The 144,179-nt window shown below is 36.8% G+C and overlaps 1 protein-coding gene across 1 annotated transcript; it reads right to left on the minus strand.

The window, feature by feature from the left end:
* Nucleotides 1-33,619: 33,619 nt before the first annotated feature.
* Nucleotides 33,620-93,617, minus strand: LOC131490752 (multifunctional methyltransferase subunit TRM112-like protein). Its single transcript, XM_058693228.1, is given in 5 exon segments — nucleotides 33,620-33,783; nucleotides 33,786-33,809; nucleotides 33,812-33,937; nucleotides 91,861-92,016; nucleotides 93,533-93,617. Coding segments are annotated over 5 exon segments (555 nt in total).
* Between the last annotated feature and the right edge of the window lie 50,562 nt (nucleotides 93,618-144,179).

Genomic DNA, 144,179 nt, shown 5'->3' on the forward strand with positions numbered 1-144,179 from the left:
ATCTGAAAGAAGTTCGTCAGTCCAACAGCTCCTACAAATGTGATGCTTTCTGTTTTTGTATACAAAATATGTATCCTGGGCCTTTGTTTTTTCTATCCCCACAGTGGAACATTTGCACCGTTCCTAGGAATACTATCTCACTTGGCAGCTTTTCATTAAACGAGGGAGTGAATTTGTCAGTGGTCTCGTAAAGAGCCGTATTTACATTTATCAGGGTTGCTTTTACATATCACGAGCTCTCTACAGTCCTGGGAAGGCCGTGGAGAGCCATCAGCCCTCTGTGCTTCTTGCCTATTGAATTCAGACAGTTCAGAATGGCGTAGGCCCAGCCTATAAACCAAGTGTGCAGGGCAAGTCATCTCTTCTGCAAGGGTCAAACCATGCTCATACACACACAACACACACACACACACACACATACACACACATACACACACACACATATGTATATATATACGTATGTGTGTATATATATATATATATATATATATGTATTTTCAAGTTGTGTTTTATTACTAGCTGAAAACCAATGGAATATAAAATGAAAAAAATTATCATCATTAGTTGAATTTTAATATCAACACAATTGTCATTATATTCTCCCATTTAATCTCTATGCATTTATTTATCTTGGGCTAATTAAGTCCTTAGTGCTTTTTGGCTTAAGGGGAAGATATTTCATAATATTGCGATTCACCCTGTGATTGCAGCCGAGTTTAAGTTATCACAAGTATTTGGGACAATCATGCAATTCAACTTTGTTATCTCCATGTTATAATATCAAATTCAGCTTGTGATAAACTTTCTTCTTTGAAAGTTCCACAAATACACTGAACAACAGGCTATGTGTTGCCTAGGCCTTATAAAATATCCAGTAGAGTGCTTTAAAATACTTAAAAATGATGGGCTCTCCGTCATCAAGGAGTAAATTCCTCATAATCTCAGCTCCTCTTTCCTGTTTATTGGTTCACTAGTCTCATTCCATTGATATGTTTTAATTTTTCAGACTCATATGCCAGGTGTGGCAATATAAACCTGGAAAAGTCATGTTCACCACTGCTAGGAGTTGATTGTGTTATATAATCTAAAATCTTCATGAATTTAACCTCAGTCTTCACAAACTCCCTGAATTAAGTGCTGCACCCAGGGAGAAGACATCTGGAAATACATGGGTAGATGTCTAAGAAAGCAGACAGGATATTGTGAGAAAAGTAAGGATTGGAATCTGAGGACAGGGTTTCTGTCTCTGGTTCTGCCTGTGTGACCAATGACCTTATTAGAGTCACTAGAATCTAGATTACAGTGTCCTCAATGTGCACAATGAGAAGAGCTTACTTAGTTAGTGGAAGGATTAAAAGTGATATAGAGTCACAACAAGGTTTGATACATACTTTGCCTTTAATGAGACTAATGAAAATCATAATTGGATACTGTTGTTGCCACATACTTCTAATTTTTTTTTAAGTTTTTAAAATTTATTTTGAGGTGGATGAGAGACAGGAAAACATCAAAACCCTAGAGGAGAAAGCAGGCAACAACCTCTTTGACTTTAGCCACAGCAATTTCTTACATCCTCAAAGGCAAGGGAATTAAAAGCAAAAATGAACTACTGGGACATCGTCAAGGTAAAAACCTTCTGCACTGCAAAGGAAACAATAAGCAAAACTAAAAGGCAACCAATGGAATGGGAAAAGATATTTGCAAATGACATATTGGATAAAGGGCTAGTATCCAAAATCTACAAAGAACTTACCAAAGTCAACACCTGAAAAACAAATAATCCAGTAAAGAAATGGGCAGAAGACATAAATATACCCTTTTCCAAAGAAGACATCTAGATGGCCAACAGACACATGAAAAGAAGCTCAATGTCACTCATCATCAGGTAAATATGAATCAAAGCCACACTGAGATATCACCTAACTCTGACCAGAGTGGCTAAAATGAATAACTCAGGAGACTACAGATGCTGACAAAGATGTGGATAAATGGGAACTCTCTTGCACTGTTGGTGGGAATGTGAACTGGTGCAGCCGCTCTAGAAAACATTATGGAAAGTCCTCAAAAAATTAAAAATAGAGCTACTCTACAGCCCACCAATTGCACTACTAGGAATTTACTCAAGGGATACAGGAGTGCTGATGCATAGGGGCACGTGTACCCCAGTGTTTATAGCAGCACTTTCAACAAGAGCCAAATTATGGAAAAAGCCCAAATATCCATCAACTGCTGAATGGATAAGAAGATGTGGTTTATATATTCAATGGGATACTACCTGGCAATGAGAAAGAATGAAATCTTGCCATTTGCTGCAACATGGATAGAACTGGAAGGTATTATGCTGAGTGAAATAAGTCAGAGAGGTACAGATATCATAGGTTTTCACTCATATGTGGATTTTGAGAAACTGAACAGTAGACCATGCGGGAAGGGAAGGGGAAAAAGATAGTTACAGAGAGAGAGGGAGGCAAACCATAAGAGACTCTTAAATACAGAGAAAAAACAGAAGGTTGATGGGAGGGGTGAGGGAGAGGGGAAAATGGGTGATGGGCATTGAGGAGGGCACTTGTTGGGATGAGCACTGGGTGTTGTGTGTAAGCCAGTTTGACAATAAATTATATTCATAAAAAATAAAATTTATTTTGATAGAGAGAGCGTGAGCTGTGGAGGGGCAAAGAAAAAGGGAGAGAGAATCTCAAGCAGTCTCTGTGCTGTCAGTGCAGAGCCTGATGCGGGGCTTTGTCTCATGAACCACGAGATCATGACCTGAGTCGAAATCAGGAGTCAGATACTCAATAGACGGAGACACCCAGGCATCCTGCCACATATTTCTAAAGACAGACCAAGAACTTATCACTTAGACAAGGCAACTTTTAAGCTTTCCCCTCCCCACTCTTCTGTTGTTCTAGTGGCTACTGAATCAACACCTGACAGGGTTGATATGTGAGTTCTTTTTACCTTTTGTTAATTTTCAGATAGACTAAAAGAGAGAAACAGAAGAATGAAATTACCAGGAAAGGAGGAAAAAATTGTTGTTTTGTAAAGTTTACAGACTCTCTATCATTTATTTCTGGGATTCAAAGCCAAAGCATGTCTGGAACATAGTCAGTTCACTATACAATTTCATTAAACTGAAAAGAGACAAAAATTCCTGATGATTCTACTTTCATAGCTATAGTGGCCAGGAAAAAAAAATTGCTTTCATCATTTTGTGGACAATGGAAAAGCATTAGGAGTCACAGTTAGTAATCAAATGTCAAGCTGCTCTAAAAAACTGCCATTTCTTCTGCTATTTTTGAATAGCATTGGAAGGAAAACAGGATTCAGAGAAGTGCTATTTACATGGAAGAAAAAGACACTGGACTCATCTGAAGGTTGACATATTTCCATAACATCCACTATAGGGTCAGGCAGTTAGTTTGAGCCAGCCTTAGGGTTACTAAAAAATACAATGTTAAATTGATAAAATACATAAAATACAATAACAATGATGATAATTAAAATAACACCTATTATTTCTGGTGTCAATCCATAGCTCCGTGTCAGGTACTGTTCAATATGTTTACATGTGTAACGTTTATCCTCGTGAATACTATCATAAAGTACATACATAATTTTCAATTAAGATGAGGAAACCATGGCACTCGGAGGTTGATATTTTGCCCGGTTTTGCAGCTATTACCTAGAGAACTAGAATTTAAAGTCATGCAGTCTGACCCTAGGGTCTGTAAATTTAATTATGATGTTGTAAAATTAGTATATGTTGGTTTCATTATGTGAAAGCAGTAGAATATTCTTGTGTTTGTCTTAGAAGTATCTAATTCTAAAAAAGACAATAAGAAATTTGACAAGTATCCTTATTAGTGGTTGATTGAAATTAATTTCAGCTACTCACTAGAAAATAAACCTCACAACTATTGTGTCTACCTCATCTCACTCTCCAACATACTTACACTTAAACAGTATGATCCACAAAACCTCAGCATTCTGAACCACTTTTTAACATATTTTTTCATGCTTGAAAAATAAGATCCCTGCCCCACCATTCGTGATGTCAACTCAGATAAACATAAGCCTGTTGGTAATAAGATCACTGCCTGGTAACCTTTGTATTAATCATACATCGGCTATACTCTGAGCTTTTCTAAGACAAATTTTATGGTAATCATAAAGTTCTACCCCTACAAGCTCTCAAATGCTTGAGAGGGAGGTTTCAATAAAATGCCTGGGGGATGTCTGGTGAAGTGAATATGTGTTTATATTCTCCCGTAAGCATTTAAGATGTCTTCTGTCAAAATGTACACTACGGGAACTATATTCCTACGTGAAGTCTACCATTTATTAGATGTGGTTACTTTAGGTTAGTTTCTAAATAGTTTATATCTAACTTTCATCATTAACAAAATAACTTAATTACTATCTTCACAGTGTTATTTGTAGAACAGGTAACTTTAATATACACAATGTTTAGGTGTGAATGTGCTATACTAGAATTACTCAACAATAATTGAGGATGATGATAATAAGATCGTATCTTTGTGAAAAGATATGTTTTTCAAGGAGGGTATTATTTTAAAGTGAACAAGGTATTTTTGCTGGGTTCTATCCAGCAGTATGGTTTGTCAAGGAAGGCATCTTATAGACAATAAGAGTAATGTATTTGGTGGGAGAAAATCTAGTCTAGTCCTGGCTCTCAGGTGACCTTGGGATGGGTCTTTTACTGATTATGAATTTGCACAGAATACTCCAGAAGGATTCTGGTCCTGGCTAGTTCCCTGACCCCTTCTCTTTCCATACTCCCTGTCCTCACTACCCTTCAATTGACAAAAACAAGAACAAAAACAAAAACAAAACAAAAACAAAAACAAAATACAACCAGCAAAAAACCAAAAAACAAAACACACACACACACACACACACACACACACACACACAGGTTTATTAAGGTATAATTGATATTAAAAAAAAAAAGACATGTATTTAATGTTGGGTGATTTTTCTCTGTTTTGAAAACTACCTAATATTTGAGTGTTTAGGGCATTTATCTAGGAAAATCCTCTTATCCCTATTCACCCAGATATTCTCTCTGACTTCTTTTCTCCATTCAACTTCTCATCTTAAGTAGCACCTTTCCATGGGAGGTCTTCACTGATTACTCCATATAAACCCAACTCAGCCCCAACCTTACTGGCTTCTTAACAATTATTATTATCTGAAATTACCTTGTATACCACTGTTTACATGCTATGTTGTGGTTATATCTATTAGCATGATGTCTCTATGAAAGCACAGACCTTGTCTACCTTTTTCAATTTATTATATCCTGACACAAAGTAAATTCTCAGTAAATATATGTTGGATGGAAGAAATTATAACTTTATTATTCTGAGACAGTTGCTATGAGGACAAATGAGATAACAGATGTGACAATATCGCTTGAACTGTAAAGTACATTACAAATTACTATTATTAGGTAGATCTTACTGCTTTCATGTGACTTGCCCAAAGTTGTAGAGCTATTTATAGGAGACTTAGAATCTCAACCCAGCAGTATGACTCATGGGCCTGTAATTGTAGTCATTTTTCTGTAGTTTATGTGCACCTACCAAAACTAGGCAATGTAATAATGGCCAGCTTCTTCACACAAATGAGTTCTTTTTTTTTTTTTTAATTAGTTCAAATTGGTGCATCAAAGGCATTTTAGTCTATCAAAACTTCAAGTAAGTAGAGCCCATTACAATCTGGAAAATTTATTTTAAGAATTTTGTATAGACTAACTTTTTGTTAATATCTAATCTCTCTTTTATACCTAAAGGCTGGTTGGAATCATCACAGTAAAGTTTCTTCACTCTTTACCTTCCTATGCCATGACTAAGGACATGTCAAGTAAGAAGTTATTGGCAAAAAAGTAGAAGGGAGCTAACTACATGAAGCCTATAACTTCTCAACTGACTTTTCCATGACCACCAAAGAGAAATGTGACTACATTGAGTTCAATTTCAGTATTAAAGCATATTTGCCTGGAGTGAATGCTCTTGGGATTTCATTCACAGCTGTTAGAAAGAAATGGCTTAAGAGAAACCATATGTGCTTATTTTATAATTGTTTCAGGCACTGCTTGACAAAATTCAGGGCTTTTTTTAACCTTAATTTTTTATATATATAACTAGCTTATGTGAGTGCCAGTACCGAGAGTCTTTTTCATGATATAATCAAGACATTGAATATGGTTTTTTTCCTCACTCTCTGTCAATGTCATTTTATATTCATTCAGTTGTCCATATAGTTATTATATAACATCGAATAAGTATTTCCTTTAGACACAGAGCAAACTTATACTTTGATTTCTTCATCGGCTGCTTTATAAAATTTGTCAGAGCTCTGACAAATAAATGAATAAATAAATGGTTCTGAATTACTTATATTCCATCTAAAAAATAATGACAACCTATTTGGGGAGTCAAATACTAAGGAATTCAAAGGTTAACTTTTGGTCTCAAATATAAGAAGGAAAATCATAATGAAGAGCCATGGGAACACAAAGTTTTTTTTTTTTTTTTTTTTTTAAATTTTTTTTTTCAACGTTTTTTATTTATTTTTTGGGACAGAGAGAGACAGAGCATGAACAGGGTAGGGGCAGAGAGAGAGGGAGACACAGAATCAGAAACAGGCTCCAGGCTCCGAGCCATCAGCTCAGAGCCTGACGCGGGGCTCGAACTCACGGACCGCGAGATCGTGACCTGGCTGAAGTCGGACGCTTAACCAACTGCGCCACCCAGGCGCCCCAAGGGAACACAAAGTTTTAATAGCACCTTCTTTGATCTGCCCTTTGGAGAATAAATGTCGTATTAGCAGGTGGTAAGTTTCCTATAACTGGAACTATTTAAGTGTGAGACAGGAGCCTGCTTACTGGAGATGTTATAGGTAGGAATAAATTTTTGGACTGACAAAAATGCCCAGTAGATTTATTTCAAGTTTTGGAATTTTGTGGGATAGTCATTAGCAGGATGAGAGCCTTGGATATTGGAAGATCTGAGATGTAGAAGCAGTTCTCTCACAGACTTTTGATGAGTTTCATTGTTTTTAGTATCTCCTCTAGATCCAGACAAGCACTCAAATGGGAATGCACTTTGGAGACTGTCTAGAAAATTTTTGAAGTTTTCCTTCAATTATTTGGGACCAGTCATGGCCAGCAGTATCTAGTAGGGTGCCCAAACCAGTGCCAAGACCCGTGTGGGCCCCACTCTCCAGTCCTCTTCTGGATGCTCTTTGAATTCTAGCTCCATGCAAGAGGTTGACCATATACCCCAAGGAAATCCATAACTGAGATACATGTAGTTGTTCAAGGGTCCTATGTTTGAGTCTAGGACTACAATTTGATTGCTCCCACTGACCAGCCTGGTATTTCTTTCAATAGATTGTATAACATAGAGCTTTCTGATTGGTGCTAACATGCTGATTTTGAGTGATTCTCATTCATTTTAAAGAATGAGTTCAAGTTCTGGATTACCAATGCATCATTGCCAAACATTGGAGTTAAAGCCATGTGTGTGTCTTTATGTGTGAGTTCTCATTTATGTGTGTTCCAACCTTGATACAGCCTCTAATGTACAGCAACTGAGAGCAGCAGGCATCCTTTATCCTGTGTGCCCCGTGCCACTGGCACTCTTGGTGGTCACCCCATATAGTCTCTGTGCCACATTTTCTAGTAGTCGTAGAGCATATTTATTCCAAGGACTTTCGTGACTTTTGCTCCTCAAAGACAATGAGATTTTCAGTTGGTGTCTTCTCTTGCATCCAACCATAATGAAATTGTGCCATCCCAGATCATTCTTAAGCCATGCTGGGTAAAGCCTTGTGTGAATGAAGCCACTTATTCCTCTTTCCATGAGCCCTTTGTCCTTCCACTGTTGGTTGTGTGTGGAAAGCAGGGGTATGGTCAATATGGGTAGGGTCAGTGAAATAAATTGCCTTCTAAGAAAGCAGTGGTCAAAGCTTCTAAGAAAGCAGTGAAAGATGTCTTATTCCATATCTATAATACATAAGTTTCTGAATGATAAGTTTAGCATGACCATAAAATGAATTAGTATTTACATTTTTCTGTTTAATCCGGTTAACACTTGCATCCGTGGTCATTGTCAACAATGCAGAATAATAACTTTTAAGAGAGTCAGCACAGGTTAGTATTCATGGGTAGAACAATGGATAGCATAGCATTATGAGAAATGATGTAACTAGCATTAGGTAAATGGTATTATAGAACTCCAGGGACAAGAAGTTCCATATTATTTCAGGAGAAACTGGTTCTATAAAGCTGTGGCATTGTGAGTAGTAATTGTTGCTACATTTTTTTTTTAAAAAATTTTTTTTTCAACGTTTTTTTAAATTTATTTTTGGGACAGAGAGAGACATAGCATGAACGGGGGAGGGGCAGAGAGAGAGGGAGACACAGAATCGGAAACAGGCTCCAGGCTCTGAGCCATCAGCCCAGAGCCTGACGCGGGGCTCGAACTCACGGACCGCGAGATCGTGACCTGGCTGAAGTCGGACGCTTAACCGACTGCGCCACCCAGGCGCCCCGTTGCTACATTTTTCTCAAGTTAGGAGATGTAGCGTATTTCACAATACAGAACATAAGAGAATTTATGGACTTGAAGAGAAAGAGATAGTACTTGAGAACCAGGTGGAATCTTCATGTCCACTGACTAGACAATAATAAATACACTAGTAACTCTGCTCTACTCATTGTTCTACATTTTTATCAATAAATTACTACTCTTATGGTTCCATGAGTTTCCTAATAAATCTTTAATCAAGTTATTTATATAAATGAGTGACCCACAAAAAATATTTGCTCAAGGCCCCACACTCCCTAAGGTGGCACTGCTCTAGAATTTAGCCTGGATACTGTAGAAAGTTACTTCTAGCTCAAAAAGGTTATGACTCTATATGGACATCTTATTATGTTTCATAAATATACTTGTTTATTATTTTTGGAAAACTTAATAAGACTAGGCAAACTCAAATAAATTAAGCTTGATGTACAAATGAGGTAAAATATTATATAACAGGCAGGATGGAAAAACTGGATCAGATTTGAGTGCTAATAAAAACAACATCAGACCTGTGTTGAGTCTATTAATTAATTTTACAATTCACTAGCAAACAAGTTATGCAAAGAATTTCTGTATAAGTGTAAGATCAAAGACAAGTGATGGTACAAGTGGATATAACTTCTAAGTTTTTGATTAGTTCTCCAAGGCTAAAATTTGAGAATTGACCAAGAGTATTGACTTTTCCGTGTTAGGGAAGCCCATGATCCTGGGAGAGCTTATTTTTATATACTGTAACCTAGTCTGGAGAGGGAAGAATGTCTTTGCTGAAGGACTTTGTTCATTACCATAACCATGGCCATACAGTGAGGCAATTGATTTATTGCTGCACAATTCAACATACTCTATAGTTCCTCAGGCGGGTCTGGCATTAGCCTAACACTGTAGATGGTAACTGTTCATTTACATAGGTCTCCTTCATTTGCATATGGGTTTATTGTGAGAGTCGCCTTAAATTGAAACAAACAAACAAACAAACAAAAAACAAATGCCCTCTTGCACTGTTGGTGGGAATGCAAATTGGTGCAGCCGCTCTGGAAAGCAGTGTGGAGGTTCCTCAGAAAATTAAAAATAGACCTACCCTATGACCCAGCAATAGCACTGCTAGGAATTTATCCAAGGGATACAGGAGTACTGATGCATAGGGGCACTTGTACCCCAATGTTTATAGCAGCACTCTCAACAATCGCCAAATTATGGAAAGAGCCTAAATGTCCATCAACTGATGAATGGATAAAGAAATTGTGGTTTATATACACAATGGAATACTACGTGGCAATGAGAAAGAATGAAATATGGCCTTTTGTAGCAACGTGGATGGAACTGGAGAGTGTGATGCTAAGTGAAATAAGCCATACAGAGAAAGACAGATACCATATGGTTTCACTCTTATGTGGATCCTGAGAAACGTAACAGAAACCCATGGGGGAGGGGAAGGGAAAAAAAAAAAAAAAGAGGTTAGAGTGGGAGAGAGCCAAAGCATAAGAGACTGTTAAAAACTGAGAACAAACTGAGGGTTGATGGGGGGTGGGAGGGAGGGCAGGGTGGGTGATGGGTATTGAGGAGGGCACCTTTTGGGATGAGCACTGGGTGTTGTATGGAAACCAATTTGACAGTAAATTTCATATATTAAAAAATAAATAAGTAAATAAATAAATTTAAAAAAAACAAAACAAAAAAAAAAAAACAAAAAACAAATGCCCTGAGAACAATGGAAATATCAAGGTATGTGTCCAGAATTAAAATTGCTCAGCTTGTTAGGTGTTTCTTAACACATGAAACAAGTTAACCCCATGCCTTTCAATCAGGGAGTGATGGGCTTGATTAGTATTTAATGTAAGAACCCCTGATACTAAGATATTTTTCCTCCTGAAGCATTGAGCGTAATATGACTCAGAGGCAGAAGCAAGGAGATGAAACAGCCATGGGTGTTGTCATTAAGTCTGGAGCAGGAGCTGGAGACTTGTGGGAGAATTGTAGGAGGAATGTTGATGTAGTAGCTCCAAAGATACCGCAAAATTATATATCAGATTTCGTAGCGAAATGGGAGGAATCAGAGATTGCATAGCATAGTGGCTGTATATGTGTTTGGGTGCCAGACAACTTGACTTTAAACCCAGATATTTAGTAGCTGTGTCATATTGCGCAGAGCTGCTCTGTCTGGTTGTGCAGGTTGTGCCCTGCCCAAATTCTCAGCCAGGGAGGGATCAGCCAATGATCTACTTGCCAGGAGATGCTCAGAGCAACTTCCACCTAGAAGTAAGGAATGCTTCTTCTCATTCCCACAAAAGTATTTTGTGCCCTGAGGGTGCTCGCTAACATCTCTGAGACTCAGTTTCTTCATCTTTATGATGTACAGAATATTTATTGTGCAGGATTGTTGTGATGATTGCCAAGAACATGTGTGAAGGGCCTCTCACAATAGAGGTACATAATTAGAGGCTATTAGAATAATAGGACTATTGCTTTGTGCTCAACTGTGTGTGTGAATGGGGGATTAGTTCCATCATATGTGCCTTCTGGGAGATTATGTGTTATTTGTGGAAAACCAAATGTGCACATTAACCATATTGAGTAGGAGAGGTGAGGATGGCCAAGAGAATAGAAGAATGTTTCATGGTAGAAGTTGGGGCCTTTTCCTGTATGTAAAATTATACTTCCTTAGAGAAATGTTTTTAAAAAGTTCTTTGTTTTGGAAAGCTACATATTTATTATAATTAATAATATGCAGAATAGTCCTTGAAAGAAGCCTGGGATGAAATATAGCAACATGTTAAAAGCACAGAGGGAGCACAGTGGAGTAGACTCTAGAGTTAGTGAAATCTTGGCTTAGACCCTTCGTCTGCTGTTTACTGGCTTCATTCTCTCTACAAATTATTCTCTGAGCTCCAGGTTCCTCAGTAAAAGTAGATTATATAATAGAACTATCTTACACTTCTGTAGTGAGAATTAAATGATATCATGAAATAAATAACTTATACACTATGAATAGTATTATTATCATTATTAAGCAGGAGCACAAAGTGACTTCATACATTTCTGAATTTTCTTTTCGTTTTTTGAATTTATTTTTTTTGAGAGAGTGTGTGTGGGAGGAACAAAGTGAGGAGAGAGAGAGAGAGAGAGAGAGAGAGAGAGAGAATGAATCCCAAGAAGTCTCCATGCCCAGCATAGAGCTCCATGCAGGGCTTGATCCCACAACTGTGAGATTGTGAGCTGAGCTGAAATCAGAGTCAGTCTAGTTGCTTGCCTGACTGAGCCACCCAGGCACCCCACATTTCTGACTTCTCAATTTTTGATAATGAGCATGAATTACATTTTTGATAACAGAAAAATATAAACTTAATTATAAAAATATGCCAGTCAGATGAAAGCTACAATTGTATATGAGAAAGCAGATATGTGTTTTAAAATATTTATTCATTTATTTTGAGAGAGAGAGAGCATGCACATTGGCAGGGGAGGGGCAGAGAGAGAGAGAGAGAGAGAGAGAAAGAGAGAGAACCCCAAGAAGGTTCCATGCTGTCAGTGCAGAGAGCCTAACACAGGGCTCAACTGTGAGAGCTGAAATCAAGAGTCGGACGCTTAACTGATTGAGCCACTCGGGCACCCCTGTAAGAAAGCAGATATGTTTTGGAATCAAAAGCAATGGAACCTTCTCAGGGTTACATTAGGTGGGGTTACATTAGTTCTTTCTTATGCATACCTTTTCTCAAGTGGATGCTTCCATGGAGCTATATTCCATGAACCTGCTGAGCTACTAAGGTACCGAAGAGAAAAAAATGTGACCAAGGTAGCCAGATTTAGGGGGAAAAAAATAAGAGGACATGCAGTTAAATTTTGAATTTCAGATAAACAATGAATATAGTTTTTTAGTCTAGGTATGCCCCAAACAATATTTGGAATATACACTAAGATAGTATTCCTTGTATACATGAAATAAACATGTAACTGGGCATTGTGTGTTTTATCTGGCAAGCTTACCCACAGGCTTAGTCATCAAAAAACTCACATCCTTTACCTTTCCTAAGGCAACAAAGCTATATCAGATCTGCTGAGCTCATTTCTCCCTAGGCTACCACACAGGGAACAGATGTACCACCAAGGCCAAGTAGATCCTTCACTTTACTCAAGGAATAATAAGGCTAACAAAAGCAAAACAAACAAAACACAAAAAACGGAGCAAGGTGTTGGGAAGAATGACAAGATGACATCACAAAGGCTCTGCTTTTGCAGCAGCAGCTTAAAATACAGAGGAAGTGATGCAACCAGGAGGTACATTAAATGTAGTATAGTAACTAAACTTAAAGGATTTGCTGCTGGAGGTACAATGAATTGAACACACCCAAGGAAGTGTTGAAAGCAAAGAACATTTATTTCTTGTTACAAGTAAGGAGACAGGGGTGATGAGGAGAACAAAGGCAGGGGAAATGTAGCTAAAATTAAATTTCCTTACGACTTGCAGCCCACTGACAAATACCTGAGGCATGCAGAGAGTGACATTCCTCAAGGAATTCATGGCTGCCTTACTGCTCATGTTTTGCTAGAGACCGAAAGCAACCTTATTTTGAAAATAAGACCTCCAAACCTCCAGGGTCCTATAATTCTTCTTTAACGTGCAGAAATCCCTATAGAGACACTTTATCTCTACCCCTCCCCCACAACTTAAATTTAGATAATCAGTCTCTCCTCACAATAACAAGTGCAGCTCTTTCTGCCCAGGAGTCCTGTCCCTGTGCTATAATAAAAGCACCCTTTTGCATCATAAAACATCTCAAGAATCCTTTCTGGACCTTTGTGCTTAGAGACCCTGCATCCAGGAGATACCTCTCAAGGTACTGTCTCCCTGTGGTGTCAGTACAGAAAGCTTTTATTCAGTGTATTAGGGGCGAGGGGCAAGGAGCTTGCACGTACATTAAGGAACTTATACATATTCTATCACTTAGATACTTTGGTTCAATTGCACATGCCTAGCATGTCAACATGCTAGGGCATACACTGTATGTTCAAAAATGGTAGAAAACTCCACCCATAGGACAAAATCTTAGTATTATAATGACCTAACAGTGACTTCAGGACAACTGGGGGAGGGGGGTTTCTGTGCAGGTGTCAACTCCAAACTGGCTTACATAAAGGCCTATTGGGAATTGTTGGTTCTGCAAAACAAAACACATTCCTTCCCTACATTTGTCCCTTCCTCTCCTCCCTTCTGCTGATAGCTTTCAGCTCTCTGATTGGAGTAACACGTCACTGCATCCTAGTTTACAGTGTCAACAAGGCTAGCAACTTCTTGAAAGTCTTTCTGATCAACTTGTTCAAGGCAAGGGTAAGTTCATTTTGCCTAAAGATCTCAGCGTATGAAAGGGTTGATTTTTCAAATTTACAATCCTGCACAACTAGGCAGACATCAGGAGATGGGGTGGAAAGCTGTCAACAATTGAGATTTCAAGCTATACCTAGGAGGCAGTGGGACAGTTACTCCAATCTGAGGACTGGAAGCTATCAGCAGAAGGGAGGAGAGGAAGTCACAAAAGCAAGAAAGGAATGTGTTTTGTTTTGAAGAGCCAACACTTTCAGACAAGGAGACACCAACTAGGTGTTTCGCCTGATAGCCTCGTACATGAGCCAGTTTAAGCCAGACTGGAGCTGAGGACCTCCTCAGAAGCCCTCCTGAGTTGTCCCATTTACCTTTAGTTCTTTAGAATACTAAGATCTCCTCCTATGGGTGGAGTTTTCTGCCATGTTTAGCAGACAATGTGTGCTTTAGCATGTTGACATGCTAGACATGCACAATTGAGCCAAAAGTGCCCCTTTGAGCTCCCTGCCCCCACCTCCCCAATACCCTGAATGAAAGCTTCCCATGTTGACCCCCTGCAGAGACAGTACTTTGAGAGCCATCTCCCTGTCTCCTTACTTATAACAAGTAATAAAAAGTTGTTTGCTTTCAGCACTCTCTTGGGTTGTGCTAGTTTTGATGCACCCAAGCAGAAAGCCCTAGAGTTCTGATTCAAAGTGATGGGTATGTGAATCTGGAGTGTACCTGGGAGCAGGAGCACTAAGTGCTATCAGGAAGGTACATCTCAACTTGCCTTCCAGAGTGTTCCATAATGTTTTTAAAAGGGTCATGCCTAATACCGAGGCTAGGCTAGATTTTGTATCGTTGAAGACTTGGACTGTAAGAGGACTGTTCATTTTAGAAATTAGTTGTGAGAGGAACTGATAGCATATCATTAGAGAGTCCATTCGTTGACTGGACTGAAAAAAAATGCATGATCAAAAGATGGAAGGAAATTCCCTCCTTCAACTTTCCATCATCAACATTTTTCATTTAGATAAAGGAAAATTTTTATTTATTTATTTATTTATTTATTTTTTAATATATGAAATTTACTGTCAAATTGGTTTCCATACAACACCCAGTGCTCATCCCAAAAGGTGCCCTCCTCAATACCCATCACCCACCCTGCCCTCCCTCCCACCCCCCATCAACCCTCAGTTTGTTCTCAGTTTTTAACAGTCTCTTATGCTTTGGCTCTCTCCCACTCTAACCTCTTTTTTTTTTTTTTTCCCTTCCCCTCCCCCATGGGTTTCTGTTACGTTTCTCAGGATCCACATAAGAGTGAAACCATATGGTATCTGTCTTTCTCTGTATGGCTTATTTCACTTAGCATCACACTCTCCAGTTCCATCCACGTTGCTACAAAAGGCCATATTTCATTTTTTCTCATTGCCACGTAGTATTCCATTGTGTATATAAACCACAATTTCTTTATCCATTCATCAGTTGATGGACATTTAGGCTCTTTCCATAATTTGGCTATTGTTGAGAGTGCTGCTATAAACATTGGGGTACAAGTGCCCCTATGCATCAGTACTCCTGTATCCCTTGGATAAATTCCTAGCAGTGCTATTGCTGGGTCATAGGGTAGGTCTATTTTTAATTTTCTGAGGAACCTCCACACTGCTTTCCAGAGCGGCTGCACCAATTTGCATTCCCACCAACAGTGCAAGAGGGTTCCCGTCTCTCCACATCCTCTCCAGCATCTATAGTCTCCTGATTTCTTCATTTTGGCCACTCTGACTGGCGTGAGGTGGTATCTGAGTGTGGTTTTGATTTGTATTTCCCTGATGAGGAGCGACGTTGAACATCTTTTCATGTGCCTGTTGGCCATCCGGATGTCTTCTTTAGAGAAGTGTCTATTCATGTTTTCTGCCCATTTCTTCACTGGGTTATTTGTTTTTCGGGTGTGGAGTTTGATGAGCTCTTTATAGATTTTGGATACTAGCCCTTTGTCCGATGCGTCATTTGCAAATATCTTTTCCCATTCCGTTGGTTGCCTTTTAGTTTTGTTGGTTGTTTCCTTTGCTGTGCAGAAGCTTTTTATCTTCATAAGGTCCCAGTAATTCACTTTTGCTTTTAATTCCCTTGCCTTTGGGGATGTGCCGAGTAAGAGATTGCTACGGCTGAGGTCAGAGAGGTCTTTTCCTGCTTTCTCCTCTAGGGTTTTGATGGTTTCCTGTCTCACATTCAGGTCCTTTTAGATAAAGGAAAATTTAGGTTGAGAATACTATTGTTTTGTTTGTTATTTTAATTACATAAGCACCACTTTAGACACCTTAGAAAGAATGGTTGTTGTGCAAAAATTTTATAAATTATTATGTAGATGGGTTATGAAAGTCTAATATTTAAGATTTCTAATTTGCTTTGGAAAAAAGGCATCCTCTGGATGGGATAAGAAAAGCGCTTTAGCATATATTTGTGTGCAAAAGATTTTGCCTTTTAGTATATTTTGGTGAGAAGTAGTTTTTAGAGCAATTAATAATGCATTAGCTGACAGCTTATCATAGCTTTTTTTTAATTAAATGTCTCACCACACCACTTTGTGATTTCACTCTGAGCCATCTGCCAAGCTAGGTACTTTCACCGCGTTTTGTTTTACATATGTGGCCTACTTTGAAAGTCTCAACATTTTTCTGGCTTTGTTTTCAACAGACACCAAATTCAAATAACTGAATGTGTGAATGTTCCACATTTTTATACAAATATAAGCTTCACAGAAAATATGTGTACTATTATTACTTGTGAAATATTGGTCTTTAAGCTGTCTTTAGTTGAGTGCTTACTTCTTGACAAAGTAATCTGAAAACTTCTCTTTTGTTTAAGAGAATACTTCTTTTTTGTAATGTTTATTTTTTGAGAGAGAGAGAGAGACAGAGAGAGAGCATGGGGGAGGAACACAGAGCGAGGGGGGCACAGAGTGAGGGAGACACAGAATCTAAAGCAGGCTCCAGGCTCTGAGCTGTCAGCACAGAACTCCAAGCGGGGCTCGAACTCACCAACCAGGACATCATGACCTGAGCCGAAGTTGGACGCTCAACCGACTGAGTCATCCAGGCACCCCTAGTCTATTTACATTCTTATGAGGAAAAAAAAAACGTGAGCCACCCAGGCACCCCAAGAGAATACTTGTGATGGCTGGAAAAAAAAAATGTCTTTAAGGCTTTCCTTGACTTTGGGTTATTCTCAGCCTTAGTGAAGAAATATGTATTTTTGTACCCACTGCTGAGAGACCAGTCCCACAAGTATGGCTTCAGGCAGTGAAGAAGATAAAATTCGTGTTTCTCTTGCTCACATATATATGCCAGAGAAAGCTTCTTCACTTTTATTGAGCACTGCAGTAGACTGAAAAATGCCCAATCCACCAAAGATATATCCGTGTCCTTATCCTTAGCGTTTGTAAATGTTACCTTATTTGGAAAAAAGGGTCTTTTCAGATATGATCAGGAATATTGAGATGAGTAGATCATCCTGGGTTATCTGGGTGAGGCTTAAATGTTGTCAAAAGCATATAAGAGAGAGAGGGAAAGGAGATACACAGAGAAGAAAGGCCTTTGTGAAGACAAGGCAGAGAATTGAGTGATGGGAACACCAGCAAAACAATGTTGGAAGTCAGCAGAAGCTGGAAGATGAGGAGTGGATTCCCCTCTGGAGCCCCAGAGTGAGTACGGCCTTGCCAACACCTTGATTTTGGCCTACTGAAAATAATGTTGAACTCTTGGCTTCCAGAACTGTGGGAAAATAAACTACTATTGTTTTAAGCCACCAAGTTTGTGATATTATGGTGGGGTTCAGGAAGCCACATGTTCTAGGCCTAAACACGTTGTAGGTATTTTTGTTATGTTACCCTATTTATCCTTCAGGGTTATCTATACTGTGAAGATTATTATTTTTATCTGAATTTTATAGATGAGGAAAATTAAGTTGATGTAACTTGCCCAAGTTCCCACAGCCACATAACAGCAGGACCGAGTTACAAGAGTTTTGTCTACCTGGCTGACAAGTTTATAATGCATTTACCTACTCATGTTTTGCTTATTGTTATATGAATCCTTTAAATAGCACCCCAAACACTTATGGCCTCCCCTTTAAAGGATTTACTGAAAACGTTCCTTGGATTGTAAAGGAAAAACAGACAACTGTACAACTGTTGTCTTAGATAAAGCTTTCACTGGTACCTGCTATGGAAAGAATATCCATATCTCTTGTCCAAATCAAGAGATCCAAATATCTCTTGTATTTATCTACTCTTTTTTCACCATACTGGTTATTTTCACACAAATCTGGCCAGCTTAAGATTGATCAACCAATTAGGTTGACTTTTAAAATGGTTGTGATCACCAAAGTATTGAAAATCTCAAATCTGTTCACTAGACTGAGTCTTAGAAAGCCTGTTACCCAAGAAAAGGATACATTTTCATTTTATGTTTCCTAAGAAAAGAATAAAATTGAGGTGAAAGTGTTAAGCGACATGTAGCCATCCAATGTATTCCTTACAAGATGGCCACATTTATGCACTTATCATTCAAATGGCTTCCTCTTTTACTATAAAGTGATAAAAAAAAATACTGTTTCTTTCTCTATTTAATTTTCTTTCAATTGTAACATGGTAACAAAACATGGGTCTGATTTTGTTATTAATATCTTATAAAACTAGGTAGAGCTGAGCAAGGCTTTGGTAAGTTATAAATCAGCTCCACACTTCCTTCACTTTGCTCCGTGTTTGACCTTTGGGCCTTTGGATCAGTTCTGCTCTAGTGTTCAGGCCTGTATGGATTTCAGGGAGAAAGTGCTATGCTTTGTGCTTTAAAGGAAAATCTTTAGCACAATCAGGTAGAATTAATAGGCAGGATGCACTCAATCCAGGTAACTCTGCAACAATGGTTGGATAGGTTCTTTACTGTAGATATTATTCAATATGGTCATTGAAATTGATGGAACCCATTCAAAAGAATGTAAAGAAAATTATGATCTTATGCACAATTTATGTTTTGTATAATTTTATTCATATGGACATAAATTTATTCATGAGTTTCCAGCTCTTTGCTATTAAGGAAATAGTGATTCTCTTTAATGTGTTGGATTAAGTCATAATCCTTGCTGTGAATGAGGCTGGACCTCTGTTTTTCTTTTGTTGCATCCATTGAATTCACCCTTTTGTTCTGAGTCCTGTGGGGTCCGATCACCTACCATTTTCTGTTTGGAAACGTTTTGTTTCCTCATTTCATGATCTGAAATGTGATTTCACATAGGCCTTTTATGTAGACGCTAAATGTTCAAAGTTCACTTTGTGTATAGCCTGTTTGCTGATCTCCTTCTGCTGTGCACAAAACAGGTGCCTTTTTAAGTCAGGAATGTCTTTTGTCAGTCTGCCTGGCTTGGCAGCTTTCTATCTGGAGCACCCCGGCCTGCTCCGTCAGCATCTTCTGCTATGTTGCAGCAATGGCAATTATAGAGTATTTTCCTCTTGGCAGAAAAAGTTACTTTTTAACTAAAAATGGATTCCACCATGAAAATTGCCATGACATTTGCTGACAACATCACTTTGGTGGCAATATCTTTTTATCTATGAGCTTCAATTTATATACAGTAAAATGCACAAATCTTAAGTTCACAGCTTGACAAATGTTGACATCAAGACATAGAATATTTTCATCCCCTAATATAAGTTCCTCATGGCCCTTTTCTATCAACCCACTCCCTGCCCCAGGCAATCACTATTCTGATTTTTATCACATCTATTAGTGTTGCCTGGGTTTGAACTTCGTATAAATGGAATCATACAACGTATATTATGAACTCCTCATATATATATCATATATCATGGATCTTTTGTACCTAGCTTCTTTTGCTCAAAATGATGTTTTTGACACATGTTTACACTTGTCAATAGTTGATTTCTGTTAATGGATGGATGAGTAGTATTCTGCTAGTGATAGATATTTGGGCTGTTTCCAGTTTGAGACTATCACAATCAAAATGGGTTTGGACGTTCTGACGCACAATACAATTCTCCTGGGAATATATCTAAACCTGGAATTGCTGTGTGTTACAATCTAGGTGTCTGTTTAACTCAATTAGAAATGTAAACATCAATATCTCTAGGGCAGTTGTTAAAATATTTTATGACCACTACTGGATAGGCAATAAGACCTCAAACCACTGTAATGACAGAATCAACAATTTGGCTTTTATTGCTAAGTTTTTAAGACTGTTTTACTTATATATTTATTGGATGAACAATAGAGAAAGAAAAGGATTATCATATGTGTCACACTACAAGCTCAGGTTGTCCCAACCCAGGTGGACCATGAGCAAGGACACATTTCCTTCATGGGAGGAATGGCACCCAAACTTACCTCCAGATAGGTGAGATCCCCTTCCTCTCCCTGGTGCATGCATTCTCAGTGGTGGTCATAACACCCCCAAGGAGGTGAGAATTGGTTCTTGAGAGGGGAGTAGTGAGGAAAATCTTTTTAAGCATAAAGCACAGACATACATATAGTGCACAAATAGAAATATAATATATTGGGTATTAAAATTTCATTAGGGATGATAGTAGGAGCAAAGTGTCTATAAAAGGCTATTTGGGGAAGGCAATAATAAAAACATGATTGAAGAATCCTGATTTAGTGGCTTAAATACAGCTTCTCAGACAATTCGGCCAAATCCACTGGCATTTATATTTAGGCTTTCTAGTGCCTAGGTGCTTTCCTTTTATACCTCACTTCCAAGACTATGCACCAATTTGCACATAAGTAGATATGGAAGAGAGAATACGTGCTCCCTTCTGTGGAGCACCACTGCCTGGCTGTCACTTCCAGCCCTACCTAGTCCTCATGTGGCTTTTCTGTGGCATGGTGAGAGAATGGTGGAGTATGTGTCTACGCTTGGTAACCTGGGGTTTATAGATTTCCCCTAAAAAGGGTATTCTTAACCCATTCCACTCCATTCCATGTAGTGTTTTGCCTTTACCCACCTTGTCAAGAATGTCTAAACTTGAACAATATTCTATTTTGCATTCCATGTAAAACAATCTATATGTATTTGCTTGTTTTATTTTTTGAACTCTTCTTTGCCAAGAGCTTATTTAGAAATCCATAGTCTTGTTACTATCAATTTCTTTCCCTAAGACTAGCAGTCTTGCCCCCATTGTGAAGCCCAATGCTTCTGATCATGGTTCTTTTTGAGCACCTACAGAGACCATCTATTTGGCTGTCTGGGCATTTGAGCTTTCCCACTTTGCTCTACTGACTCAGAATATTAAGACTTGTTGATATTTCATTTCATTCCCCATTTTGAAATATTTACCTTAAGGAAGAGAAGAGATTTCTATATCTATTACAGCAGGCTTTGTAACCCAAATTGAGTTTCATTGGCACCAAATATGTAAGTTTAGTGCTATGTCTTAATGTTCCTCCAGCTTACTCTGTCTTGCTGCAAATACACTGTGATGTCTAGTAGTCAAATCTTGATTTCTGACAAGTGTAATTCCATAAAAACTGGAGGAAGCTGATCTAATTCCTCTTTATTCTTGTATCTGTGGCAGATAACCTCCTTGAAAAATGTGCTGTGGTAACTTCCTGTGGGCTTATCAGGAAAGAATACCAGGAATTCTTTGCCTCTTTTTCCCTTACTCTCTTGGAATAAGACATTTAGGGAGGTAAAAGCTGAACTGTCTGAGCCTGGTTGGATTCTAGGTTTTTTAAAAAGGAGACAGGTGACTCTGAAGACATACAGATTCCCCAAGTTTTGTAAATTGAATGCTTTGAGGTCAAAGACAGACATGTACTTCCCTCTTCTACAGTGACCCAGAGGTGTTAGGCACATTTTAAGGGGGCATTTTAAGGGGGCATACTAGGGACTGAAGTATAAGTGACAGAGTCTTGAAAATCACAGTAATGAGAAAGCTGGGAGATGGTCCAGAGCATCGTCACTGAATGCCTTTGAATGGCCTATGTGGCCTTGGACATTGAACATCTGTGTGGGGGCCATGACCCATAGATCTGTGGTCTTTCTTCAAGCTTCCCAAAGTTATTAAGTTTGGAGTCCTACATGACCTTAAGAAAGGGAAAGAGTCTCCTGCAAAATGACTGATTGAATTTCTTATTAAACATTCAAGGAGAGGGTAAAGATAAGGAAGTCCTCAAAGACAAATTGAACTCAATTTGGAACATGGGGAAAGAGAGTTTATGCATTCAAGTGTTGAGAATCAAATCTATACCTATTTTACATTTAATAGTAACTGACTTTGTTAGACTTTGACCATATTCTTTTAAATAAACTGAGACAGGGAAACTAAAGGGACTCCAAGAAAAACTGCTATTTTGCTCCTTTCCCTGCTTCTATTCTTGAATAGGCCCTACACCCCCACTTTACACATGTCTTATAGAACAGATCATGTATGTCCTCATGGTAAAGGTCAAGGAGTTAGTTATTTCTTTGGAGTCTTCTAGCACAATAGGTAACATCTAAGGAGTGACCAGGTGAGATCATCATGAACATTTTCCAAGACCACTGACTCACCAAGACCCCTGTCTCACCAAGATCTGTGGCTCTTGGGGCATAAATGACTAATGGAGAACACCTAAACACTCATCTTTGTTCCTGGTTGCCTGAGGAGACCACAATCCTCAATAAAAACTCCAGGTCCCAAGCAAAGACAAGACTCTCGCTCCTTTCCTTCCTGAATCTCCCAGACACTCTGTATCTGCTCTGTCTTCAATAAACTCTGCTCACACTTCCTCTCAGCTTGCATTTGATTTCCATCCTGCTCAAAGCCAAAGACACTCTTGGTTGGTCCTGTGGGACCCTTTCTGGGTCCGAGAACCCAGCCAGCCTGCATCAAGACCCATCCATCTTGACTATGTAACACCTTGCCTTTTTAATTTTTCTTAATAGCACTTAATACTCATATGATGTAATGTGCTTATTTGTTAACTTTATCTGTATTAGGTTTTTTAAAAAAAAAAATTTAATGTTTATTTTTGAGAGAGAGAGCACAAGAGGGGGAGGGACAGAGTGAGAGGGAGACGCAGAATCCAGAGCAGGCTCCAGGTTCTGAGCTGTCAGCACAAAACCCATTGCGGGGCTCAAACCCATTAACCGTGAGATAATGACCTGAGCTGAAGACGGACACCTAACCGACTGAGCCACTCAGACGCCCCTTATCTGTACTAGTTTTAAGCTCCATGAAGGAAGGGACTGTCTTTCTTATTCACTATTCTATTTCTAGTTTTTAGAATAGTGCTGCATGTAGTAGGGGCTCAATAAATATTTGTTGATTGAATGAATAGTATTCAGAAACTCTTATGGTAAAATGGGAGAAGATGATGATGTTAAGATATTTAATCTTGAAATATAAACAAGATGAAGCTCTCTATGAAATAAAAAAATATTTCTTGGATTTCTTAAAAATAGTGCTATATCATGATTTTGTGTTTTGCTTTAATATAATTTAATTTATCTGATACCTTTGCTTTCCTTTTATGGCTTATCTTTGTTCAGCAGATGATACCCCAATTGTACTGGCAATTGGGAAGGTGTGGATTTTATCAGCTCACTCCCTTTATTTGACAAACTTAGGCTTTCAGTCAGTCAAAGTGACCTTATCTATGTCTCTCTTTGCATATTGTTAACATAATTTGCTATTTTTAATATATATCTGTATTTCTTTTTAATTTTTTTTAATGTTTATTTATTTTTGAGACAGTGACAGAGCATGAGCAGGGGAGGGGCAGAGATAGAGAGGGAGACGCAGAATCTGAAGCAGGCTCCAGGCTCTGAGCTGTCAGCACAGAGCCCGGCGCAGGGCTCAAATCCATAAACTGTGAGATCATGACCTGAGCTGAAGTCGGACGCTTAACCGACTGAGCCACCCAGGTGCCCCAAAATATATCTGTATTTTCTGTTCTCCCTATTTCTGATGTTCTGAAGTAATGACAGATCATTTTTATGTGGAGGATATTTAGTGTTCTTTACCTTTTTTTTAATGTTTATTTTTTGAGAGAGAGATAACTAGAGCAAGTGGGGGAGGGGCAGAGAGAAGAGGACAGAGGATCTGAAGTGGGCTCTGTGCTGACAGCAGCGACTCCAACATGGGGCCCAAACTCACAATGGCGAGATCATGACCTCAGCCGGAAGTTGGATGCTCGACTGACTGAGCCACCCAAGGGTCCCTAGTGTTCTTTACTGTTATAGTCCACTTGGTATATTTACTGTGGCATCAGCATGGCGTTTTTAATGTATTTTGAAATGTAGAATTAATGCAAAAGGGATTAAGACAATGCTCTCTTTCATCTAGAGTAAACTAAAAAATAAATGTGATGTGTGGGGGAAATATTGTGAGAATTTAAGAGAAAGGGAGACCAACCCATTTGGAGGCAAATTCCAACAGACTCTTACCAGCAATGTATGGAGTCTGAAGAAAAGAGAAAATCAGTGAGCTATAGGAGTTTTCCTTACCATAAAGTCTCGCCAAGTTAATATCTCTCCAAGGATAAATTCTCCTTTATTAGTTAACTAGCGTTTAGTAAGAGCGCTAATTAGTGTCTTAACCCAACTATAATAATTTGGTATCTCTCACAGTTTCTCTGGGTCAGGAGTTCAAAAGGGACTTGGCTGGGAAGCTTGGCTCAGGGCCTCTCCTGTGGTTGCAAGCAGATATCGACTGGGCCTGCAGCCACATGAAGGTTTGATTAGAGCTGAAGGATCCACTTTTAGGAGATGCTGTTGCAATGTTAGTGTATTGGTGCTCAGTATCATTTGGAGACTTCAGTGCCTTTTCATGGGCCTCTCTGTGCGGCCGCTTAAATGTCCTCACATCAGGATGGGTTACCCCAGAGTAAGCAATCCAAAAAGCCAAAGCAGAAAGTGCAATGCCTTTTATGGTCTACCCGCGGAAATCATACTTCCACTGTAGCTGCTGCTCACACAGACCTGTCCTGATTCAAAGTAAGAAGAAACTACACAAAAATATGAATACAAGGAGGCAGTAATGATTGAAGTCCATCTTGTGGGCTGACTTCCACAACTAGTAAGCTTAAAACTATGTCTAGACAGAATTAGAGAGACAGAGAGCAGAAATGTATCTCCCCAGTCGTGACTGCCCACATTATTAGATCTCTTGATAGTTTTTTTCTGCTATCTGAACTAATAATCAAGATCTACAATATTCAGCCCCACTGTTCCTTAGGGAGCATTCAAATGATGTTCAGACAGACATGAAGGAGAACTAAGTAGAATATACTGAAAGTAATTTTTCTTCTTCCATTTTTTAAAAAAAGTTTCCTTTTCAAATATCAAGCTTGGTAAAATTGACCTGTCCTCATTTAAATATTAGAAAAGAGGAAAACAAATTAAATAACAGAATAAAGCAATAATCATAAGACATTTCCTTTGTCCATTTTCTCTTCTACTCTCTGAAACTATCCTTTTCTGCCTTCACTGTCCTCAAATCTCTAAGCTCCTTCTGTATAGTCAGATTATGACCTTGCTTCTTAGTTTTTCAGCAATTAGACACACTTCTAGAAGATGACCTTCATCAGTACCATATACTCACCTTACTTCTGTTATTAGGGGAAAGTTATCTGTGCTTTCAGCTGCTATCAGTTCCTCTCCTCATGTGCTAGAATGCCTCATCTCTCACTCATGGAAACTTTGCCAACAACTGTTTCCTTCCTGTCCTCAATTTTCGAGCTTTTCTTTTTCCTATCAGCCTAAGAACGTGCATTCATTTTCCGAATTTATTTTATTTTTTTTTCTTGACCTCACACGCATCTCCAAATTTTGCTCATTTCTCTTTTCCCCTTTAAGAAAGCTCCTCAAAAGAACTCAGTATACCTGCAGACTCCAATTCCTCCCCTCCTAGTTTCTCTTGTGCCCACTTCATTTGAGCTTTTCCATGGTTCCACTGAAATAGCTCTTGTCAGGCCATTATATAACCATCACACTGCTATGTCCAAAGGTCAGTTCTGAGCCCTCTTCTTACCTGACTTATCGGTAGCACTTGGCACAACCAATCAGGTTTCCTCCTGAAAATATTTTCTCCATTTGGCTTTCTGTCACACAATATACTCTTCCATTTTCTGCCTGTCACAATGGCTGCATGTCTTCAGTTCATGTTGTTCCTTCTTCCTCATCTACCTGATCTCTTCATATCAATGTATAATTAGAAATAGAGTTACACGAGTTTGTAGCATTGAAGACTATACAGAAAAAAAAATATTGAATATTAGTATTAATGGATAGAATTATTTTAATTGGAGAATTTAATACACTCTCATTTCATGACACTTAAAGAAAAAAAAAGGAATATAAAGCATTTGGGGGACACCTGGGTGGCTCAGTCAGTTAAGCATCCGACTTCAGCTCAAGTCATGATATCGCGGTTGGTGGGTTCAAGCCCTGCATCAGGCACTTAGAGCCTGGAGCCTGCTTTGGATTCCATGTCGCTCTCTCTCTCTGCCCTTCCCTCACTCACGCTTTGTCTCTCTCTCTCTCTCTCTCTCTCTCTCTGTCTGTCTCTCTCAAAAAGAATAAACTTAAAAACAAAATTTGGATAACACAGTTGTAATGCTCATAGGATATAGATGTGTTAAAAGCAAGCTCTGACTGATTGTTACTCAGGAGGAGCTCCCCCCCTCCCATATTGGGAAGTGGGACTGAGTGAGTTGCTACACCCATGCTTCAAGCATCCTTCCATTTAACTTGTATGTGATTGTTCATATTGCTTAAATGCAGTCTTACTCTTAGAGTCAGGACCTTGTTGATTTATTTATATTATTTTGTTCTGTTTCTCTCTGTTAAAAGAAAATAAGTGGAGAAAAGAGAAGTTTCATTAGCTCTAAGGAGCAGAGCAGCCATTTCAACAATCACTAGTTTGGGTGGGTGCAGAAAACCACCGGACAAAGACATTAACCATAGCATACCATAATGAAGTAGGATCTAGCATTTTCGGTGGAATTACTATACATCTCTGGGTCAGAGCAGAAAAAGGAACTCACTACTCAAGTTTCGTGTGACGATGGTTTTTGTTGTAGGTAAGATGTGTGGAATTTAATTTGAGGGTTCCCAGAAATTCTGATTGTCAACAGATAATGTATACATTTTAATGTTTGGAATACATTTACTTATTAAATATCAATTCTTTTAATATAGCTTAGGCAATACCAGTAGTGGAGAATGGGAAAGATTAGAAGGAAAGATAAGAATATTCCATGATTTTTCTATGTACAGAATGTGAGTATAAAAGTAGAACACGTGATCAAATCAAACGCAGTTGACCCTTGAACAACATGGGTTTGAACCATGCAGGTGCACTTACATGTGGATTTTTTTTTTTTGATAAATGCAATACAGTATTGTAAATGTATTTTCTCGTATGATTTTCTGAGCATTTTCATTTCTCTAGCCTACTTTATTTGAAGATTACAACATATAATACATATAACATACAAAACATGTTAATTACCTGTTTATGTTACCAATAAAGCTTTTGGTTGACAGTAGGCTATTAGTAGTTACATTTTGGGGAGTCCAAAGTTATATGTGAACTTTCAGCTGTGGGGAGTGAGGTAGGTCGGGGCACATAACCCTCCATGCTGTTTAATCATCAACTGTACAAGAGTGTTACGGTGGGCAAACTGATAAAGACCTGCCTTAGCAAGCGTGATGTGACTGTCAGCTAGTGATTTACTTCACAGCTCTCAGTTATTTCAAAGCTGACTAAGTAACAGTGTTATGTTATTTAGATGAGAAAGCATAACAACAGGTCTTATGAAAAATACTTTAACATCTTGCAGAGACTGTCCATTATCTTTAGCAATGCAAATCCTCTCTGATATTCACATTAAGTATTTGCATTATAATGCACTCTCTTGTTCCTCACTTTTGTCCCTAATTCGTAATTATGACCATTTTGTTTAGAAGATGGTTAGGATCATTATTATTAGGAAAATGTTCTTTTCTACTTAGAGTCGATGGATTCACTGGAGATACTTGCCTGCATGATGATTACCTCATTAGGTATACCTGGAAAATCATAAAAGGAAAGAGCCCAAACAAGAGGTACTCTTTATTTTTGCTGTTTAGACATGTGTAAGCATGGAGGACACTGGGGACACTCAGGCTATAGACAGAAAGCTGTTAACTTAAAACGCGGATCCAGGATACTTACTGATACTTGTGTTTCCACAGCAGGGACCAGAATCCTATTGTATTTGAACTGAGTGGAAGCTGGGGCTAAAAGAATAAGAGAGTAGTGTTTTGTTTTGTTTTTTCTTTTTAATGTTTATTCATTTTTGAGAGACAGAGAGAGACAAAGTGTGAGTGGGGGAGGGGCAGAGAGAGAGGGAGACACAGAATCCAAAGCAGGCTCCAGGCTCTGAGCTGTCAGCACAGAGCCCAATGCGGGGCTCCAACTCACGAACCTCAAGATCATGACCTGAGCTGAAGTCGGGTGCTTAACCTACTGAGCCACCCAGGGACCCCAAGAATAGTTTTATTTAATAATTTAAATTGCTGATTTTGGTGATAACCGTCTGTTCAGATTTTCTTATGTACAGAATGAAGAATGGTATGGAAGAACAATCTTGTCCATAGTAATGTTTATTGAGAATTCTCTTTGTAATTAGGTACAGGGAGCATAATCAAGTGGAATATTGTTGAGATGAGGAGTGGCTAGAATATAGATTTACTAATTTTAGTGATTAATTATAGAAAGATAGGAATTCAAAACACATGTTTCCCAAAAGCAAATAGATAAAATAAACTACTTAGCATATTTTAATTAATATTTAAAGAATGTCGTAGGTATCCATTAGTAGAAGACCTTTTCTAAGACATATTAAGGCATAGTAAGTGTTATCAAAATTGATATGGGCACTGCCTTTATAATCTCATTCCATAATTGGTGCAATTTATGCTTTGATGTGCATTTTTGGTCGTTAAAGATATAGTCTCTGTAGGGGTATTTTTTTCAATATATGAAATTTATTGTCGAATTGGTTTCCGAACAACACCCAGTGCTCATCCCAAAAGGTGCCCTCCTCAATACCCACCACTCACCCTCCCCTCCTTCCCACCCCCCAGGGGTATTTTTTAATATAAGTGTCATTATGCATGCTAGTCATAGTAATTTATGAGATCACCTATTGGGGATTATTTGAAAGTACAGGATTATATTATAAGTAAAGGTAGTGAGTCTATGGTGTTGAACATAACTCAGTGCTACCGAAGGTGGAAAGGATCCTATTAATTTATATAATGAAAAGTAGAATCCTGTATTCATTTTTTGGGTCTTATTTCTCCATCAAATGACAATAATAAATATTGGAACTAACATTGCTTCAAATAATATATAGAACAGGATAAATTTTGTGTTAGTGAATGTTGGATTAAAATTATTTGAACTGAAACATTGAAATATAGCATTATTTGAGGTGATTTCAGGCACTTTATTTATTTATTAAAGTTTTTTTACTTATTTTGAGAGAGAGTGAGCAGGGGAGGGGCAGAGAGAGAGAGAGAGAGAGAGAATCCCAAGCAGGCTTCACACTGTCAGTACAAAGCCTGATGATGGGCTCGAACTCACAAACTGCGAGATCATGACCAGAGCCAAAATCAAGAGTCAGTTGCTTAACTGACTGAGCCATCCAGGCACCCAACAGGCACTTAAGATAGGTGAACTTGGCAACAACTAGTATTAATGGGGATAATCAGCTTGTATCTACTGCCAAGGGTATAGATATTGAGGGTTTAGGAGATAGTTACTTCAGATTTTATTTGTTTTGAAGCACCATACTTAAGGTAGGAAAGTAAGTTTTAAAGTTGATATGGATTGAGAATTTTGACATTAAAATAAAATGCATTTGTCTACAATTCTTAAAAGGAGTGCTAAGCATTTAGTTCTAATAAAGCATTATAATAAATAAAAAAATGATATTATGCCCACTAAAATTGTAGTGAAGTTATCATATAGCATAAGTTAAAAAGCTTAGAAGGGCTATTATGAATGTGACTGAGAGGTTTCTATTGATAGAGGTGTTAGGTAATTATGGTAAAATCCATAATCTAAGGTGTCAGAGTTACTTGTTTTGTGGTTAGACTAATTTTACTTTTATAAGACTTTTAAAAATTCATTTGTAGACTAAATCTGTGACTCATAGCTTTTATTTTATTTTTATTTATTTTTATTTTATTTATTTTATTTATTTACTTCATTTCTCTGTTGATAGACTGGGAAGTCCAAGGCAGTGTTAGTAACAATAAAATTTTAGGGTCAAATAGTAACAATTTGATTGATTGGGAAAGCATTTCATTGTATACTACAAGTGGACAGTTGTAGATTTTCACAACCAAATTCACATGTTCTTGATTTTTCTGTATATAGGTAGTAATTGTAGTAATCAGAATGTGAAATTACTAATTACAGAGGTGAATGATGTTAAATAGACATGACACTAGGGGTGCCTGGGTGGCTCAGTCGGTTAAGCATCCGACTTCCGCTCAGGTCATGATCTCTTGGTTTTTGAGTTTGAGCTCTGCATTGGGCTGGGTACTGACAGCTCAGAGCCTGGAGACTACTTCAGACTCTGTGTCTCCTCCTCTCTCTGCCCCTTCCATGCTCATGCTCTGTCTCTCTCTGTCTCTCAATAATAATAAATAAACGTTAAAAAAAATAGACGTGGGGCGCCTGGGTGGCGCAGTCGGTTAAGCGTCCGACTTCAGCCAGGTCACGATCTCGCGGTCCGTGAGTTCGAGCCCCGCATCAGGCTCTGGGCTGATGGCTCGGAGCCTGGAGCCTGTTTCCGATTCTGTGTCTCCCTCTCTCTCTGCCCCTCCCCCGTTCATGCTCTGTCTCTCTCTGTCCCAAAAAAAAAAAAAATAAAAAAAAAAAAATAGACGTGACACTAATGGATCAATTGTTCTTTGCTGTGTTTAATGCAAAGCTAAGGTTCAGAGTTAGTTGTACTAAATTAGTACAAGAAGAATAGGATCAGTATCAATACGTTACTATATAAAGACAGAGACCAATCAGAAGGGTCAGAATTAGGGTCACTTTCAAAAGTGAAGTGATCAGATGCAAAATAAAGCTTTACCTAGCATAGAAAATGCGATTGTGAACACTTGACCAGTAATAACACCTTCCTTGAAATCCATGTTTATAACTAGTAGTGAGTCATAGATGCTGTCACAATTTGTGTATGATGTTTTCTAATAATTCTAATATCAAAATCTAGGATGATGTTGATAAATAGTGTTTATATTTTTTTAAATTTTCTTTCTTTTAGACTGTGGAGGCTCAGGTGATAGACACCCCAGCAGCTAAAGAGATAAAAATATATTAAGACATGATACTACTAATGGGCTTAGCATTATTATGAAGAAAATTATTACTAAGGCAGGGGCAATAAGAATCAATTATAGTCAGTTATAAATCTAAGCGTCTCCTAATCAAAACCCTCACTGATTAAGGTCAGCCTGAATTAGCTGTCTCTTTCATTAGTTGTCTATACTATTCTATTCTAGTTTAAAAACCAAGTAGTCAGTATAGTGACCCCTTTGCGATGTGTTGAGTACAGTCAAAAGTAGATAGAAGTCTATGTAAGATGGCTAAGAATAAGCTTTATACCACAAATATAAGGGCAGAAGAGAATTATTCATTTCACCAAGCTGGGAGGTAGAACTTCCATACTGAGTTTCAAGAAGCAGCTAAATAAAATTTGGGTGGGCTGCTTCTGCCACTCTTCCCAAAAGTAAGAAGTAGATCAAAGCCTGTTATTTAGGGAAGGTAGTTGTTAATGTAAGGGGCACAGGTGCATATATGTGTAGTTATTATTAAATATAACAGAATAATTGCCAGTGTGACCTCATGTGGAATTTGGGTTATGTTCACACAGCTCCAGTTAGAGGGCATGCTCTGAGCTTAACTGTCTACACAGCTAAGCTTCATGCATACAAATGGTAGTTTGAGGTTTAATCCTATTAGTGGATATGATCTTAGTGTGGATGCTCACACTTGTTTAAGCGAGGTCAGGACAATAATAGGTGCAATAATCCATATTAGTATTGGTAAAGTTAGAAGCCGAAATTGTTCTTTGAGATATCATTGTATGGCATCTGCAAGTGGCTGAAGTCCATATAGATTAGTATATTTATTTATTTTTGAAATTCAGCATGACCTAAATCTTTTGGTTAAGCATTAAGAAGGTCAAGGCTAATGGGGTAATTAATAATTGCAAAGGAATTAGCAGCATGCTTGTTGAAATAAAAAAGTTGAGCCCCTGCAAATTAAGTTTTCAATTTATGTTATTACTGGATATATATATGTGTGTGTATACACACACACACACACACACACACACACACATATATATATCTTATATATAAATCTATTTAGTATCAGACCCTTTTGCAGAATAGACCTTATTTGTCAAGTCCTTTCATACTATGAGGTATCTTTATATGAAGAGACACCAAAAGGAACTTCTCTGGTTTGAACTCAGGCCACACAGAATTCTAATGATGGAACAAAAGAACCTTTTTAATGGAAGTTACATCCTAAGCATATCTGCATGCAACAATAAAGCCATAATTTTAACATCAATTTGACCTCTAAAACAGGATTTCATTGTTTCCACTTTAGAAATCTATTCTATTGATACAAATTTTGGTTCAACGCATGATGGTTATGCATTTTGAGTGATTAGTCTAGATTTGATCATTTGCTGGCTTTTCTATGCTCTGAGGTCACTCAACCCAAATAATTAATTCAGAGAATGATTCCTTAATTTCTTAGATTACTAGTTTTCATATTCAATTAATACTTTTAAGTTTTATGGGTTCCTTTAGCAAATAGAAGGAAGATTGAATGTTCATTTACTTTAACTTTTAATCTTTTCTTACCACATTTATGTTTCAGATTTACAGTATGTTAAATTAATACATTAAAAATGTTTTCTATCTATTCTCTATCAATGGCTCATCCATTTTGATAAGGGATTATCCAAAGCAGCATTTATTACTTACATTTTTCTCTGCATATATAGGTTAATCCATTATGGTAATAAGAGATGGTTTTGCTTATAGGTACTTAGTTATGGTTGAGCTGGAATGCATTTGTAATTGGGGTTGCCCTTAAGCCAATTATAATTTTACAAGTAATTACACTCGAGGAAGATTTTATCCTATTTCAGATGATCTCTATATCTTCAGCTTAACATTTAATTTACATTAGGATTGATTATTCTTAAGGTAAATCCAAAGTTGAACTTAAATTCTGCTTTGGATAACGAACGGTCACCTGGCCAAGTTTTTTTTTTTTTTTACCTCTATCTGAAAATCCTTCTTATTATTTATTTAGTCATGGGGAAGAATTTTTCCTTATTAACTGTTTACAGGTAGCTCGTACACTGTCTATGTTTTCAGTTAACGTTTATGATTCATTGTTTAAAGTTTGTCTCTTTATTTATTATGTTCTAGCTAGTTCATTATACAAAGTATAAGGTTTAATCCTTCCTCCTTTTCGGGGGATGGCGGTGTTTGAAACTTTAGCGGGAAAAAATAGAATATCAAGCTCAGGAACATTGTGTGTTCAGTGTGTCACTGAATCAAGGACTGGGGTACATGGCAGCACCAGCAAACAAAATATACATAGAGATCCGCAGGGTCACAGCATGAAAACCGCTACCTGGCACAGGTAAGTCTGGGCACCTTCCGCATTCAGCAGCATGTTGGGGATCCCACCGGTGTTGCGGGACAGACGTCCGCTCTCGGGACTTTGCAAAGTGCCCTCTGACACATCCCCTTCCAGCAGCGAGTGGTGCATCTTCTTAGAAATTCTTCATCATGCTCCTCCTTTGAATCGGCCTTTCGGGCACTTCAACCAGAAGCAAGGTAGTGGCCACCTCCAGGAGCGCTGCCCACTCCACCTCGGGTATCATACGGGACACGAAGTCAAGGTCGAACTGCGCAGGGTTCGACCCGCCTCAGGTCGAACTGTTGAACTGCCTCCGACCTCGGTGGTCTGGAGGCTCGGGGGAGGGGGGCGGTGGGGGGGGGTCCCTGAGTGGGAGGGGTCCCTGAGCCCCACTCCCAACACCGGCACGCTCGGCAGGTGGTGAAAGAGCATCTTTCTGCCCCGGGGAACAAGGGGGTTAGCGCTCTGCCCGTCTTACTCCCAGGCAGCGCTACACACTGTCATTGTGTTAACCATGCATTAAACCAACCATTGTATTACCCAGTTATTGTATGAAATTTTTAGACTACTATTACTTATTTAATTCATATTATGTTTGGAGTTCTGTTTGAAGAAGGTGAGCTATGTGCATACGTCAAAGCCTGATTCAGTTGGGTTTTTTATTGTTAATTTACTTTTAACTGCTTGGTTCCCCAAAGGTTCTATTAATGGACTAAGAGGATGTAGCTCATTTTATATATACTGAGCTAACATTGTTACAGTAATTCTTGTTTTTATTTCATCACTCCTGAGAGTTTGCTGAAATGGTACTATACTAGCTAAATTAACAAGTGGATATGAAGATTTATTGATTATGGAAAAGGATTCTTTAGAGGATTTTAAAGTATTACAGTATTTTGGATTTTAAGCTACTGCTGGTAGTACTTTGGTGAACTTAAAAACATATATATATATATATATATATATATATATATATATATGAATATATCAATATATTTATGAATATATGCATATATATGAATATATGTATATGTATATTTAACATTGTATATACTAATACATTTCTCCTATTTGTTAGTATTCATGGGGATGCTTTCTTTGTATAGTTCCAGAATACTTTGTTTTGACTTATCTTTAGAGAATTTGATTTCAAAGTCAAGATTAGTTTTTTTAATCTTATCTATAGAATAGTTGAATTGGGAAAATCATTTCCTTTTTAAATACATCTTTGACAAAGACACATGAATAAACATATATTATTAAATATATTATTAAACCCTTGGAAATCCAAATAAATAACTTTTATTTTTATTTTTTTAATAATAATAAATAACTTTTAGATTCATTGGTTGCATATCTATCCCTAGGAAAATGAGAATCTCTATGTTGTTGGTGTATTATCATTTTTTCAAGGTGGTAGCCTTGAATACAATAATCTTATTCTCATTTTGAAACTGGGAAGAACAAGATGGCTTGTGAATGGATTAGTGAATGGACAATTTATTTCACTTAATTTTATATTGTTTCGTTTGTTTTAAAAAAGATGGTGCTATTACATTTATGTATTTCTTCCATTTGTTAACTCATACACACATGCACATGAGAGGAGGAAAATAATCCTAAGGGGTAAGTAGGAGGAAGTCCTGGAAAAAGTACAATTGGAGTTTTTCAAGCTCTGAGAAATGCTTCCGTCAGGACTCATAAACTATGAATAGCACATGTCTTTCAGGGGGCTGCACAGTGTTGGGTAAATGAGGAGGCAGAACTTGGCATGGGTGGTGAGAAAGTGGAAAATGACCTTAGCAGCTCCCTGGAAGCTGACAGCTTGGCGGTAACATTCCACAGAAAACATAAAAAAAACTTTCAGAATAGAATCAGTACTTGGAGAAGCCCACTCTGTGGCTGCAAATGAGTAAGACAGAGGAAAGGATACTTTGCAACCACAAAAGTTAATGAAACACCCTGTTCTTCAGGAAAGCATGCATGAGTGTGGTTTCTTTACCGGTGACAAGTCTATCTCCACTTTGAACTCCCTGCCTCCTAGATATATAAAAAAATGTATAGATTGATAGATGATAGATAGATAGAGAGAGAGACAGAGAGAGAGATTAGATAGATACCCAGTCATTGATTTCTTTGTGTTGTCTGACGGCATCCCACTCTGAATTATCCACGTCTCTAAATCCTACCTGGAATCTCTGGCACATGTGCAAATACGATAATAAGCTCCTTCTAACTCCCTTTTACAGAAACACTCCAGTGTTCCTCTGATGTGTGTTCTCCCTTGTAGCAAGAAGCTAAATAACCCCTATGTGTTTGGTGAGAGATGTGTGGTGATCATTGGTTGGGAAGCTTTGACAGTCATGGCAGGAGATGATCCTATGCTGGACTGAGATCATAAAGGCATACTAGAATGCTGATAAAATGGCCCTTCATCTTGTCTGCCATTGATGGTAGCTGGAAGATGTAACATACAAGAGAGAGCATTTCAGAATTGTTTAAAACATCATTTTGGTGGTGGTTCAAAGGGTACATTGGAATAGGAGTAGGACGGAAAGGAGATAATTTGGGTTGCGGTATTAGCAACCCGGACAAGAGGTGTCTAGTGTGTCTAGTGTGAATATAAAGATATAAAGAATTAGAGAGGAAAATTCCAGGGCATGGTAACTGATTCCATTGATGACATTTACTGAAAAGCAGTGTAGAAGAAACAGTTTTGGGGAGACTCGAATGATTTGTGGTTTAGGGGTTGCTTGTGAGATTACAGTTTTATAGCCCAGGAGGCAACTCAATCTTTTGATTTGAAACTCAGGAGAGATATTTGGGTTGGAATACAGATTTGGTTGCTACCAGCAGGTAGATGACAATAACAGCCATTTAATTTTTACAGGACATTTCGTTATGTCCTATACTGAATGAACCCTAAAGGCTCTACTATTCTAGTTTTTCTCTCTCCTTCTAGTGACAAATTGAAGCACTCAACTGTAAAACACCAAGTAAAATTGAGTGGGATAATTTGTACCTGCTTTAAGAAGGCAAGTAAACTAGATTCAGGCAACTCATAAATACAGTTTGGCTAGGAGGTAGGGTAATAAATATTCTCTCCAGTTCATGAATCTAGATTGTCAAGCAGGAAAGACTTTAGGGAAAGCATTGCTCAGCTAATTGCTCAGGTCCAACCATACCCATGACAATGGAGGGGATCACACGAATAGATGTGTAAGTGGAGGATTTCTCTTACAAGTGGTCTTGTCCTTTTTCCTTCTCCATGGGGAGATTATATATATGAACGAAGGATAGCAGTATCAGTAGGGAAGAGAAGCATGGTAATCCCTAGCCAGAGGATTTTCAGTAATTATTCATCTCCCATTCATTCTAGTCTAAAGGATTTTTTTCAGACAGTCAAAATCTTGAAGAGTATTTGGATCCTTATAGAACATTCTTAGTCCATGATTAGGTAAAGCCTTTGTATAGCAGGGTTTTGTTTTGTCCCCAGTAGCTGTAGTCTGTGCAGATTTACTGTTTGATCTCACCCTTATCACCCTTATTTTATTTGGAAGACAGCTTCGGAAGACATGAGAGTATATTGTAGGTCTAACAATATCAGACATTCATGCAGTAGACACCGTGTTACAAACTTACATGTATTATCATGTTGTATTGATTTGTCAGCACAAACTCATGAGTTAGTGAACAATTTCATCCTAATTTTAGGGTTGAAACAACTGAGATTTGGAAAAAAAAGTCTATTATAATATAATTAGTAGGTATTGGAATTGTCTCTAGAGTTAGAACTCTTAAGTTTTACATTTACATAATAGAAAATTAGTGCGTTGTCTTCTGATGAGGAAAAATATGTCACCGACCTAATCATTATATTGCCCTTGTTTGATAGCAACATTTTTCATAATTTGCTTCTATTTTTTGATTGGTTCAAAATAAAATCGCTGCCAAATTGTATGTTGGGTATAAATTAGTCTCTTAACATTTTACATAATGTGGCTTCAGTTTCTCACTGAGCGCACAATAATCCTCTTCTCCCTTTAATCTTCTCTAAAAACTGGAAAGTTCTTTTATTATATTTTATAATCACTCTGTCTTTTAAGTATGTTCTCTTGAAAAACAGAAGGCTCTAACATGGATGTATTGATGTTTTCCTTTTCTACTGTTTGTTTGCTTTTAACCCCTATTGTGTGAAGGGAGTTCTCTTTGATCTGTCAGCCCCCCTGCCAATTTTTCCTTTTGGTATCCTGTCTGTGAACGTTCGTGTGCTGACTGAAAACACAGTTTCTTGGATTCTACATTATATGAACTGAATCAGAGTCTCTAGGGATGAGGCGTATAAAGCTCAAGGGTTTTTATCAAGGATCCTATTTAAGTCTTATCAAGGATCCTAAGTAAGTCTTATACATACTATAGTTTGACAAGCACAGTTCTAGGGAGAGGTGATTGGACATAATTTTCTAGATTTTTATTTTTACCCTGCTAATCTTTAACTATATGATGAAAATACAAAATGTATTTTTATTTCCTCTGAAACTGCAGATAATACATTATCATTCCATACTCCTTATAAGTTTTGCAATATATTGTTAGTATCACATAATTAGTATATTAATATAATCATACATATAAAACTGAAGTGTGTAAAGATTCATTTATTTAACATGTGGTTCAGTGTTGGAATTTGCAAACATGAATTAACACCAAATTCTACCCCTGAAATCAATATTACACACTATGTTAACTAACTTGAATTTAAATAAAATCTTGGAAAAACAAAACCAGACATTTTTAAAGAAGAGCAAAGACTCACAGCTGTGGACACAGAGGATAAAAATTTTATTCTGAAAGGAAGAACAAGAGACAAGGAAGATCTTACCATATTATTGGAAAAGGTTAGAAATTTTCCTTATTTCACAGCTAGCATGGCTGAAAGAGGGAAGGTAACACTATTGTATAAGCTAAAGACATCATGATTCAGTTTATCAGTTATCTTAGAAGAAAAAAACCTAAATGGTTAGTCTTGCCACTTTCAAAACTACTGTAAACATAAAATTACTTAGGGTGAATAAACTGAATATAAAAAGATGGACTGGTTTTGAATTATGGTTAGGTAAGGGAATAGAAGGGACATGGGGGTAATAAGGCAGGAAATGGAAGCCATAGGGGCAGAAAATAAGAGGGCAGATCTAGGGAGGTTTATGAATTGACAATCATAGCAAATTAGTAAGGTTTATGTATCAGTGGGGAAACGCTGCAGGGGAAAGAATACAAGCATCTTAGACCGCTAATTGCTGCACACTATCTATTTCTTCCTCCTTCTTTAGGAGCAGATCATGAATATTACTTGGGTACTCAGTATTTTCACTGAGTTACAACACTCCCCATCCTTCATACCTAGATACGCTATGGAGACAATATTTGAGCCAATATGACATAAAGAAATTATAGAAGGTGGTTAATATTGTTAACCCAGTTGCGAGAAGCACTCTGTGTCCTTCCACTCCTCCTCTGTCCTGCTGTCTGGATTTGGATGTGGTGCACAGAGCTCCAGCAGCTCTCTTGTACCATGCAGTGCATAAGCATGGATGCCAAGCTTGGGTGTGGCAGCAGAATGATACAATAAACTCGTTCTCCTTGGTGATGCACACACCAACCTTGGACTACCCACGTCCAGAATTTTTATGTAAGAGAGAAATTCTACCTTGATTAGGATCCTAGCTTTGTTTGCTTATTTGTTAGTTATCTAAAGCTGAAACTAATTTGAACTTAAAAGGTAGTCAGCAAAGAGAGTAAATATGTTTCACTTTTTTTTCTCCATCTTTTCTTCAATTGACTTTAATGGAACCAAAATTTTAGCCCTAACTTTGGCTTTATTCTTCTTATTTTTTGGTCTTTATTTAAATTCCAGTTAATTAACATACAGTGTAATATTAATTTCAGGTGTACAACGCAGTGATTCACCACTTCTATACAACAGCTGGTGCTCATCACAAGTGCACTCCTTAACCCCATCACCTACTTAACTGATACCCCCACCCACCTATCCTCTGGTAACTATCAGTTTGTTCTCTATAGTTAAGACTCTATTTCTTGGCTTTCCTGCCTCTTTTTTGTCACCTATGATAATTTGTTTCTTCAATTCCACATATGAATGAAATCATATAGTATGTGTCTTTCCCTGATCGACTTATTTCACTTAACGTAATACTGTAGCTTCATCCACATCGTTGCAAATGGCAAAAATTCATTCTTTTTATGGCTGAGTAATATTCCATTATATATAAATATATATACCACATCTTCTTTATCCCTTCATCAGTCGATGGACATTTGGTCTCTTTCCATAATTTGGCTATTGTTGATAATGCTGCGATAAACATTGGGGTGCATGTATTCTTTTGAATCAGCATTTTTGTATCATTTGGGTAAATACCTAGTACTGCAATTGCTGGATCATAGGCTGTTCTTTTTTTTTAACTTTTTGAGGAACCTCCATACTATTTTCCAGAGCGACTGCCCCAGTTTGCATTTTCACCGACGGTGCAAATGGGTTCCCCTTTTTATGCATCCTTACCAACACATATTATTTCTTGTGTTGTTAATTTTAGCCATTCTGAATGGTATGAGGTGATATACCATTGTAGTTTTGATTTGTATTTCCCTGATGGTGATTAATGTAGAGCATCTTTTCATGTATCTGTTGGCCATCTATGTGTCAAACTTTCACTATTTGCAGATGATGTGGCACTCTATATAGAAAACCCGAGATTCCACCAAAAAATTGCTAGAAGTAATACAAAAATTCAGTAAAGTCTCAAGGTACAAAATCAATGTACAGAAATCTGTTGTATTCCTATACACCAATAATGAAACAGCGGAAAGAGAAATCAAGAAACCGATCCCAATTACAATTGCACCAAAACCATGAGATACCTAGGAATTAACCTAACCAAAGGGGTAAAAGGTCTGTACTCTGAAAACTATAAAACAATTATGAAAGAAATGGAAGAGAACACAAAGAAATGGAAAAAATTTCCATGCTCATAGATTGAAAGAACAAATATCATTAAAATGTCTATGCTACCCAATGCAATCTACACATTTAATTCAATCCCTATCAAAATACCAATAGCATTTTTCACAGAGCTAGAACAAACAATCCTAACATTTGTACGGAAACAAAAAAGACTCTGAATAGCCAAAGAAACCTTGAAAAAGAAGAGCAAAGCTGGAGGCATCATGATTCCGGGCTTCTAGTTATATTACAAAGCTGTAGTCATCAGGACAGTATGGTACTGACACAAAAACAGACACATTGATCAATGGAACAGAATAGAAAACCCAGAAATGAACCCACAATTATATGGTCAACTAGTCTTTGTCAAAGCGGGAAAGAATATCCAATGGAAAAAAGATAGTCTCTTCAATAAATGGTGTTGAGAAAACTGGACAGCAGCATAAACAACAATGAAGCTGGGCCACTTTCTTCTACCACACATAAAAATAAATTCAAATGGGTAAAAGACCTAAGTGTGAGGGAAGAAACCATCAAAATCCTAGAGGAGAACATAGGCAATAACTTCTTTAACAGCAGCTGTAGCAACTTTTTACTAGACATGTCATCAGAGGGAAGGGAAACAATGCAAAAAATGAACTATTAGGACTTAACCAATATAAAAAGCATCTGCGCAGCAAAATTAAAAGGCAACCTTCAGAATGGGAGAAGATAATTGCCAATGACTATCTGATAAGGGTTAGTATCCAAAATCTATAAAGAACTTATCAAACTCAATACCCAAAAAACAAATAATCCAGTTAAGAATGGGCAGAAGACATGAATAGACACTTTTCCTAATTTAGGCTTTAAACTCAAATGTCTGGGAATTCCTTTAGCAATAGAGGAAAAGACATCATACGTACTCATATCCAAAGAAAGCTATTCTGCATCAAGGAGTCTAGACAGAGACTTGAAGAAGGATGGCACTTTAGAGTTTGTGCTTGCTGATATGCCTGGGTGGCTCAATGAATTAAGAGTCTGACTCTTGATTTTGGCTCTAGTCATGATCTCAGGGGCATGAGTTCAAGCCCCACGTCGGGCTACATGCTAAGCTTGGAGTCTGCTTAAGATTCTCTCTCTCTCCCTCACTCTCTGCCTCTCTCTCTTTCTCTCCCCAAAAAAAGAAATTTAGGGTTTCTGCTTGCTAATAAATAATGATGTTATTGGTTAATACAGTTAATGATGTCACTAGTCAAAATCTTTAATTCCTTAAACAAATCATTGCCAACTCATATATCTAGTACATGTTGGTCTGAGAATCATAGGCAATATTACCTTAGTGCCTGGTCCTGCACTTTTCAAGCAACTGCTTTATAATCTACTCCTATCAGTCTGACCTTTATTTCTTACATTCTGAAAGTGGTATTTCAGGAAAAAAAAGCAATGAGCAAAGATCCTGAAGCAATGAAACAGAGCCCTCAGCTTTAATAATTTTGATAATATGTACATTTGTGAATGAGCTGTGTGAATTTTTTTATTGACAGTGATGGTAGATTTAGCTGATCCATCTTTGGTAAAAGAGGAATTGACTAAGGGTCAAATTCTTAGATGTCCCTCAGATTAGAGGGAAGGGCCACAGAATCAACTGTTCATTCTTTCTTTTTGTTTGTTTATTTTTTTCCTATAATTTCAGTTTGTCTTGTTTTGTATACTTTTGTGTAGACTGAAACTTAAATAATTCATAGTTATGTAATGGTATTTTGCTTTTGATATATCTACTAATTTTCCCAAGTCTGCTAATGTGATCACTAGAAAATGTAATTAAAGGAAGTGATGGACAAGTATTTTGTTTCTGTAGCCCTAACACTTAAAACATTTACTAGACAATCTAATTGAAAACACATTTTTCAACAAATTAGGAAAACATTAAAATAACAGGAGATAGCCATATACAAAGTCCTATAAATTCATAAAAAGGCTACACTATGAATATAAATATCATTTAAATTGAATTTAAGTGCATATAGTGGCCTGATTCACAATTAACACAGGAAAGTAAGGGTCTACACATTTGCTGTGATTTCAGGAAGTACAAAATACAAAATTAGCTGTTTTTTTTCTTTACCAGCTAAATTATGTCTGAAATCCAAAAGTGGAATTAAATAGCAGAGCTTCCCTTGAGCACAAAGGACTGGATTCATACTTTTACTTTTGCTTTCTCCCAATACTCACTATAATTGCTCTAGTAAAGACTAGATGCACAGGGACCAAGGGAAGGAGAGATCACAATATATTTGTGGAAGAGGGAAAACAGGTAGATGAATGTTCAGTGATTTAAAAGAGCAGGGAAATTAGAAATCCAAACAAGTGGTCAGGAAAATGCAAAAGACAGACAATTCATATTCAACCATGGAAAGGCTCAGATACAAGAGGCAACAGGGGTCTCCAAAAATGGAGATTCAGGTGGAGAAGTTTTGTTTTAATTGTATAAGATGCTGTTTGTTACCTGATCCCTTTTCACATCTGGCACAGCTGGCAACTACAGTTGCTCAGTGCCAACAGGAGAAATTCACTCTATCAAGAGTCATACTAGATACTATACTAGAAGGAATCCAGACTCTGGGATGTTAGTCACAGATAGCAGGGGTATTAAGTGAAATGCAATACACTGAGCTGTGAGATTCATCAGCCCATTTGCACAGTTACCTATCACTGTCAGGCTTAAAATCCGTCATTAGGAGTGTGAAAGTTTCATTTCTAGATAAAAGCCTGTACAAGGTAATATTCTTAAAAATACTGACTGTAGGGGTTCCCCTGTCAAAACATGTCAACTGGAGGTAGATCACCCACCAGTTTGCAAGCCCTGGTCAAGCATTCAGACCCTCAATATACTTTCCAGTGCTTCTTACTAACAGGAGTTCATAGCAAATAATGGCAGGAAATTTAGGTAAGCAATTCAATATGAAAGGCAAAGACCAAAATGAAAAGATGTAAAGGAAATGACATATATATATGTGTGTGTGTGTGTGTGTGTGTGTGTGTGTAATGAGAGAGAATATGAGTGCAAGTGAGCATGCAAACAGGAAACAGGAATAAATATTTATATTCTCAGAGGAAATTAGAAAATATTCCATGACATAAGAAAAAAGATGCTAAAGATAAAATTTAGAAAATCATAAAAAGGCTTGATGGATATTTAAAATATGATAGCTCAGTCAGTTAAGCCTCCGTCTTTGGCTCAGGTCATCATCTCATAGCTCATGGTTCAATCCCCCTGTTGGGTTCTGTGTGGACAGCTCAGAGCATGGAACCTGCTTCAGATTCTGTGTCTCCCTCTCTCTGCCACTCCCCCACTTGCATTCTGTCTCTCTCTCAAAAATAAACATTACAAAAAAATAAAATATTATAGCAGAAATTAAGAATGAAAGAATTGGAAGCAAAATTGAAATACTCTCTCAAAGAGTAGGAAAAAAGATCATGCAATGAAAAAGTGAAAGTAAAAGTAAAAGTGAAAAAGTAATGATATTAGGGAATAACTATAGGTTGTCCAGTAACTGAATGATAAAAATTCCAGAGAAAGAGAGAACTGAGAAGCTAGAGGAGAGAAAATTAGCAGGCAAATAATTTTTAAATTATTTGCCTGATAATTTTCAATTATCAATAATTAATATGTTTCCAGATTGAATAGGTCTGATAGTGTCTAGAAAATATATTTTAAAAGGTATATCAAAAAGGAATCTGAGCAATGAGAAAATCCTAAAAAAAATATATATGTATATATCTATATGTATGTGTATATATGTGTGTGTGTGTGTGTGTGTGTGTGTGTGTGTATAGAGAGATAGAGAGAGAGAGAGGGACATACAAGGTATCTAAAAATTTCCTCTCTTGCGCTCTTTCCAAGGACTCTACCGAAAGAGGCATTCCACCAAAATGAGACAATGAATTAAAGAGTGAAATATATTTTAAGAAACAGAGGATTAAAGCTGTATCTGGGAAAGAATCTCCCCCAAAAATTAAAACTGAAGAGTCCAAGATATCAACTTTGCATTGAATTTGGAGAACAATTCAGTTCTCAGAGTCCAGATTTGAGAAGGATTTAGTACTCCCAAAGAAATATTTTCAGAAATAAAACACACCAAATAGGATGTTTGATGATTTTTAATATTTTTAAGAGGAAATTTACAATTCTGATTGGTAGTTTGGAAGTCGGTTACTGATACATTAAGATACAAAGAACAAAGCAAACAAAACAAAAATAATTGTTACTTAAAGGACAATGAAAAGAAAGAAAATGAAAATGAAATCATAATGTACTTCAGCAAAACATTTTATTTATAATGTAATAAAGACATTGCCAAGCATTGACTTTAGCAAACATTATTAATAACTGAGGAGCTGGAGAAATGGAAGGATGTTTTGATTTACAATTTAAGAGACCTGCTAAATCCATACTGGATATTTTTAAAAACTAAAAACCAGAAACAATACTATAAATACATTACTTAGAAACATGTAGTTAAATGTGAAATTATCAAGTGAAAGAGTTGAAATAGGTTGTTTCTGAGAAAGAGAATATATAGTAAGAAAGGGGGAGTGTTTTTCATAAAAATGTCATGCATTTTGCAAGATGGACTACACTATAATATTTTCATTTATAATTCTAAATAAAAGAAAAAATATTTTCTAGAAGATGTAAATATTCCTTGCACAATAACATCTTAAGGCTGTTATGCCTTTGTAATTGGAGTGTTCAATATTATCAGCTCTTTCTTAAGCTGGCTTTGCACAGAATTGGAGGAGAAGGAAGCAGGGGCCACTGTCTGTGGGGGTGAATGGAAGAGGAAGACACAGCCATACATATCCATTTCATACTTTCTAGCTTACCCTGCTGCTGCTTGGGGCACTATTTATTATCTAACGGCAAAAGATCAAACATAATTCACTATGTTAAAAATAACAAGTCACTATTTTAATGAAGAAAAAGTACAAAAAGCCAGAAAATATTGAAATATATTTTTATGATAATAAATACATAATAAATCTATGTTATTATGTAATTCTATTATTAAGAAATATGTTTTGGATTTGTATCATACACTATACAAAGTGACACAAAGCAGGACTCTAACTTTTACAGTGACTTCAAATGATTCTGTGCTATGGCAGAATGATTTACTTACAATCAGGACTTTTTTTTTTTTTTTTTTAATCATGACTGTTCTTCTGTTACCATTTTTATGCCACCTTCCTTTGGGAATCAATATTAATACTATTTCCAAGCATGATAGGAAGATCAATCTGAGAGTTATTTTTTCCAACGGTTGCCTCCAAGGACCTGTTTATAAAGTTAAACCTCTTCTCAAGGACTCTTCTTCTGATGTGATTGAGTGAAGAGATTGATGAAGTCAAACAAACTTGCAAAAATCTTTTAGGAAAAAACTCTATAAAACAGAAAAACCCCTGATCTTTAGGTAAAACAGGCCTTTGCCTTCTCTCTCTCTCCCCCTCTCCCTCCTTCCCTTCCTCTCCGTCTCCCCAGATGCATATGCAAATACACCACACACACATCAATATAAGTAAATGCATCTATCATCTATCATCGCCCTATCTATGTACAGTTACAGGCTGAAAGGTGTGTTGAATTGTCATGGCAATAGATATTACAAAAGATCAGATTGCAATATTATTATCTACTGTTATTTTTCACATAATGTTGAGCTACATATTAATGATAGATGGAGCATGCTTCTAATGGTCTTAATCACCTGAAGCAAATGGAGCATTGTCTAATCTTTGAGTATTTCCCAAAGAAACATTATATAAAGATCTCCTGGATATTTTTTAAAGTTGCAAATTACCAAGTCAATGTCTACAGAATTATCATGTCCAGAAACAGAGCCCAGGATATGGACTTTTAAAATACTTGCTTCTTTGTGAAAAAGTGAAAATCACTGTCTGGGTCCTTCCTTACATTTGCTATGCATTTCTCAGTATGAAATAGGATCCTATTGTCATTAACATGACCAGCATTTAAATTTTGGCTCAAACAATCTATTGCACTGCACTGCAAAAGAATATGAAAATTTAGAAAGAACTATATAGTTCTTAGATTAGATTAAACCAGTGGCTCCTGAGAGTGGTTCTGTATACTAGCTGGATCAGTATCTTGTGGACACTTTTATTTAAAATAGATTAGGATATGTTAACTAAAATTTAAACAAACACTTGAAACAACAAAAATAGATTAGTAACTTTCCCCATAACCCTAAGATCACAGCTTTCTAGAGCGTATTCTGATAAGTAATAGATAAAAATTGAGCTGTTTCAAACTACCTGCTTAGACTGAGGTGATTTTTGTCTTAAACACAGCCTTTATTTATATTTAATTATAATAAACACTGAATAATAATAGTTTCTGCCACAGTTTTAAGGTTCTGTTGCATAAAGCCACAGACACAATGCCTGAAAGATAGATCTTCCCTAGAGTTACAAATTTAAAGGGTAAGAAATCACAGGGGTGGGGTGTGGGGTGGAGAATCCTTGCTTTAATTTGTCACTGGGCTTTGAGATCTTGACTCTTGTAGAAATAGGAATTCATCCCTTAGGCTCACAGGTATTTTTTCCAAACTACAATGGACTTTCAGAACCTTGAATGAAGGTCTGAGGGAGCACATGGTATAAGATATTTTCTGAAGACAAGATATTAAGTCACATGTGTCATGAAGGAGCAGTGAAACTTCAGATACAGTGACAGGAATATAATTGCCAGAGAACTTCAAGAAAAAAAATCTTGTCATCAAAGATAGATTTCTTTTAAAGGGCTGGAAAGACCCCAAATATTTATAATGGTTATCTGTGAGTTACAGGGACAATTTAAAATTTTTTCTTCTTTATAGAATTCTTTAATTTTTTCTCAGTAAAGATCATGCAATAGTATTATATTCAGGAAAAATAATATGTTTTCTGAAAAATTTTAACATGCTTCCCTAAATGGAAAAATAGGTAGGTTTATTTTTATTTTTATTTTTTTATGGTCACATTGCTGGAAAGTGAGCTGGCAAATATTCAAACTTTGGTCAGTCTACTTCAGGCTCTGCCTCGGTTCACAAAATTTGCGTCTATGTAGTAGAAAGTGTTCCTGGTTAATTTGGGCATTTGAGATTTTTCAGATTTGGGTTTGAGGGTTCCAGTATGTCTCTAGGAGTGAAGAGCCATCTTGACAATAGCTATAGTGTGGTAGGACAGTCAGAGAAAAGGCCATGATATGGGAGAATATGCTTAATTAAATTTACCTACAGTGTTTCTTTAGGAGATAATGGGACTTTATGAATTGAGATTGTTAATAAAGTTAATAGAGGACATATCCAAGTAAAATATAGGATATTCCTGTTTTTCTTTTATGTGAGATTCCCAGAAAGACCAAAGGATTTTTGAAAGTTCAACGTATACTCGACCTACAGACTTAGGTGGGTGTAGACGTGAACTTGACAGTCCTACATGGCGATCTGCTTGTTAGATGTTGGTACAGCTATTGTATGTTTAGATTTATTGTTAAATACATCCTGCAACATTTAAGTGTTTTTAACAGCATGGATATAAATATAGGAGATGAGCAGGAAAGCTTATGTACAAGGGAGCAGGATTATTTGATAGTGACTAACATTTCTAGACAGGAATATTGATGAATGACTTTCTGCTTTTGACAACTTGGCAGCTGTCACTGTACAAAAGGACATTTGTTTAGAGTGGGTTTGCAGGCCCTGTTCTGAGAACTGTATTTTTTTAAGAAGTCCAGCTCTCTTTAATTCTCTGAGTCACACATATGTGACTAAATACAAAATTTTCAGTGCATTCTCTGAAATTTTATGCTCCTCCTTGCTCTGAAAAGAGAAACTGTAAAGTCCTCCTTGATGGACATAGGAGCATGGACAGATAACAATTACTTAGACATCTCCATGTCTATGCCGCGATTAGTCACTGTACCTCATGAGAGTCAATTAAAATGATACAATCCCAGATCCTAGTGGATGTAGAAACTGAGCAAACAGTTCTTGAATCTCCAATGTTTGGGGAAAGGTTTTATTACTTTTATTTTTTTAAATTTTTTTAACGTTTATTTATTTTTGAGACAGAAACAGAGCATGAATGGGGGAGGGTCAGAGAGAGAGGGAGACACAGAATCCAAAGCAGGCTCCAAGCTCTGAGCTGTCAGCACAGAGCCTGACATGGGGCTCGAACTCACAGACCGTGAGATCATGACCTGAGCCGAAGTTGGACGTTCAACTGAGACACCCAGGCGCCCCATACTTTTAATCACTTCATCGTGATTTCCTACTCTGCTTCTTCTTAAGCTACTGTCTTGTGATGAAATTCACTCAGAAGTTAAATGGGCATGAGCTTCTATGTAATTACTGCTGCCTGGGATGTGAGTATAATGGCTGGAGCACTATCAGTCCTACTTGTATCATTGCAATAACTTCCTGCTTGGCTTTCTGCTCCAACTCTTGAACCATTACTGTCTCTTCTCAATAGAACAGCCGGAGAGATTCCTTTCAAAGACAGAGGAATCATTTCACTCTGTTATAAACTCTCCAGTAACCTTCCTGCTCATTAAAAGGGAAAGCCAAAGTCATGTTGGTGGACTACAGATCACTACAGTTTGGAGTCTTTTAAAATTTGGATCTCATCTTAAATTCCTGTCCCCATGTCTTAGACTCTGGGTCTAAAGTTCTCTCTTGTTTAGCAAGAAAGTGGGACGCAGGAAGAAAAACAGGTGATGGCTAATGTCTGGGAAAAGACAAGAGCCCTGAATAAGGATCCTTGCCCTGTTTTTATCAGGATCAGAAGGCTTATAAGCATGGCGATGGATGTGCCCAAAGCAACAATGAATCTGTGAACATTAACTTGTGGATGTGAGGGAAAGGGGGTCTTGAAGATATACAGGGTTGGGGGTTTGGGTTAATACAAAACAAAATCTGGGTGTTGGGCAGTCGGGAGGAAGGTTGTTTACAATGGACATGAGGCAGCACCTGTTTATCTTAGTTAGCCTAGGGGTAAGACAGATAGGGGGAATAACCTCAGGGTTAATAAGGCATCTTTTCTTTTGTTAACCATCTCTGCTCTGGGCTGCTTTTCCTGCAGCTCAGGGGTCCTTAGTTCAATTTACCTAACTTGGCCCTATCCTCTTATGAAAGCATCTTTTCTGCTACAGTACTAAATTGGGGGTGCTTCCACCCTGAATATCTAATCTTGTTTATTTCATATACCTATGTATTAGGCACCTTTGCACCCATTCCTATTTTGGGTCTTTCCCCTTCCTCTCTATTCTGGGGGCTCTGCACCCCTTTCTATTCTGGGGTACCTTTTCACCTCCCTATTTTTAGCAGCTTTACACCTCCCTATTCTTAGGGTGCCTTTGCACCTCTCTCTTCTTGGGTTGCCACTCTGGTTTACCCAAACTCAGGTGTGAGCATTCTATGGCTTTGTATTTCTTTATGCCTTGTTAACCCATTGGTGTAAGCCCAGGGGGATTCCTAAGCTTATCTCCCACACCCCATACTTTTCACATGACTCCTTCTCCTCCAATACACTAGCCTCTTTCTTTTCCTTAATTGATTCATGCATGCTGCAGACCATGACTTTTTTCCTTCCTCTATCTGGAACATGCTTCTTCAAGATGCCTCCCTTATCCCTTCAAGTTTTAGACAATTCTCAACTGCTCAATGAGACCTCCTTGACCAACTTATTTAAAATTATTATGCCCATCACTCCTTATCCTTTCTTCTTTGATTTATTTTTCTTCATGGACCTTCCTATCTTCCAACTTGGTATAACATGTAATGATTTTATTTAAGGTGTCCTCGATGACTAGAATACAAACTTTGTGTTGGTGAGGCTTACTTGTTTCCCCTTTATCAGTACTCTATCTGCTATACCTCGAACACTGCTCAGCTCCAGAGCTTCTTGTTCATGTGCCCAGTGCAACTGCCAACAGCCTCAGACTCAGAAGGGCCCCCACAGTTTTGGATTTAATACTCTGCAGTTGCCATCTTGAAATGTAATTCTTTTTTTTTTTAACATTATTTTTTTTAAGTCCATTTATTTTGAGAAAGACAGAGAGAGTGTGAGTGGGGGAGGGTCAGAGAAAGAGGGAGAATCTCAAGCAGGCTCTGTGCTGTCAGAACAGAGCCTATATGGGGCTCGAACTCACAAAACCATATGATCAGGACCTAAGCTGAGATTGATAGTCAGATGCTTAACTGACTGAGCCACCCAGGCTTCTCTTGAAATGTATTTCTTGAATGTAATTTTTAATTTTGTTTTTTTAGAAAGGAGAAACAATGCTTTTTAAAATATTTTTTTATTTATTTTGAGAGAGAGAGAGAGAGAGAGAGAGAGAGAGAGAGAGAGAGAGTGGGGGAGGAACAGAGAGAGAGGGAGAGAGAGAATCCCAATTAGGCTCTCACTGTCAGCACAGAGCCTGACTGACACAGGGGTTGAATCCATGAACTGTGAGATCATGACCTCAGCTGAAATAAAGAATTGGACACAACCAACTGAGCCACCAGGGGCCCCTCTTGAATGTAATTCTTAATGATTTTCTCTTTGAGTTTGTATTGTAAGTGAAGTCCAATTAGCCAATGAAATATGTATCTGGGTCTTGGAGCCTGAGCTCTGAGGGCCTGTCTCCTGCCATTTCCCTGCCTCCTCTGGCAGATTCTGAGCTACCTGCTCCCCTGACTCCAAGGATCCCAGATTCTATCTGTTTTTCCTTTGCTGCCCTTGTCCCCTGGCATCTTGGGTAGGTCTTAGTAATGGCAGTTGGACTGGTATCATCATAATGCATTTGGTGCATGACTCAGTGGAGTTGAGCCTTTTTCTGCCCCATTCAATACCAAAGGTGAGTAAATCTTACAGTCACTATTTCTAAACACCTTCCTTTTATAACCATCAACTTATCCCTTATCCCTTCTATGTGTACTGAGGTATATATTAAGAGCTAGTCATTTTCTTCATGGATTATGCAATGGCTTAGCTAGTTTCTGGCCAGTTTTTTCTCCTTTCCAATCATTCCAAGGTCTAGGATTAGATTCTCTTTCTTCCAGCAAGCCCCGTGGCTCTCCATCTTTCTCAGCATGTTCTTACATTTCCTTATTTTGTAGCAGTATGTGTTATATGCCACGTTCCTTTTATGGAAACAATAATTTACAAGTTCAGTTTAAAGGAAAGTAGTTAGGAACTGAAAATAAACTGTGGATAGCATCCCTTACTACAGGCTTTCAAAGATATGTCAGTTTTCAGGAAATATGTTTATATTTTTAAGAAAGTTTTCGATTTAAATGGTATATTTCTAAATTATAATGGTACAATAAGTATTTCCATCCAGTTATTGCAGAAGGCATAACTTTTTAAAGATACTCTACAGATGTCAGAATTTCTTAATCAAAATCCTAGGAAACCTAATCAATTTTGTAGAACGTGGATACACCCTCTTAAAATAATCTCATTTTAATGAGAAGTGTGGGCTCACAGATTGTCCTGCTAGTTTCCTCCCACCCCACCCCCCAGCTCAACAGAGCCGCATCCAGATCCGCATCCTGGGAGCAGGCCATTATATAATGAGAAAATAAATACATTTCACTTTTAGATTTCAAAGGCAAGCTGTTAGGTTATTTCATCCTGATTATTTTTTTTAGACGTCTTTTCTGCACATCAAGATTGTCGGTCGTTCCCCTCTGACATGTGTGAGGAAGTAAGTGAGCCTAAGCCAAGAGAGTAAAGTAGGAAAATGAATGAATAAGAAGGAAGAATTACAAAAGAAAAGCATTTCCATGGGTAAGAATGAGAAAAAAAGGCTGTAAATGACCATCAGCATATCCTGTTAGATAGCAAATTACCTAATTTCTTGGCCTTCTTTGTACCGGCAAACATAAAACCTGGATCAAATCACCAACCTGAATCCTAACTAGAATTTCTAATACTTTCACTTTCCTCTAAGTAATTATCGCCAGTACTCAACAACTTATGTCTCAGATAATTTATTAATATACTAAATTACCCCATTTTAATTTGAGGTGAACAATCCAGTTATTTCAGTGTTTTGATGTGTGAAATGGTTCCCAGGAAATAAATGTAATCATGCAAACATACTGAAAAAAAGCAAATGATATTTGTCTTCAAGTACTCCTAGGATTATTAAAATACATATATTCATTTCCTAACCAGTTAGCCATGTGAGAAGTGAGATGATTCATTTTCAAAATACCAAATGAAAGCTGTGCCCTCTAGTTAACTATAGGTTTACAACCTACCGGAAATATGTACAACCCCCACCCCCACCCGACAATGGAGTCCCAAACCCTTAGACACTTCACTTCCTAGTTCTTCTTCCTCTCCCCATTTCGTGGGCTTATTTTCGCGGGCTTTGCAATGAGCGTGCGCCAAAAAACTAACTTCCAGGTAAGGCTGTAATTTCCATAGTACTTAACCAGTGAGGAATCAGAAGGACTTACATGCTAGGAGATAAATTGCCGGCTGTAACTGACTCAACTGTGCCTGTCCATCAGACACTCGCTCTTGCAAGAAGGTTGATTAAAGCCTCGCTTCACTGTGCTCTGAGTCTCCACGTCCTTCCTTTAATTGAGTCAGTGGGCTTATTTCTCATAGCCATCAAAATGTATTTACCACATTTTCTTGTAGAGGTCTCTAGAGATGTGGAGAATTAGCAAAGGGTGATGTGCCCAAAACCTCAGGAAAGGTACAGACAGAAGTTCTAGAGTAATAACAGCTGACATGTGTGAGTAGAGCCAGTTAAAAGTGCCAACTGGGCTAATGAGACAATTACAATTAATGTGTTTAGTGCCCACTGTGTTTGAGGTTTCCTAGCAGGCACTGGAGATAGGAAGGTGAATGAGAAGCACAAGATTCTGGATTGTAAAGCAAAAGGATTAAAATAAAATGAAGTTAACAGGGTACACTGCAATGGGAATAATCTCTTCCACATATTCTGGGATACATGAGAGAAAAGTGGGGAGAGAAATGGATATCATTTCAATTACTGAGCATAAAAACCTTGCAAAAATAATAACTAATGTTCAGAGATTTTTCAACGGGTGCCAGGCGCTCAGTTATGAGCATTAGAGGAATTATTTCATTTAATCCACAGAAAATCACATGAAATAAAGACTCCCCTTATCCTCCATTTCTAGAGTTTTGCCCTGAGGCTCAGAGTTTAACTAACTCTCTAAATTTACGCAGCTATTAGTGGCAGACTAATCCCAGAGGCTGTACCCTTAATAACTACACTGTGCAATGTAAGATTGCATTTTAGGTATGGTAAAAATAGTGAGGGAAGTCAAGCCTGTAGTAACTAACATTCTCAGGCTCACAAAACTTTTGAGAAGGAAATGCTATTAAAAGTAATAACTACATGATTTCAGACTACCTGTTTTTTGGGTTTTTTGTTTTGTTTTGTTTTGTTTTTCAACTAAACCAAAGCTGCCTCCTGATGAGATTAAAATGGAAGTTTGGGGTGATGAGCAAGAGAAGTGAGTGGAAATAAGGTTGACTGGGCAGCAGGGTGAGAAATCAGTGGGAGGCTGTATAATTCCTACTTATGCAAGCTGTGTATTTTTATGTTATAGTTTGACATCTTTTCCACATTTCAATCTGCATGAGTTTTGGAAGAATTAATTTAATGAAAAAGCATATTTAATCTTTTGGAAGAAGGAGAAAAAGCAATATTTGTTTTTATTTCTCCATCCAAATATCACAGACTATACAGTGGCTAGAGTCTAACTGAATATTTTAAGTAAATAACACTGTAAATCTTTCAAGAAATATGAGTACGTTAGATATTTAAGGAAAATAGTGTGGTTTCCAGAGTTGATGTGCACTTATAAGGCACTTGGAGAGGACTAACTCATTTTCCTTCAAGATGCTGGATGAACTTCTACTTTATGCATCAATATTTCTGATGCTGCCCAGGTACAGTCAGTGGAGGAGAATGTGTTAGAGCAGTGGCTACCAGAACATTTGAATTGCTGTTCCATTTAATTTCATTTTGTATCCCTTCTTGGTTAAGTTTTCTGACATATGCTCAATGTATTGTTTATATTGTTAATGATGATAATACTAATATTTTCCTTATTTCTTTTTCAAATTCATGCTTTGAAAGGCATCTCTGAATTAAGAATCAAAATGTACCCATATCCTCTTCTATTTCTTGTAATGTTTAATGATAGTATGCAATTTCTCAAATAAGCCTATTATAGACTAATTATTAGACACCAAGCACTACAATCTAATGATAAGTATATTTATTAATTGCTTGTCATTTTCTTTGTTTAGAATCTTTTTTCTTTAAATTAATTTGTTTATTTTTTAACTTACATCCAAATTAGTTAGCATGTAGTGCAAGAATGATTTCAGGGAGTAGATTCCTTAATGCCCCTTACCCATTTAGCCCATCCCCCCTCCCACAACCCTTCCAGCAACTCTCTGTTATTTCTCTATATTTAAGAGTCTCTTATGTTTTGTTCCCCTCCTTGTTTGTTTTTTTTCTGTTTTTTTAAAATATGAAATTTATTGTCATATTGGTTTCCATACAACACCCAGTGCTCATCCCAACAGGTACCCTCCTTAATACCCATCACCCACCCTCTCCTCCCTCCCACCCCCCCATCAACCCTCAGTTTGTTCTCAGTTTTTAAGAGTCTCTTATGTTTTGGCTCCCTCCCTCTCTAACCTTTTTTTTTCCCTTCCCCTCCCCCATGGTCTTCTGTTAAGTTTCTCAGGATCCACATGGGAGTGAAAACATATGGTATCTCTCTTTCTCTGTATGACTTATTTCACTTAGCATAACATTCTCCAGTTCCATCCACGTTGCTACAAAAGGCCATATTTCATTCTTTCTCCTTGCCAAGTAGTATTCCAATGTGTATATAAACCACAATTTCTTTATCCATTCATCAGTTGATGGACATTTAGGCTCTTTCCATAATTTGGCTATTGTTGAAAGTGCTGCTATAAACATTGGGGTACAAGTGCCTCTATGCATCAGTACTCCTGTATCCCTTGGGTAAATTCCTAGCAGTGCTATTGCTGGGTCATAGGGTAGATCTATCTTTAATTTTTTGAGGAACCTCCACACTGTTTTCCAGAGTGGCTGCACCAATTTGCATTCCCACCAACAGTGCAAGAGGGTTCCCATTTCTCCACATCCTCTCCAGCATCTATAGTCTCCTGATTTGTTCATTTTGGCCACTCTGACAGGCGTGAGGTGGTGTCTGAGTGTGGTTTTGATTTGTATTTCCCTGATGAGGAGTGATGTTGAGCATCTTTTCATGTGCCTGTTGGCCATCTGGATGTCTTCTTTAAAGAAGTGTCTATTCATGTCTTTGGCCCATTTCTTCACTGGATTATTTGTTTTTCAGGTGTGGAGTTTGGTGAGCTCTTTATACATTTTGGATACTAGCCCTTTGTGTGATATGTCATTTGCAAATATCTTTTCCCATTCCGTCGGTTGCCTTTTAGTTTGGTTGGTTGTTTCCTTTGCTGTGCAGAAGCTTTTTATCTTCCTGAGGTCCCAATAGTTCATTTTTGCTTTTAATTCCCTTGCCTTTGGGGATGTGTCAAGTAAGAAATTACTGCGGCTGAAGTCAGAGAGGTCTTTTCCTGCTTCCTTCTCTAGGGTTTTGATGGTTTCCTGTCTCACATTCAGGTCCTTTATCCATTTTGACTTTATTTTTGTGAATGGTGTAAGAAAGTGGTCTAGTTTCATTCTTCTGCATGTTGCTGTCCAGTTCTGCCAGCACCATTTGTTAAAGGGACTGTCTTTTTTCAATTGGATATTCTTTCCTGCTTTGTCAAAAATTAGTTGACCATACATTTGTGGGTCTAATTCTGGGGTTTCTATTCTATTCCATTGGTCTTTGTGTCTGTTTTTGTGCCAATACCATGTTGATGATTACAGCTTTGTAATAGAGGCTAAAGTCTGGGATTGTGATGTCTCCTGCTTTGGTCTTCTTCTTCAATATTACTTTAGCTATTCGGGTTTTTCTGGTTCCATACAAATTTTAGGATAGTTTGTTCTACCTCTGGGAATAATGCTTGTGTTATTTTGATTGGCATTGAATGTGTAGATAGCTTTGGGTAGTATTGGCATTTTCATAATATTTGTTCTTCCTATCCAGGAGTATGGAATCTTTTTCCATTTTTTTGGTGTCTGTTTCAATTTCTTTCACAAGATTTCTATAAGTTTCAGCATATAGACTTTTCACTTCTTTGGTTAGATTTATTCCTATATATTTTATGGTTTTTGGTGCAATTGTAAATGGGATCAATTCTCTGATTTCTCTTTCTGTTGCTTCATTGTTGGTGTATAGGAATGCAACTGATTTCTGTGCGTTGATTTTATATGCTGCAGCTTTGCTGAATTCATGGATCTTTTCTCACAGTTTTTTGGTGGAATCTTTTGGGGTTTCCATATAGAGTATCATGTCATCTGCAAAGAATGAATGTTTAACATCCTCCTGGCCAATTTGGATGTCTTTTATTTCTTTGTGTTGTCTGATTGCTGAGGCTAAGACCTCCAATACTATGTTGAATAACAGTGGCAAGAGTGGACATCCCTGTCTTGTTCCTGACCTTAAGGGGAAAGCTCTCAGTTTTTCCCCACTGAGGATGATATTAGCGTTGGGTCGTTCATATATGCCTTTTATGATCTCGAGGTATGCTCCTTCTATCCCTACTTTCTTGAGGGTTTTTATCAAGAAAGGCTGCTGTATTTTGTCAAATGCTTTCTCTGCATCTATTGAGAGGATCATGTGGTTCTTGTCCTTTCTTTTATTGATGTGATGAATCACAGTGATTGGTTTGAGGATATTGAACTAGCCCTGCATCCCAGGTATAAATCCCACTTGGTCGTGGTGAATAATTTTTTTAATGTATTGTTGGATTCAGTTGGCTAGTCTCTTTTTGAGGATTTTTGCATCCATGTTCATCAGGGAAATTGGTCTGTTCATCAGGGAAATTGGTTCATCAGGGAAATAGTTCCCCTTTGTAGTGGGGTCTTTGGTTTTGGAATCAAGGTAATGCTGGCTTCATAAATGAATTTGGAAGTTTTCCTTCCATTTCTATTTTTTGGAACAGCTTAAAGAGAATAGGTGTTAACTCTTCCTTAAATGTTTGGTAGAATTCCCCTGGAAAGCCATCTGGCTCTGGACTCTTGTTTTTTGGGAGATTTTTGAATACTAATTTTATTTCTTTACTGGCTATGGGTCTGTTCAAATTGTCTATTTCTTCCTGTTTCAGTTTTGGTAGTGTATATGTTTCTAGGAATTTGTCCATTTCTTCCAGATTGCCCATTTTATTGTCATATAATTGCTCATATTATTCTCTTACTATTATTTTTATTTCTGCTGTGTTGGTTGTGATCTCTCCTCTTTCATTCTTGATTTTATGTATTTGGGTCCCTTCCTTTACTTTTTGATCAAACTGGCTAGGGGTTTATCAATTTTGCTGATTCTTTCAAAGAAGCAGCTTCTGGTGTCATTGATCTGTTCTACTGGTTTTTTGTTTTGTTTTGTTTGTTTTGGTTTGGTTTGGTTTCAATAGTATTGATTTCTGCTCTAATCTTTTCTATTTCCTGTCTTCTGCTGTTTTTGGATTTTATTTGCTCTTCTTTTTCCAGCTCCTTAAGGTGTAGGGTTAGGTCGTGTATCTGAGACCTTTCTTCCTTCTTTAGGAAGGCCTGGATTGCTATATACTTTCCTCTTATAACCACCTTTGCTGCATTCCCAGAGGTTTTGGGCTGTGGTGTTATCATTTTCATTGGCTCCCATTGCCAGAGACCAGCTCCAGCAACCAGGGGTTCCCGAAGGAAGAATGGCGTCGGTGAAAATAAAACAAAACTAAAATAAAAAAAACCTAGAAAATAAAAAAACTAAAATAAAAAACTAAAACTAAAATAAAAAAAACGAAAATAAAAAACTAAAATTAAAATAAAAAAAACTAAAATAAAAACAAAAAAAAAATGGACACAGGCAACAGCAGTGTGTTGAACTGACCCATTTATTGCAGTAAACGTGGCATTATATATGCTAGTGATTTCCAACATTACCTAATTTTGAAAATGTTCATATGTATAAACAACCTTTAAGAAATAACATGGTGATTTTCCCCTAACTTTCCTGCATACCCTTTGATTATAATTTCTTACATTATTCCATTAAGCATCTGCATTAATCTATAATCTACAAAGCATTCGCTTTGCTGTTCTCGTGAAAGGCCCTCCATTTCTCAACACCTCAAGTGGAACAGTTACAGGGACATGACCTCCTAACCACATGAGGCCAGAAGAACAATGTGTTTGCCTCGGTCCAGGTGCCAGAAAGGGGCTGAAAAAGCCTTAGAAACCCACGCCTCATACATTCTCAGAGAGACAATGCACCTAGGAACCAATGAACCATTCTTAACCGATTAGGTTAACCTTAACCGATTAGGTTCAGTCATAATCTGGAATGCCTCTGGGGGCCAGGTGGGCCTAGGGGTTGAAGTCACCTGTGCCAAGAGATACACTCCTTAGTTGCCAGAGTGAGGCTTTCTAATCCGTATGTCTCTTCTTCACAGGCCCTCTTTGCTGGCAAAGGTATGAGGCTATCCTTCCCGTTAGTAGAGGAATCTCCATAGGGGATGGGAAAGGCTAAGTGTAATGCTGCACGATTTCTTGCTGAACCTTATTCTCTTCCCTAATGGTTCTTTTCCCAGGGGGCCTGCCGAGGGCAATTCCCCAACATACAATACCCCAGGTACTTTAATAAGGCCAAATTACCTAAAAGCGGGTGTACAAGAAGCTTCACTGTCGTGGGCCGCCCTACAGTCACCAATCCATCCACAGCCCGGGCCCTGCCACTCAGGCTGGGATAGCTCGGCTTCCAGTACACTCCATGTACTTTTTAATTTCTTCTTTAACTGCTTGGTTAGCCCATTAATTCTTTAATAGGATGTTCTTTAGTCTCCAAGTATTTGTTACATTTCCAAATTTTTTCTTGTCATTGATTTCAAGTTTAATAGCGTTGTGATCTGAAAACATGCACGGTATGATCTCAATCTTTTTGTACTTGTTGAGAGCTGATTTGCGTCCCAGTATGTGATGGGAGACATACTGAAGAACGTTCCATGTGCACTGGAGAAGAATGTATATCCCCCTGCTTTAGGATGAAATGTTCTGAATATATCTGTTAAGTCCATCTGGTCCAGAGTGTCATTCAAAGCCATTGTTTTCTTCTTGATTTTTTGTTTAGATGATATGTCCATTGTTATAAGTGTGGTGTTGAAGTTCCCTATAATTATGGTATTATTATCAATGAGTTTCTTTATGTTTGTGATTAATTGATTTATATATTTGTGTTCTTCCATGTTTGGAGCATAAATGTTTACAGTTGTTAGATCTTCTTGGTGAATAGACCCCTTAATTATGATATAATGCCCTTCTCCATCTCTTGTTACAGTTTTCATTTTAAAATCTAAATTGTCTGATGTAAATATGGCTACTCTGGCTTTCTTTTGTCAACCATTCACATGATAGATGTTTCTCCATCCCTTTACTTTCAAGCTGAAAGTGTCTTTAAGTCTAAAATGGATCTCTTGTACATAGCATCTAGATGGATCTTATTTTCTTATACACTCTGTTACCCTGTGTCTTTTTATTGGAGCATTTACTCCATTAACATTTACAGTGAGTACTGTAAGATAAGAATTTATTGCCATCATGTTGCCTGTAGTGTTGGAGTTTCTGGTGGTGTTCTCTTCTGTTTAAAATCTATGTATGCATTGTCTCACTTAAGCATTTTTTTTAGGTGTTACTGTTATTAGCCCTGCTTTACAACCTTAAGTAATTCCTCAAAGCCACAGAGACATTTTGAGTTAGAACTTCATCTGTAGACGCCATGCTTACTCCTGCCACTCGCATTCTTGACTTGTTTATTGTGGTACATTTTTTAGCCAGACTCTTTTTTTTTTTTTTGGTAAAACTATTCTCTTAAATAAAGTAGAATGTCAACGTAATAGCTACATTTATTTTTATAATCATAGAATGATATTCAGGTAAAAAAATAACAATAATTATGTAAGTTGCTTCACAATGAAAGATAATTGAAAATGAAAAAAAAAAAACGCCACATGCAATCAATTTGTGTTGTTTCTGGCAACCAATAGGAAATGTTTTAGATGTCCACCAAATTGTGCTCTCACATACTATACCTGGTGGAGTAAGTAGCCCTTTAATATAGTGCTAGGCCAGAAGAATCTGATACAGCCTTGCATTTCAAGTTTTCTTTTCTTTTCTTTTTTTCTTTTCTTTTCTTTTCTTTTCTTTTCTCTTTTCTTATTTATTTATTTGTTTGTTTATTTATTTATTTATAGAGGAGGGAGTTAGCTTCCTTCTATACAGGAAAACAAATGTACTGGAAATAACCGAGTTTCTGTCATAATCTTGATCTTCCTGCTACTATTTTCCTCATCTAGTGTATCTTTTCTTGTTTATTTTTTTTTACTTGTATTTTTCAGCCTTGGCAATTTCTTTTACTTCTACATAAAATTTTCCTCTAGTCTGGTCTGCAATAAAATCCGTTTCCTATTTTCTCTTTGTTTTAGTAATCTCTGTTTACAATAAGGCCACTTGTCTATAGCAATATTTTCATGTCTTAAAGTTTCTTTGCAAACATAGCCATTAGTTAGACTCAGATGCTTTCTTTGGTTTGGAGGTGATACTAAAAACAAAGCAAGAAAATGGTTAGAGAATGTCTTTTGGGTGCTGGGGGTGGGGTGGGGGGTTCCTTGTGATTCCCTTTTGTTTTCTTTTTAGGAGGGATACAGACTTACACTTCTCCCTTTGTGACAGTCCTTAGCCACTTTTCTGAATTCAGGCTACTTTTCTTTAGCAGATCTGTTCTTTTGAATGCATATGATGACATTTGCCTCTTGGTTACTTAGTATCCCTTTGACTACTTAAATCTCTCTCTCTCTCTCTCTCTCTCTCTCTCTCTCTCTCTCTCATCTATTTATTTTTTGCTCAGTGGCAGCCCATCTGTCACTTTTCCTGGCACTGTCTCTGGGGCACTCAATTTACTACCTTGAATATATTTTGAATAATGCTTTAGAAAAAAATATATAGCTGGCATTCCTTTGGGCCCTTGTATGAGGATAGCTTTCAGTTGTCTTGATAAATAAAAGACAAATTGGATAATTAAAGACATTGCAAGTCCCTTTAGTTTACTGTAAAACTTTATAATTATTGTTTATTTGTGTGCTGGGATCCACTATTACAGAGAATAATTTTGTAAATGGTCTAACTGTATTCCTCTTTATAGATAAACTTAATTATTATTAAATTTTGGCTTTAGTGTTTGTAGAATTCTTTCAAAATAACAGGAAAACTAACAAAATTTAAGAAAAAACAAAACAAAAGGGGAAAATGTTCCCCCCCATATCAACTTAGCTTCTATAAAGAATTGCAAGTCTCTGTGATATCTGGATTCCAGCCTTTTTTCAGCTTGAGCAAGGGTTTCATGACCACCTCTTCTAATCTGCTTCCTATTTACTCTTTCCACACTTTGTAATCCAAATATTGAGCATGCATTGTTGACATTTTGTCAGTACTCTCTTTAAATGTATTTGCCTGTTTGTCATTTGTTTAAAATTGCCAAGATTTACTCTATTTTTATTTTTTACATTCCCTCTTTTAGAATGTTTGTGATATTAACCACTTTATGTTATTATTTTTGTTTTCTTATATTCTTTCCTCAATTCTTTAGATATATAAAGAGAAACGTAAGTATAGATACAGATACAGGTATAGTGGATATGGATATGGAAATACACTCTCCCTTAATCTCAAATGGAGTTAAGTGTTTAAGGTTCATAATTATAGGAAAAAACATAAAGACTGATATCTCTTGCTTCTAATAAATACTCTTCAATTATATGTTCTTCCTTTTTCTCTTGCCTAAGTTTAATTCATTACTTCTATATTTTGATTCTGTATGTGAATCCTTTTCACATATTCCTATGTTGGGGTTTTCTGTTCATGTATTCTTGGTTGAGAAGAGAGGCTGATCTTTGTCCGGTATTCCCTAAAATGTTTTGTAAGATTTTCTTAGGAACACTTGCTCTTCACTAGAATAATATTAGAATCCTCCTCTAAGATCTTAATTAATCTGGAGAGATAGATGATGAATCAGTTCAGTGATTGTGTCATAATAAGGTAGGTGGAAGGTTCAACACTAATTGCTTTTTCATTGACATTCTGTTTGTTGATAATCCCTATTGTAAGAAATAACTTTCATTATCAAGATGTGTGTGTGTGTGTGTGTGTGTGTGTGTGTGTGTTTTACCTTATTGGTGTACAGTTGGAATTTCCAAATAAAGGTGTGGCTGAAATTGACTAGGAGGAGAAGAAAGAGTGAAAAGAGAAAATAACTGAGGGCTGAGCCTTGAGAAACCCCAACATTATATGGGGAAATCCAGACAGATGAGTCATCAGAGCAGCCTAAGAGTGGCCAGAAAGAAAGAAGATAATAGGAGCCCACAGTTCTCCAGAGGCCGAGGAAGAGGAGTGTTAGGGAGGATCTGATCAGCCTATCAAAGGCTTGGTAAGTAATGAAGGCAGGTGTAGTCTGTGTAAAAGAAACACAGAGAAACATTAATTAACTTTTGTCAACATGGCACTCTGGTGACTTTTGTGTGTGAAGTCCTGATGATCTGCTGGGGGGTTAGAAATAAACTGTGGTGGGTTGAGGGAATGGCTTAAGCAGAAGGCTTCCAGAACAGAGGCTATTAACGGGAGAAGCAAGATGAGTTAGTAACTAGAGAGGGATGGGGATTTAAACAAAAACTTATTTTTTAAAGATGCAAGACAGTTGCAAATATTTAAATATGTGTAACAGCAGTGACAAAAAACAGAGAGACACAAATTTTAGACTATTAGTTGATAAGTTATTGTAATTTTAAGATTTGCATTGGATAAAGAGAAAATATATAAGAAGAAAGAATAGTGTTATTAATAACATTTAATATAAAATATATATAAAGACTGATATATGTGTAGGAAAAATGTATAATAAATTAATAATTCTTGTTTTTACTGATATTTCCAAATTTTCTCCTATGTGTATTTCTGCTTTTATAATCCAAAAATATATGATATGTTTTATAAGTATTTGTGTGAGTTGTGTATGTGTGTGTGTAAATATATGTATATGCATATATATGTATATATATATATATATATACACAACTTTATAAAATTAATAAATAAAAACACTTGAAAGAAATATGCCAAATGTAGTTTAATTGGTAAGTGGAACTGTTGGTGGTTTTCTTTTGTTAATTTTGTCTTTTTTAGAAATTTTCTACAATAAATGTACACTACTTTTATACTAAAAAATACATTGCTTTTGGACGGGCACACTTACTTGAGCGGAAGTTGTCGTATAAAAATTTGTGTTTTATTGCTTTCTTATGTTCCTTTACAATACATGGTTTGTGAAACCATTGTTTAGAGATTTCCTGTGGCCTCTCTGTAAGAAATTCATGGACAAATCTGTGAGGTTTTTGTAATGAAGGAAGCTACATGTACTTACATGTCAGTTGCTTAGTAGTTCCTGATTGAGATTCTCTCAACCTCAAAATAACTGTAAAATACAGGGGAGAAAAGAGATAAGTTTTAACGTATGTTCAGGGTCTTAGAGTAAGTTCTGCTAACTCTAATTCTGATGACTTTGAACAAGTAAAACAGCTGCACCATCACCCGTGTTTCACTCATGACACATCTTACTGTATTTATATACTATATTTTCTTCTTCCATTCTTCTCTTGGTGGACTTTTGGATTGTTTCTACAGCTTTTAGTGAATAATGCTGCAGTGAACATGGCGGGGCAGACATCTCTTCAAGATCCTGATTTCAATTCTTTTACTCAGAAGTGAAATTGCTAAATCATATGGTAATTCTATTTTCGTGTTTTTGAGGAAGCTCCATATATTTACGGTGCCATTTTCCATTCCTTTCAACAGTGTACAAGGTTGCCATGTTCTCCACATCCTTACCAATACGTTATTTATTTATTTTTTCTGATAATAGCCATCCTAACAGGTAGGAGATGCCTCATTGTGATGGTTTTGATTTGCATGTTCCTGATGATTCAGGAAGCTGAGAGCATCTTTCCATATGCCTGGTGGTCATTTGTATGCTTTTTTTGAAGAAACGTCTGTCTATTCAAGTCCTTTGCCCATTTTTTAATCAGGTTATTTTGTGTTGTTTTTTGTTTTTCATTTTTTTGTTTGTTTTGTTATTGAGTTGTAGGAGTTTCTCATGTGTTTGGATACTAAGACCCTATCAAAGAAGTGCTTTGTGAGTATTTTCTCCCATTCCGTAGGTTACCTTTTCATTCTTGATTATTTCCTCTGCTGTGTAAAAGGCTTTAGTTTGATGTAGTCCCACTTGTCTGGTTTTTATTCTGTGGCCGGTGCTTTTAGTATCCTATCCAAGAAATTACCCAAACCAAAAGCCAAGAAGCTTTTGCCTGATATTTTCTTCTATGAGTTTACATTTTAGTCTTTAATCCAGTTTGAGGTGATTTTTGTGTGTGGTACACGAGTCCAATTTCATTCTTCAGAATGTGGATGTCCAGTTTTCCCAACACCACTTGTTGAAAGACTGTCCTTTCCTCATTGATATTCTTGGCACTCTTGACAGCTGTGCTTGGGGAGGGGGAAACCAGAGGAAACTCTGGCGGATGTCCTTAGTGGCGCTCTTGTGCAAACTGGTCATCTCAGCTGAATACTGGGGCAAAAGAGTAATTGAACCATGTAGTAGCTGTTACACTCTGAAGTTTCCCTCAGGGTAACTGGAGCTCTGGCACATGAAGCCATGCAGTTTTATTCAGTAAACTGGATGTTTAGAGGTCTTGGGGCCAAAGTGGTCACAATCTGTTCTCAAACTTTACATGGGTAAGAAACTCAGCTCTCTGGCATAATACCCATAGGGGGAAAAAAAGATACAGTAGCCAAAAAAAAATCCAAGCAAAGATTACAAAAAGAAAAGAAATAAGGGTGCCTGGATGTCTGACTTTGGCTCCAGTCATGATCTCACAGCTCATGCGTTCGAGACCTGTGTCAGGCTCTGTACTGATAGCTGGGAGCCTGGAGCCTGCTTTGGATTCTGGCTCCCTCTCTCTCTGCCCCTCCCCCCTTCCTCCCTCCCTCTCTCTCTCTCTCCTTCTCAAAAATAAATAAGCATTGAAAAAATTTTTAAAGAAAAGAAACAAATAAAAGAAAATGCAAATGACGTTTATATCTAAAAGAAAGTACAAGTATAGAAACAACATATAAAATGATTGTAAATTAATAGGAATTTCGCCTGAAATGTTTTGTTAGGTTACCTTTAGTTAACAAATTCAGGCATTTGGAGAAGTAAAACTTTTTTTGATTTAACAGTATATTCCAGGGGCGCCTGGGTGGCTCAGTCGGTTAAGCGGCCGGCTTCGGCTCGGGTCATGATCTCACGGTCCGTGAGTTCGAGCCCCACGTCGGGCTCTGTGCTGATGGCCCGGAGCCTGGAGCCTGTTTCAGATTCTGTGTCTCCTTCTCTCTGACCCTCCCCCGTTCATGCTCTGTCTCTCTCTGTCTCAAAAATAAATAAACACTAAAAAAAATTTTTAAAAAACCCAGTATATTCCATCCTTTAACTGACTGCCTGGACACAAACTATTCCATAATTCTGAACCTGCTGCTTCTTCATGCATAAACATGAAGGTTGCTTATGTGATTTTTGTTTTGAGTACATACTTTATTATTTGTTTCATGGTAACTGCATGTCATGATACCACACATTATTAGGATTAAGTTATCTTTAAATAAATCTTGGAAAATGATTATACTGTCTAAAAGAAATGTGTCCAAAATTATTAATAGAATTCAACCATATCAACAGACTTGATAAATATATTTAATTTTCTTTTTGCAAAAGTTGCATTTTGTTTCTTCTTTTACATTTGACAACACTGAATTATGTATAAACCCATAAACCTGTAACATTTACAAGCACCACCTCATTTGCAAATGTCCCAGAAATACAAGTGAACATATGGGTAAACACACAATTTTTCCCAAGGCACAACTAATACACAGCACGCAGCATGGAGCGTGAGCATGGCTAGAGCTGGAAGTCCCTGGTGTGATAAGGCACCTTTTCTCCATAGAGAAGTTATGAAACTTCTGGCCCTATGGAAGTGGCAACCAAGAGACACTGTTGAAAGTGAATGGTTAGCTGCATTGTATTTCCGAGTAATTGTTCCAGAACATGGCGAGTGATGTAATGAAAGGGAGTTGTTGGTAGAGTCTCGTAAAGACAAATGGAAGAGATGCTTGTCACAGGGTGCCCTGCTGGGACTGCCAAGTTAATTATATCCTCAAGATATTTTTCAGATTTTTCTAGAAGCTTTCATCGAAATTCTCCATAGGTTGTTACCAAGAACTCTGAATATTGGGCATATGCTCTGGTATTCATTTTTTGGGGGGCTGTTTTTTCTGTAATATGAATAGTTTTTTTTTACCTGTAAAATGTTATAAGTCATTGTTAAAGTCTTTAAAGTGATGCTCCATTTAATGATGTGTTTGATTTCTAATCATCTCCTGATCTCCCAAGAATTCAAGTAGTTCAATAGCATACGGACAGTGATCAACAGATCACGATAGTACAATGTATCTCTCTATTTTTTTACTTTTTCCTTTTTTTGTTTACTTTTTCATATAGTAAAGCCATCAACATTCTTCACTCTTTTCGTGTATTTCAGCAAAAATTCCATTAATACTCTTTATCTTTCTATATATGTTTTGTTCTTTTGTGTTCTTTAAAAAATAATGAATAAAATACAATGATATCTACCATCATGAAAGAACTAAGAATCTTTTAAAGTTCTTATTTGGATTTATTTCAGATTTGACTTGGAAATTATAATTTTTTATCAATAGGTATCATTATTTGACTAACCCAATTAATAAGCTTTATTTACTCAAAGCTTATTATAAGTACTGACATATTACTAAAGTCTTCCATTAAGTGTGTTGATATAGTCCAAGAGAAAACTAGATTCAAAGGAGTTAAATTTCTCTTGCATATGACATTCTTCTGTCACTACCAAAGTGGGAAAGACACACTGGTTTGTTATTTCTCAAGAAAGACAGCCTTAAATATATTTGTGTAGAAATCAGAACACTTATGATAGGATGTTGTCTAACTATTCGCCATAACATTTGCATTGGAGTTATATATTTTTATGTTATAGTGACCCCATCACTTTTAGAGTATGCAACAAATTCAACTTTGTAATTAATTTAAAGATTATTTATTGTCTGAGACTGGTAGTTAAATATTACAAACACATATTTAAAAGGTATGCAAGATGGAATGAGGTAGGACACAAGCAATGTAGAAGGTTATTTAAAAGCTGATTTGGACTCACATTGATTTTGAGACCAAAGCTAATTAAAGAAAAACAAGTAGATGTGACAAGAAAGAGCTATATGTCAACACCTATTTCTTTTTAGATTTGTTTGAGAACTAGTTAAATGTTTGTGAAATAGCTAATGCCAAACCTTTGTCAGAGCAAATTTATTTAAATTAAAAATATTGATTAAATTTATTACCTGTAGCATTTATGGAAGTGAACTTTTATCGTAAAGAGAACTGCTTTCTGCCTGCTTTCTATGCATATCTGACATTAGTGATTATTAGAAGATTACCCTATTAGATCTGACCATGGTAGCATTGTGCTGAAAGTGGCAATTTCACCCTTAATGTTAGGTAAAATAGGGTGTTTTCCCCTTAAAAGGGTCAACGATAAGTAACTAGAATAAACTTTCTATGGTTTTTTAAATTTTGAATTTTTGGTGGCTATTTTTAACACCAATAGCTTAGGAATAATTTACACTTCTATTTATTCTTCTAAATTTCATCACCATTACATCAATGGTTAGAATTAGTAACCGTTTTGGTAACAATGGGCATTTTGGTAACAATATTCTCTGAGAAACCTTAAAGAATGGGCAACATGTTATTCTACCATTTTACCACACAAAGAACAATTACAGAGGTTGGATAAATTTGAGTTAGTTATTAAAGAGTAACCTCTAGTAAGAGGTTCAGAAATGTATAGGAATAGCTAAGATTCCAACAGTTAAGATTGGAAGCTTTGTTTCTCATGAGTTAACTACATTAAGTTGCATTTTATGTTTGGTTCAACTTTACTGATTTGAATACATATATGTTGCATGTTTACTACCTCTCTATATATGGAGTTTCTACCATGAGTCTCACTGTAATCTAGCACTGGGTATTATTATGCTGTAAAAACTAGACAGTTACTAAATTCATAAAGCTCAGTTTCTGGAGGAAGTAGGTAATAAATAGTCATATATACATATATAATATGTACACACACATATATATGTGCATGCATGCACACATATGAAGAAAATTGATGAATGCTATGAAGCCAACAAATAAAAAGAGGGATATTTTTATAAGGTTATCAAGGTATATATGATGGTCATTATTTAATATAGTGATCATCACTTAGTAAAGTTAGTTGTAAAGGCAAATTTCTCCTGGCTGAGAATATGCTCAGCCCCAAATTCCTTCTGATGCCAAGCATATATAAACTAGATATTAGATTAAATAGTTAAGAAACGAATGAATAAGTGAGTATCTGTTGCAATTGAAGGAGAATAAGAGTATCTTTTTTACTTTTTTCCTCTTTTGCTGCTTTTGAAAAGGAAAGAGATAAGCAGAATAGGGATGTCTCAGCTCTATTGTTGCTAAACTAGGTTGTAGGGCATGACTCAAAACATCAGAGTTTTATTTCCAATATTACACCCCAGGATAGAATTAGCCCACTCGAGCATACATGATGGAGAATTGGAGCCCTTCACCATAGGCTTCTGTCTTTATAAAATGTAATTGGTATTTTAACAAGTTTGAGTGTTTATTGTGCTGAAAACGCAGAATGGATTTTCGCCTCCCACTATCCGTTATAATTTTACCGAGTGGAGAAAATCTTCTCCTTTCCTTGTATCAGTGCTCCAGCTCTCTATGACTTCGGCTTGCTTTAGGATAACAGACATGCTTGCTATCACTTTAAAATCACAAACAAAATGTCACTTCTGTAAATAGAATGCCCAGGACAACAAATAAGACAGTACAAACTCTGAACTTGGTTTAATTTCAAATATTCTCCCTTCTGCTAGATGAGCATGCTTTCAGAGAATGAGGCATTTGGTTCTCTCCCTGCTCATTTTCTGCTTTCTTCACTATTTCAGTTGCTATTTGAGACAGGGAGAGTAGAAAGAAGAGAAAGTGTGTGTGTGTGTGTGTGTGTGTGTGTGTGTGTGGGCGGGGGGGGGCATTGCAAACTTTCTGACATCCATTCTTAGTTCAATTTCTCTTGCACATGGTACACCAATGTTTCCTGTCACAGGATGATTTTGAAGTCACTTGGCATAGAGCCAAAAGAAGATAACCTTGGCCTTCCTGAGGCATTCTCCTAAATCTGAAAGTTTGGGACTTGGTAACAGGCTCATAAGAACACATTTGTTTCAGACTAAAACCAACTTATTATCTCCAACTTCATGATTCAGTCACAGGACACAAACTCTATTACATTAAACACTCCAGAGGCACAGACTCTTCTTTGAGTGACCGCGGATAAAAAAGACATCAGGGCAAGCCACTGCTCTCCAACATGTTTGTTCACACATCATTTGACACTTAACTCCTGTTACCTCCTGTCAGATAGATGTAGCTGATAGCAGAGGTGATGGATGCTATGTTAGTCCATCTGGGCTGCTGTAACAGAAAACCATAGACTGAGCAGCATGTAAACAACGTCAATTTGTTTCTCATAGTTCTGGAGGCTGGGAAGTCTAAGATCAAGGCACCAGTAGATTCAGTGCCTTGTGAGACCGGCTTCCTCGGGCGTAGACAGTCTTCTTCTTGCTGTGTCCTCACATGGTAGAACGGACAAGAGAGCTCTCTGGGATCACTGTGTTTTTTTTTTTTGTTGTTGTTTTTTGTTTTTCGATGTTTTTTTTATCTATTTAGAGAGAGAGAGAGAGTGAGAGAGCAGGGGAGGTGCTTAGAGATAGGGAGAGAGAATCCCAAGCAGGCCCAGTGCTGTCAGTGCAGAGCCGGGTATGGGGCTCCGGTTCATTTCACAAACCGTGAGATCATGACCTGAGCCAAAATCAAGAGTCAGATGCTTAACTGACTGAGCCACCCAGGCGCCCCTGGGATCACTCTTATAAGGGCACTAATCCCATGGAGAAGGCCTCTGCCTTATGACTTAGTGACGCCCAAAGCCTTATACCATCCTTATGCCATCACGTTGGAGGTTAGGATTTCAACTTATGAATTTTGGAGGTACATAAAACATTCAGTCCATTGTAGATGCTAATGGTTGCTTTTGGATCATGAACTGCCAGGCCTGCTCACCACCTTTTTCCCAGGCAGAGGGGTGGAGCCAGGGTCAGGCATGGGCTCAGGTTTCTTACCCTTTGCACTTTGTTCTAGGATTTGAGGGCTTGCTACCCACTTTCCATCTCCTCAATTTTCAATTTGCGAGGGTGTGATACTTTCCAAGTGGTTTATTTTGTTTTGCTAAAATCCCATATTAAAAGCTAGAACTTGCATTTTATTGACTCAACTATTTTCTCTGGTTCAGGGGACTCATTAAAATTAAAACTTTAATGGAAATTTCATCTACAGCATAGGATAAACCTCACTAAGATGATGATTCAGAATGAGTCAGGCTAAAAGATTAAGCTGAATCTTCACTTTCTGAGCTGCCGCAAGAATGGTGAAATTATATACAATGCTTCTTATCCCATACAGTGAGCATTTCAGCATGTTTATCAATTATTTTATTTTTTGAATTATAAATAAATTGTAAATGTGCAGTTCACTCCACTGTTGATTTTTATACTGGGCCTATAGTGGTTTTCATAAGTGTTTATAAAAATTCTCTGTATAAATTTCTATCCGTTAAATGCATAGAGTAAATCAATTAGTTATTTTTTGAAATTATTTGCCTTTATTTTAATATTATTTTGAAGGATATACTTTATTAGGGAATATTTCTTTTTTAAAATTAAATTTATTTATTTAAATTCAAGTTAGTTAATATACAGTGTAGCATTGGCTTCGGAGTAGAATTCAGTGATTCATCACTTACATATATATTACATATATGTATATATATATATGTATTAAATATATATTTATTATCCCAACAAATGCCCTCCTTAATGCCCATCACCCATCTAGCCCATTCTCCCACTAACCTTACCTCCAGCAACCCTCAGTTTGTTCTCTGTATTTAAGAGTCTCTTGTGGTTTGCCTCCCGCTCTGCTTTTCTTATTTTTCCTTCCCTTCCCCTATGTTCATCTGTTGTATATCTTAAATTCCACCTATGAGTGAAATCATATGATATTTGTCATTCTCTGGCTGACTTATTTTGCTTAGCTTAATACCCCCCATTCCATCCACGTTGTTGCAAATGGTAAGATTTCATTCTTTTTGATCACCAAGTAGTATTCCATTATATATATATATAATATGTAATTTATATGTATTTATTAATATATATATGTAATATATATATTACATCTTCTTTATTCTTCATCAGTCGATGGACACTTGGGCTGTTTCCATAATTTGGCTGTTGTTTATAGTGCTTCTATAAACACTGGGGTACATGTACTCCTTCAAAATCAGCATTTTTGTATCCTTTGGATAAATATCTAATAGTGCAGTTGCTGGGTTGTAAGGTAGTTCTATTATTAATGTTTTGAGGAATCTCCATATACTGATTTCCAGACTAGCTGCACCAGTTTGCATTCTCACCAGAAGTGCAAAAAAGATCTTTCTCCACATCCTCACCAACATCTCTTGTTGCCTGAGTGATTTTAGCCATTCTGACACCTCATTGTATGAGGTGGTATCTCATTATGGTTTTGATTTGTATTTCCCTGATGATGAGTGATGCTGAGTATCTTTTCATGTGTCTGTTGGCCATCTGGATGTCTTCCTTGGATAAGTTTCTACTCATGTCTTTTGCCCATTTCTTCACTGGATTATTTGTTTTTTTAGATGTTGAGTTTGATAAGTTCTTTATAAATTTTGGATACTAACCCTTTATCTGATGTGTCATTTACAAATATATTTTCCCATTCCTCAGTTGCCTTTTAGTTTTGTTGGTTGTTTCCTTCACTGTGCAGAAGCTTTTTGTCTTGATGAGGTCCCAATAGTTCATTTTTGGTTTTATTTCCCTTGTCTCTGGCAACATGTCTGATAAGAAGTTGCTACACCCAAGGCCAAAGAGGTTGTTGCCTGTTTTCTCCTCCAGGATTTTGATGGTTTCTTATCTTACATTTAGGTCTTTCATCCATTTTGAGTTTATTTTTGTGTATTGTGTAAGATAGTGGCCCAGGTTCATTCTTCTGCATGTCATTGTCCAGTTTTCCTGGCACCATTTTCTGAAGGGACTGTTTTTTTTTTTTGTTGTTGTTGTTGTTTTTTCCATTGGATACCCTTCCCTGCTTTGTCAAAGATTAGTTTAGCCATATATTTGTGGGTCCATTTCTAGGTTCTCTATTCTGTTCCATTGATCTATGTGTCTGTTTTTGTGCTAGTACCATACTGTTTTGATCATTATAGCTTTGTAATACAGCTTGAAGTCTGGAATTGTGATGCCTCCAGCTTTGGTTTTCTTTTTCAACATTACTTTGGGTATTCATGGTCTTTTCTGGTTCTATACAAATTTTAGGATTGTTTGTTCTAACTTTGTGAAGAATGCTGCTGTTATTTTGATAGGGATTGCAATGAATATAGAGATAGCTTTGGATAGTATTGACCTTTAAACAACTTTCTTCCAATCTATGAGTATGGAATGTCTTTTCATTCCTTTGTGTCCTCTTCAATTTCTTTCATAGGCTTTCTATAGTTTCAGCATATAGATCTTTCAACTCTTTGGACAGGTTTATTCCTCAGTATCTTATGGTTTTGGTGCAATTGTAAAAGGGATTGATTCCTTGATTTCTCTTTCTATATTTCAATATTGGTGTATAGAAATGCAACCGGTTTCTGTAAGTTGATTTTATATCCTGTGACTATGCTGAATTCATGTATCAGCTTTAGTATTTTGGTGGAGCCTTTGGGGTTTTCCATGTAGAGTATCATGTTAAGTGTAAACAGTGAAAGTTTAACTTCTTCTTTCCCAATCTGTATGTCTTTTATTTCTTTTTGTTGTTTGACTACTGAGACAAGGATTTCCTGTGCTATGTTGAACAACAGTGATAAGAGTGGACACCCCTGTCATGTTCCTGACCTTCTGGGGAAAGCTCTCAGTTTTTCCCCATTGAGGATGACATTAACTGTGTGCTTTTCATATATGGGTTTTATGATGATGAGGTATGTTCCTTCTATCCCTCCTTTCTTGAGGGTTTTTAATCAAGAAATAATGCTGTATTTTGTCCAATGCTTTTTCTGCATCTATTGAAAGGATAATATGGTTTCTATCCTTTCTTTTATTAATGTAGTGTGTCATATTGATTGATTTGTGAATACTGAAAAAGCCCTGCAGCCCAGGAATAAATCCCACTTGATCATGGTGAATAATTCTTTTAAAGTACTGTTGAATTCAATTTGGTCGTATCCTGTTAAGAACTTTTGCATTCAGTTTCATCAGGGATATTGGCCTTTAATTCTCCTTTTAAGTGGGGTCTTTGTCTAGTTTTGAAATCAAGGTAATGCTGGTTTCATGGAATGAGTTTGTAAGCTTTCTTTCCATTTCTATGTTTTGGAACAGTTTCAGAAGAATAGGTATAACATTTCTTTAAATGTCTGGTAGAATGTCCCTGGGAAGCCATCTGGCCCAGGACTCTTATTTGTTGGGAGAGTTTTGGTAACTGATTTAATTTCCTTGCTGGTTATGGGCATGCACAAATTTTCTATTTCTTCCTGTTTGAATTTTGGTTGTGTGTGAGTGTCTAGGAATTTTGTCCCATTTCTTCCAGATTGTCCAGTTTGTTGGCATATAATTTTTTATAGTATTTCTGTGGTGTTGGTTGAGATCTCTCCTCTTTCATTTGTGATTTTATCTATTTGGGTCCTCTCTCTTTTCTTTTTGAGAAGTCTGGCTAGAGGTTTACCAATTTGTCTATTCTTTCAAAACCCAGCTTTTAATTTCATTGATTGGTTCTATTGTTTTTTGTATTGGTTTGTTTCTATATCATTTATTTCTGTTCTAATCTTTATTATTTCCCTTCTTCTGCTGGATTTGGGTTTTATTTGCTGTTCCTTTTCTAGCTCTTTAGGGTAAGGTTGTGTATTTGAGACCTTTCTTGCTTCTTGAGATAGACCTGAATTGCAATTTACTTTCCTTTAGGATTGCCTTTGCTGCATCCCAAAGGGTTTGGACTGTCCTGTTTTCATTTTCATGTGCTTCCCCATATATTTTTATTTCTTCTTTAATTTCCTGTTTACCCATTCATTCTTTAGTAGGATATTCTTTAACCTCCATGTATTTGCGGGCTTTCCAAATTTTTTCTTGTGGTTGATTTCAAGTTTCATAGCATTGTGTTCTGAAAATATGCATAGTATGATTTCGATCTTTTTGTACCTGTTGAGGACTGATTTGTGACCTAGTATGTGATCTATTCTGGAGAATGTTCCATGTGCACTCAAGAATATGTATTCTGTTGCTTTAGGATGAAATATTCTGAATGTATCTGTTAAGTCCATCTGGCCCAGTGTGTCATTCAAAGCCATTGTTTCCTGATTGATTTTCTGCTTAGATGATCTGTCCATTGTTGTAAGTGGGGTGTTAAAGTCCCCTACTATTATGGTATTATTATCAATGAGTTTTTTTATGTTTGTGATTAACTGATTTATATATTTGGGTTCTTTCAAGTTGGGGGCATAAATATTTATGATTGTTAGATCTTCTTGATGGATAGACACCTTAATTATTATGTAATACTCTTACTTGTCTCTCGGTACAGTCTTTGTTTTAAAATCTAATTTGTCTGATATAAGTATGGCTATTCTGGCCTTCTCCATTCTCTCACTTTCACTCTGCAGGTGTCCTCAGGTCTAAAATGAATCTTTTGTAGGTAGCATATAGATGGATCTTATTTTTTAATCCATTCTGTTATCCCATGTCTTTTGATTGGAGCATTTAGTCCATTTACATTCAGAGTAATTACTGAAAGATATGAATTTAGTGCCATTGTGTGTTGTCTGTACATTTGGTGTTTCTGGTGATGTTATTTGACCCTTTATAGTCTTTGCTGGAAGACCCCATTAAAATTTCTTGCAGGGCTTGCTTAATGATCATGAATTCCTTTAGTTTAGTTTAGTTTAGTTTAGTTTAGTTTTGTTTTTGTTTTTGTCTGGGAAAGCCTTTATCTCTCCTTCTATTGTGAATGACAGCTTGATGGATAAAGGATTCTTGGCTGCATATTTTTCCTATTTAGCACACTGCATATTTCCTGCCAATCCCTTCTGGACTGCCAAATTCAGTGGACACATCTGCTACTAACCTTACGTGTCTATGCTTGTAGGTTAAGGAATTTTGTCCCTAACTGCTTTCAGAATTCTCTCTTTAGCTTTGTGTTTTGCAGTTTTCACTATGCTTTGTCATGGTGTTGACCTGTTTTGTTGATTTTAAAGGCAGTTCTCTGTGCCTTTTGGACTTGTATGCCTGTTTTATTCCCCAGATTAGGGGAAGTTCTGAGCTTTAATTTGTTCAAATAAAACTTCTGCCCCTTTTCTCCACTTCCTCTTCTGGGACTTCTATAGTACAAAATACTTCTATTTCATTTCATGAAATCACTTAGTTCTCTAAGTCTCCCCTTGTGATTTAGAAATTTCCTGTCCCTCTTTTTTTCAGCTTCATTATTTTCCATAGTTTTATCTTCTATTTCACCTATTCTCTCTTCTGCTTTTTCAGTCCTCATGGTCCCTGCATCTAGTTTATTTTGCATCTCAGTTATAGCATGTTTTAATTCATCCTGACTGCAGCAAGTGTTTCTCTGGTGTCTTCTATGCTCTTTTCAAGCCTGGTTAGTAGTCTTATGACTGTTGTTCTAAATTCTTGTTCAGATATATTTATATCTGTTTTGAGCAAGTCCCTGGCTGTGATTTCTTTTTGACTTTTCTTTTGGGGAGAATTCCTCTATCTTGTCATTTTGGCTAAGTTTCTGTCTATTGCATATTTTTAAAGCTTGTTATGTTTCCTGTACCTGAGAGTACTACTAAATTTACAAGGGGTCATACACCGTCCAAAGCCTGGCAATCCAGGAAGTGTTTCTGGTGTATGCCGTGTGCACTCTGCTGTTGTGTTTTGGCTGCTCTTTCCCACTGGTCAGTCCTCTGCAGTACTTCTCCTTGTTTACAGTTGTGGAGTATTTGGACCTTTAACTAGGTATGCTTTGATTTTTTTTGTTGAAGTAACCCTGGAAGAAGAGTGGGGGAGGCTGACCCCAAAAAAGGGAAAAGGAACTAGGAGCCTGGTTACAAAAGAAAAGAAGGAGGAAAAAAAGAACAAAAAAGAGCTGTCTGTGCCTGGGGCTGGTGGCTGTGCTGGTTTGGAGAAGAGGCTGGCTGCATTGGGTCAGTCAGTCTTATCCCAGTAAATAAGCGGTTCCCAGGCACCAAGGGGTGGGGTTTGGTGTAAATGGGTCCTGCCTCCACTGGGGGCCACTGTGCTGCTCTCTGATGTACCACCATATTGATGTTTGGGGGAAAATGGCACCACCCACTCTCTCGTCCCCTGACCAGGAATCCCAACTCCTGCTATTCAGACAGCCCTTACAAAATAGTAAGGAAAATCAGCTCTCTCTGCACCAATTTCCTGGGTGTTCCAAGTAATCTGACCTCAAGACAGCTGTGTTTGAGAGATAAGGAAACAACAGGGTCCGCCTACTTCTCCTTTTAGCCAATATTTCTTTCAGTTCTTTCAGTTTATGCTAACATTAATTTTATGATCAATATATAAGAAATAATAAGCAACTCATCATATGCATGCATGTGACTATACATCATATCTATATATTTGTATGTTTTCTTAATTTTTAGACATCTGTGTTTTCCTGAAATAAATCTCTGTTGAGTATATTGATTTAATATTTGATACATTATTGGACTGTATTGGTTGCCTTTAGTTTAAGACTATTGCATCTATTTTACAAGTTATATAAACTAAATATTTCTTTTTTTTTCCTATCACTGTCCAATTTTGGAATGAGTTGTACATCAGTATGTAAACTGGATTGAAAATTTTTATTATTTCATTATGGCTGGAAATAATTGAAACAAATATATTAATTACCAATAATTTTCAGGTGTGCAGAGTAGAGCATCTTGTTCATAGAAAGAAGATCATTAAAGCTTGGAAGATATTATGGACACTAAGGCTAAGGAAAGCAATAACATAGTCTTACCTCACAAATACTACAGGAAATGTTCAATGAAATGTGTATATATTTACTGGAAGAAAACAACTGGCCAAAATATATGTTGAGTCTCTGTGATAAGAAATGTAAGGATATTCAATAAATTATATACCATTTAATATGTAATTTTTTACTGAGAATTATTTAATAGATGATGTATTATTGCATCTCCTGGGTAGTTTTGTAGGGAGTATAAAGCATACCTTGAAGGAGTTTTATCCACAAAAGAGAAAAAAAACTGAGTGGTTTTATTTAAAAAACTTTTTGTAATGCTTATTTATTTTTGAGAGAGAGAGAGAGAGAGAGAGAGGAGGGGCAGAGAGAGAGGGAGACACAGAACCTGAAGCAGGATCCAGGCTCTTAGCTGTCAGCACAGAGCCTGATGTGGGGCTCGAACTCATGACCTGTGAGATCATGACTGCAGCTGAAGTCGGCTGCCCAACCGACTGAGCTACCCAGGCGCCACAAGTGGTTTTATTTTTTAATCATAACAATTAGTCTTCATTTTGCTGCCTTACTGATCATACTCTGCTTTTTCAAGACATAAAATGTAGATCAGATATCTCTGCATTACAAATAAATAGATGTAAGAAAGTAGCAGTTCTTACCTATGCTTATTTCATAATATGGTTTCTGATTCATCTATTAGAAGAAGACAGGCTTTGAACAATAATCCAGTGGCTTCCTCATATTTTGTCAGTCAGATCAAGCAATTGATAGAATGCACATACTGTATCTCATGTTTAACACATGCTTAGTAATGTTATATTCTCAATAAAGTTAAATTATTCTAAATTAATCAGACACATAGTGTAGAGTTATTGTATGCAAAATCTAGCAAAGAAAAATAAGTTAGAAAGTCCCAGTTGTTTCCACAGATGGTTTAAATTTTAGTAGCTAGGATGAGATACAAAGACAACTATTGCACAAAATGGGATGAAAGAATTATCACGAGACAGATCTAAACAACATGCCTTGGACATTCAAAGCAGGAAGAAAATACAGAAATTTTGGTTGGAAAATAAAAATCAGAAGTTTAAATAAAATTGCAAGGCAAATATGTGAACTGCCGACATGTTAAGAGTCAATATAACCACAGAAAATAGAGCTAAAATGAAGAAATATGAAGGTTTACATACATCGAGACTCAGTAATGAAGGAATGATTAGATGGCTAATTAATTCAATAAACATATGTTGAGCTGCTGGGTTTAAGATAAATAAGATTAACACAGCCACTAGCTTCTAATCACTCACACTTTAGAGGGAGAAACAAATAAGTAAACAACCACTTATATAATAAATCTGATAATTTTAAAAGGCAATTCTGCAAATGGAGGTACAGCTAACTCAGAATTTGTGGTTCAAGGGAGGTTTTCTTTGGGGAGACAAAAAAGAAAGGTGGATTCTATATTGGGTGCTGAAAATGTATAAAACAGGCAGTTGAAGTGAGGGCTGGTACAGTATGAATTGTACGTCTATCAGTGTTTCCATAAAGGCACTGTGGGACTATGTTGTAAATATTTGTGTAACTAGTTTCTGATTCCTTCCCTTGACATTTGCAACAACACTGTGCATTGTTTATCTCTTCTGTGGTATGCTTTGCCAGCACTATGAATGCTATCATGTTTATCGTCTCTTGTTTTTGATACTATTTTTTTGTTTTATGGCTTAAAAGATAATTCAGATTTCTTTATGGGGAAGGATAATGATAGCACGCAGTTTTAAATTATGCTATCCTCCAAATTCTCCAGGAAAAACAAGCAGGGAAAACAAAATAAATAAATATTACATGGATAACATCATTAATAAAACCGTATGATAAGGAATCTCCAAGAAACACAAGATGAATGGCATGGTGAAACCATGTAGACACTAGACTCAAAAAAGAAACAACCCAGGTTTACTAGCAGTGCATAGATGGTGGAGTGAAGAGACAAAGGATCTTTAAAAATCTGGAAATCACGGGAACACAGAATTTGCCAGTGGAAATTCACTTCCAAAATGAGGAGCCCCTTATCAGCAGGTAACTAGTAACAACCAGTGAAATAGGGAGAGGTCTCCACAAACTTCAATTTAAAAAACATTTTTTTTAATGTGTATTTATTTTTCAGAGAGAGAGAGAGAGAGAACGATTAGGGGAGGGGCAGAGAGAGAGAGAGAGAGAGAACGATTAGGGGAGGGGCAGAGAGAGAGGAAGACACAGAATCTGAAGCAGGCTCCAGGCTCTGAGCTGTCAGCACAGAGCCAGATGCGGGGCTCAGTCACAGACTGCAAGATCATGACCCGAGCTAAAGTCGGATGCTTAACCGACAGCCACCCAGTTGCCCCCAAACTTCAATTTTTTTAAACACCTTTATGCAAAAATAATTTACACCCCATAAAATTTACATATTTTCAACTGTACATTTTAATTTTTCATAAATTTACAGCGTTAGAGGACTGTCGCAACAATCCAATTTTAGAATGTTTTCTGCACTCCAAAAAGGTTTTATCTTTCTAGTCATTCTACATTCCCTCCCAACCCTAGTTCCAAGCAACCACTGCTGTACTTTCTTTCTTTTTATGAACAATTCAGAGAAATGGAATCAAAATATGTGGGAGGTTTTGTGTTTGTGTGTGTGTGTGTGTGTGTGTGTGTGCCTGAATTATATAATACTATAAGCATCATCCACATGGCAGGTATCAGTTCTTTGCTCCTTTATATTGCTGAATAGTATTCCACTGAATGGATACTGTACAGTTTACTATTCACTCACTGGTTTATAGACATTTGGTTGTTTTCAGTTTGGAGGTATTATAAACATTACATATATGTCTTCTATAAACATTACATGTAAGTCTTTGTGTGGTCCTGTGTTTTCATTCTTTTGCTTAAATTCCTAGGAGTGGTATTGCTGGGTCAGGTAGTAAATTTACTTAAAATTTTTGGGAAAGTACCAAACTGTTTCACATAGGAAGCTTCTCATTTAACTCGTCTTCTTGCAATGTATGAGGATATCAGTTCTGCACACTTACCCCTCTCTTCTTGCGTGTCAATCTAGTGAATATAAAGTGGTACATCATTATGGTTTTAATTTAAATTCTTGTAAATATAATGCTGAGCATCTTTTCTTTTATCAGTTGGCTACTGTCATATTTCTTTGTTATGTCTATTCAGAACTTTTGCCCATTTAAAGTGGGTTATTTATTTTCCAGTTAACTAAGTTATAAGGTTACCACTCTTTTATACATTTCACCTGAGAGCACATTCTTACTAAATCTCTGACACATGAACCCTTGTCTGCTTCTGGGGTACCCAAACTAAGATACCTCATCCACACACACAGTACGTGTGTATATAAGTACATGTATGTGTAGGAGAACGATGGGCAGGGGGTTATGTAATATTGCCTGATATGTTTTGCTACCTTGGTTCATTACTGGTAGTGAAGCCTTGGGTGGATAGAGAAGTTAGTTCAATTTTGGGAGAACTGAGGAGAGTAGAGGCAAGAAAAATGAGAGGGGACTCAAATGAACAGATTTAAAGTTCAATAAGTAAAATAAAACACAGTTCATTAAGAATTACAGTCATGAACAAAGGCACTAGTAACAGGAATGCGGTAAGAGGATACGGAGTTGACAGAAGAATAGTCCAGGTGCTAAGTGATGTGAGTTAGAGAACCACTGGCAGGAGTGCCGATGGGGATTCAACCAGTTTCTAAAGGAAGTATAAAATTTGGATTGGCAGGAAGGAATGGATTCTCAGAAAAGAGAAAAGGATTCTCTTTTGTGGCACTATGTGGGCAAAGACGCAAAAACTACAACATTTGAAGACCAGTTTATGCTAATAGATTAATAAAAATGACAACAGTAGCTAATAATTATTGAAATTGCCATGAGCCAGACACTCTTAAATCTTTCACATGCATTGTCTGTATTTACTAATAATGCTGTGAGGTTGGTATTGAGTCTATTACATATGAGTCTAAGACACACGGAAAATATATATTTTCTCAATGGCATGTAGAAGATTAAGAGCCATCATAATATATTTCTGGAAGGAAAATTCAGTATTAATTTGGTTAGAGGAAGTGGACTTTTAATGTTTTACACAAATTGATACTGAATGTTTATATAACAGAGTAAGAACCTAGATTGCTCAGAGTGTGTGCTGTGGGTATGTTAGTTCCATCACACTCTGATATTTGTCAGAGACGCAAAAAAGCTAAGAATCAAATTAGAGCATTTAGAGCTACATTTAAACATTTTTACCTGTGCCCATGGATATAAGAAGCAATAACATCAGCCTTTGCACCACACCATTATAAACCCTACTTGGTCTGAAAATCCATTGGGTATAAATTGATGTCTGTATTTACACCTATATCTCTACAAATCACATTGAAGTAATATTTTTAGAACATTAATTAAATGTGAGTGAAACACACAAAAATGATTCTTCTGTAAATATATTGGCTCATCAAAACATTTATGTTGGATTTTATCCCAGAATTTAATAATAAGTTAGGAAGATGATATTATTGTTGGCATAATTCAAATTGTTGCAAATATTTTTTCAAACTTTGGATTATGAATATTGCTTCATTAATTTTAGTGCTAATGTCTGTGTAGCTGCCATATATCTTTTTGATCATGGAATCATTGCTTTCTGTGATTACATATAGACATTCAGAGTTTGAGAGCATTCAGGACTATTTCTCATGTTTAAATTCACTGGTTCTTTACTATCTCCGTATATGACCATCTGTCAGAATTGTACTTAGCAATTTTTGGTTTTTCTTGAAAATGTAAAAACAACTACCTCTACTATTCCTGATACCTGAAATGATCCTTTTGATGTTATTTTTAGACAAATATACATTCCTATAATAATTTTCACTTGAAGTCTAGATCAAGGAAACTGCTTTGTTTATTTCTATATATATATTTGTCTGAATTTAGATGCTATATTGAATTACCTAATACCAACCACTCTGTGATCTTGTATTTAACTTCTCTTTATCTCCTTTGTTGTCTGTCTTGTCTTAAGTTGATTCTTTTTCTTGAATCCTCTTTCAGTTTTTATGCCCCTGGACTTGAATCCTCTCTTGACAACAGTTTGCATATCTCTTGCTTCGAGGATATTTTCTAGCATACATTTTTGCCTATCACATATTTACTACCTAGTAGTATGAGCACTAGCATGTAATAAATATATTAATAATTTTACCCAGGGTGAATTATAGTGCTGGGAACTATTCCTTGAGAAATTATTCAGAATGCCTCCCTGTTATATGTAACATATGTAAGGTATGATGATATTCGAAAATTAGGTCATGTCTATATCAATGCAAATGTTCTCTAGGCTTGATAATAGAGTGGTTGATAATAGAGTGATTTATTTTAATTTAAACAAATTGAATATTGGTTAATACTGTTTAGAGTTACTCCAGGCCACTATAGTTTTAAGTTTAATTGTTAAGTTTGGACATTGATCTTAAGCTTATATTCACTACCAAAATTCTTTTCAAAAGATAAGGAAACTTCATTATGAGTGTTGGCTACAAACAGATATAGGTCCAGTGACCCTTAGGCACTATTTCTTGGATCCTGCAGTATGCAATTTTTTTAAACTACTTTTTTTTTAAATAAGAGTTTTAGAGTTATAAAACAATTGTAAAGATAGTAGAGAGATTTCCCATATACTCCACACTCAGTTTAATTACTGTTATTAGTAATTTATATTAGTATCATACATCATTAAATTTCTTTAACCAATACTGATGTAAGTAATTAAATCCCTAGTTTATTTGTACTTACATAGTTGTTTTTTGTTTGTTTGTTTCTTTGTTTGTTTGTTTGTTTTAAGCCAGAATCCTATCTGCAATATCTCATTATATTTTGTTGTGTGTCCCCTCAAGTTCTTCTTTGATAACCTTGACAATTTTGAGGTATGTGGATCAGATATATTTCGGGAGGCCCTTCTATTAGTAATTGTCTTATCATTAGATGGGGTTTTGGGGTTTGGGGAGGGAAGTTCACAGACATAAATTAGTATTTTCATCGCATCATATCAAGGTATATGCTATTAACATGACTAATTCATATTGGCATTCATATGGATCATCTGGCTGAGGTAGTGTTTGCCAGGTTTCTCCACTATAAAGATACGCCATGCAATGCTCTTTGGAAGGAAGTTTCTATGTGGAGCTCAGAGTATCTACAGAAATTATTTGCAATTCTTCTGCATATGAATTGCTTCTCCTTAGCCCCATTTATTATATTAATATAGGCTCATAGATATTTCTTATAGACTTTGGGTCATAATCCAACACTACCTTATTCACTTTGTTACTCAGTTGTTCCACTTTGGCTATTAGGAGTTCTTTCAGTTGGATTTTGTGCCCCTTTGCCATATCCCTATCTATCTGTGTATGTTAGCACTTCATTATATTTTGGTGCTATGAGATGTACCTTGGTCATTTTGTATATTTACTGCCCCACTCCTAGAATCAGTACTTTCTCCTTGAAGACTTTGTTCCTTTTATTGGAGAATCGTATTAGAAACCAAATTTGGGCACTAGGTGTGCTCATTGTTACTGGGTATCATTTCTTTTAGGCCCTTTCAGCTATCAGAGCTGAGAAAATTATGTGTGCACGCTAACCCAAGTACGATGTTAGCTGTAATTTTAAAGGTGTTCCTTATCAAATTGAGAGAGTATCCCTCTATTCCTAGTTTCTGAAAGATTTTATCACTAAATGGGTGTTGAGTGTTGTCAAATGCTTTTCAGCATCAATTTATATAATCACATTATTTCTCTTCTTTAGTTTGTTGATATGGTGGATTACATTTATTGATTTTTGAATGTTAATTCAGCATGGCATAGTTGGAATAAGTCTCACTTGGTTATATGCGTAGTAATTTTAATATGTTGTTGAATTCAATTCCCAATATATTTTGAGGATTTTTTCATCCATGTTTATAAGAGATATTGGTCTATAGATTTTTTTCTTGCAGTGACTTTATCTGCTTTGATATTAGGTAATGCTGGTGTTATAGAATGAGTTGAGAATTATCCCCTCTTCTTATGTGTTTTGGATGAGATTATAGATAATTGGTATCATTTTGTCCTTAAATTTTCTATAGAAATCACTACTGAAACCATCTTAGTATGATATTTTGTTTTTGTTTTTGGAATGTTATTAATTTTTGATTCGGCTTTTTAGATAGTTACAAGGCCTCTCCAGATTATCTACTTCACCTTGTATGAGTTTTGGTGGTTTGCTCTCATTTTCATTGATTTTCTGTTTTCAATTTTGTTGTTTTCTCCTATAATTTTTGTTTCCTTTCTTCTGTTTGCTTTAAGGTTACATTGACCTTCTTTCTCTACTTTCCTAAAGTGAAATCTTAGATTATTGCTTTTAATCACCCTTCTTTTCTAAGGGATCCATTAAAAGCTATAAATCTCTATGTACACTTTATTTTGGCTACAAATCACAAATTTTGATAAGTTGCATTTTTATTTTCATCTCTTTGGAAATAATTTAAATGTATCTTGAATTTTATTTTTTGACCCATATGTTATCTAGAAGTACTTTGTTGAATCTCAAAGTATTTGGAGATTTCTTACCTATAATTCTGTTATTGATATTTAATGTAATTTAAGTGCCTGAGAATATACTTTGTATGATTTCTTTACTTGTAATCTTGTTAATGCATCCTTATGGCCCATAATGTGATCTGTATTGGTAAAGATCATTGTGATCTGAAAACAATGTGTGTTTTAGTGTTTGGGGGTTAAGTCTATAAATGTTAATTTCACCAACTTGATTGAGAGTGATGTTCAGGTGAAATCTGCTTAGAAATCTGATAAGAAATAGATAATTCCATTTTCATAATTGGAGGCCACAATGCGATAAATTGATAAATTGACAACTGGTTAATCAAACAGGCAGAAAATCAGTAAGATATTTGTAAAAAGCAATAAAGCTGGAGGAGAGAGAACATGTGGAGGGAATGTGTTCAGTATCAGGAGGATGGGCAGATCATGTAGGCCCTAAATGAGATGTGAAGACAGGGACCTATCTGGAGGAAAGATGATGAGTTCATTTTTATAGATGACAAGTTCAAACTGAATATTCAAGATTCGAGTAAAGATGTCAAATAGACATCTGGGAAATTAGCAACTACATTATACAGCCTCTATGAAATAGTCATTCATGACTGAAATGATCATATCCTCCCACTAGTGGGAAATGCATTATAAATTCTTTGCAGAATTAAAGCCTCCTTGGGATTGTTTGTTATAAGTTGAAAACAGGGCCAATCAACATGATACTGGCTTATTCTCTACTTATCTTCAGCTGTTAAGGTAGATGCAGAAGATGTGGGGAACTGTTTTTAATAAGGTTTAGTGTAAAGAAGCAATCTTGGGACATGAAAGTTGAGTACATGTGGAAGAAAGTAATTTAGTTGTGGACAATGGATTTTAAACAGTTTAAGGAGGAAAGTAAAGCCATGAGGAAGGTGAGGAGAAACGTTAAATATATGATATGGTCAATACAGTATTAGTCTAAATGGTGATGAATGATTTCTGTTAGAGTGCTAGTGGAAGTAAGCTAATACGATGGGAGGTATTAGTACAAGAATATAATTCATGGGTGAGTATATTGACAAATTAGTGGTTTTGCTAGTGATTTAAAGGTGAAATGTGACCACAGCTGACAGTGACTAATAGAGGGTGGAAGTCAGAATCATTGGAGGAGAAGAGTTAAAAAAAAAATTAAAGGTTAGTGTATTGGAAGGAACATCAAAGTGGCGATTAAAATCACCAAGGATGAAGCTAGTAGTTTTAGAAAGATTGAGAATGACCCAGGTGCTAAAACCTTTAAGGAATAAAATGGAGTGTTCTTGGGGTATTTAGATGGCCAGACAAGAGAGAAGTAGCATCTGGTATAACCTGATGAAGTGAAAATCAAAGCTGAAGAATTTTACAAAGAAAGGGAAAATGTTTCGCAAGTACAAATGAGCATAAGAAGACACCCCCTTCCATCGTCAGGTCAAATGATACAAATTGTAGGGAAAATTTATTTTTTAAAAAATGAATAACTCAATTCAAAAGCGGCAGAACTAGATTCACACTCAGATCTTCCTGTCTTGAAAACCCTGGCAATGCAAAAGAAAATACATGACTTATGTCCCAAACCTACTACAAGCAAGGCTGAAAAATATAAATGTTCCATTGGAACCAATAAAATGAAATGGAGTTGTCAGCACTTCACCAATCTGCCACAGATAGATATAGTCTATTTACATTCTTTAAAAAAAATTTTCTTAATGTTTATTTATTCTTGAGAGAGAGACAAAGTATGAGTGGGGGAGGGGCAGAGAGAAAGGGAGACACAGAATCCGAAGCGGGCTGCAGGCTCTGAGCTGTCAGCACAGAACCCTATGCGGGGCTCGAACTCATGAACCACGAGATCATGACCTGAGTTGAAGTGGGACGCTTAACACACTGAGCCACCAAGGCACCCCTAGTCTATTTACATCCTTATGAGGAAAAAAAAAAAGTAGTTCTGGGATAGAAGGATGCAAAAAGGAAAGGAAAGTACATACAGATATATTGAGAAAAAAATAAGAAGTGTCTAAATATAACAATGAACCAGACAGCAAGCTGTCAGATGAATTAAAAAATAAAAATAATAACTCAGATGTCAAGGAATCTTGAATGACTTTGCTGCTTCAAAGATCATTAAAGTTACATTATTAATGCAGAAAGAAGAAAACAGAAAACTTTAAAACAATATAATATGCCATCATAGAATATGCCAGAATAGAAAACTTCAAAAGGAATATCCACTAGAACAAGGATTTAAGAGTCTCTCACAAGCGAGATCAGGCTGGAATGTTGTTCTTCAGAATTTTGAAAACACTTAGGAGAATGCCATACTTTATGAAATATTGAAACCCTGGAATGTATCTGAAATAAGGAGTCTGAAAGAGGAAGTATCAAGCTGCAAATTACCTGCTTCAATAAAGAAGAGGCAGAGTGGGGCATGAATAGCCTTCCAGTGTGCAGTGGGAAAAACACCTAGGAATGTGACATGTATAGTTTCAACGTGAGCTTCAGTTGTAACGTTCTTAGAAGCTAGGAAGTTAGGTATAAAAGTTTACATCAATAGGATTAGTCTTTAATAGGATTGATGTAAGGAGATTTAACTTTGAGAAATCAGCCTAAATAAGTCAAATTCTAATTATTTATTGCATGTTCACTAATAGTGGTAATATTTGAGATTTTCCTGGATAGATTTTAAATACGTAAGAAGACACAAGATAAATTTAGTGTAAGGAAATACATAGAAGGGTGAAAAGACACTTCCATGCAGTGTACCGTTAAAAGTGATTTTTTTGGCTAGACCTAGAAAGACGTTAACAATTCATTGTTTAGTGAAATTTCGGAAAAAAGCTGAGTGTTCATTACAAATACTTCCTGAGTACTGGGCACTTGATAAACGAAAAGAATCTCTTTCCTATTACGCTGTTTTTTTTGTTTTTTGTTTTTTTTTCCTTTAAAGTGGCTGTGCATTTTCATATGAAAGTTTCTCAAAGGACTAAAAGCAACCTCGATAGCGGAGTTAAGCTTTAAGCTATTTTGAAATTTCCATTTCCTTTTGCCCCTCTGGATATTCTAATGCTGGCAGAATTAACATATTTTTTTGGATAACGAAAGTGATATATAGAAAGGGCTGTCGACCAAAATAAAGAGGTGTAAACTAAAGCAAGCTCAAAATCGTCAAAAACAGTTTATTCAGGAATAGCAGAGGAATCAGAATTCAGGACATGCAAACTGTAGAAAGTTACAGGCGAGTCCGTTGAGGGTTTGGGATAGACTGTATTTATGAGCAGGGAATGTAAAGAGGGAAGCTCAGTTAGAGTCTGTGAAAATCAAAAGCAAGTGAGACCAGCTTTGAAAACTCCCTGAGCAGACAGAACTGGTCCAGTCATACAAACAAAGCTCAACTCAGTTTGTTTTGCGAGACCAGCCCAACCTGGGTCATTTCTTGTTCATGTCTCTGGATACCATATGCAAAGCTTCCCAGGGTTAATATAAGGCAACCCCTGACCAACTTCCTATCACTTAAGAGAATTCCAATATTATCAGTCTTCTGCATATCAGGCATTCATAGGAAATCAGTCTCTCAGTTCTTAAGTTCAGTTTTCCTGAGGGAACATATATGAGATTTTCCATTTTAGATCCTCTGGTTCCGTTTTAGATTGCAATTCTTTCACATTTCTCCCTTTGGATCAAAGAAAACATCACTGATTAGTTATGTCATTCAGCTGTTGTTCGTTAATTTTTGCCATAACCTTCCCAAGTCCAACAAGTCATTCTAAATCAATAGGAGAAAGACCCCAGATTAGGTATCTAAGTAGTAGAGGGAAGATTTCTTCTAATTTTGGCATCAGGGGTGATGGCAATAATTCCATAATGCCCCTCAATTATGGGGAAGTGTAGAATATATGTTTCTTCTACATAAAAGGAGATACTCAGTGTCTTCTAAGGATGAGGCATAGTTGTGTTCCTTTGCCCAGATTGTTTTCCTTGGAATGATACAGGGGCTCTCATGATCACAAATGTAATCTGTATAATTACAGATCACACTATAATCTGGTTTATTGGCATGGAAACGGTTATGTGAGCACCTTGCATTTCCATAGATCTGCAGTAACAAGTAGCTGATGTAGTATGAGAAAGATTTTGGTGGACGTTTGGAAGATCCCCAGGGAAACAAGTAAATTGAATTATGTTTCCACCATTCCCCAGATTTTTGGTCAATTCCTAATGAAGCACCATCGAGTGGGGAGCACATCAGCTTCCCATTTTCCAATATTGCAGTTTTCCTGGCCCCACCGTAAAAATACATTCATGTAGGAGATGATATAGTCTTATGGATTCCAACAGGGATTGATTTCATTCCATCTGAGTCATATAAAATAGTATAGCTACAAATAGTTTGTGAGAGATACCCTAGGGTTTTGCCAATTCCCATCATGTTTTTGGAAACATAAACATTTTCAGTAAGAGTCCAGGTCTGAGTGAGGCATAGCCTCTTATGAGTTGGGGGTGGGGTACTCAGTGGAAAGCCATAATATTTGGTGCCAGTCTCTGGGAAGAGAGCACATGTGTGATTTCTAAGTTACCAAGGAAAATCCTACATCTTTACCAGACAGATTTTACCATCCATCTAAAGATAGCGGCCAGGTCACCAATTCAGAATCATCAATAGTATTTGCTCTAGAACATTTCCAAACGCCAGTAAATTTAGCAGAATCAGAGAGTGTTTGCAAGGTAGGGTTAAAAGGATGTGTTAAAGCTAGAGTAAAGGACTATAGGAAAATTAGGGAAAGAATAATTAAAGGCCTGAATGACATGATTTAACTAAATGTAGAGTGAGAAGAAAGAGAGAAAAAGAAAGTTATACAGACCTGGTCGGATATCTTGGTTGAGCTGTCTGTTTCAGATGTCATGTACTTCAAAATTTCTAGTCCCTAAAAACTTTCAGTTTCTGGTCACCATGTGGTTTACAGGTCCATTCAGGTTTGGGGACATTCTTAAATACAACACATGAATCAAGGATGCTATTCCTTCAAGTTTTGCAGCACATGGGTTAATGACACATGATAGGGGCGTTTCCAGTGATGTTGAAGAGAGTCTGTTTGGAGATGTCTTTTCTAATAGATGAACTCTCCTGGCTGTAAGGTGTGATGCTTGATGTCTTTGTCCCCAGGAGTATACCGTGGAAAGATTGTTCTACCAGAGCTTAATTGTTTTCTTTTGATTTGATCAGGGCTTAGCAAAATTGAAGGGTATCCCTCTTTATTAGCTGTGGGTCAAAAGAAGCACAGGCTAAGTGCGTGGGCATCATGTAATTATTTCAAAAGGTGAAATTTATGTATCCCAAAGAAAGTAGATCTCAGATTTACAAGAACCAATGGTAGTGCCTTTGGCCAGGGTATTTGAAGTGTTCCAACTAAGTTAGCTAAATGAGTTTTAATAATTCCACTTGTACATTCCACCAGTCCGTAAGACCTAGGATGGCAACACAATGAAAATGCTGAAGAGCTGGCCAGACGGTGCAGACTTGTCCAAGTATTTGACCAGTGAAGTGGGTTTCCCAATTACCATAAAGTTCAAGGACTGTTCCCTGCGTGGGAATAATCTTCTCTCATAGGATTTTAGCTACAGGACGGGCAGATGCTTGCTTCCATGGGAAAGCTTCAGTCCAATGTGAAAACATGTAAACCATGAATAGAATATACTTAACGTCTATTAGAGGGGCAATTGTAAGAATTCCATTTACCAAACCTCAGATCTGCTGGCAGGACTAAAGCGTCTCACAGATTTTGAACATAAGGATCATTTAAAAATTTGTCTCAGTGGAAAAGGAAATCCCATTGTTTCCATAACATTATCCAATCGTGGACTCACGTGTAGCTTGCTACAGTTTGTGGGTCCCAAATTGCAATTCCTTGCCATTCCCAAATAAACTCTTCTGGTTTTGACAATTTTGAGCTTGCCTCAGTTTACTTCTTTATCTGGGCTATTCTGAAAATGATGAGTACACTTATTTAGAACTTGTTTTTTTGCAAACTGTTTTTGCCATATGCAAAGTGGGCGAGGAAGATAACACCATCTGCTTCCAGCCCACAACCCAGAGTGACCAGGTAACTTGTTAAATTCCCACTGCTTCGGTCCCCAAAGTTGATCTCAGGTGTTCTGATGCGTTGTTCAACGAGCTCTTTCAAATCTGCAGGGGGGCATCAAATTAAATCACTTAATGTCAAACCTCTTCCTAGGACATGGAGGACTGCAGACACTTGGCATGACTCAGAGAATGGAAGCATAGCAACTGAAATCGAGGTAGAGAGTCAAATAGTCCCAACTTTATTTAGACATTAACACACTGTCATTTAGTAAAAAGTAAAACGCTAAAAGATCTTCAACTCTCAGAATAAATCTGTTTGATGTAATTTTTTTTAAAAAAGTTTGCCAGATTTTGCAATCCATAGTAAAGTTGCAAGACGAGTACAGTGAATACCCATTTTTCCTTCACCCAAACTTAGCAATTAATTATACTTTGCCATGCGTGTATAATTCAATGTGTATTTTTGCAAACATTTTCAAACCATTTGCAAGTTTGGGAGCATCACTTTTACCCTAAACACTGCAGTATGTATCTTCTAATAGGATATTCTTCTACATCACCCCAGAGCTATGTATCTTCCACAGAACTATCATCTCACCTAAGGACAAAATAATAATACTTTAAAAATATCACTTGATATACAGTATACATCATACTTAAATTGCACCTTGTTAAATAAAAAGCAGTTTTTTTGAGGTTTCTTTTTAATTCATGATCCAATCATGGTTCATTCATTGCATTTGGATGCTTCATCTAAACCAGTCCCTATTCCTTCTTTTTACAAATTAAAAAAATTTTTAAATCATTTTAGATTTAAAAAATTGTGATGATAGTTCTTATATACTCTGCAGTCTTTTTTCTCTTTATAGACATGTATGCAAGTATGGTATATTTGTTACAAATGATGAACAAATATTGATATAATTAGCTAAAGTCCACATTTATTCAGATTTCTATAGCATTTTTTTTTAACCTAACATCTTTTTATGTTTCAGTATCCCATTCAGGATAAATTTAGTCATCGTGTTTCCCTAGGCTCCTCTTGGCTGTGAGGATTTCATAGGCTTTCCTTTTTTTGATAAACTTGATCATTTTTAGGATTATTGGTCAGATATTTTGTAGAATTTGCTATGAGAATTTTCTAATGTTTTTCTCATAAACTGTGGCTACCCATTTTGGGGGCAAGTCTACAAAAGTAGAGTGCCATTTCATTATACCGTATCTTGAGTTTTGTATTTGTCTTCTATGGCTGCCATAACAAAATACTACAGACTGAGTGGCTTAAATAAGAAATTTATTTTCTCACAGTTCTGGAGGCCAGAAGTCTGACATGCAGGTGTCAGCTGAGTTCATTTCATTCTTATGGCCTTTCTCCTTGGCTTGCAGATAGTTGTCTTCTCCCTTTGTCTTTACCTGATATTTTCTTTGTGAGTGTTCATTTTGGTGTCTCCTCATGTATCCGAATTTCTGCTTCTTACATGGACACCGGTCAGACTGGGTTAGGGCTCACCCTAACAGCCTCATTTTAGCTACTTTTTTCAGACTTTATTTTTTAAATGAGTTTTTCATAGAAAAATGGAAAGTAAGGTATAAAGATTTCCCATATACCCCCAAATACCACACACCTGTATATAGACTCCTTCATTATTAACACCTCCCACCAGGGTGGTACATTTGTTACAACTATAAACTTGTGTTGACATATCGTAATCACCCCAAATCCATAGTTTACATTACTCTTCACTCTGGACGATCTAATTCTAAAGTTTATATGGAAAGGCAAAAGATCCAGAAGAGTCAACACAGTATTGAAGGAACAGAACAAAGATGGAGGACTGAAATTACCCAACTTCGAAACTTCAAAAGCTACTGTAATCAAGACATACTGATATACACACGTTTACACACATATATAGGGGTGTGTGTGTGTGTGTGTGTGTATGATGTATAGTAAGCATGCATTATTAAATACATTGTTGCCCTTATTATTTTGAACAAACTATTGTCTGTTAGACCAATTACAAATAAGAGAAAAATGAAAGTTCTTATTTTGCCTCTACTTATTCCTTCTTTGATGCTCTTCCATACTTCGTGTAGATCTGAGTCTGAGCTGATTTCTTTCTCTCTAAAGATCTTCTCTTAACATTTCTTGCAAGTCTGGTTTACTAGCCACGGACCCCTTCAATTTTTATTTTTCTGAGAAAGTCTTTATTTCTCCTTTTTTTTTTTGTAAGCTGACAAATCTGAACATTCCTCAGTGATAACCGTGGTATGTGTAATCACCATCTCTCACCATGTAATGCTATTACAGTATTATTAACTATATTTCCTATGCTGTATTTTTTATCTCCATGCCTTATTTATTTTATGACTGGTAGTTTGTACCTCTTAATCCCCTTCACCTATTTTACCCACCCTCTTCCCTGGCAACCACCAGTTTGTGTATTTATGAGTCTGTTCCTGTTTTTATTATTGTTGTTTGTTTATTCATTTTTTAAAAATTTCACATATAAGGGAAATCTTATGGTATTTGTCTTTCTGTCTGACTTATGCCACTTAACACATATGCTCTAGGACCATTCTTGCTGTCACAAATGGCAAGATCTCATTTTTTATGGTTGAGTAATATTCCATTGTTTTCAGTTTTGGAGGTTGCTATATTGCTATATCCTCAACAGATATCCTTTCCTCAGCTGTGTCCAGTCTACTAATAAGCCTATGAAAGACTTTCTTCACAGTTCTTCATTTCGGTCACAGTGCTTTTTGATCTCTAGCAATCTATTTGGTTTTTTCCTCAGACCTTCCCTCTTTCCGTTTACATTGCCCATCTATTCTTGCATGCTGTCTATCCATTGGAGCCCTTAGCATATTAATCACAGTTGTTTTAAATACTGGTCTGAAGATTTCAGTATCTGGGCTGTATCTGACTCTGGTTCTGATGTTTGATCTATGTCTCCAAATTGAGCTTTTTGCCTCTTCAGGTGATTTGTAATTTCTTCCTGAGAGCCACACGTGATCTACTGGGTAAAAGGAACTGCTATAAATAGGCCTGTAGTAATGTGGTGTTGAGTGATGGGAATGGGTAATGTTCTATGATTTGGCCTCAGTCTTTTCGTGAGCCAATGTTTCTGGATGGTAAACTTCACAACTGTTTTCCAGTCTTTTATTTCTCCCCGCTTAAGATAGGATGGCTGTTGTGAGCTGAAGTTCTTCCCTCACATGGAAGGCTACAGCTGACCCTTGTTGGAGATTTCTCTTTCCCTGGGTCAGTTAGGCTCTGATTACACCCCAGCAGGTGGGGCTCTTCATAACTAGTTTCTCCTGAGGGCTTGTCTTGTGAAGAGCAGGGTGCACCGGTGTATTACGGAGTAGTTACTTTCCCCTCCCCCCGCGCCAGATGCATTAAGGGATTTTTCTCTGATACTCACTCTGAGAGCCTTGTTAAGTTCCTGGAAATGAACCTCAGAAAACATGAGGGGGTCCCATGCCTGGGTTCCTCTGAACTCCGTAACTCTCTGAGTTGTCTACACTTAGCCTCAGGCGAGTAATCAATTACAGTTCCGGTTTTCCTACCGGGCACTTGCTCCTGTAGCAGCTCCAGTCAGGACTGTCTGCCCTGGTAAGTCATGGCTTCTGGTTTTCTCCTCTCTCTCCAACCCTGGAGGTGGTGGTTTGCCTTGTATCTCCCTCTCTTCCAGATGCAAAAAAAAAAAAAAAAAAAAAAAAAGGTATTGATTTTTCTTTAGTTTGTTCAGCTTTTTGCTTGTTGTTGGGATGAAATGGTGACTTCCAAGCTCCTTACCTTACATGAGGACCTGAGAACATGTTAATTTTTAAGGACTTTGTCTTGAGCATCTTTTCATATGAGAACAGGAAGATTAGTGAGAAAAATGGTTATGTCTCCCCTTCCCTGTTTTCTCCTCAGACACACATGTGCAGCTCAAGCTTCCCTCTCCCACCTGGGAAGCAATGGCAGCTATTAAATTAGAACCAGACATTCTCTCACCATTGTTTTTGTCATCTCCCTTCTATCCTTCTGACCTGTGATTAAATGCTCCTTCTTCGAATATATGAAGATCCCTTTCCCCATTTTTAGAAATGTACTTACAGAGATTTTTTTCTGAAGGCATTGTACCATTAAAATAGTCAAAAACTATTTGAGGATTTTGCTGTGTTTAGCTTTTGCGAATAAAGAGGCTGGTTTGTGGAAGGGGGGGGAACATGGAGTTCTTGTAAAATTTTAGTTGTCCTAGGCCCTTGGGTGATTGGAGATTTTATAACAGATTTGCGCTGTAGTGAGTACACTTCCTGTGGAAGTATCCAAGCAGATTGACATTCGGCTGATAGAGATGCTGTAGAAGAAACTGAAACAACATGATAATTAGAGTGCTTGTGTTCTAAGGTCCCTTCTTGTTCTATTGTTTTTATTTTTTTTTTTTATTTTTATTTTTTTTAAATTTTTTTTTTCAACGTTTTTTATTTATTTTTGGGACAGAGAGAGACAGAGCACGAACGGGGAAGGGGCAGAGAGAGAGGGAGACACAGAATCGGAAACAGGCTCCAGGCTCTGAGCCATCAACCCAGAGCCTGACGCGGGGCTTGAACTCACGGACCGCGAGATCGTGACCTGGTTGAGTCGGACGCTTAACCGACTGCGCCACCCAGGCGCCCCTGTTCTATTGTTTTTAAATTTATACATAGATTTTCACTGGTAATAGGGATGAATTTCACTTGGGGCGAACTTTCTATTTACCTGATCTTTTTTGGACCAAATAACTAGCCGCATGGCCAGGCAAAATATTGACCGTCCCTACTCACTGACCAGTAATACCACATAAACCAAATCCTTGAGGTCATATGCTATAGGCCCATTTTGAATATTTTAACTCATGAAGATATGATTTCCTGCTTTAAATCTGTAGGATTCTTGGTTGATGCAGTTATAGTAGGCGTGGAGTAGAGAAATTGGTGGAAACTTAGCTCATTTGTACAGGCACCTAACTTGCTGTAGAAGAGAGCAGAATTGAAAGATGAAGGGCAAGCTGGTGCATAAAGGGTTGACTCTGATTTGTGAGGGCGAGAATGAAATATTGTGGAGCACGGAATATAAGAGTGATACAAATAAAAACAGAGTGTAAAAGATTTGTGTCTGATGTGAGGTAATTTATAATTTTTGTGATATAAAATTGATGGAAAGGGGGTCAGCTATCAGAAAGCATTGAAGCTCGAAAGTCTCAGAATTGGAAAGAGCTTCAAGGAGTCAGTGAGGGGTTTGAAAAGAACTTGCTTTGAACTATGTGCACTTTGCAAACTGATGCAATCCAATTCCAAATCTTTTTGCATCTATTCATGTGATTTAGGGGCAGCCAGTAAATGGGATCGATATTGATGGCAAATTGAATTTACAGAAAACACTCAAGAAACATTCATTATACTAAATAAAGCCAATTCTTTTTTTATGAAATAAAAGCACTTTAAAAATGTATCAGATTAGCTTTAATAATATCAGAGTTGGTGGCTATTCATACTAGTTTGTTCATTTAATGCCTCTCTGCTATTCTGTTAGGTCACTCTCAATTCATTTTGTTTGAAATGAGGTTTATAAAACATGGTGATACTTTTTAAGTCTCTTCCAGTTGTTCGTGATTGGAATATGCACTTGTAGATAAATCTTTCCGGTGTGACTTCTTACCTATATCACTGGTTCTTTGGAAATAAAGAATATATGATTAATCTTTGCAGGAGTTTCCATGACCATGATTGAGTCGGTACCAAGAACTTTACTGATTCAATAAATTCAGTGGTTAGAAAAATAGACTTGACTTTCCTTGATGAAAGATGGATGAGTAGCCCCAGGATATTAAGACATTCATTCTTAAAGTGCAAAATAACATTTTATCTAGGAGAATATTCAGTGGTCTCTTTTTCTTTTTAAGTCTCCAGTAAACTGACACATCATATGAAACATGTGTAGTGGTTAATCTGCTCTGGCAGTCATACAGTTAAACAATAAATAGCAGTATCAGTACTTTCCACGTGATTGAATTAGAGCTGTTGGAATCCTCCCAAAAGACAACAAGTTTTCAAAAATATATACCTGGGTTAATAGACACATGCTATCCATTTAAATGAATAATTCTATTTAAATTAGACATGTTATGCAGGATTTAAAAATGCAAGGCTGAATATGGATTTTACCAGCATAAGTGGGTTGTAAGTCAACAAAAATTGGCTAAGGAACAAACCAGGGATCCTAGGCAGGATTTCAGTAATAACTTGTCATTAAGTAAAAGTTTTTTAAAGTATAGGGTTGTAAAGATATTTCCTTAAAATCAATGTGTTTTTAGTCAGATTTGAATCCATAACATCTTTGTAACTTTATAAAAACATATCTCAGAGAATACCTAAGGTGTTGATTTTTTAAACTGCAATAATTTAAAGGGAGTTTTCTACTAATAAGCATTACGACAGGCGCTTAGTTTATTTCAAGTGAAAACATCAATTCTGAAAACAAGTTTGGGATTTTTTTCTTGGTTGCTTTCAAGATTGGTGCTTAGAAAATATGCACCATTCAATTTTACATTTTATACTATAAAGTTTAAAATAAAAATGATAGAAAGTATGTAAAATGTGATTGGTGATTGCTTCTTCAATAGATTACTGGTGTCTTAGACTTCCTTTACTAATTTTTTTCACTTAATATGTATAGGTATGTATTTTATTATGTAATTATATCTGATCGCTTTATATTCAAAAGTAGAAACTACGGCAAATTTTTCTTCATAAAACACCATACACTTTTTCATGCATAATTTTCAGTTTGTGAGGATATATAAATAGGATTTTTAGTTTAACGGTTCTCCCAGAACACTATAAACAAAGAAAGTGAGATGCAGCGTTGGCCACAAGACAGACTTAAAATACAAGTTTTTTATTTGTTTGTTTGAAAGCAGTCCTAAAACTAACCAAGCTGGAATTGGATTTTAACAATGTGTATATGTGTCAAAGATGGAAATGTTTTATGTAAGACATCACATCCTGCATAAATGTTACATTATGGTCATTAGAACATAATAGAGATTATATGTGCCTCAACATATTACATGTGTGAACAACATATTTAATTTGAAAAACAGGGAGGATCTTGGGAAGATGGCGGCGTAGGAGGACGCTGGGCTCACCAGGTCCTGCTGATCACTTAGATTCCACCTACACCTGCCTAAATAACCCAGAAAACCACCAGAAGACTTAGCAAAACAGATTCTCTGGAGCCAAGCGCAGACGAGAGGCCCACGGAAGAGGGTAGGAAGGGAGGAGAGGCGGTGCACGCTACACGGAATGGCGGGAGGGAGCCAGGGCGGAGGGGCAGCCCTCCGGCCAAGCGGAGGCCCCGAGTCTGGCTTGCAAAAGCAGAGGGGCCAGATGGAGTGTGTTCCAACAGCAAGCAGGACTTAACATCTGGAAGGTTATAAGTTAACAGCTCTGCTCAGAGAACAGGAGGGCTGGAGGACAATGGGAGGGCTGGAGGACAACGGGAGGGAGAGTTGTTGAGCCCTGGACAACAGACCGCAGCTTGGTGGGAAACAAAGGTGCTCACCAGTGCCATCTCCTTTGCTCATCCCCCAGCCAAAATCCCAAAGGGAACCAGTTCCTGCCAGGGAACTTGCTTGCACCGCACAAACAACCAACGCTGTGCTTCTGCGGATCCATCCCTCCAGCGGGTCTGACTCCCTCCTGGTGCCGCAGGGCCCCTCCCAAAGCGGTTCACTGAAGGAAAAGCGAGCTGAGCCTGCCCCTCCTGCCCTGTGCACCTTGCCAATCCACCCCAGCTAATATGCCAGATCCCCAGCACCACAAGCATGGCAGTGTGCAAGTAGCCCAGACGGGCCATGCTACCCCACAGTGAATCCCGCCCCTAGGAGAGGGGAAGAGAAGGCACACACCAGTCTGACTGTGGCCCCAGCCGTGGGCTGGGGGCAGACATCAGGTCTGACTGCGGCCCCGCGCCCACCAACACAAGTTATTCAAGACAGCACAGGGGAAGTCCCCGGCAGTCCCGCACCACTCCAGGGACTATCCAAAATGACTAAACAGAAGAATTCCCCTCAGAAAAACGTCCAGGAAATAACAACAGCTAACGAACTGATCAAAAAGGATTTAAACAATATCACAGAAAGTGAATTTAGAATAATAGTCATAAAATTAATCGCTGGGCTTGAAAACAGTATAAAGGACAGCAGAGAATCTCTTGCTACAGAGATCAAGGGACTAAGGAACAGCAAGGAGGAGCTAAAAAATGCTATCAATGAGCTGCAAAATAAAATGGAGACAACTACAGCTCGGATTGAAGAGGCAGAGGAGAGAATAGGTGAACTAGAAGATAAAATTATGGAAAAAGAAGCTGAGAAAAAGAGAGATGAAAAAATGCAGAAGTATGAGGGGAAAATTAGAGAATTAGTGATGAATTAAAGAGAAATAATCTATGCATAATTGGTATTCCAGAGGAGGAAGAGAGAGGGAAAGGTGCTGAAGGTGTACTTGAAGAAATCATAGCTGAGAACTTCCCGGATCTGGGGAAGGAAAAAGGCATTGAAATCCAAGAGGCACAGAGAACTCCCTTCAGACGTAACTTGAATCGATCTTCTGCACGACATATCATAGTGAAACTGACAAATTACAAGGATAAAAAGAAAATTCTGAAAGCAGCTAGAGATAAACGTGCTCTAACATATAAAGGGATACCTATAATACTTGTGACCAATCTCTCTACTGAAATTTGGCAGGCCAGAAAGGAATGGCAGGAGATGTTCAATGTGATGAACAGAAAAAATATGCAGCTGAGAATCCTTTATCCAGCAAGTCTGTCATTTAGAATAGAAGGAGGGATAAAGGTCTTCCCAAACAAACAAAAACTGAAGGAATTCATCACCACTAAACCAGCCCTACAAGAGATCTTAAGGGGGATCCTGTGAGACAAAGTACCAGAGACATCGCTACAAGCATGAAACCTATGGATATCACAATGACTTTAAACCCGTATCTTTCTATAATAACACTGAATGTAAATGGACTAAATGTGCCAACCAAAAGACATAGGGTATCAGATTGGATAAAAAAAGAAGACCCATCTATTTGCTGTCTACAAGAGACTCATTTTAGATCTGAGGACACTTTCAGATTGAGAGTGAGGGGATGGAGAACTATTTATCATGCCACTGGAAGTCCAAAGAAAGCTGGAGTAGCCATACTTATATCAGACAAACTAGACTTTAAATTAAAGGCTATAACAAGAGATGAAGAAGGGCATTGTAAAATAATCACAGGGTCTATCCATTAGGAAGAGCTAACAAATATAAATGTCTATGAACTGAATACTGGAGCCCCCAAAATATAAAACAATTACTCACAAACGTAAGCAACCTTATTGATAAGAATGTGGTAATTGCAGGGGACTTTAACACTCCACTTACAGAAATGGATAGATCATCTAGACACACGGTCAATAAAGAAACAAGGGCCCTGAATGATACATTGGATCAGATGGACTTGACAGATATATTTAGAACTCTGCATCCCAAAGCAACAGAATATACTTTCTTCTCGAGTGCACATGGAACATTCTCCAAGATAGATCACATACTGGGTCACAAAACAGCCCTTCATAAGTATACAAGAATTGAAATTATACCATGCATACTTTCAGACCACAATGCTATGAAGCTTGAAATCAACCACAGAAAAAGTCTGGAAAACCTCCAAAAGGATGGAGGTTAAAGAACACCCTACTAAAGAATGAATGGGTCAACCAGGCAGTTAGAGAAGAAATTAAACAATATATGGAAACAAATGAAAATGAAAATACAACAATCCAAATGCTTTGGGACGCAGCGAAGGCAGAGCTGAGATGAAAATACATTGCAATCCAGGCCTATCTCAAGAAACAAGAAAAATCCCAAATACAAAATCTAACAGCACACCTAAAGGAAATAGAAGCAGAACAGCAAAGACAGCCTAAACCAAGCAGAAGAAGAGAAATAATAAAGATCAGGACAGAAATAAACAATATAGAATCTAAAAAAACTATAGAGCAGATCAACAAAACCAAGAGTTGGTTTTTTGAAAAAATAAACAAAATTGACAAACCTCTAGCCAGGCTTCTCAAAAAGAAAAGGGAGATGACCCAAATAGATAAAATCATGAATGAAAATGGAATTATTACAACCAATCCCTCAGAGATACAAGCAATTATCAGGGAATACTATGAAAAATTATATGCCAACAAACTGGACAACCTGGAAGAAATGGACAAATTCCTAAACACCCACACGCTTCCAAAACTCAATCAGGAGGAAATACAAAGCTTGAACAGACCCATAACCAGTGAAGAAATTGAATCAGTCATCAAAAATCTCCCAACAAATAAGAGTCCAGGACCAGATGGCTTCCCAGGGGAGTTCTACCAGACGTTTAAAGCAGAGATAATACCTATCCTTCCCAAGCTTTTCCAAAAAATAGAAAGGGAAGGGAAACTTCCAGACTCATTCTATGAAGCCAGCATTACTTTGATTGCTAAACCAGACAGAGACCCAGTAAAAAAAGAGAACTACAGGCCAATATCCCTGATGAATATGGATGCAAAAATTCTCAATAAGATACTAGCAAATCGAATTCAACAGCATATAAAAAAAAATTATTCACCATGATCAAGTGGGATTCATTCCTGGGCTGCAGGGTGGGTTCAACATTCACAAATCAATCAACGTGATACATCACATTAATAAAAGAAAAGATAAAAAGCATATGATCCTGTCAATCGATGCAGAAAAGGCCTTTGACAAAATTCAGCAACCTTTCTTAATAAAAACCCTTGAGAAAGTCGGGATAGAAGGAACATACTTAAAGATCATAAAAACCATTTATGAGAAGCCCACAGCTAACATCATCCTCAATGGGGAAAAACTGAGAGCTTTTTCCCTGAGATCAGGAACATGACAGGGATGTCCACTCTCACTGCTGTTGTTTAACATAGTGTTGGAAGTTCTAGCATCAGCAATCAGACAACAAAGGAAATCAAAGGCATCAAAACTGGCAAAGATGAAGTTAAGCTTTCACTTTTTGCAGATGACATGATATTATACATGGAAAATCTGATAGACTCCACCAGAAGTCTGCTAGAACTGATACATGAAGTTAGCAAAGTTGCAGGATACAAAATCAATGTACGGAAATCAGTTGCATTCTTATACACTAATAATGAAGCAACAGAAAGACAAATAAAGAAACTGATCCCATTCACAATTGCACCAAGAAGCATAAAATACCTAGGAATAAATCTAACCAAAGATGTAAAAGATCTGTATGCTGAAAACTATAGGAAGCTTATGTAGGAAATTGAAGAAGATATAAAGAAATGAAAGACATTCCGTGCTCATGGATTGGAAGAATAAATATTGTCAAAATGTCAATATTACCCAAAGCTATCTACACATTCAGTGCAATCCCAATCAAAATTGCACCAGCATTCTTCTCGAAACTAGAACAAGCAATCCTAAAATTCATATGGAACCACAAAAGGCCCCGAATAGCCAAAGTAATTTTGAAGAAAAAGACCAAAGCAGGAGGCATCACAATCCCAGACTTTAGCCTCTACTACAAAGCTGTAATCATCAAGACAGCATGGTATTGGCACAAAAACAGACACATAGACCAATGGAATAGAATAGAAACCCCAGAACTAGACCCACAAACGTATGGCCAACTCATCTTTGACAAAGCAGGAAAGAACATCCAATGGAAAAAAGACAGTCTCTTTAACAAATGGTGCTGGGAGAACTGGACAGCAACATGCAGAAGGTTGAAACTAGACCACTTTCTCACACCATTCACAAAAATAAAGTCAAAATGGATAAAGGACCTGAATGTGAGACAGGAAACCATCAAAACCCTAGAGGAGAAAGCAGGAAAAGACCTCTCTGACCTCAGCCGTAGCAATTTCTTACTTGACATGAATAGACACTTCTCTAAAGAAGACATCCGGATGGCCAACAGGCACATGAAAAGATGCTCAACGTCGCTCCTCATCAGGGAAATACAAATCAAAACCACACTCAGATATCACCTCACGCCAGTCAGAGGGGCCAAAATGAACAAATCAGGAGACTATAGATGCTGGAGAGGATGTGGAGAAACGGGAACCCTCTTGCACTGTTGGTGGGAATGCAAATTGGTGCAGCCGCTCTGGAAAACAGTGTGGAGGTTCCTCACAAAATTAAAAATAGACCTACCCTATGACCCAGCAGTAGCACTGCTAGGAATTTACCCAAGGGATACAGGAGTACTGATGCATAGGGGCACTTGTACCCCAATGTTTATAGCAGCACTCTCAACAGTAGCCAAATTATGGAAAGAGCCTAAATGTCCATCAGCTGATGAATGGCAAAGAGATTGTGGTTTATATACACAATGGAGTACTATGTGGCAGTGAGAAAGAATGAAATATGGCCCTTTGTAGCAACATGGATGGAACTGGAGAGTGTGATGCTAAGTGAAATAAGCCATACAGAGAAAGACAGATACCATATGGTTTTTTTTTTGTTGTTGTTGTTGTTTTATTTATTTATTTATTTTGGGACAGAGAGAGACAGAGCATGAACGGGGGAGGGGCAGAGAAAGAGGGAGACACAGAATCGGAAACAGGCTCCAGGCTCCGAGCCATCAGCCCAGAGCCTGATGTGGGGCTCGAACTCACGGACCGCGAGATCGTGACCTGGCTGAAGTCGGACACTTAACCGACTGCGCCACCCAGGCGCCCCTCATATGGTTTTACTCTTATGTGGATCCTGAGAAACTTAACGGAAACCCATGGGGGAGGGGAAGAAAAAAAAAAAGAGGTTAGAGTGGGAGAGAGCCAAAGCATAAGAGACTGTTAAAAACTGAGAACAAACTGAGGGTTGGTGGGGGGTGGGAGGGAGGGGAGGGTGGGTGATGGGTATTGAGGAGGGCACCTTTTGGGATGAGCACTGGGTGTTGTATGGAAACCAATTTGACAATAAACTTCATATATTGAAAAAAAACCGTAGCGGCCACGTTAAAAAGAAGTAGAAAAAATACGATTAATTTTAATAATGTTCTTAATTTAACCAATTCCCTCAAATATTATTATTTCAATTACAAGAAATGTAAAAAATGTGAGATTTTTTTTTGTTTTTGCCATACTATGCCTTCAGATTTTGGTGTCTTATTTTATAATTACTACACACTTTAATTCAGACTAGCCATGTTTTAAGTGTCCCATAGCTATGTGTTACCAAAATTTATAAAGATCTCATAAAACTCACCGGTAGAAAACCAGATAATCTGATTTAAAATATGAGGCATAATACCTCATCAGAAAAGGTAGATGGCCAATAGGCATATGGAAAGATGCTCCATATCATATGTCATAAAAGAAATGCAAATTAAAGTAGTAAAGACATACCACTACATACCTATGAGAACACCAAAATCCCTAACACTAAGGATACTAAGTGCTGGAGGACAGGGAACAATAAATACACTCTCATTCGTTGCTGGAGGGAATGCAAAATGGTATGTTCTCTTTGGAAGACAGTTTGTGATTTCTTACAAAAAGAGTAAACATACTCTTACCATAAGATCCAGCAGTCACACTCCTTGGTATTTACTCAAAGGAGTAGAAAACTTATGCCCACACAAAATCCTGCACATGGGCGTTTATAGCAGCTTTATTAGTAATTGCCAAATTTTTCAATTAAACTCTTGTCAATACTTGATAAATATATACAGTAAGAATGATAAGATATGGGTTTGTAAAAATGTGTGCTTTTTCAAAGAGCAGTGTCTGAAATTGTGAATCATACCAGTGTCAGGCTTGTGTAATAAATGCATCTTTTTTCTCATCACCCTGGTTTTGAGAGTAGACATATCATAAATATTGACATCTGAAAATGCAGATCCCTTTGTTCCATCAAAAGCAGACCTACTTCTGCTCATTTTTGTTATAGTTTAACCCAAACTGAAAGTGCATGTTAGTAACCCTATCTAACTGTGCGTTGACTGTGAAACTCTTAATGCTTTATGTGGACTATTAGAAAATAAAATGTGTAATTAGGAGATTTTAAGACCATCCTGTAATTACTCAGTTCTGTTTCTTTTTCTTTTTTCATGTTTGTTTATTTTTGAGAGAGAGAGAGAGAGCACGAGCGTGAGTGGTGGGAGTGGCAGAGAGAGAGCGAGAGTGAGAGAGAATCCGAAGTAGGCTCCAGGCTCTGAACTTTCAGCACAGAACCCAACGTGGTGCTCGAACTCATGAACCATGAGATCATGACCTGAGCTGAAATTAGACACTTAACTGTTGAGTCGTGTTTCTCTAGAAAGTAATGAGAGAAATCATTTGAAGTTTTGAGAGTGAACAGTTAAATTGTGGAATTTCCTGCTGTAGCCAGTTACTGAATATGGGCTCATTGGGTTTCTGGAGTAATCAATAGCACGGGGATCACATTTTTGTCTCACAATGTGATTTGTTTTTCATTGGCAAGAATTAGGTTTAAATGTGTTTTCTTTACTAAACAGATGATTCTGAGTTTTTAAAATCTCTACTCATTAGCTGGTTAGAGAGACTGTGTATATCATGCATTAAAGATTATACTCATTCGAGGAGTTTGGAGGTTTCGTTTTCTTTAACATGTGTTACAGAAATAGTGTGTGAAAAACTATATCCTAATTGGATTAGTTGAAAGAAGTTTTGGAAGTCAGTATCTCCTCCAAAAGAACATAGGACACTTACAGGCAGTCATTTTTGCCACTTGTGAATTTCTAGGCTAGTGACTGTATAAATAAGCTGGCCTTTTCCACTGATGGGCCAGTATAATTTCATGCCAGTAAAAAGTGGTGAGCAATTAAGAGACATTATAGTATTTCATTTTTTTCACATGAGTTTATATGAAGAAAGCCCATTCATTCAGAATTTCATGCAGCTTTTATTTGTTCAGAGTGCATCAGTAGCTTTGCCCATAGAATATCATGTGACTCTGCTCTTAATCTTAATAGTTCAATATTTAATAGAGATTACAACATAGGGGTGCCTGGGTGGCTCAGTCGGTTAAGCATTTGACTTCGACTCAGGCCATTTTCTCCTGGTTCGTGGCTCACACTCTGTCTCTCTCTCTCTTTCAAAAATAAATAAATGTTAAAAAAAATAAAATAAATTGTGACAAAATACCTATGTAAGAGTAAGGTTTTACTTGGATATTAAGTATCACAGTTTCAATAGTTAACTACTACAGCGATGTGATTATTTTATCTAGATAATATGAAATCCAATTGTATTAGGCCACATCCACATGTTACAACATTTAATGTGTATAAAATATATGTACACACATATGTGCATAAATACACATCTTTTTAAACAAGTGACTGCCTGAGTAGAAAGCGATGGTTGGAAATGTCAGGTGTCTTAAGCAGTCAGAGCTTTAAAGAAATTTGAATTCTAAATCAGATTCTGTCATTATGAAATCAAATTTAAAGCTTTTAATAAAATAGCAAATAAATTGGGAAGGTGTAAATATGAATAGATGATAATTACTGAAACATACTAAATAAAACATAACAAATTTATAATATATTATAGAATTATTATTACTATTATAGTATTTATCAATGTACAAATAACCTTTGTGATCATAGAATGATGCTTGATGACAAATAGGCCTAACAATATTTATTTATTTATTTATTTATTTATTTATTTATTTATTTATTTATTTAGAGACTGTGCACACACTTGAGTGAGGAAGGGGCAGAGAAAGAATATTATGCAGGCTCCACACTCAGGGTAGAGCTCCACATGGGGCTCCTTCTCATGACCCTGAGATCATGACCTGAGCAGAAATCAAGAGTCAGATGCTCAACCAACTGAGCCACCCAGGAACCCCTGAAACAATTTTTCTAAATCTTGCATTAATTTTCCTAAATCACTATATGAAGGAATTTTTTCCATTTCATTATAATTTTTTTATTATATATTTATTCATTTATTATCCTTTATTAGCCTTTAAATATCTCTAGAGTCTGTAATGCTATCCTTTGTCTCATTCTTTATCATATTTATATTCCTTTTTTTCATGATTCTGCAGCATGTTTGGAAATTTCTTGCCCTTTTCAAAGGATGGTTACAGTTTTGTTCTTTTTTTTCTATTTCTATCCCAACTCACTAATTTTGGCATTCATTATTATGACCTTTTCCTACTAGCTTTGCTTTTGTCTTTTTTTCCTTGTTTCTTAAAGTTGATGTTTAGTCAATGAATTTAATACATTTTTTTCTAATATGAGTATAAAATATTACATTTATCTCTTAGAACCACAAATTATATGACTTCCTTTTCAACCCTTGGTTCATTTAGATGTGTGGTGCTTAATTTCCAAATATTGGGCTTTTCTAGAAATCTTAATTATTTTCAATTTCATTAAATTTTGTCAGAGAACATATTTTATATTTCAATATTTGAAATGATTTACCAAGAGTATTTTATGGTATGTCTTATATCCTAGTTGAACTTGAAAAAAAATGTGTACTCTGCAGTTATTCAATATAATGTTTTACAAAATTGATTTATATTTTATTTATATTAATTACATGCATTTTGTATTTTACTAGTTTGTCTTATAGTGTTTTTTAAATCAGGTATAGCATCTATTGATAATTTATCAACTTTTTGTCACTCATTGAGGGAGGAAAGTTTAAAAAAATCAAAACATAAGGATAGATTTTACTATTATTCCATTTAGTCCTATCAATTTTGCTTCATGTATTTTAAAGTTCTGTTATTGTACATATAGTTGGGAAAACATAATTTGAAACAAAATCTCTTGACAATCTAGCAAATCTCTCCACAAAAGTGGAAGAAGGGGCACCTGGGTGGCTCAGTTGGTTAAACTTCTGACTCTTGATTTTGGCTCAGGTCATGATCCCAGGGTTGTGGGATCAATCCCTGCATTGGCTCTGTGCTGAGCATGGAGACTGCTTGAGATTCTGTCTCTCAAATTAAAAAAAAAAAAAAGAGTTGAAGATGAAGAAAACACGGTTTTGGTATTAAATAAGCATGAATCCAGAATGTGATGTGTATGATCGCAATCAACTAAAGAAATCACAAAAACAGAGAAATCTATTCTCTTATATAGTCAGGCAGATATGACCCATTTCATACATGTTTTCAAGATAAATGAGAACTCAAAAAAGAGGACTTGAAAACACGTGTGACACACATACTTCATCCTAAAATTATCTGGTAATTGGTTAGCCACTTGTGTTTGCTAATTGCGTTTTTCTAAAGGAAAATGAATTTATTGCATCTCTGTGGCAGGTTTCAAACTCGGAGCCAGCTCAAGTCAGGCCCTTCTCCTTCCAAGGAGACTGGGCAGTAAGGATACGCTCTTCTTGGTGATTATATTACCAGACAGCTTTTCCTTGAGGAAAAGATTTCTGGGTTGTGACACTGGCGAGAGGCTTTATTTATCTTTTCAAAAGATATACCTGCATCTTGGAGGGGCAGGGGAAAATAAATCCACAATTACAAGTTTTCCAAAGTAAATGCTCTAAGAGTGGGGAGAAGGGAAGTTTCTTCCCTCTTTCATGAGAAAAAAATGTATTTATTTTCTTGTTTTAGATTTGTATTTCGTCTACATCACACATTGAGTTTGTTATGTCTTCTTACTAATTGACTGTTTAATGTTATGAAATTATTTGTAACACTCCTCAACCTGAATTCTGTTTTGAATTTATATAATCACGATAGTTTTATTATTACTCTCGCGTGGTATAATTTTTTTTCTGTCCTTTGACAACTTTTTTTCTGCTCTTCTTTGCCAAATTTGGCTTAACTGAATATGTGTTAGTTTTCTATTTCCTATATTGGTTTCCTTTATTCTGTTTGTTGACTTTGATGTGTTAATCTCATCTAGTGATTTAAAAAATTTCTATTTTAGTTTTCAGTGCTATGTTTCCTATTTTGTTCCTTTTTACATATCCTTAAAGTTCCTATTTACTTACTCATTTTATCCATATTCTTGCATCAACTCTTATATTTAGCAGATCACTTTCATGGTTTGTGCTACTTTTAACATTGTAGTTCGTGGGTTTATTTTCCTATCTAATGGTATTTCCCTTGCCCATGATTCATATTTCCTTGTTTCTCTACATGGTGGTAACTTTGTATTGCATACAAACTTTGGATATAATTTGGATATATTTGGATTTTTTTTTTCTGAGTATTACAGAAACTTTGCTTCTCTTATTTTTCTGCCAGTAACCTTACAGAAGGTTACCTTAGACTCCTGTGGGTTTTTATTTTTGTTTTGTTTTGTTAGGTTGGGTCTTTCAGTTTGCCCATAATCCTACAGTGCAGCCATTGTCCAAGAATACATTTGTTGCTCCTAAAGCTGTGTACTTTGGGGCATCAGCAAAAGACACTAGGTATTCTTTAAACTATGTTTACTTTAAGGGAACCAAATACCAAATTCTGCCTTTGCTGTGGTGGGCAGCCATTGAAATCTTTTCTCAGCTCCTGTACCTTCCATATACTGTTTTCCTTGAACTCTTAAGGGTTTTGTCCACATAAGAACAGTTCAGGGGTTAATCAAGTATTTAGTGGAAGGGTTTATGCAGATTTGGGGGTTCTTTCCACTATGGCTTTGTCCTTTTCCTGACTTACCCAGTCTCAGTTTCCCATAATTTGGAAAGTCCCAATCTCCTCTTGTTTAAGAGGCCAATTAGTCTGAAGATTTTGATGTGAACCTTATAGATAGAGCACTTTAGAGACACTGTGGTCCCCTCAGTAGAAAATCTGTATAAATTTGGGCACTCTTATGAATGTTCCCTTTCTCCCTAGGGTCAAAGTTCCTCCGGTATTTTTCTGGTCTTGTTTGCTCTCACGTGACTTCGGACAGGCTCCCCTTTAAGTATTTAATTGTCAAATGAAGGAGCATTGCTCTGATAAATAGATATGCCACCATTACCAGAACTAAAGCTTTCTAAGGTAATTTTTTCTCTTTGTTATTCTTTTGGGTTTTTTTTTTTCATTTTATTTTTAAAAATTTGGAAATATAGAATTCAATTACAGAAATTAGTTTCTTGGACATTTTTTTGTGATTAGTGTTTTCCTAATTTAGGATTTTTTTCTTAAATCACTCAATCTGTGAAGCACTTGAATAGAACTTGAATTTTTTTTAAGTTATTATTTTGAGAGAGAGAGAGAGAGAAAGAGGGAGAGCTAGCACAAGCAGGGGAGGGGCAGAGAGAGAGAGAGAGAGAGAGGGAAAGACAGAATTCCAAGCAGGTTCTACACTGTCAGCACAGAGCCTGATGTGGGGCTCGAACTCACAAACCACGAGATCATGACCTGAGCTGAAGTCAGATACGTAACCAACTGAGCCACCCAGGTGCCCCTAGAATTTTTAAGATATCATACCATTAAAAGTTGTGTTCACTCTATACACATGAATTTTAATGAGCCTTATGATCATGGATTTCTAGTTATGATTTTAAAACTATACACTCTTACATTTAATGAGTAACCAGAGATACATATTTTTGTTTCCATCAGCAGTCTAGTCTCAGCAACAGCTTTCCAGGTTCAGGTTCACTTTGAGTTCAAGTAGATAAAATGCCCAAAATATTATGCAGCTCAGATATAATTAAACTCCTTGTTAGAGCATATTAGTTTACTCCAGCAAATATTCAAAGAGATGAGAGTATATTGGAAGACAGACAAAGACAACAGAAAATCAAATAGAAGGATCAATATATTGCCCAGAAACTAACAGATTATTGACCCATGTATATGCATTTTCACAGGAGAAAACAAAAGAACTACAGTCAATAAAACAAAACTTGAGTGAAATTTCTTCAACAACATGAAAGTTGAAAAGCAATAAAGATACACAGAGGTCTAGTAAGTGGACATGATAGTAAGTGGACATCAATCTAGAGTTTTAGTTAATTTTTAGCTTCATTTCAAAGAATCCTTTGTTTAATATCCCCTGTCCATATTCCCATAGTGTCCTGCATATAGACCATACCATCCCCTCATCGTGCCCACAAGAAGAACAGAAGTGAAGTAGTGAGGCAAGTGTGATTTTTCTGGATGATTTAACAAATTCCCCAATCAGACACTGGCTCATCAGATGTCTGTAAATCGAGGTCCCCACCCTCTCCTACATATCTAAGATGGATACAGCACAGAACCTCACACCTGCCTTTTCCATTTAAAGAAGTTAAACATAAAGACTTTCATTTTAACCCACTGTTGGTCTACTCTGGTTTTGACCTCCAAGAGCCATGAGCTGTGCTCCTCTTTTCTCAAACAATTAATCTTCCTTGATAATGGCCCAAGCAGGGTTTTTCTAAAACCTAAAACGGTCTGTTAAGGAAACCTTCTCTCTCTGTTCCCAGAACAAGAGATGAGATACCCTAATTTAGCAAGAACAAAACCAAATATCTCTTTTTTTTTTTTTTTGGTGTTATGTATTGTATTAGTAAACTTTTTGTTTTTTCCTTATATAAACTCTTGATCTTGATGTAGCATCTTCAGTTTCTCTGGGTTTTCTAAACTGTTCAGAGACTGGGAAGACTAGGGGTAGGATCCCTCATTTGTAAAGTTAGATTAGATCTCATCTTTGCCCAATTCAGGACATACGCCATCTGGTTATCCTTGTAAATTTCAAGTATTATCATGAAAACAAATTAATACAATAAAATAATTTTAAAAAATTTTTATTTAAATTCCAGTTAGTTAACCTATAGTGTGATATTAGTTTTGGGTGACAGTACGGTGATTCAGCCCTTCTGTACAATACCTGGTGTTCATCACAGCAAAGGTGCTCTTTAATCCCTGTCACCAATGTCACCCATCCCGCTTCTGCGTGGTAACCATTGGTTTGTCCTCTGTAGTTAAAGAGTCTGTTTCTTGGTTTACCTCTCTCTCTTTTTTCCCTTTGCTCGTACGTTTTGTTTATTAAATTCCACATCTGAATAAAATCGTATGGTATTTGTCTTTCTCTGACTGATTTTGCTTAGCATAAGACTCTCTAGCTCCATCCATGTCATTGCAAATGGCGAGATTTTGCCAACAGAATGCACATTGTAGAATTTAATGCACTATTGATTCCTTGCCAAAAAGAGAGAGATGTTGAACTGTCCTCACTTAAGAAGAATTGCACTGTGAAGACTGGCTGTCAGTTCACAGCATGAAACAAATGTTTCACAAAAAACAAGCCGCTGTGGAGCTACAGGAAATATGAGAAAGTGAAAACTATAAATTTCCCATTTTTTTACTTCCTCCCTTTTTCCGTAGACATTTATAAAGCGAATCTATGTTTCTTAAGTCGAAGAAAATGAGCCAAATTGTTGCAGCAATTATAATCATGGCAAATGGATATATCTTGGTGTGATTCTTCATATTGACAAGAAACAAACATTTGGGACATAGAGGATGAACGGGTCACCAGATGTTTGCCACAAGTTGTTAAATCTCAAGTCACTTGCTGTACACCTCTTAAGTTTCTCACTCTGTGCATTCAAAGAATTCCATGATGTTGCCCTACTATGACCTTCCAATCTTTTTCAAATGATTTAACTTGTTATACTGCCTTTTCACTGATTTCCTTTTCTTTCCCTTCCTTCTTTCCTTCTTTCCTTTCTTCTTTTTTTCTCCCCCACCTTCCCACCCCATCCATTTTGTTATTTTTCTATACATTATTGTACCCGAAATGAGGCCTCATGGACCGTGAAGCACAGTGCCGTCAAGACTCCATGAGTTACTCTTGGCATCTGGACTGGTAGCGAGGGTCTAAGAACTCATGGGAAAGTAAGTTGCGGCATAAATTCAACAGTTCCCAAATTGCTTCCAGGGATCCTGAAGTAAATTAGGAAACAATTAGAGCCGCCTGGGTTAACTCCACGAATTGCTACAAATACACTTTGTGGAAAACTCTTTGTGGTACCTTACATTTCTTTTAGATATCACGTTCTAAATATTGCTAGACCACCCTGCCAAATGGTATGCCAGAGTTTCCTGAGAGAAGGAAAAATCCAATAGATGTACAAATGCTGACAACTCTGCACTACATTTTGTTTCATAAAAGGTAAAACAATGGTTATAGCTAAGGGCACTAATAATTCATTAATTTATAATCACCATGAATAATGATCTACTATGGTCTGGGAATTTATAACAATAAAAATGTGTATGATTTCAAGGTGGTTTGTGTAGATTTATTTTTCTTACATGTAATTTTCAGTATACACCTGAGAACCATATTACCATGAAGTACCCCCACAACCCAGTTTTAATGCAGTAAGGATTAGTGATTGTTCTCCAAGGACTTTTTTTCCCTTTTTAGTTCAGTCATTTTTATAACTTCTTGTCTTCAGGTAGATGACACAGACTTGAGGTCTTCAAAAAGGAACTGAGATTAATTTGCTTTTGACGTAAAGAGATTTATCCACTTTAGTTCACAAGGTTGTGGTCTCTGAGAATGAGCGCCAGATTGCCAGCAACATCAGAGATCACTGATAGGTTCTCTAAATACATTTTATTCCTCTGACAAATACTCATAATTATGAAGAATATGAATGCATACCATTAATTAGTTTCCATAAATTTTTAGTGAGATCTACTGTACACAACCTATAAGGAATTAAGTGGAGTTTCTTCCCAAGGAATTAATTCTCTAGATCACTAAAACGATTTCATCTAAAAATTAGTGTTTATTTTTGGGGGGTGCTTGGGTGGTTCAGTCGGCTGACTGTCCAATTCTTGATTTTGGCTCAGGTCATTGTCCCCCCAGTCATGGAATGACTGCAGTGAGTCTGCATGTCAGACTCTGCACTGAGCGTGGAGCTTGCTTAAGATTCATTCATTTTCTCTCTCTCTCTCTCTCTCTCTCTCTCTCTCTCTCTCTCTCTCTCTCTTTCTCTGTCTCTCTCTCCCTTTGCCCCCCTCACTGCTTGCTCACTCTCAAAAAAAAAGTGTTTATTTTTAAATGTTGACAAAATTTTTCATGAGTTTATTTTCTTGGTTTGTAAAGATATTGCATTGAAGATAAAACCTTGAGCAGGTAAGAAAGTAGAAATTGTTATTCAAGCTCTTTGATTTCACAGATAAGGAAAATAAGTCTAGCCAGTGGCAGAACTGATACTAGTTAAGTGAGGTTTCTTATTCTTTTTGACTTTCCCGGTTGATTTCCAATAAATGAACCTGTACTTGTTATCCCAGAACAGTCTTTTTGATTATCAATAGTATCCTATCTTCAGTCTGAGTGCAGTGTGACCCCCAGAGATGTTTGGGTATGATATAGTTTGTTGTGCTGTAAAGTAAGTAATTTGTTCGAGAGTGGAGGTGGTATTTAGAAATGCCAACTTTGAATAGATGGATTGATTTTAATTGCAAATTTATGACCAACCCTTAAACAAAATAAATGATAATGAAGATAATTAACATTTTTCTTAATTAGATATTGTATTACTGTTAGACCTGACTCAAATGGAAAAGACAGGGCTGAGATAAGAATTTTTGCATCTTTAACTAGCTGTGTGCTATAGCTGTGGGTTCTTAAGGAAGATAAATGGCATACTCTCGAAGTAACCACTATTTATTAGTAATGCATTCAGTTTTCAAACATGTATGTCAGTGTTGTTCAATGTGTTTTGCTATTTGGTTGACATCATAGATAGTGTTGGTTGCTTGTTAGAAATGTAGATCTTGGGTCCAACCCGAAATTGACTAGTAAAATCTCTAGCGATGGGTTCAGAGGATCTGCATTTTGCACGAGCAACAAAAGGATTCTTGTACATATTAAGAATAAAGCCACCTGTCATTGTGGTTGCCTAATCAAACATTTGTGAAATACAAGTATATGTTTTATTCATTAAATTTTTGTTCAGGACTTTAAATAGGATAAACATCTTTGCATATCCCGTTTGCATTGAGTCTGGGCATTGTATTTGGAATTTGGCTTTTGATTTCATATCTTTCTGAAGTTAGGAAAGACCAGGAAAGAGCCATGTGAGAAGACACCCTGAACTTCAACAAAGACTGGTGTTTCAGCTCCTTTAGGATACTCATCCTTTAGAAACAGGACAGATTTTTTTTCTTTACCTTGAACCATATGGTTGCTCCAAGTCATTGGGGTAAAGTTTCAGCTATGTCATCAGCTATTGTAGGGACCAACTGTTGTTTTTTATTATAAAATCATGAAGCTATTAGTCTACTAAGAGAGAAATACTGAATTCTTTCATTGATTTATTCAGCGAGTATTTACTGAGCATCTACTAGGTGGTGGCAGGAGAGCAGTGGAATAAAACTGATTAAAATTGCTATTTTTATGGAAATTATATTCTTACAAGTTGGGGATATAAGAACTGAATCTCCTGAGATAGTTAAATGCAAGAAAAATGTGAAAGAAATGAGAAAAAGTATGTGAACAGATGGAAGAAAAGTATTTCTGGTAAAGGTCACAGTGAGTGCAAGCACTCTGAGGGAGAAGGATTCTGGATATGCTTGAGAAACAGCCATTGTGAGTGAAATAAAATCATCGGAGGACACTAGTCATGTCAAAGAGGTTATGGAAAGTGGTAGTAAGACCATGGAAGGAGCTTATTAGTTAACCAAAAAAACTTCAAAAACTTAAAATAAGCCTGCAGAAGGTTTTGAGTAGGGTAGTGACAGTGCTTTAGGTTCATTTATTTATTTATTTACATTCTTATTTAAATTCTAGTTAGTTAACAAATATTGTAATACTGGTTTCAGGAATAGAATTTAGTGATTCATCAAAGAAAAAAAAATGCCAAGAAACAGACTCTTAACTATAGAGAACAAAGTGATGCTTACCAGAGGGTGGGAAAATGGGTGAAATAGATGAGGAGGATTAAGAGTGCAAACACTGAGTAACCTATAGAATTGTTGAAACACTATATTGTACACCTGAAATTAACACGACACTGTATGTTAACTATACTGGATTAAACATTTTTTAAAAAAGAAGAAAATACCTAGTAATAAATTTGCCCAAAGCCAGGAACAATCCTTACACTGAAAACTAGAAGATGATGAAAAAAATTGAAGAAAGTCACAAGTAAATGCTAAAATGTTCTGTGCACCTGGGTTAGAATAATTAATATTATCAAAATGTCCACACCTAAAGCAATCTATAGATTCAGGGAAAACATTATCAAAATTCCAATAGCATTTTTCAAAGAAATATAAAAAACGACCTTAAAATTTGTGTGGAACCAAAAAGACCTTCAATAAGCAAGCAATACTGAGAAAGAAAAACAAAACTGAAGGCATTGCACTTCCTGATTTCAAACTATATGACAAGGATACAGTAATCGAAACAGTGTGGTATTAGCATACAAACAGATACATAGATCAATGGAACACAGTACAAGCCCTAGAAATAAATTCATGCAGAAATGGCCAATGAATTTATGACGAAAGAGCCAAGAATACACAATGGAGAAGGGATAGTTTCTTGAATAAATTATGGTGGGAAAGCTAGACAGCCACATGCAAAGAATCAAACAGGACCCCTACCTTGTATCATACACAAAAAATCAACTCAAAATGATTTAAATACTTAAGGACTTAAAACTAAAATTCCTAGAAGACAAGAGAGTGAGCTCCTTGATGCCAGTTTTGGCAATAATAGTTTGGATCTGAAACTAAAAGGCAACCTTCCAAAAAAGAAAACTTCAGTCCACAATGACTTTACTAGAAAATTCTACTTGATATTAAAAGAGAAATAATACCAATTAATATAATCTCTTCTAGACTACAGAAGAAGGGGATGATTCTCCACTCATTTCTTGAGGTCAATGTTAGCCTAATACTAAATCCAATAAAGACATTACAAGAAAAGAAAACTATAGATCCATATCTCTCTGAACATATATGTAAAAATCTTCTACAAAATACTTTTAAATAAAATCCAGGGGTGTATGAAAGTAATACAGCATGAGATGTATCTCAGGAACATAAAACTGATTCAACATTGGAAAATTAATCAATATTATTTACCAAATTAACATAATAAAATAAGGGTCAATCAAAAATTTAACAGTTCATATATAGGCATTTTGTTCCTTTCTATGACTTCTTCCTTTCTGAAAATTTTCCTCTTGATTTCCAGCTGTTCTAGACATTCTGGTCTTTGTTTTCTAATATCCCAAGACACTAAAATTGGCTTTCTACTTGGGATATAGTCACTCAGCATTCTTGTGCTCTGTAGAATGCTGTCATGGTAAAAATCACTCATCATTAGGGAAATACAAATCAAAATCACAATGAGAGGAGAGACCACGTGGCTCAGTTGGTTAAGTGTCTGACTTTGGCTCAAGTCATGATCTCAGGGTTTGTGAGCTCAAGCCCCACCTCAGACTCTGTGTTGGCAGCTGGAGCCTGTTTCAGATTCTGTGCCTCTTCCTCTCTCTGCCCCTCCCCCATTCATTCTCTCTCTCTCTCTCTCTCTCTCTCTCTCTCAAAAATAAACATTAAAAAAAACATTAAAAAAACCACAATGGGATACCACCTCATACCTGTCAGAATGGCTAAATTTAACACAGGAAACAACAGATATTGGTGAGGATGTGGAGAAAGGTGGACCCTCTTACACTGTTGGTGGGAATGCAAACTTGTGCAGCCACTCTGGAAAACAGTATGGAGGTTCTCAAAAAGTTAAACATAGAATTATCCTCTGATCCAGTAATTGCACTACTAGGTATTTAGCCAAAGGATATAAAAATACTGATTCAAAGGGGGGCACAAGCACCCCTAGATTGATAGCAGCATTATCAACAATAGCCAAATTATGGAAAGAGCCAAAATATTCATTGACTGATGAATGGATAAAGAAGATGCGGTATATAATACAAATGGAATACTATTCAGCCATCAAAAAGAATGAAATCTTGCCATTTGCAACGATGTGGCTAGAGCTAGAAAGTATTATGTGAAGTGAAATAAGTCAGAGAAAGGCAAATACCATATGATTTCAGTCATATGTGGAATTTAAGAAACATAACAGATGAACATGGGGGAGGGGAAGAAAAGAGGGGAGCAAACCATAAGAGACTCTTAACTCTCTAAAGAAAAACTTGAGGGTTGATGGAGGGAGGTGGGTGGTAGATGGGCTAGATGGGTGATGGGCATTAAGGAGGGCACTTGTTATGAGCACTGGGTATTATATGTAGGTGATGAATCACTAAATCGTGATCCTGAAACCAACATTCACTATATGTTAACTAACTAGAATTTAAATAAAAATTTGAGAAAAAAAAGTAAATGAGCATTTATCTGGAGTGGTTCTGTGGTAGACAGAATTTTGAGATGGCTCCCAAGATTCTTTCCCCTGGAGTACATGCTCAATATAAACCCTTGGTGAAATTTCCCTTGGTGAAAGAGATTTGAAGCATTAGGGAGGATTTTATGGACAAAAAAATTCTCCATTGTTGGCTTTGACAATAGCAAAAACATAAGAGCAGGATCTAGAGCTGAGGAAAACTCCCTGATGATATCCATCAAGAAACTGAATTCTGCCCATGTCTGAATGAACCTGAAAGAGGGCACTGAGCTCTAGATTAATACGTAACTGTCTGGCACCAAGATATCATTTTTGTGAGAACCAGAACAGAGAATTTTGCCTAACATGTTCAGGTCTCTTATTTAACAGAACTATGAGATAATAAAGGAGTGTTGTTTTAAGATCAGTTTGTAGGAATTTGGTACACAGCACTAAAAAGCAAATACAGGATTCCTTCAAAGATCATGTTTCTCCTGATACTGTGCTTAGTTTTCATAATTCTACAGTGCCTCAAATAGTTTTTCTTTTGTCTAGTCTCTATAATTATCTTTGTGAAGATTATTCCTATAGAAGCTACTTTCCTATTATGCAAAATGAACTCTATTACTGACATAAAACCTACTATGCAAATTAAAGCATGCTTTTTATATTTTCCTAGTGTGTGCAGATTTTTCATAACTAGCTGGTTTTTCAGATTACCTATCTTACAATATTGTCAGAAGCAAAACATTAATGTACGTTTTAATGGCAGCACTCTATGGACCTGAAATTCTACAGGAAGTCAGGAGCAGATACTTAGAATCTTAGGAATGAGGTTTCTGTTCCCTGATGGCTATAAGCATAATTACTGCACTGGATCTAAGATCATAGGGAATTTTTTTTTTTTTTTTTTTTTTTTTTTTACTATGATCATTTAAGAAGGGAAATGGAGGTGGGGTACCTGGCTGGCTCAGTTGGTTAAGCATCTGACTTTGGGTCAGGTCATGATCTCACGGTCTGTGAGTTTGAGGCTTACATCGGGCTCTGGGCTGACAGCTCAGAGCCTGGAGCCTGTTTCAGATTCTGTGTCTCCCTCTTTCTCTCTCCTCATCTGCTCATGCTCTGTCTCTCTCTTCTCAAAAATAAATACACGTTAAAAAAATTAAAAAAGAAAGAAAGGAAATGGAGGTTATGATCATGGCAGAACAGAAAATTTCAACATCCGTTCAGACGCTACAGTTTATACAATCCTAGCCAAAGGCAGGCTGAGAGATACAACAAAGGCGAGGCTCAACATAGAAGTGACCTGAAAGTTCAAAACAAAACAAACAAACAAAAACTGTTTGCCCAATATGGCTTGACTGACATCATAACATGAATACATTTCATTAAACCAATGAAACTGAAATGACGAGTACTGTGTGTGCTTACGTACTGGCACCTGGTGGCCGTATCTGCTTCGTCTTGCAGCCTGTAGGGTGTTGACTACTAGTGATGATCTGTTTCTCCTTTTCAAAAAGAAAATAGGCAAAGAGTACTTCTACAATGGAAGTCAATTACAATATAAGGGAGGCAGGATACCTACTACTCCATTCGGAGGGAAACAATGGGTTGTTTTTGTTCACTTCTCTTTTGCTCAGGAGGGGGTTTTCTATTTCACATCCCATTATACACAAGGTCTATGCAGTCTTCAAACTTGTTTGTTTTGTGGAGGGAGGGTGAGGTTTGCTGACATCCATATAATGATAGATATTTGGCAGTGGTGCTGACTGATGTGGGAAACAGAGGTAGAAGAAAATGGCAGATAAAATTAAATTTCCTTATAACCTGCTGCCCATTGACAAATATCTGAGGCACATTCAGAGCAGAACATTTCTCCCTACTCCCTGCTATCTTAATGTTAATGTTTTACCAGAGGGAAAAATGGCCTTAGCTTGACAATAGCCAGGCCTCCAGTAGCCTGTGAGTCTTCCTTAGCATACAAAAATCCATTTGGAAACTTCCCCTTGACTTTACATCCACTGACTCCCAAGTACATAATCAGTCTCTCTTTACAGTCCCAGGGAATCTCTTCCTGCCCCATGGGTCCTGTCCTCGTGCTTTAATAAAATCTCTTTTCTGCACAGGACACATCTCAAGAATTCATTCTTGGCCATAAGCTCTGGACCCCCACCCCTCCAAAACTGCATCAGTGATAAGAGTTTAATGTTTGAGGAAACTACTTTTTCTGAGTCTTTTTTCATTCTATTAATTGTTCAAGTTGGGAAATACTCCTTCCTTCCATTCAAATATTCCTCTTCTTACCTGTTCTATCATTCCTCTTGTTCATTGGCCTCTCTGACTTCTCTCTTCCTTCTCCCTGTCCCTACCTCATCTTCTCTAGAGAATGATAAACTGGTTTTTGCAAAAATTTAGAATCTTTTGCACATACCTACATAAGATCAGCATTTTTTTTCCTATTTTTTTGAGAAAACGATTCTCAGAGTACCAGTGAAAAATAAAAATAGGAGGTACATTCTTAGTCAACAATCAGATTCATTTAAAATTTTATATAAAACCACAGCATTCAAGGATAAATAATATCATGAGATGGCAGGAAAACTTTGCTTTTCTTGTAGCAGTCCAATGACCTGGCTCCCAGTCTTCCTGTCCCTGCATATGCAAAGGGGTGAAGAATATTTCCATGTCCCTCAAGAAAGCAACCTTGGGAGGAATAATGCATTTTCACTTTATTTTACCTGTGTGTTTATTGGTCAAAGTAGAGGAATTGAATGGGTTATCCTGGTTCAACTCAGCAAAGAGTACCTCTTGCGGACAGAATTCAGATGGTTATCTCAGAGTTGGCTAGGTTCCCTTGTGCTCACCTCCATGTGTGGTTGTCCTCAGTGTGTGCTGAATTCCTAAATGAAATTATTACCAAGAAAAACATGGGTTTCACCTTGTGAAATGTGTATGTTACTATTGTATTGGTAAGTTAAGTAAATGCATCAAGAGCAAGTACCTCAAAGTTGCTCTCTACACATATATTCGGGGAATTACAAGCCATCATTACCTAGAATATCTGTTTGGAGAAGTAGTACAAATAAACAGCATAGAATGACAGCCCTAAAGTAGAACTATTAATAGAATAAGTAGCTAATCTATTTTATAAACAAACGGTAGTTATCAGAATTATCTAAATAAATATCGGTGGTATTTTGCAATGCCTAGATAATTGTTTCCAGTCACTCTCCCTGTCTAAAGAAGAAATTCTTCCCTTTTAAGCACAACAAAAAAAGCTTATAAATATAATCTTTATTTCTTTATTTATTTTTAAAATCTTACAGTAAAATGGTCTTGGAGACCCCACATAAACAGAAAAATAGAAATTTCTGTTTGGAATATGAAATTCCATATGTGAATTCAAGTACCATATTATGTGAAATTGTTGCAGGGTTTTTTCCCACAATACCTGGGATTCATTGTCTCACCACTTTGAAGAATGCAGAGGTGGACACAAAATGAGCAGCAGGCAAAAGTTGATTACAATATAAGATTAGAAAGGAAGAAGAGTAGGAAAGCTCTCTTTACAGAGGGGACATTCAAAAGTAAATGCCCGAGGACTATAGGCAAGGGTCCTTTTTTTATACGGTTCTTTGGTCAGCCTTCCCCGTTCCTTTCCCCCTTGTTGCTTCTCAGGTTCTACCCTTATTGGCTTGATCACTCTAGGTGCTGGGTTGTCCATTCCTATTGGGCTGGTTTCCGTTGTATGAGGGCTGGTCTATGGTACTAAGGTCTTTTGTCAAATTCGGGAAGGGAAACCTGTGGGGGAGTGGGTGGTGTCTGTTACATTCTTAAGAGGAACCTTATGCCTGAGGGGGTTTGCAGTGGTGAGACACTCCCAGCATCCGTCCAAAATACGTGCTTTTCCATACCCTGGGACTTCAGGTCTTATCCTTTCCATCTCTGCCTATTTAATCCTTTCTTTCCTTATCATAAAATCTATACTGCCTTTGTTTTTAAAGACTCTAACAGGCAGGAAAAAATCATCTTAGAATCAATACTATATAGTGTTTCATTTAAAAATCCTGGCCGGGGCACTTGCTGTGATGGACTCCGGGTGTCCTTTGTAAGTGATGAGTCACTAAATTCTGTACCCGAAACTAATATTACATAGTATGTTAACTAACTGGAATTGAAATAAAAACTTGAAAAAAAACTCCCTCTAATAAAAGCGACAAAAGTACATTTCAAATTAAAAGTACATTTCAAATTATGTTTTATATTCATTCGTTGGAAGTTTCAAAATTTTATTATTGCCCTCATATGTGAGACATTGTATTGGGTTCTGTGAAGAAGTCCATATTGAGAAAGGAATATTATCTTTTCAGATGAAAAACACATAAGGAAATAAAGTAGCTAAAATATTGAAACATAAGATAAATTGATAGGTAGTGAGATACAACTTACTAGACAAATTATGAGGGTTTTGTGGATAAAATTTTCTTTATAAAACTGGTGAGATGTTGAAAATGCAGAGACTGAAAAAAGAGAGATAAGAGCAAAGAAATGACATGAACAGCTATAGGAAATTATCAATCATTTTATTGATTTATTTAGTCTAAAATTTTTGCTAAATAATAACATTGTTTAACTGGTGTGAAGATTTTCCCATTTCCTATAATTGTGAAATATTTCATAATACAAAATATTACATATATATTTGTAAATAAACAATGTACCTAGCATCATACTTTAACGTATTATTAAATTAATTCTCATGAAGCACCCCCCTACCCGAAGCTGTGTAGAGCTTCCCTCATATGTCTTTAGGACCTAGAGAAAGCAATGATTCCGAATTTTATGTTTCCCATATTTTTATTCTCCTTATATGTTTCATGTACACAAATATAATATTTTATTTTGTTTCTTTTTAAATTTTATGTAAATGGTATTTGAACTGCATTAAAATTTTTTTCTCCTTCAGCTTAAAAACCCATTAGTATTGATAACTATATCTGGCATATATTTGTTTTTTATTCATTTTCAAGGATACAGCATATTATACTAGCATATTAAACTTAGTATTTATCAAACTATGTAGGAATTTCAAATTTATTGTTTTTCATAGCTTTAGCTTACCAAATATTTGATTAATTTTTATTGACTTTAATACATATTATGTTATAATGCATCTTAGGTTTTTGGTACGTTTTTTAGAAATTGTCAAACATTTTGGTATTCCACACACGTGATGGAAATGTTTGTCCAGTAGCTTCTTGTAGCTCTGCCCAGCTTGTGGATATATTAAGATACCAATAAAATTATGAGTATTCCTGAATCATTAGAATAGCTATAGTAATCAGTAAGAGCCCTTAAGAATACTTTTAGTTATCGGTTACTAGTTCATGATTATTTTTGTGTACTTCATTTTAAGTTTTGTCACCAATCCCCACCCCATTTCAACTGAAATTACCAAAGAACTACTGAAAAAGAGGGAAAATGTGATTTGGTAGTTGAAACAGAGAAGAGTACCTTTCATATGCCAGTCAAATGAAACATTCTGCCTTTTTTCCCATGTACAGTATGTTAAAATGAGTTTATATTTGGGAAGAAAATAGTGTGAATGGTAATTCGTCATCATACAAACACGGAATGGCTTATGAAGACACAAAAGTATTCCAAACTCATTCCAAGTATTTGCGTGCTAAGAGCTCCAATTTAGGTCAGCCCATCAAATGTTGATTTTTAACTACCCGAGGATATGAACATGACTGTGGACAGTATACTTGCAGCTAGGGCAGAGAGAGTAGAACATGTCGACCTTTGGCAACTTGGGTTCTACATAAAACCAGAGCTTTTTCACAATGTGCTCCTGCTGTAGGTAATCATGTCAATTAGAGAAGTGGGGAAGTTCCCAGCCCTCCTCCGGGTACCCCTGAAATAAGCAGAGAAAAACTGCGCATCAATGAAGTTAGCGTCCTTCTGATGAAAGCTTATATATTAACAAATTGCCAATAAAGCTATGTGAAAACTCAAGAGATGTAGGAAGCTAAGGGGGTAAAGCAAATTACTCCACTGGATCAGGGAATAAGCAATAGGATCCTAGTTAATGGTCGTAAATCAAATATTGAGTATTCATTTATTGATTTTTATTCATTTGTTAGCAGTATTTATTGAGTGGCAATTGATGCAGAAACCGTTCTTGATAGTGAAAGCACCGATGAACAAACCAACAGAGTCCCTCGTTGATAGACAGTAAATTTATAACTTGCTAAGTGGTCATAAGTGCCACAAAGAAGATTAAAACCGAGCGAGGTGTTAAAGGAGTGAGTGGAGGCCATATATAGGACAACGTAATTAGGGGAAGCTTGATTTTATATTAAAAACAAAATTGCCAAATTCAAAATCAGACAGTGTGAACTGCAGATAACGTGCTACACACTGAAAACAAAGACAAAAAAACCTAATGAATTAAAAGTGCGGTAGAAGATGTAATGTGTCCTGTATGTGTGTGGGGGGGTGGAGAGAAGCAGAGAGACAAAGAGGGAAGGAGGGAGGGATGGCAGGAGGGAGAGGTGGTAAGGGTGGGGGATAAATGTGAGTACACGTGTTCTAAATTCAAGGAGTAAATGTAATAGAAAAAGTATCACTAAGTTGAAAATAACCTTGAGTATGTAGAGTGAGCTCACCAACTATACATGTAATTAAGGAGAATAGACTCACTTTAAGATAGAACAATAGTTCACATTTTGTGTGTGTGTGCATGTGCGTGTGTTGTGCACTGTTTGCTGAACGGAGTGTTAAGCTTTTGTTGTCAGTGTATCATTTTCTTCTCTCCTTCTCCTCCTTCCCCCTCGTTATCAGATGTGTAAAGTCAATAGAAATATAGATATTTATGAACATTGACCAGGAAACACACCAGGCAACTTGGAAATGAGTATAATGTAGGAAGCAAGAGTGAGAAAGAGGGGACTTAAAATAAATGCCAAATCAAGGAAAACAGAAAGTCTTGTTCTTTTGGCTTAGCATGCACATGGAACATAACATAAAGTGAATAACAGAAATGACTGATGAACTAAAATTAATAAAAGCACGAGTAAAAAGACCACCTACTCTTAGGAAACACTGGGTAGTAAGATGACACAGAGCAAACAACCTACCTTAAAATGCTAAAGTGCTTACGTTACAAAACTTGTTTTAATAGGTATGCATTTTGACTTTGATAGAGAAAGAGAAGTCTCAATAACTTAAAAGTAACAACAGAAAAAAAATCTATTTAATTCCTAGGAAAAAAGAAGCAAACTGACAGCATAAATAAGATATCAGTAGTTAAGATTCAAAGAAAGGGTGGAAATAGAACCAACTGGGAAAGAAAAATAATAGAACAGGATGGCATTTTTAATAACAAAAAATATAACTGAAGACAGGAAACATTAAAATGGACAAAGAGGAGAGGGGCACCTGAGTGGTTCAGCTGGTTGAGTATCCGACTCTTGGTTTGGCTCAGGTTATGAACTAGTGGTTCTTGAGTTCAAGCCCCGTATCGGGCTCTGCGCGGACAGTATGGAGCCTGCTTTGGATTCTGTCTCTCTGCTCCACCCCTGCTTGTGCTCTCTCTTTCTCTGAAAATAAATAAATTCCCTTGAAAAAATAAAATGGACAAAGAAGGAAAAAACTTCAATGTAATACAAAAGTAGTTTTGAAAACTTACAAAGAATATCAATTGCTAAGGAAACTGCACATATTTTTAATTGTGCCAGTAATCAATAATATGTGAATTAAGGCAAACAAATATAATTAAAATTACTATGGTTAGTCTTGGTGTGAAGCACATAATTACTACTTGCTATCAACAAAAGTGTAAAAGTGTAAACACTTGAGGAAGATAATTTGATAGTTTTATAGCGAGAACTTTTAAAAAATGTATTTTCACTTATCAAAGTAATTTTTCTTCTGAGAAGTTATCTTGTAAAAATATTAAACATATTCAGAATATTTTATGTATTCAAATATTCTCCGCTAAAGTAGTTATGATATTGAAAAATGGGCATTAATCCAAGTGTGTAATCATAACCAATGTTGAGTTAATTTTCAGGTAGGAAAATGTTAAAATATAGTTAACCATGAAAGTCATGCTTTTGTAGAATATCTTCTATGTTGAGAGACAATTATGTAATAGTAAAAAGATGTGATCTAAAATTACTATGGCTCATGATACTAATTTTAGACAACATTTTTCATACCTTCACATGTGTATAAAGTTGATGAAAATTGCTTTTCTTTTGGTGGTTGGTAGCTAAGTCAATTTTATTTTCTTCTTACATTTTTTTCTGAAATAGGTAAAACCAAAAATAATATTTTATTCAAACTTGGTAATCTAAAAATTGTTAGCAATATAAATATAATGTCTCAACCCCAGTAGATATCATAACAATGAAGTGATCCTAACCAAATCTTTATCCAAATATGCAGACCATTACAATGTCTTAATTGACAGGATCTTCTACAACTCATGACACAGAGCCTTTGTGAACCATCATAGGGGCTATTAGCAGAGTTCGCAAGGTGCTAAATGTAACACAGATGCCCTAAAACTGGAACAGAGCCATGCTCTTGTAAAAATTTGACAAAAGTCCAAGTCGATGTACTTGCTAACATCAAGGGTTTTCTAAACGAAGCCACTTGGAAGACTCCTGGGAATCCTCTGAAATTGACCACTTGACATAATTTTGCACTGTGTCAGCAGAATAGCTGTAAACTAAGGATTTTGAAACACTTGATGGCTTTTAAGTTCTTAGCACATTTATTAGAAGATGTGGCTATGCAGCTGTTATGGGTATTTAAGGAGCTGGGGAACATCCAGATCATAGCACTCTTAAAGGAAAATGAGTTATTAAGAGGCTGTGACAATAATAGCAGGTTGTTACAGCAATGCCCTTTTCCCATAGATCTCACAAAGAACCTAGTTAATGTTATTGGGCCTCTGAGATGAGTAGGTAGCAAGGATGATCTCTCCATTTGCAAACAATAAAATGATATCTCAAGAAGTATCAGTCCTAATCAGGAAGTGATGTGGAGGACAAACTAAAAAGTAATGTCAATTATGAATGCATATTATGATCGTGATTGTTTACAGAGGAAAGAATGATTCCCAGTAGACAAAATGGGTTCATAAAGGGCTAGGTCTATTGCAGTGTCATGTACCATCTTGATTTTTTGTCCTGTTATGGTATAATATTAAAAAAGTATATAAGATGTGGATTTGGGAATGACATGTGGCAAAGATGCTGCTTGTATCACTTTTATAAGTGAAAAAAGTGAATTTGGGTCTTATTTATAAAGATGAATTTGCAAAGAATTTTAAACTGGATGAATAATCTTCTCTGGTGTATCACATTCAGGATGGAAGTCAACCCCAAGGGACAGAGAATAATCTAGTATTACACAGCAGGGTTTTATATTGCTAGTTGCATTGTGCTAAAACAGTTTTATCATAATGTGAATGAGGCCTTAGCTGATACTACAAATTATCAGATGGCAGGAAACTAGAGTGATAAAAACTGCCTGTATTGAGATCATCAGTATCCAAAAAAGCCTCAGAGGGAGGGAAGAGTGGAATAAATATAACCAGATCAATTTCACTAGGTTGAATTTATTTATTTATTTATTTATCTATCTTATTTTTAATTTTTAAAAAAATGTGTATTTATTTTTGAGAGAGAGACAGAATGTGAGTGGGTTAGGGGCAGAGAGAGAGGGAGACACAGAATCTGAAGCAGGCTCCGGGCTCTGAGCTGTCAGCACAGAGCCCCACGCGGGGCTTGAACTCACGAGCTGTGAGATCATGACCCGAGCCGAACTCGGAAGCTCACCCGACTGAGCCACCCAGGCTCCCCTCACTAGGCTGAATTTAAAGATGTGCACTTAGATTATCTGCAGATAATCTGCAAAAATAAAGATTGGCTAAATGAGAATGTAATTGCCTGCACGTCTGTCATCAGCCCAAAGTAAGATCGGGAAGCCAAAGCATTACCTACCATATTCATAGGCTGCCTTAATATGATAAAGCATAAGGATGATGATGATTTGAATAATAAAGTAATAATAATCAGGCATGTTTTGATACATTGTTTCACTTCCTGTGTAGAACAACACCGTGTATTAAGGAATCAGATATTGTAGGATGATCAGAGATTCCTTCTTGTGATCTCCTCTTCAGCCAGCCTTTCAGGAGAAGGGGTATATTGGGCCTGTTCTCCTTATGTCAGGAGAATGAAAGATGATTTGCAAATAACTCAGCTTATGAAAGGGAGTTGTTAGTGTCACAATAAGGTCAAGACTTCCATTCACAGTAAGTACAGTGAAAATAATGCAATGGGAAAATACAAAGTGGTCTTTCTGAAGGAAATGAGACCTTCCTTACTAAGGAAATGAGGAAGCGTTAACTTTTAGGGGATGCTTGCTCCAGCACAGGCAATTACATCAACCCATTTGACCAAGATCCAGAACTTTATTTGAAAATCATAAATTAAGAAGACCATGCATCAAAGAGGTGTTATGGAAAACTTGGGATGTCGAAGAATATGAAAAACATATTTCTTGGAAAAGAAAATGCCAGCAAACATGAAGGAAAATTTCTGTTTTCCTTCACAGAGGGAGGAATACCTCCATTGAATATTTCTCTCAGGAAATTAAGATACTTCTCTTAGAAAAGAAAATGCTCACTGACAAAAATATTTCTAATACACAATATTTTTAATCCCTGTGATGAGCTGTAAAAACCTGTACAAGCTGGCTTGTCTTCTCCACCTCCTATCCTATGAATTTCCCTCATTCTTGCTCGGCTCAAGCCACGGGCCTGCTCTACCTGCAATTTCCTGACCCAAGATGGGCTGCCCTAGCGAATAGCTCTTCTGAGGTGCCGTTCTTTCCAAATGCCTCTATGGTTTCTATCCATCTTATTCAGATTTGAAGTCAAAATGTCACCTCCTTAGGGGAAACCTCTCAAATCACGTTTCGTCCCCATTTCTGGTTTCCTCTCCCCACTTCAGTTCCCTTCTTATCCCTCATCAACATATGGCACATTCTACATTGTTCTTCTTTTGTTTTCTGTCATCCTTCCCTCCCTAGAGGATACATTCAGTTAATACAGAGATATTACCTGTTCTGTTGGCTGCTATGTTTGTGATGCCTCTGATAGTTTTTTTTTTCCTACACAATATGTGCCTAATGCATATCTATTATTAAATATAATGTATAGATTATTTTTCATCCATAGAGGCAATATAATCATTCCGTTCTGGTAGTTCCATTTCAGAAAAGAGGCTGTTTCTGTATTTTTGAATGTTAATATTAAAGGATTAAGTTAAGCAGATGGTATGCTATATAAACAAGACATTGTATGAACAGCTGCTAAATTTAAATATATTGGACTTTACTTTCAATATGATAAAAGCTCATGTGAGGATGGCTAATTCTGTAGTAATATCCATAAATTACCGATCATTTTCAATGGGTAGCTTTTATATTCTATTATTAACCAATAGAATGATAAGTATAAAATGAAACAGCAGGAGAGAATAAGTGGAAATATTTCATTCGTATTAAACACTAAATTCCCAGCAATAAATGAGAACAGGAACCACATGAACAGGGAGAGTTCCCTAGAACAAAAAAGCCCATGATTGAATTAATTTTTTTTAATGTTTATTTATTTTTGAGAGAGAGAGGGAGACAGAGCATGAATGGGGGAGGGGCAGAGAGAGAGAGGGAGACACAGAATCCAAAGCAGGCTGCAGGCTCTGAGCTGTCAGCACACAGCCCCACACAGGGCTCGAACTCACAAACCACGAGATCGTGACCTGAGCCAAAGTCGGACACTTAACCGACTGAGCCATCCAGACGCCCCTGCCCATGATTGATTTTAGAACGTTGTTGTATGCCTCCTGTGCATCCAAGCTGTTGTTGTTTTTTTTTTTTTTTCTCCTTGATCATTAATACTGCATTTCAGAGATACTGCAGATGTGGTTGGACCTACAGAGGGGGAGATGAGGACCTGGATTTGCTATCATATATTTGTATTGTTGTTAGAACTCTCCTTTGACTGTATTTTTATTTCGTCCCCCTTCGGTTTTTGTGCCTCTTGCTCAGTATGTTTCACTTTCTAGCACATGTATTTCTCAAATTCTTGATGAACTCGTCTCTCTGAGCTCTCCAGCTGGGCCTTTGAAACACAGAAGTGGAATTGTTTAGGAGGATGAATGCATTAAAAGTATGAAATGGCAGTCAGCCAAAGGGCTGTTGTTGAGTGACAGGTAGTTGACAGAAGGCCATGGACCTTTTATGGAAAAAGACAGGAAGCTAGATCTTTGTTATCAAGTACACAAGAGGCAAGGAAAGTGGTCCAGAGTTTAAATATAAATTACTGCATTCTCTGAAGGAGGTCACCAGTCTCACTCCTCTGAAGATGTACCCGTCATCAAGGTCCAGCGCCGTATCTCTGCTCACCCTCTATTTCCCATTACCCTGACTCAGAGGCCCAGTGCTCTCTCCCCTGGCAACTCTGCCTCCCCACTTCTGAGTCACCTTTGGTTTGCTACCCTTCGGAAAGCACTTGCTGGGATTGTCTTACACTGGAGATACTTACCTCTGGTTTGTAGACCAGTCTACGGAGTTATTTTGGTTCTACAGTTCCCACAAACTAGTGTGATGGTATATTCCCCGCTTCTGAGAACACACAAATGAGGGAGGAGAGCAAGGTTGGGGTGAGGTTTCTTCAACTTGTGGTAAGTCAGAACAAGGCAGGAGTTCTCAGCTCAGGGTGAACTATCTTTTCACCTTTTTCACTACATTGCTCAGCTGCAGTGATCCGTAAATGCCTGTTTTGTGGGAAATTCCCCCTTTAAATAAATAAGCAAACCAACCATAAAATCCTATGTGTTAGAAATTGTCTAGAGACAATTGTCAAGAGAATCAAAGGGAGATAAGATGTGAGGGAGTGATAATTTATGTAAGTTGATGAGAGTTTCCTCAGAAAAGTGACATTTGATGAGGGATCTGTTTCCACACTAGTAGATCATGTCCCATTAGAATGTGAGCTTAGTAGGACTAAGCCTAATGCCTAATACAGTACTAACATATAGTGATGATCATAAATAATTTGTTGAGAATATCTGGTGAATTAAGTGAGAGAATTACTCTCTTCAGCCTTCTCTCTTGAAAAACCACATGCAATTTGGTAAGACCTTACAGTATCTTGTCGAAATTGTTAATTACATCATCTCTACAAGTTTAGTCCTCAGCCATCCAGATCAGCTAATGGGAGTAGCTTATTACCAAAAAGATTTTTTTGGTCAAAAACAAAAAGGAGCCCACAAAAAAGACAGTGACACGATGGATGCAGTGAAAGTGGAGGGAGCCCTTTGCCCCTTCAGTTTAATTCATTTCATCTGGATTCATTTTTTCTGTCTTTTGGAGGAATGACTATTTCTCTAACTTGTGATATAACGCGAAACTGCTTTCTTCAATAAAATTCGTTTTCTCCCCAAACAGAAGAGGACCGTGGATATCAGATTCAAACCAACCTTTTCAGAGTCTGCCTGTCAGATGTGTGGCTTATATATAAAATAGCAAAGCAAAGAATAATGGCAAGAAGACACTTGGGGCCTTACAGATTAATGGGTTTTAGAATCATTCACCTCCAAGTCTGCACTTCAGATTGACCTAGTTCAAAGTGGTCAAGGTGAAGCATTTCTGTTATATATATTTAAAATCCTATTTTGGTTTCAAAAGTAGTGTTCAAAGGCACAGAGAACAAAAGCTGAATAGGGCACGAGAAGGGCTGGCAGATGAGAGTCAGAATAATAAACTGGGATAAGTTTTGAGACATTGGAAGTGCTTAATGATTTAGTTTTCCTAAACTCATAAATCAAATTAGTCTAAATTTATCTTTATAGATAAGTCATATTCCTATGTAGAGCATAGTTGTTAAAGTGAATTTGAAATCCTTTATAACTGTTTCACCTTATTTCTTAAAATTGGTGCCTTGCTATGGATAACAGTTTGAACCAGAAGGTATTTTTCCTTTTTGAGTTTAGAAAAATAGAAATTAAAATAGAAACAATGGTGAGATGCCATTTATGCTTTGCATGGCAAGAAAGCATGCAATTTTTCTGTGTGGGTTTCCTCATTCACCTCTGGGGGGAGCTAGACTACCTGGTGCAGAATGTTCGTTCCTGGGGCAAATGCACCTTCAAGACAGCCTTTGATTCCCATTCTTTTGTTGTGTTAGGGGACAGAAGCAGTAAAGATATGTCCAACAAAAGTGATTTAGTTAAAACACTCTATAGAATTTTGGCAGAGAAAATAGCACGTCAAGCACATAATTATGTAAACATCGAAGTGCATACAAACATTTGGGCACTCACCAGTGCTCATACTTTGAAATATGGAATTAACTCCTGTCACTTTCCGAAGGAAAAACATACATACGATTAGCTATGTGGAGCAAATGACAAGATAAAAGACAAGAGGTTTTCACACTGAGATACCACCTCGCACCGGTCAGAGTGGCTAAAATGAACAAATCAGGAGACTATAGATGCTGGAGAGGATGTGGGGAAGCGGGAACCCTCTTGCACTGTTGGTGGGAATGCAAACTGGTGCAGCCACTCTGGAAAACAGTGTGGAGTTTCCTCAAAAAATTAAAAATAGATCTACCCTGTGACCCAGCAATAGCACTGCTAGGAATTTACCCAAGGGATACAGGAGTACTGATGCATAGGGGCACTTGTACCCCAGTGTTTATAGCAGCACTTTCAACAATAGCCAAATTATGGAAAGAGCCTAAATGTCCATCAACTGATGAGTGGATAAAGATGTGGTTTATATATACAATGGAATACTACTTGGCAATGAGAAAGAATGAAATATGGCCTTTTGTAGCAACGTGGATGGAACTGGAGACTGTTATGCTAAGTGAAATCAGGCAGAGAAAGACAGGTATCATATGTCTTCACTCCTATGTGGATCCTGAGAAACTTAACAGAAGACCATGGGGGAGGGGAAGGGGGAAAAAAGTTACAGAGAGGGAAGGAGGCAAACCATAAGAGACTCTTAAATACTGAAAACAAACTGAGGGTTGATGGGGGGTGGGGGATAGGGGAAAATGGGTGATGGGCATTGAGGAGGGCACCTTTTGGGATGAGCACTGAGTGTTGTATGGAAACCAATTTGACAATAAATTACATATAAAAATAAATAAATAAAAGGTTTTGACTTTTTAAAAATAATATATCAATTCTATCTTTGCCATTCTATTTTGTATTATCATGGTAAATTTGTAATTCGTGATACTTACACACCCATTGCTTGTTCCTACTTTATTTCCCACTTTTTAAAACAAATTATTTATGAATTATATACATAGGCATCATGTATGTTATATATATATATATTATATGTTTTACGGTGTTTAAATGATTCTTTAGAGTAATAGTTTTCAAAGGTGTTACAAATATAAATAACTAATTTTAAGTGAAAGCATAGTTGGAATTTTAATTTGTAAAATAGAAAATATGATTCAGGCCCCTCAAGTCTTTAGTATACTTTTCCTTTTTACTAGGGTTACATAGGTAAGCATTGAATCAGAGAAATACAAATTTTAGGCCTTATGTAAAAAATGAATTTCCTAAAATGGAGATTATCTCTTTCAGTTCATTAAGCTAACATATAGATTAATTAATATGTATTGGCTCAAAGTTTATGTTTTTGAGTCCCCATATATAAATTGCAGTCATATATTTGGTTTGTATGGTTTGTTTGGTTTTATAAAAGAAGATACGAACTTTCAGGGCACTTGGATGGCTTAGTTGGTTAAGCATGTGACTCTTGATTTCAGCTCAGGTCATAATCTTAGGGTTCGTGGGTTCGAGCCCCACATTGGGCTGTGTACTGACAGTGTGGAGCCTGCTTTGGTTTCTAGCTCTCCCTCTTTCTCTCTGACCGCCCCCAAATAAATAAACATTTAGAAGATAAGAACTTTCTTAAAAATGATAAAAATACATATAGTGAAAGACTTTATAACAGAAACCATCTCTGTGCCCTGTACAAAAGAACATACCTAAAATAAAAGAGAGGTTCAGAAAAGTTAAAAATAAAACATACATGAAAAATATACAGTGACCATAAAATAATCAGGCATGAGCCCCAAAGTATTATTTAATAGAAAGAGGACCTTATAACACCAAAGACAAAAATTCATGATGAAGAAATTTGTTAATATTTATATACTCATAATATAGCAATAACAGCATAAAAAAGAAAGTGATGCAAGAAGAATCAGAAGGAACCTTCACAATCTTGAGATCAAGACAGAATCAGTAGAAAAACAGTATTTTCCAATATTGAAGAGACCGTGACAACATAATCAGTAAAGTTGATCTCAGAGATTTATAGTGAGCTCCAGATCCCAACAGGGAGGAATGCACTCGCTCATGCTACATTTACAAACACTTGCAATATATCAGGCCGTAAAGAAAATCTCCATAAACACAGAAATACAGAAATGCTAAACATTCTCTGGACACAATGCAACAAAAATAGACTCTATTCTCCAATTGTGCAATCAGAATTTAAAAACGAATGAATACCGAACACAAAGTATTCAAGATAGTTAAACTGAACCAAAATATTGGATGGAGACAACTTAATAAAGGCAGCTTTTAATGTTATTGTTGACAAAAGTAGGACTAAGGAGCAGCTGGATTGAACAACTTTTAAAAATCATGAAATAAAAGCAATTGTAGAAAACAAAGGGAGAAACAAGTATATGCAAAGTAAGTCATGATAAGGAGACAATGGCCTCAAAAAACAAAAGGGCATGCAAATAAATTTGAAAATCTAGATGAAATGCATAACTTTCTAGGAAAATAAAATATGCCCCAACTGAGATATACTCAATCCAAACAGAAGTTCAAACAGGGTAATTTCATAGAAGAAATAGAAAAATGTGGCAGAGCTCTCCTGCCTGAGAGCAGTAGCCCCAAAATAGTTTCACAGGGGGATTCTCAAATATTTCATTTTTTTTTAAATTCCAATGCTACTTAAACTATTTGAGGGCATTGAAAATGAGTAAAGTTTTCAAAAATTTTATATGGCAGTTATAAGAACGGTACCCAAACCTGAAAAATGTTGAGCACAAGAAAGAAAACTGTTGACCAACCTCATTTATGAAGAGCAAAGCAAAAATCTGAACTATCATTTAATCAAAAAGAATCCAAGAGTATACTACAGTTATGACACATTATGACCAAGTGGGGTTTGTTTTAGAAATGCTAAGGTAATTCAGTATTAGTAAATCCATTAAATATCTTACATTGATCCAATAGGAAAAATAAAACAACAGCATATCATGATCTTACTAGAAGCTGAAAAGGATTTGGACAAAATTCAAATCCTATTCCTTACGTGAAACCACTCAATAAAATGGGAACAGATGGATTTTTACATGATGAAATACAAATTACCTTTTGAGCTCACATCTTTATAGAAGTTATTAGATGTTTATCCAAAACTCTGAGAAAAGAGTAACCTATGTCTTGCCACTATTTCATATGTTTTTGGAAGTATTAGCTGATGAAATAGGCCAAGGAAAAGCATCAGAGGCATAAAAGTTGAAAAAGAGCAGAGCAAAATTGCACTTACTTTTGTTAGGGAGAAAGACACGACTTCCACCACTGTACTCATGCGTCTTTTTGGTAGACTAGATACTAGTCTTGCTGACATCTGGAGAAGGAGCCTGAAGAAGTTGATGGGCAAAGAGGATAAGGGACATCACATTTAGGGCACATACTGTATTGTTAGAGCAACTTTGCCCCTCTACCCATGACTGTGCCTAACCTGCACAATCACATGGTCCCCTCTTTTACTCATTTGTATCATTAAGTTAAAAAGCATGCCTTTTATATCTTTTAGAATTACCAAATTGATCACAGATATTAGGCATGTGAGAAGGCTGGTTAATATTCTTGGACTTCTGTACATATTTGCTTTCATTTTTCATGCATCCTATCTTTCTAATTTCATCTGCCATGGGATATAGCTGACTCCCCTATTGTTCCATATAGAGACATAATAAAGAAACCTTGTGGGCAGATACAAGCATCCTAGAGAAGGTTTAGGGGATCATTTTGAAAAGAAGTAGAGTTATGGTTCACCATGTGCCCTTTACTTTCTCTTTTCTAGGCATCTGTTTCATTATCTGTGAAATTATCCTCAGTCTCCTACTGACACTGTTTATGTGGGTTGAATGGAAATAACATTGTCATCATGAAATGGAGTGCTCTATATAAATGAGATGTATTATTTTTACAAAAATGAATTATTTTGGAAAATTGGGAATATAACCACTTACGGGGTGGAACATAGCAGCTGTTGAACAGTACAGATATAGAACTACAGTACAATTTGGAAAAGGGTGCCAGAATCTGCTGTCTAATTTTATTTTTCAAAATGAAATTACTGGCAGAATTTAGCTCTGCAGCACAGTGCAATTATCTAAATGGGAATTGGCTGGGGAACAAGGGTTAATAACCTCATCTCTTTCAGGGTCTTGGTTTTAATTTGTTATCAAAAAAAAAGTGAGCTGATTTACACATTACCAAAATGGGATACAGATTAATAATGCTTAAATTAAGTTTTCCAGTGATCAAATCCTCTGCCTTATTCTTGGAACCCACACTTTTGTTTTGGTTTCTATTTTCCTACAGGTAGACTCTAGAACACTTATACTACCCAGACCCAGAGTAATTCGATTATTGAAACCCATACCTTAAAGAAATAGTTGGCAAAATATGCTGAACTTAGCACATCGACAGCAAAAATAGCATCTAAGGGAGTGGCTGTCATTACATTTTTTTTTTTAATGTAGATGATTTATGAGGCTCCAGGAAGAAATCTTTTGTCCTCATTCCACCACCCCAATATCAATTTCACGAACCTTAAGATACCCAGAAGATTAAGTGGTATTCATTTATGAGAAGGAAACTAGATAAATTCCCCCGCAAAAGCTCTTAATGATCAATCTTGATTGGGTTGAACACTTAAGTTCTATATATAAGACATCTTTAATTGTATTATGTTTTGAAATAATTGTTAATATTGTTCAGTTACTGAAGTCTTCAACTTGATACTGCCTTTCTCCTTTTTATTGGCAATAGAACATTTTCCCTCATAATCTATTAGTACAAAGAATTTTTAAAATCTATTTTATACAGCTATACAATTATCCACATGATTTATTAGATAGCAAAGCAAAAATTAATGTAGTTTGGTATAATACGTGTCCTCCCTTTGCAACAGTGATGTGAATGGAGAGTTCTGTCTTCCAGGTTTGAAAAAAGAAATGGCCAGAAGCATAATTGGCTGACTCTATGATTTTAAATACTTAATTAAAATTTTATCTGATTTGGGTTTCTCCTTTGCATAATATAAATAATTATATAAGGTTCAAAGTGAATCACTTATTGGGGCTTAGTCACAAGAAGAAAATGATGGGAAAGATAACCACAATTTTGGGTACAAAAACCTTGGTAAATCACTACTGCTCACCAGTTCACCTGATTACCCCTTCTTTTCTGGCACATGGGAGAACTTTACTACCCATTCTCATAGTTAGAGGTGCTCTGTGTGCATTATGTGATTCTCTTTGTTCCCTTTCCCCAATGGCAGACCTTGAAGCCTAGGGTCATATGATCTGTTATAAAATGATACTGCCTCCATCAGTCTAGGTCCCTGACTGGCCACAAGAAACAACATCCCTACGAAATTGGTACTGGACATGTGGTGTGAATGAGAAATTGACCTTTTTTAGTTAAATCCACTGAGAGTTGAAGTTCACCACAACATAAAATAACCCATGTTTACTGTTACACTCCTGGGATAGTAATAAAAGTGAGGTGTATACATAGGTTAAAAGCTAAGACATACATACTCGGAATTGTAAACCCATGGAAAGTAAGTTGAACCAGAACAACATAAATGACTCTTTTAATATTGAATATAATTGATTGTCAATCTGGTTTACCAGAAAAGTAACAATACATAGTAAATAACCTTTCTTATAAACACAAAAAAATCTGACATTCAAATCATTCATTTTTAAACTACTTTGAAAAATTTACAAGAGAATTTATGAGTACTTTTATTGCTCGTCTTGCTAGACACATGTGCTGAGAAAAGGTAAGGGTTATTAAAGTTTTCAACACTAATAAATTTAGTGCAGTTCCAGTTAACAGAATGGAGCGAGAGTTGAAATATTGGGCACTTTTACATTCTTTGTTTTATATTTCAGAAATACATTAATTTTAATAAGTATCTGCTTTGCTATAGGCAAGGAAAAAATAAAGATTGAAACAAAGGATCCCATAAAAAAGATGGTTCAAAATGTCTTTATACAATCTAATTTTATGAGTTGCATTTGACACCCATAGCAAGAGGCTGGAAGAAAAAATTTAGGGGCGCCTGGGTGTCTCAGTCAGGTAAGCATCCAACTCTTCATGTTGTCTCAGGTCATGCTCTCATGATTTGTGTGTTCAAGTCCCGCTTCGGGCTCCATGCTGACAACATGAAGACTGGGATTCTCTCTCTCTCTCTCTCTGCTCCTTCCCCACTCGCACACTCACTCGCTCTCTCTCTCAAACTAAATAAATAAATTTAAAAAAAAGAAAAAAAGAAAAAGTTTAGGCTCTGCTAAATCAAAGATGTAGAAATAAAAAAATAATCAACCTTCAAATCACTGATATTGTCATCAGTACAGGTTCAGCTTTGTACTCCCATTTACTGATGCAAATCAAGCTAATGGTTTTGGCATTTTCAGGAAGGAAGTATTTTCTGTATTTTGAATATCTCATCCTATCTCAGGTGACATATACAATTGAGATTAGGGACGCAATCAGTAAAAAGAATATATTCCTTTTTTTTTCCCCATGGGCACAATTGCCTTCTTACATAAATGTCATAAGTAATTAGCACACTGTTAAGATCCAATAAGGTGTTCCTCCCAGCAGCCCTGTCAGATCTTCAGTGGTATCACAACTGAACACACTGGAATTGATTTCATTCTTAAATAAAATGTGTAAAAGTACCAGAAGTTCGGAAGTATGTGAAACACAGAACTAATGGAAGGACAAAGCAGCTCTTTTCACTTCTGAAACATGAACAACATGGCTTCCTTCATGAACATGGTGATTCTACACATACCTAGGAATTTTGCCTGCTTGCTTCTTACCCCAGAATCATTCATGGAAACATCAGAAAAGCCATTGTTAGAATACTATCTTATTTTAATAGTGCTTCCTTTAACCTTCTTGTTAGGTAAATCATAAAGTGAAACTGACAAATTTAAGCTTTTAGGTTGTTTATGCACATGGGCCTCTGTGGGTGCTGGAGTTTGTAAAATGTTCTGGGAAGCCAGATTGCAATTAAGAAGTATTCCTGTGTGGGGTGCCTGGGTGACTCAGTTGGTTAAGCGTCCCCCTTAGGCTCAGGTAAAGATCTTGTGGTTCTTGAGTTCAAGCCATGATCTCCAGGTTCTTGAGTTCAAGCCCAAGTTGGGCTCTGGCTCTGTGCTGAGCCTGCTTCAGATTCTGTTTCCGTCTCTCTCTGCCCCTTCCCTACTCATTCTCTGTGTCTTTCTTTATCTCTCTCTCTCTCTCTCTCTCTCAAAAATAAATAAGCATTAAAAAAAAAACACTTCTGTGCAACCATTCCTGGTAGAATGATGAAATAAAGCTCAGAAGAAAGTTATCTATATTTACGAGGCTTCTGTTAATTATTTCCTTTTTCTAAAAATATATCTACTTTCATACCTACTTTAGTATTTATTCTTTTTCTAAAATGAGGCTCTCCAACTCTCCTAAGATTTTGGTCTCTCCAACCTGGATCTTCTCCCCAGTAAACATGAGTTCGTGGATGCCCATTACCCCATCACTGATGTATAAATAGAGCTCTTGTGTCACTTGTCTACTGCCATCATGTTTGTTACCTGTACTCAAATTTCAGTGATTTACAACTATAATCACTTTGTTACCACCCAAGTCTGTAGGAGGGTAATCGCAGGTAGTTATAGTTGGACTTCCAAGTCTGGAGTCAGCTGTCTAGAAGCTGAGCTAGGATGGTTTTAGCGTGGTCGGCTGGGGTGACTTGGCTCTATTCCATGTGGGTCTCCTGCTCTGGTAGGCTACTCTGGGCATGCTCTCACAGCAACGGCAGAAGGAAGGAGTATGTCAGAAGAAACATGTAGAAATTGGTTCAAGCATCTGTGCGTCTCATCCACTAACCTCTAATTGACCAAATCAAATCACAGGGAGGGCCTAGCTCAGAATCAAAGGGTGCAAAATCCCCGGGGAACTTCAGAAAATGTTTACCAAAGTATTTAGGGTCCTTATCTTGTAAAGATATAAACTGAGATATGTGCTGTTGAAATTATATGAGTTCTTAGATTTGCTTCAGAATAATATGAAGAGAGGGAAATGTGTGGGAATGAGAGGAAGCAAGATTGATCATGAATAGTTCTCATGACTGTCTCAACCTTATAAATATTGAGGTTGAGAGATGGGCATATGGTGCTTATTGTTCTCTCTACTTTTGCAAATGTTTGGGGAGTGAGAGAAGGAGCTTTTTTTAGCCATTCATTGCACCAAAGTTAAAGAGGTTATCTTTAGTAACAACTGACTCTTTTTAGTGTAGGACTTAATGACTTTTACACAATATATGAGAGAAAAATGGAGAACAGAAATTACCTAATATATTAGTTAGGTATATAAAAAAAAGGAAAATGTCTTATAAGTTATGTCCCTTTAAGGAAAGGTTTATTTCTGGTTAATCACTACATACATTTATGTATTTAAAAAAAACTATTTATTGTGCACTATTTATGTACCGGTCACATCTCTGGGCTCTGGCCATAGAGTGAAACAGATGGATGAGGTTTCTTATATTAAGGGTTTTATAGTTGTATTAGTTTTTTTATTGTTGCTAACAAATTACCATGACCTTGGTAACTTAGCATGCATGCAGACACACACACACACACACACACACACACACACACACACACACATCTTACAAATCTATAGGTCAGAAGTCCAACACGGTTCTCAGTGGCCAAAATCAAAGTGTTGGTAGGACTCCATACCTACCTACCTACCTTTCTTTCTTTCTTTCTTTCTTTCTTTCTTTCTTTCTTTCTTTCTTTCTCTCTTTCTTTTTATTTTTAGACAGAGTGTGTGATTTGGGGGAAGGGGCAGAGGGAGTGAAAGAGAGAATTTTAAGCAGGCTCCATGCTCAGCATGTGGAGCCCAATGTAGGGCTCAGTCCCATGACCCTGGGATCATGACCTGAGCCAAAATCAAGAGTGGGATGCTCAACTGCTGAACCCCGCAGTGCACCAGGACTCTGTACCTTTTTGATAGCTCTAGAAGAGAATCTGTTTACATTCCTTGGTTTGGGACTCCTTTCTCCATCTTCACAGCCAGCAATGTTGCATTCTTTCATGCTTTTGTATTGTAATTTTATCTCCTTTAGACTGACTAGAGACAGGAAAGGTTCTCCATTTTTAAGGATTCACGTGATTAAATTGAACCTACCTGGACAATCCAGGAGAACTTCCTTGTCTCAAGGTCCTTCATTTTAATTACACCTGGAAAGTTCCTCTTGCCATGTTAGGTAATATATTCACAGGATCCAGGATTTAGGATGTAGATATCTTGGGAAGGCCATTTTTCTGCTTACTTCAATAGATAAATGATGGGAGAAAAAAAATACACGACAAGAAAATAAGCAAAAGAGATACTTTCAGATACTGATACATGCTATAAAAAGCCATAAAGTAGTGATACAATAGACAGTTACCTGCAGATTGTGTGTAAGAGAAGTCCTCACTCAGGAAGTGACATTTCAGGTAGGACTTCTAACAAGTAGAGATCATGTTGCAAAGTTGGTGAGCAGACCATTTCTGGTAAAGGCAAGGACAATGTAAATGCCCAAAATGGAGGAATAGAAGGAAGGTAAATACATGAACTGGATCCTAAAAAGCTAAGGGGAAATTAGTATTCCATGAATCTGGAGAGTTAGATAGGATCCAGATTTATTGGCTTGTATAGTGTCTGATATGCTCAGTCTGATGTATTCATTTTATATCAGTTGAAGTGAAGCGTCAACAGAGGGAAAGAAAAGACAATCTGAATTACATTTAATCTTCTTTGTGATAATAAAATGTAGTTGTCTCTTCATAGCACCTATTATAGGCCTTGGCTATTATGTCCCAAATTAGTAAACTAATACATTTCCAGCAGCTACGTTTGTACATTAACAAAGTGCTCCTTTTCAGTAACTAATAGTAATTTTGGAAAAGGATCCAGTGTAAGATTTAAAATGGATACTGGAAGGATAAGTAAAATGGGATAAATTATTAATTACTTATTTTACGTAAGTATTCTTTTTTCAGTAGAGGTAATTATATTTGGCATTTATCTCACAGATTCAAATAGTAATAAGAACAAAATGTTCACATATATTTTTAACAAATCCCCGTTCACAGTGTCTGGGGCACCCCATCATCTTTAAAGCTAAATGAGAGGAAAGCCAACATACCATGTTAAAGGGTTCAAGACCAGTGCTACTATTTAAATTTATGGGTAGGCAGCCTTTTCGCAAAACTTATTTTTTAAACATGGAGGTAAAAATTTATGATGGGCAGGAGGTGGAGGAAAGAAATAATATCAGAAATGTACGTTATTTTGATGAATGGGAAAGAACGATCCATGATTATAGTTTGCACTGTACTAAGCAGATGAGCTGTGCTGTTTTCTCATGTGATATACCCTGCTTAAAAGATCATTCCGAACAGCGAAGTAATTGGGAGTAGCTGA

Source organism: Neofelis nebulosa, chromosome 12 (genome assembly GCF_028018385.1).
Source record: "Neofelis nebulosa isolate mNeoNeb1 chromosome 12, mNeoNeb1.pri, whole genome shotgun sequence".
NCBI classification, from domain to species: Eukaryota; Metazoa; Chordata; class Mammalia; order Carnivora; family Felidae; genus Neofelis; species Neofelis nebulosa.